The sequence below is a fragment of the Octopus sinensis genome, linkage group LG4 (genome assembly GCF_006345805.1).
Source record: "Octopus sinensis linkage group LG4, ASM634580v1, whole genome shotgun sequence".
NCBI lineage: Eukaryota > Metazoa > Mollusca > Cephalopoda > Octopoda > Octopodidae > Octopus > Octopus sinensis.
This window is the reverse complement of record NC_043000.1, coordinates 60,568,689-60,712,867: the sequence shown is the minus strand read 5'-3', so window position 1 is coordinate 60,712,867 and position 144,179 is coordinate 60,568,689. Positions and strand designations below refer to the sequence as shown.

At 37.1% G+C, this 144,179-nt stretch overlaps 4 protein-coding genes across 10 annotated transcripts in view; 2 read left to right on the top strand and 2 right to left on the bottom strand.

The window, feature by feature from the left end:
- The window catches only part of LOC115211043 (dipeptidyl peptidase 4), a 591,943-nt gene extending 588,094 nt beyond the window's left edge, over positions 1–3,849 (top strand). For all 5 annotated transcript variants that reach the window (XM_029779911.2, XM_029779910.2, XM_029779912.2 and 2 more), the window contains exons 24-25: positions 960–1,033; positions 2,637–3,849. In XM_029779911.2, the coding sequence (XP_029635771.1) occupies positions 960–1,033; positions 2,637–2,801 (239 nt within the window). In that variant the 3' untranslated portion in view covers positions 2,802–3,849. The remainder of the gene's footprint in view (positions 1–959; positions 1,034–2,636) is intronic.
- A 23,608-nt stretch (positions 3,850–27,457) lies between these two features.
- LOC115210415 lies at positions 27,458–104,945 on the bottom strand. Its single transcript, XM_029779017.2, has 4 exons — positions 104,639–104,945; positions 99,298–99,551; positions 28,729–28,842; positions 27,458–27,727 (listed from the first exon to the last, which is right to left on the bottom strand). Exons 1-4 carry the CDS (start codon positions 104,645–104,647, stop codon positions 27,598–27,600), a joined length of 507 nt encoding a protein of 168 aa, XP_029634877.1. The 5' UTR covers positions 104,648–104,945; the 3' UTR covers positions 27,458–27,597.
- A 19,196-nt stretch (positions 104,946–124,141) lies between these two features.
- On the bottom strand, positions 124,142–132,965 carry LOC115210969 (tRNA (guanine(26)-N(2))-dimethyltransferase). Of its 3 annotated transcripts, XM_036502031.1 has the most exons (6): positions 132,829–132,965; positions 132,375–132,512; positions 129,577–131,029; positions 127,321–127,411; positions 126,270–126,548; positions 124,142–124,395 (listed from the first exon to the last, which is right to left on the bottom strand). In XM_036502031.1, exons 3-6 carry the CDS (start codon positions 131,019–131,021, stop codon positions 124,273–124,275), a joined length of 1,938 nt encoding a protein of 645 aa, XP_036357924.1. In that variant the 5' UTR covers positions 131,022–131,029; positions 132,375–132,512; positions 132,829–132,965; the 3' UTR covers positions 124,142–124,272. The 3 variants fall into 3 exon arrangements, with proteins under 3 accessions (XP_036357924.1, XP_029635655.1, XP_036357925.1); XM_029779795.2 differs by lacking the exon at positions 132,375–132,512 and having other exon boundaries at positions 132,829–132,958; XM_036502032.1 differs by lacking the exons at positions 132,375–132,512; positions 132,829–132,965 and adding an exon at positions 132,787–132,804.
- Positions 132,966–133,078: 113 nt separating this feature from the next.
- Positions 133,079–139,917, top strand: LOC115210821 (phosphomevalonate kinase). Its single transcript, XM_029779569.2, has 4 exons — positions 133,079–133,230; positions 136,469–136,532; positions 137,783–138,080; positions 139,033–139,917. The coding sequence occupies exons 1-4, from the start codon at positions 133,121–133,123 to the stop codon at positions 139,170–139,172; spliced, it is 612 nt and encodes a 203-aa protein (XP_029635429.2). The 5' UTR covers positions 133,079–133,120; the 3' UTR covers positions 139,173–139,917.
- Positions 139,918–144,179: the final 4,262 nt, after the last annotated feature.

Below are 144,179 nucleotides of genomic sequence, written 5' to 3'. Positions count from 1 at the left end.
TCTGAGGTTTCGCCAGCTATAAAACATGTAGCCCGGATCTTACCTACTCCATGCTGTAACTCTTGTGTGTGTATTTAGCCTGGCTTCTTTCCCTGCTCCCACACTTGCCCTTACCACTCCAACACCACCCTCTTCATGAGAGTGCATGTATGTATATCATGGATAGGCTTGAAAACAGTGCATCCGCTTGACAGAAACAGATTTGATTTTTGAAATCTGCATTCCAAGAAGGTTTATGTTTATTATTAATCAAAATATATAATTTGTTATGGGAAATAACTCAACTTTTAGATCACCAAATCTACCATTCTCAGTCTGTCTACCTGGCTTTCTCTATCTTTTATACATTCCCCTTCTCTATATAATTGCCATACTCTCTATCACTTTCTCTCTCTCTCTCTCTCTATTTGAAACTGCATGTACAGCCTACCTTATATATGCATAGACATTTCCCTGTGCATGTATGGAACATACATTTATATACAAAATTCTTACTAAGGCATCATTCAAGTGGACGCAGAGATCTGATGCTAAAATTGCAGAGTTCACTTGATTGGATGGATTAGTATTGTTGTTTTCTGTCATTCTAAGATTTGTGTAGTAATCTTTATTATTAGATTTTGAGTTAATACTATTATTTAGATTGTTAATTACATATTACAGGATAGACTGTTTATTTGTTTATGGTTGAATCTTACTATGTACTGGACAATATTTGTTGTTGTAGAACATGCTAGCTTCACAGAGTGTCTGTTAAACCTCATCCAGTACAAGCTAACACAAGTCATATGTATATACACATTCACATACAGGCAAAGTGAGAATTATATAGTGAATATATAGTAACCCTAACCCTAAGTGAATAAGGTTACATTGATTATTATTTATTTTATACAAAATGAACAATTAAAACAATTGTCATAACTAAATTAATGCTTTCTCATTTTATTTTTTTCCAGATAATGTCCATTTCCAGCATTCAGCACAACTTATTAAAGCTTTGACCAGTGCCAATGTCTATTTCAGAACTCAGGTAAGATTGTTTCAAATATAACCGTATATTCAATTGAATTTTCCATCATCATATCAAAAGAAAGTGATTTTTTCTTAATATTAAAATTAGCAGCTGCTAAAACCAGCTGTTTTTCTTTCTCACTTGGTCTCCAGGGATCTAATAATCAGTATAAGTACCAAAAGGCAATTTATATATCCGACTTAACATGGATGACTTGTTAGAATACAGAATACTGCAGTATTCTCTTTGAGAGATCCTCTCATATAGATGCATGGTGCATAAAAGCAATAACATATATCATAGCTGGTTATTTGTGACATCATTGACTGGAAAGACACTCATACTCTACGTATCGTGGCAGTAAGGTTTGTCTGGTATGGGATCCCCAGATACCTGCTACTGAAGAAGTGCAATGCACTGGAATCATGTGATCTGGCAGCTCAAGTACTTATACCAGATGATTTTTATCTGCTAATATATATATATCTATGCCTTTGTGCACCATGGCAGCATGCATCTTTATGAGAGGACCTTTCAAAATAAATACTGCAATATCTTGGCGTGTGTTCAGACTCATTCACATTGAGTTGGATTTAAAAATTACTTTTCGTACTAATACTGTTTCTGTTGCTAATAATTATATATAGATATTAATCAAAGTGTATGGTATTATGTATCCGTTACAGCCAATATCCATTATGGTCAATTGGTTTCGCACTAGAGATTCAACAGACTGTTAGGTAATACTCCAATTATGTAACGCTGTGCTCTTCAGAGATAGCTGCTATGGAATAAAATGTGGCGACTGCTCTCTATTGTTGGAGGTTAATAGACATATCCAGTTTGTGCCTAGAGTAGAAAAGAATATATTTTACATTGGCATTACAAATAGGATCCAAAGTTTTGATGCACTTATTTCTACCTATGGTTTAGTGGTTAATATGCTCTTTATTCTAAACAGTGTTGCTATTTAATATATTTTAGATATTAATATTTATTTTCCTATTATGTCTATTATTAGTTTGCCTATTGTTGCTATTATTGCATTGACTTCTATTATTATGCATATTTAATCTGGTAGTTGTATTATTACCATAGTGCATACACAAATCAGAGCTAACTCCATCATGATGGCTGACATTCTTTGTAGTATCAAGATTATTACCTGTACACTTTCTACTAGTATGTAAGTTACTATTTTTCTGGTGTTTCAAATAGATACAGTATTTGGGAAGGTAGGTAATTCTGTCAACATATTCAGTTTGAACTAAGGTTTCATTGTAATATTCAGAGTTTTGGTTGAATATTTCTTCATTAGCTAAAAGCATGGATATCTTGGTAGAAACATTATTCATTAGTGACCTAATTACATGTCGAGGATGGTTTGATAGTTGGTTCATATACTTCAGATGCTTGTTGGGTTTATGACATGACTTATACAGGCCAGAATCAAGATCCAGTGTGACATCCTGAAAACTAACTATCCTCTGGTTACTGTCAAATGCTTAAAATGTCTGAAAGTTTTTTTTTATATTTCAAATTAACTTTACAGTCACTGTTCCCCTGTCACATTGTCATTATTGATTAACATTGTTGTCATCTTCTATTGTCTATATTTCAGATTTACACTGATGAACAGCACAGTCTGAACACAGGCAATACTTACAGACATTTACATGAAACCATGGAAGATTTTCTCTTGGAGTGTTTTAATGGGAAATCTAAGAAATTTGATAAGAAAACAAAGAAACAAGAAAAACTTTCAGCAAAACAGGAGAATGAATAACAACTGTACTCCATTTAATTTTCTGGAAGAAAACTTTGTAAATGGAGTCTGTTCCTTTAATTTTTCAAACTAACCTTATCATTTACTAAGTTATTATTTTTTACTATTAATACAAGCTATTATTTCATTTAATTAGTTATTTAATAAAATGCCTGAAATGGTCAGGTTAATATAAGCTCAGCTTAAATGCAATATTGAAATCAGTGTCTTAAGTTTTCAATTATAAATATCAGAACATTAAGATAAACAGCTAAACAGATAAAACACTTGCTCTAAATGGTTTAAGTATATATCTAAAAAGAGAGAATATTTGTTCATCTTTGTTCACACTATATATTCAATTCAGTCTACTAATTTTTACCAATTATTTAGTCCAGATTCTAAGGATCTTAATATGATTTAATCTATGTTATATTAAGGTAGCAGTATTCGAAACACTATTTAGATAATAGTAAACCAGACTAGTTTCTATAAAGTAAATGAACTCTTAAGATAGCTGTATTGCCAAAATAGTTTGACTAATTATTTGTACCAAGAGTAATTAATTAGTCTACATTTGTTTTTACCAAAATGCATCATAATGTGAATGCAACAAATTATTTACCTATAGAGCAGGGTTTTTCGTTTTGTTACTTACTAAATGCTAATCTCACCCCACCCAAGAATATTCATTTTCAAGAAGTTTTGCTGATAAATTTATGTTTCATTGAATATCAGCTCTGAATCTAATGGTTTTCTTATAATGTCAATATATTTATATATGTGTACAATATGTATATTTTTTTTTATATTTAATCTAATGAAATAAGCATGTTTAACTTAAGCACAGTAACTTTACACTCACTTTAATTCTTCAATTCTTATACAAAAGTGTCAAATCAACACATTAAAAAATTTTTATTTAATTTAAATAATGATATTTTTTAAATCTAGGTTATTGATGTCTGAATGATTAAAGCTCAATAAATAGACAATAATTCACTTACAGCGTTGAATTAGTGGGAAAATTATCAAAGTCGCTTCCATTAAAAAAATATGTTAAAAATTATTTAAAAAATGAATATGTTATAACTTATGATATTTTTCATCTGAAAGCTTTAAGGGTTTGGTTACTAACATATATTTTGACTTAACGCCTTCATTTACATCGATACTTTAGTTGTTATTGTTGTTGTTTTTTTCTTTTTTTTTGTTATATGTTTTATTTATCCTTCCGAAAATATTGAAATTCATTCATAATTTGTTATTAAGACAAATTCTAATAACTAACTTCTTTGTAGAGGTTAAGATTATTTAATTGTTTTCAAGATGACTTTGAGATGGTATTAGTAAGATTAACCCTTTTGGTACCAACCTGCATGAAACCGCCTCTGACTCTGTAGTACAAATTTCTTGTTTTCAAAAGTTCTGAATTAAAATCTTCCACCAAACCTTAGTCACAATTTATGTTCCTAAGACTAGTTTAATGATAACTAAGTTATTTTACTAAATTCTATGTTATATTTAAAATTAATTGAAAGAAACTCAGAGCATCTCAACAAAAATATGGTAACAAGAGGGTTAATAAGTAAACTGGCATAATTTATGTCTTGCATCAGTTATTCTAATAAATTATCACAGAATAGCACCAAATCTTAGTTTCGTAATTTTGTAAACTAATTCAATTATTTCATTTCAAAATTCAGTTTTATTTTCTTTAAAGTTAAACTTGAGATTTAAAAGATTTTAAATCTAAGCTTACCTTCCAATTTAAATATATTTAGTATTTTCATTAATTCTAAGATTTAATTATTTTTTCACCTCTTTTCCACATTTTCCCTTCTCCCCTACATGTCATGTCCACATTGAACTATAATTTTTCATTCATAATTTTCTCTTTTCCTCTTCACCACCTAGTGCAAATACACACACACACATACACACACACACATATATCCTTTCCATTCATCATTTCTTCATTCTCTAAGAAATATGTATAAAGAATTGATTTAACAAACTTCACTGGTGATATTTCTTATTTATTACTCAAGATCAAAGCATGCCTTGTTTTTTTTTGTGATTTTTTTTCAATATTTTTCTTTTTATTATTTTCATTATATCCCACCTATTTTGTGTATTTTTAAAGAAGCTAAACCATTGCTTTTTTTTTTATTCCAAACATAAAATTTCTAGGCAAAAAAGAAAGAATAAATTATTCAATATTTATTGTAATATAATCCAGTATGAAATACATTTTATACTTTTGCCCTAGAGCATCAAACAAAATGCCTTGCAATATTTGTTCTGGCTTTTTACTTGAGTTCAAATCCCACTGAGGTCAACTTTGCCTTTCATCCTTCTGGGGTTGATAAAATAAAGCACCAGCAACGTGCTGGGTCGATATAATTGACTGTTACCCTCCCCCAATATTTCTGGCCAAATGATTTTTAATGCTTGACAGCTTTATCTTAGGTTAAGAATGATTATTTATAATCTTGTATTATTATTATTGTTATTATTATTATTTCATAAGGGCAGTGGATTGGCAAATTCGGTATCAATGTAGACAAAAATACTTTTGTGGTATTTAGTTACATCTCTTTATGTCACAAGTTCAATTCCCACTGGGATTTACATTGCCTTTCATTCTTAAAGGATGAAAGTTGATAAAAAAAAATACTACTAGTCAAGTGCCAGAGATCAATATAACTGACTAACTCCTCCTTAACTCCAAATCTGAGGTCTTAATTATTATTAAGACAGAATCGTTTACACACCTGACAAATTGTTTCAGGGCATTTCATCTGTCTTTACATTCTGAGTTCAAATTCCACTGAGGTTGATGAAATAAGTACCAGTGAAGTACTGGGGTCAAAGAAATTGACTAGCCTCCTCCTACCAAAATTTGAGGCCTTGTGCCTATAGTACAAATGATGATTATTATCATTATTAAAATAAAAGAGAAGAAATCATTACGATTACATTATTAATTGTAAAACCTCAGTTGTTAGTACCATTAGTGATAGCATCATTATGTATATCAAGAGGAGTTATGGTACTTGATGGTCCAAATAAAAATCCCAGCTAAGATTTCCACTCAGATAAAGAGGTTTGTATTAACTCTTCAGTTAAACCTGGTGTTTCCAAAGTGGGATGACACAAGTCAATAAAGGTGTTACATTCCTGAAGTTAAGAAGATAGAGTGACAAGGTTATGGAAACACTGGAAACCACAGGCTAAAAGTATAGCACATTACATTAAAATAAGAAGCTGAGCGTTATGCTTCATTCCAGAAAATGATAACTCAAACACTGATATAAACAGTAGATATTCCCAGTAATTAAAAGCATTGCCTTTATGATCTGTGAAACTCAGGGTTAATAAGTTTCATTGGTAAATTTTCACAGAAATAATATTTTACACCATAATGAAAATTAATTCGAAAAATATAAAAAATTAAATTAAATTAATTTAAATTAAAAACTAAAGGAAATAATGTTTGTGTTCTTTGAATTTATATTTTTAGTTTCTAGTTAAATTTTTAACAGTTACTTCATGAGTATTTAATTTGTGAATCATAGAAAATATATACATTTATAAAGAAAATGCTATTGTTAAATATTCAAAGAATCTATTAAAAAATATAAAACATACAATCATGATCTCATAACTATTTAATTGTATGCTGATAGTTATACTAAAGAATTCTCTAAAGCTTTGTAAAAGAATACCAATTTCAATATTTTTATAAGGAATATCCTATTAAATAGTGATTTCCATTTTGTATGATGGATTCACATTTTCTCTTTCTATTTACACATTTATCTACTTTGTATCTACTATTTTATCTTCATAGATAGTTTTCTCTGATTCTCTAATCAACCCAATGCTTAACCCCAGCAGGAAAACTTTCTACTACTATCATTCCTACAATATTGTATTGGCATTTGTCTCTTTTGGAAGACTATGGCAATGCTACAAAGTCATTTCACTAAGCATCTTTGGTAGTTGCTTAGCAGTGCTATTCTAGTGTAACAGACACTTCCACACTATCTTTACATATACAACAAGCTGAAGAGTATGATTGGTTATACCACCTCTGATGCAAGGGATCATGAGTTTTATCTACCACTGCCTTTCTGCTTAACAGTTTCAGCTTCAAGTTCTTTTTGCGCAAGTTCTTGGAGCACAGTAGCAGGCAAACTGTTCTTCAAGGTCTTCCAGCAAGCACTCCAAACAGGAGGTCTATTGGGATGCAGCCGTCTTCCATCCAATGAACATGTTTAAGCCAGCTCTGGTAACATTAGTACACTATCTACCATTCTTGCAACTACTGAAATTCTTCACAGTAAATTATATTATACTTTATAGAAGTAAAGTTCTATTGAAATTATTCTGAATTTGTCAACTCACTTCATGGTTAACCATTTTGTTTAGAAAATATTCTTATAGGAAAATGTTTTAAAATATTTTGAGCATTAGTTGAAGGCTTGTAGATTAAATTGCAAGTCAAGGATTATTATATTATTTATTTAAATACAAATTTTCCTTTCACTTGTAATCCATTCTTATATATATCAGTAGAAAAAAATTATATTATCCTACAAAACCTTACTACAGTTGTGGAAGGTCTGGAGAAAATAACAGGTGTTGTTACCAGGAGAAGATATAAAAAATTCGAAAGACTGAGTCTTCAACATTGTGAATGAACTAATTAAAATAAACATAATATAAAAATAATCAGTTGCAATGTTTTAACTAATTAAAATGAATACTTATTTTAAAATGCTATTTGGAAATCCCAACAATTATTGTTTTGAACTTTTAATTGATGTACAATAAACAGAAACTTCATTCTATTTCAGGAAGTGAACTAACAATATGATGAAATAAATATGTAATCATTTAACAAATACATTTGTGAATTAGGGAGCAATGTTATTGGACAAAACAAGAGAACATGTTCGGGGACCTTCGTTCAAATCCTACAAGGATTGATTATGTCCCACTCCTGAAATATAAAAGAAAATGAGCTTCTGTATAGAAAAAAATCTAATATACAGGGAGTAAAGTCTGTGATGCTCTTTTGATGCTGGTTGATGTGATTTCATTAACTTCATGCTTCCAAAGCCTCAGAGAAAATCACAGAGATTACCATACTTCATCTTTCCCAAAATATATGCTCCCTATGTCAGCTCAGAAGTACACAAATGATTGAGTACTAATCTAGATGCTTTATGCTTTATTAATCATGAATCATCTCTGGCTGGAGTTAAATTTCTCTCTCACTCTCTCTCTCTTGAGGTCAATAAAATTGTTTATATCTCTGTCCTTAAAAAAATATTGAGCTTTCATGCAAAGGCAAAAATAAATCAAAATATAATAGGGCATAATAGACCTTGCAACATCATATCAATGTTCTAAAACCTGTATTTGTTATTCAACCGAGTCCTTACCCTTTTTAAACCCAATTCCTGTTGATTATAACATTATCTCTTCCTTATACTCATGTGCTTTCATATGTGCATTTATATTTATGTACTACATATGTGTACATATGCACATACACATGGCATTTGATGATTAATCAATGGCAAAGGCAAAAACAACTAATCTAATGAATTCTCAACTAAAAGGGGTAAATGATAAAAGAAAAATCTATTAAAATAAAATGGAAAGGAAAGAATAAAAATAGAAATCCCCAAGAGTCATGATTTATTATAACCTTGGTATACATTTATAATAGTTTAGTAATCTAAAAATAAAGTATAAAAAGACAGAAATGGATAGATGCTGGATTGAAAACTGGGGGAAAAACATTGCTATTATAAGCAACGTTAGCTGGCTAACAATAATAACTTGTAACTGTTGCCAAATATGTGGTTTCTGTCATGTAACAGTAAATTGGTTGTTTGTTACTAATGTAACAGGATGCTTAATGCTTTTGATTTAAAGAAACAGATCATTACTATTAGTTATTACCAATGATTACAGAAAACTACTAAAGCAAAATATAGCAGTAGCAAGCAATGTGAAACAATGTTTGCCAGACAGTAACCAGTTTCCTAACAATGGTTGCTGGTAACCAGCAAACGAATAATTTGCTTGCTAGTATAGAAACCACTGTACAAACTAATTATTGTTGGTATAGAAACCAAAAACAAAGATCGCTGGTATGGTAAGCACCAGCCAGATTAAAGATTGCTGGTATGGTGGTCACCAACAAAACAAATGATTCCAGATATGTTGACCATCAACCAACAATAAATGATTGCTGATAACAACAAACCAATGATTGCTTGTATGGTAATTAATTGCTGCTTACTAACAGCTAATTGTTGGTAACAACCAACCAAACCAATAATTACTGGTACCTAATAACCAAGATTATTAGTAAACTACAACCAATGTTTGTTGGTGACTAACAACCAAACCATTGGCTGCTAACAGCGGTAACCAGTGGTTGTGTAAAAGAATAACTTTATCTATGGACTTTTATTATTGTATTTTGTTACTATATTAATTTTCTATTCTATTTTTCTGTTTATTCAAGCAGAAATTATTGCATTTTATAAAATTATTTCCATTGCATTTAAAGACAAGTAGTTAGTTACAGGTTATTTTACACACTCTTAGTTATTAAATACCTATATATGTGTGTGTATGTGTCTGTGTGTGTGTATGTGAGTGAATGTGTGCATATATTTGTATGTTACTATGTGTATATCTATGTGAGTGTATGTGTGTGTGTATATATATATATATATATATATACACACATACACACACACGTGCACGCACCATGTAAATACTTTATTACATCTGTTTATGTCTACCTTTAGTTGGACAATGTGATATCATATATATGTTAAATGACACTAAAATGTCAAAGGAAAAATGAAAGTTATTCAATTAGAATCAAATTTAATGTGCAACCAATATTTTTTATTCTTTGATTGTAATTATAGTTACTATTATTATTATCATTATTATTACTACCTGTATCATTATTTTATTTTTATTTTATTTTTCATTATATGATGAATTATGTAAATATCAATATGCATTTATATAATAGTAAATTAGTTTTCAATGTGTTTTTGTTGTTGTTTTTCTCATTTTATCTTTATTTTTTATATTTTCCTGATTGGCTTTAAACGTTCTTCAAAAATGTCCTAATACTAAATACTATTTAAAATTTTGACGTTGTTGTTGTTTTTTATTTGTTTTTTTTTTTAAGCCATTAAGTATTATTTTTATTGTCATCATCATCATTCATCAGGACTTATTGAAATCATTTATTTATTGTAATTATCTTCATTGCTGTAAATATTTAGAATAATTTGTGGTATCACTATAAACAATTTCACATTAATTGTGTTCTTTTCACTGGCATATTTAACCCATTCACTACTGCAGAATGCTAGGAGCAAAAAGAAAAAAAAAATAGAGTGAAAGAGGGGAAAAGAAACATAGAGAAAATCAAATTCTATTTCAATATACAAGGTGGACAGATTACGAGAAACAATGGTGAAACAGCAAAATACCTTGTGGTGTTTAGTTATGTCCCTTTGTATTCTAAGTTCAAGTATTGCCAAAGTTGACTTTGACATTCAGCCTTCAAAGGGTAAATAAATTCTGAGTCAAAATAATAACCAAAGTTGATTTTAGCCAATTGTATTTTCCCCACCATAATAAAAAATTAAGACTTTGTATCAATGTTAAAATTCAATATATGACTACGACAAAAGAAGTGGTAGTTTGGAACAACATAGCTCAGCAATAGAAATTTGCTGAAAGCATTGGAATGGCTTACTCGCAATTTCTTCTTATATTCCAACAAAAGAAGAAAAAAATATATAAAAAGTGGGAATGTTTTGTCTTGATATTTTTTTTTTTAATTGTACAAGGACTATGTTTAAAAGAAAGTTTTGTACAGGAATAAACATGTTATTATTGGTAACACAATATAAGAGAATGATACCTCTACTACTACTACTAATGATAATAATAATATTGAGGGGGGGGGGGTTAACACACAGATATCAGATTTTTTTCTTATTTTTAATTGCATAGCACTTTGCCTGCTTACATCTTTAGATGCAAAAATTTGTTGACCTTTACTGTCTTTGGTTGAGACTTGGGTCAGCTTGTATAAATTTTAGAAAAGGCAAAACATAATAATAATAGTAACAACAATAATAATAATAATATTTCCTTTCACATTCCTCAAACCAGCAGAATAATTATTGTGCTTCCTTTTCACTTTAACTGAAGTGGTTTTAACCAGTGTTATAGTAATTGCACTTAACGTTTATTACACACACACACACACACACACACACTTACCAACACAAACACAGGTGTTAATACATGTGCAAATTTGTCCTAGAATTATTCTGAACAGTGATATCATAGTTAATACTACTTTTTGTTAGTTTGACTGGGTTTTTTTTACTCCTTTGGTTTTTCTTTTTATTTGGTCAATTCTGCCAGGAAGTTGAAGACTTTGTATGCTACTTGATATTTCACCATTTATTGTAAATACAGTATGATTAAATCTGTTTATGTGATGGACTTCATTTGTTATGTTGTCAATTTACTTTAATAGGTACATATATGGACAAAATGCCTTCTGGTTCAAATCCCCACTTGGATCAACTAAGTTTTTCATCCATCCACTCCTATCCCCTAAAAAACTGATCGTACCAATCAAGTACAAATCAGGAGCTGGGGTCCTTAAAGCTGCCTGCAACTATCTTCAACTTTGTTCTGACACTTTCTGTGACAACATTTCTTACTAAACTGTATCAGTCCTGGTGCTTTCTCTTGAACGAAATCAATAGTATGAAGAGAACTGATCCACAGTATGGGAAACTACTGGCCTTCTATACAACTTTGCTTTGAGGACTGCATTCTCTTCAAGAGCAGATCCATGATATGAAAGATGACTATGAAGATAGTTATCCATGGAACTTAGGGGTTAATATTTTAAAGTGAATGTGGTACTATAATTATATTCCATCTTTTCTTGAAAAAGAAACAAAACACAATAGATATTAAGCCAATGAAGTAAACTGAATGCAGGTAGTCACTCAGCCTACTAGAAACAGCAACCAAATCTCTCTCAAATTTCAAGTTACTATCTTTAGAAAAGAGACATATTCAACAATATAGTCCTAAATATACAAAAAGACAGGTCTTAGTTGGAACAACTTTACATTTAGTTAAAGAAAACATCCAGTGTTTGATCAAGTTTGTTTGAATTTGCTTGACTCAATTACATCTCCTATAGCATACTTGCATAACATTCAGAAGGTCAGCAGGGCAATATCCTGTATCCATACAAAGCTAGTCAATGAAAGTGTTTGCTAGATGACAGACCCATGTATATCCATGTCAAGGTTTCCATACAAATGGATGACTAATAAGCTCTTAGCTTTCCAGCAATATTCTGCAAAACGTAAGGTCGCAAGCTGGCAGAAATGTTTAGCGGTATTTCATCTGTCTTTACGTTCTGAGTTCAAATTCCGCTGAGGTCAACTTTGCCTATCATTCTTTCGGGGTCGATAAATTAAGTACCAGTTGTGTACTGGGATCGATCTAATTAACTGGCCCCTTCCCCAAATTTCAGGCCTTGTTTCTAGAATTGGAAAGAATATTCTGCAAAAAGTGTGTGTCTACCTGTATCTCTCTCTCTCTCTCATGGTATCAATAATTGAAAGAAGATTATATATGTGAATTGAAGAAAGGTCAAACAAATGAATTTTATTCATTTCACTATTGAATAAGATTTTTTTATTTATTTTATGTCACATTTTATAAACAACAATAACAATGATCATAGGCTTCCTAGAGGCCAATCACAGGTTCACTACATTTTCCTTATTAAAGTTAGAGAGAAACAAGGGATTGCCTGTGTAATTCAAGCAAAACAAAAATTTACACAAGATATTGGTTAACAAAAACTATATGGAGGCCCAGCCAATGTGATCTTTCTGTCACATCTTCACCATCTCTCTCTGTCCCTCTCTCCATCTGAGGTGGCCATGATTTTCTTCTAATGCCAAAGCCCTCAATACTACACATGGAGTTGGTGGCTTGGTGGTTAGGGTACTGGATTCTTGATTGTAAAATTGTGGTTTCAATTTCTGGACTGAGCAATGCATTGTATTCTTGGGCAGGACACTTCGTTTCACATTGCACCAGTCCACTCGGCTTGCAAAAACGAGTAATCTGGTGACAGACTGGCATTCTTTCTAGGCGGGGAATGTCTCCGCCATGAGGCTGGGAAACCAGCCCTTATGAGTTAGTATGACTCACAAAGGTAACTCTCTCTACTCTAACCACTATTACTCACCAGACACTGATCAGCCAAACGCTATAGGGGATAACATTTGCCAGAGATGCTGTGTAATGAAACCTGAAACTACATACAGCTGTGCTTATCTGTATAACAGTAAAAGTAGGAAGCAGTTGTAAGTATTCAAGTGTTTTAGGTGCACAAGCAACAGGAAAGGCTAGGAAATGTTTGCATTAGATAATGTAGTCCTAGATAACTTTAAAATATTTGCATGGTCATAGCTGAAATGCTTTTGTTCATAGGTGTGTTTCAATGTAAAAAAAAAAATATTTGAGTGAGGTCATTGCCAGTGCTGCTGGACTGGCTCCTGTGCAGGTGGCACGTAAAAAACACCATTTGAGTGTGGCCATTGCCAGTACTGCCTGACTGGCCCTCGTGCCAGTGGTACATAAAAGCACCCACTACACTCTCGGAGTGGTTGGTGTTAGGAAGGGCATCCAGCTGTAGAAACTCTGCCAGATCAGATTGAAGCCTAGTGCAGCCATCTGGTTCGTCAGTCCTTAGTCAAATCGTCCAACCCATGCCAGCATGGAAACCGAACATTAAACGATGATGATGATGATGATGATTTTGACATGAAAGCAATGGTATTTCCATTATCTCACCAACTTTACATTTCTTACTGAGCAAAAGATTAACACAGATATTAACATATGCACCAGATAGGCTTCTGTGCAGTTTTCATCTACCAAATTCCTGTCAAAAGGGTCGACCTAAAGCTTTGTTGGAAGACACTGGTTCAAGGTAACCAGTGGCATGCATTCAAATAACAGACAAATAAAAATACGTCAAATAACATACAATATATATTCTTGATTTATTAAAATCATCTCCACTTCTAAAAGATGTAGCATAATTACCAAATGGACATTATCTTCCCTTCACATGGGAAGGGAATATAATGTCAAGAATCAAGATTTCTCCAAAATGCCATTGAAGAGGATAGGTTTATTGTCCAGAGATAAGAGGACAGACAATGCCACATGAAATTGTGGATTGTTGAGATTATCTCCTTTTCACAAGTGGAGCTGGTTATATTTGCCATTTGGTAAAGATGATTCATCATGCAGAGGTGGAACTAACTTTAATACATCAAGGATTTATGTTATATGGAATTTGACTGACTCCAAATTGGTTATGTTGTAAAAAAGTTTTCTTCCCAACCACATGGTTCCTGGTTCAGTCCCATTGCATGACACCTTGAGCAAGTGTCTTCTACTATAGCCCCAGTCTAACCAAAGCTTTATGGGTAGATTTGATATATATATATATATATATATATATTTATCTTTTACTGGTTTTGGTCATTAGACTGGCCATGCTTGGACCTGAATGCAATATACAAGTGAGCTGAAGTAAACAATATGCAGTTTAATGCTGGAAAACTTCAAGCACTGCACTATCAACTCACAGATGCAACACAGCATGCATATACAGGATCTGAAGGTGCTGCAGTCCCAGAGTCACAGGTAGTGAGAGGCTTGGGGATCAGTATGTGCAATGATGCATCAGTTCATATGCACATTACCAAGATGGAGGCAAAGTGCAGACAACTAGCAGAATGGATACTAATGTCCTTCAAGCTAAAGAGATCAAGTAGTTAGATTAACCCTGTGGAAGACCTTTGTTCTTTGCCACCTGGACTGCTTCTCTCAGCTATGGTCACCACATAGAGCCAAACTAACTGTGGAGTCTGAAATGGTCCAATGTCACTATACTAAAAAGATTGTAACAGTGCAGCAGATGAGTTACAGTAAGAAGCTGAAAAAACTATGACTTTACTCCCTGGAGTGAAAGTGCAACAGATATGTAATAATCTACATATGGAATATTCTGGAAGGGCTAGTACCTAATTTTGGTATTGTGTATTATACAAATGCCAAAAATGAATGCTGTTGTATTGTATCAAAGGTAGCATCTACTCCATTATAATTCAGGGTCAGGCATTGCAATAGCTTAGGGTTTAAAGACCCACAGCTCTTCAATGCTCTTCCACAAAAATGAAGAAACCTACACAATGTGGATGGAGACGTCTTCAAAGAGGTACTAGACATTCTCCACTCCACAATACCAGATGAACCAATGGCCCAGCATTGAGGTACAGACAAGGGCAGCGCAGTCAAATTCCCTTATACACCAAGTGGGCCAAGAGCACATACTGGAATGGTGACATGAAACCTCACCACCTTGAGGAAATTAGCTGTAGGAGAATCATAAAATAAGGTGCAAAATCAGTGGTGCTCCAGCATGACCACAGCTATATGGATGAAATGAAAAAAAAAATATATATATACATACACACACATACATACATACATATATGTATATATGTATGTATGTATGTATGTATATATATGTATGTATGTATATATATAAACATGAGTTGGACAAAATAATGGAAATACCTAGCATCATAATTTTGAAATATCTATAAAACCGTTAAAAGCTTGTTTATTTTTATGTTTTTTTATTTATTATTAATGTTGCTTAATATGTTTTGCTAAAATTACTGTTTCTTTTCAGAAATCATCAGACAAAGGTAATTAAAATTCATCAAAATGACAGATCTATCAGACTTTCAAAGAGGTCAAATTGTTGGTGCTTACATGGCAGGCGCTAGCAGAATGAAAACACCCAAAATGTTTGGTGTATCAAGAAGTACTGTCTTGAAAGTAATGACAGCCTTTGAGAAAGAGGGAAAAACTTCCTTGTCAAAACAAAACTCCAGAAGAAAACCAAATCTTTCAGATAGGGACCATCAAATTCTTATGTGAATTGTTAGAAAGGATCACAAAAGTACAGCTCTCAAAATTACTGCAGAGCTTAATGATCACCTTGAGAACCCAGTTTCCATAAAAACTGTTCACTGGGCGCTGCACAAAGCCAGATTTCATAGGAGGGCTGCAATTAGAAAACCACTACTTTCAAAAACAAAGGTTGCAAAGCGTTTAGAGTGGAGTAAAAAACTACAGAATTGGTCCCTATAATGTTATTTTCTCAGACAAGTCATCCTTTACCCTACTTCTGACCACCGGCCAAGTATACGTGTGGAGAGAGCCAAAAGAAGTATCTGACCCAGACTGCCTTTTTTCAACTGTTAAACATCGAGGAGGATCTGTAATGACCTGGTGGGGGCTAATCTTGGAAATCCGCCAGCCCAATGGTTTCCCTTCATGGCAGAATTAATAGTCAAGAATATTTAAGCATTTTATCTGATCAAATTCATCCTATGGTTGCACAACTGTTTCTGGAGGGAAACAATCTTTCAGAATGATAATGCCATAATTCACACAGCTAATAGATCAAACTTACAGTGTACAAATGACCAGCTGAAAATCTTACATTTCAGATCATGATGCAGAGAAGTTTAAACTTTTCTGCATCATGATCTGAAATATAAGATTTTTTTCTACCCTGATGATGGAGTCTCAACTAATCCAATGTTTATTTGCTTCCATTACTGGCTGCATATTTTGGTGAACTACATCTACTGACATTATGATGGATCTCTGAGCCACCAGAAACAGCTAACACCTTACCTCTACACCTTTAATTTTCTCTGTCGTTTGTACTGTGTATAAGTTTGATCCATTAATATATATCTGTATGTACAGATAACTATACTGGCAAATAAAATTCCAACACAGTCTGGCTTTTATGGTTATTTCTTGAATTTTTTAACTAATCAATATTACATATGATAGTAATACAAGTATTTTAATGCTTTTCACAATCTTCAGGTTTATGTAGTAGCAGTATTAACTGACAGCTTTTTTTTCACAGTTGAGAACTGTAATGAGATTATTGATTTTGTCCTTTAAATACCTTCCAATAGGCATCAGCAGACAGAATCTTACAAACAGTATTTTAACCAGTCAGCATGATTAGTTCAAGAAAGTTTTGCCCAAGAAAGCTTTGTTTAAGCATCCAGTGTTTGACTTGGTGGGGTAAATAAGTTGTCTTTATGGTTTTTAAATTGAGCTTAGGCTCCTTAGCTCTAAAGGGTTCTGTGCAATCTTCTAATTTTAGTTTACAACTATTTTACAGGCATCAGAGTTGATATTATTTGAAGTGGATTTAGGTGTAATTTTAATTTTGTATTAAAGACTACCAGAATGATTGTAGCAATAAATTTGCCAACACTGTTATTCATTCTTTTATTCTTTTACTTGTTTTAGTCATATGACTGCAGCCATGCTGGAACAACACCTTTAGTTGAACAATTCGACTCCAGGAGTTATTCTGTGTAAGCCTAGTACTTATTCTATCAGTCTCTTTGCTGAATGACTAAGCCATGGAAGCATAAACATACCAGCATCAGTTTTCAAGCGATGGTGGGGGAACAAACACAGACATACAAATACACACATACATATACAGTTTCAGTTTCTTTCTACCAAATCCACTCACAAGGCTTTGGTCATCCCATGGCTATAGTAAACTCGCCCAAGGTGCCACACAGTAGGACTGAACTCTGAACCATGTAGTTGGGAAGCAAGCTTCTTACCACACAGCCACAGCTGCACCTATAAATAATTCCTAATGATAGCAGTCAAAGCACAATTAGCAACAATATCAGTATAAATAACAATACAGGTCATCTTTATCATGCCATAAGAGCATGCAAATTTCATCATCATCATCATCGTTTAATGTCCGTTTTCCATGCTAGCATGGGTTGGACGGTTCAACTGGGGTCTGGGAAGCCAGAAGGCTGCACCAGGCCCAGTCTGATCTGGCAGTGTTTCTACAGCTGGATGCCCTTCCTAACGCCAACCACTCTGTGAGTGTAGTGGGTGCTTTTTACGTGCCACCTGCACAGGTACCAGACGGGGCTGGCAACGGCCACAATCGGATGGTGCTTTTTACGTGCCACCGGCTCGGAGGCCAGTCGGGGCGGCGCTGGCAACGGCCACATTCGGATGGTCCTCTTACATGCCACCGGCACTGGTATCACAGCTACAATTTCCATTGATGTTGAATGATTTTGATTTTGATTTTGATTTAGATACCACAAGCCCAAATTTAGATACCACAAACCCAAAAGCTGATAGGAATTATGCAATGATAATATAGTATGGTTTGACCCACCTTGGGAAACCAATATTATTACAAACATTCCAATTTTTCCAAAATTGGAACAGGTAACTTCCGCTGTTCCTCACCATGGATTATGTTATGTTGCACATTTGGATGCCTCTACTACTCAACTCTGCTCCTACTACTCAACTCTGTTCTAGTCTTCTCTTCTATTCAACTGTTCTCCCGACGTCTAGAATTCTCCCTCTATATCTACGTATTGGGCTAGTCTACTTCATCGTCTGGGGGCATCCACACAACAGATTATCATCAAACATTCTCATTTGAAACTGCTAATGGACATATTATAGCTGTACTTTTCATTTGATCATGGATCTACTTAACACATTCCTATTTTACTCTGATCCTTTCCCCATTCTTGACAAAACTGGAATACACTAATATCCTTGACTGGGGATATTCTTTTGCTTTTACATCTCTGACTTCTCCCCCTCTGATGATGGATACTCAGCCTCTGGAACCCTCACTCAGTATGATTATTCATATGCTTGGTTATTCTAAAACAGTAGTTCCCAAAGTGGGTGGTCTTACTGCCCTGGGGGCAGTAGAAAGTTCCAAGGGAGGGTTGAAGAAAAGTGGGGTGATAATGGGGTAACAGTTCATGTAAAAAGTGGGGCAATAATGGGGTGGCGATTTATGTAAAAACAACAAAATAATGGGTTCATTCGGTTAAGTTTTATTTGTGAAATAGAGTTGCTTTGAATTTGCTTCAGAAAGAGGTCTATGCTTGTGATGGTTAGTTGGGGTGGGTGCACTGGGAATGTGGCCTGAGTGTCAAGGTAACAGCAGCCCCAAAAAGCTTGGGAACTACTATTCTAAAAAACAGCTCTAAGAGATTCACATCATCATCATCAACATCATTTAACATCCATTGTCTATGCTGGCATGGGTTGGACAGACTCCAGTCTGATTTGGCATGGTTTTCTACAGCTAGATCCCTTCCTAACGCCAACCACTCTGAGAGTGTGATGGGTGCTTTTACATACCACTGGCATGGGAGCCATTTGCATGACACTGGGTGTTCTTACATGCCACTCTTATGGGTGCCAATTGCATGACACTGGTATCTGCCACAACTGTTATTTTGCTTGGCGTGATGGGTCTTCTTCTCAAGCACAACATAATGCCAAAGGTCTCAGTCATTTGCCTCTGTCAGGCCCAACACTCAAAAGGAACTCAGCCACCTTGCCTCCATGAGGCATATACTCTTTTACTTGTTTCTGTCATTTGACTGTGGCCATGCTGGAGCACCACCTTTAGTCGAGCAAATTGACTCCAGGACTTATTCTTTGTAAGCCTAGTACTTAGTCTATCGGTCTCTTTTGCCGAACCACTAAGTGACAGGGATGTAAACACACCAGCATCGGTTGTCAAGCTATGTTGGAGGGGACAAACACAGACACACAAACATACACACACACACACATAATATATATAATATATATATATATTATATATATATATATATATAATTTTTCGTTTAGTGTTGTCTCCCGATTCATACAAACCCATTAACTAGCTCATACGATTAACAGAACCTCTTTACTCAGACACGGTGTTATATTAGCTATCAATAATGATATTCCCTCTGATTTTTCTGATTTTCAAACCTATTTATCTAATGTTTATTTATCGACAATGCCGTCCCCAGTCAAATTCCCTCACACCGCTTATTGTCACGTGTCCCTTGACCTCTCTCTCTAACTAACCCTATCTCTCTCTCTCTATGTCCCCCCTTCCCATAACCATCATCGCCATGGTTCTCTATGCCCCCCGCCCTTCCCAAAACCATCATCGCCATATATAAAAGAGTGATCGCATTTATCGTTAACCCCACTCGCTTAAAAATATCTAAAGAATACGCACAGATCATGAATGGCTAAAAGTTAAGTGAATCGTCCAACCTCGCTACGACTACCTTCTTTCTTGCACTTATTCTTATTCTTTCTCTATTCTTCAATTTCCATCTCATTGTATTGTTCCTCATTCTTTCAGTATTCCCTCATTACCCTGTCTAGCTCAAACATTTTTTTTTTCGTTTAGACTTGTCTACAGGTTCATAGCCACTCTGATTTTTCAATTTTTCGTTTAGTGTTGTCTCCCGATTCATACAAACCCATTTGCTAGCTCATACGATTAACAGAACCTCTTTACTCAGACACGGTGTTATATTAGCTATCAATAATGATATTCCCTCTGATTTTTCTGATTTTCAAACCTATTTATCTAATGTTTATTTATCGACAATGCCGTCCCCAGTCAAATTCCCTCACACCGCTTATTGTCACGTGTCCCTTGACCTCTCTCTCTAACTAACCCTATCTCTCTCTCTCTGTGTCCCCCCTTCCCATAACCATCATCGCCATGGTTCTCTATGCCCCCCCCCTTCCCAAAACCATCATCGCCATATATAAAAGAGCGATCGCATTTATCGTTAACCCCACTCGCTTAAAAATATCTAAAGAATACGCACAGATCATGAATGGCTAAAAGTTAAGTGAATCGTCCAACCTCGCTACGACTACCTTCTTTCTTGCACTTATTCTTATTCTTTCTCTATTCTTCAATTTCCATCTCATTGTATTGTTCCTCATTCTTTCAGTATTCCCTCATTACCCTGTCTAGCTCAAACATTTTTTTTTTTCGTTTAGACTTGTCTACAGGTTCATAGCCACTCTGATTTTTCAATTTTTCGTTTAGTGTTGTCTCCCGATTCATACAAACCCATTTGCTAGCTCATACGATTAACAGAACCTCTTTACTCAGACACGGTGCACCCGCCCCCACCACGCATGCCGGAAGTTCCTATTCTCTGCCATTCCGGGGTTGCTTCCCATGAAGACTGCAAATGTTCTCACCATCCCTACCCCTCCCTACCCCTAGTCTCGACCTATGTAAGGTAATGTTCATACAGTGCAAAATATGAAAGGCTAGCGTTATGCAGGTTGTACTGAAGGCTACTTTACTACTTCATTTCTTGCACATGAATTCTGCCAAATGCGAGCTTTCTTTTCAGGTACACGAAGCTACTGTCCACCGTCCCAGGGTCTCTAGAGCCCATGCCTCCCACACCCTCAGGGTTGGCACTCTGAAAGGTAGGTCTGGTGAGATAGTCGAGATGCTTGAACGGAGATGTGTGGATATATGTTGCATGCAAGAAATAAGGTGGAGAGGAGGATCAGCTAGGTTCCTCACAGGCAAGGAACGCAGGTACAAGATTTTCTGGGCAGGGAACACTGACAGGGTTGGTGGCGTGGGTATACTTATCGCTGAGAAATGGGTAGATAAAGTAATTGAGGTAATCAGAGTATGTGACAGAATACTTAAGATTAGATTAGTGCTTCATCATAGTTTAGCAACCATTATATCAGCCTATGCTCCTCAGTCGGGGCTACCCGATGGACAGAAAGACCGATTCTATGACACTCTACTGCAGACTACCTTGTTGACGAACGACAGAGACCTTATCTTTGTGGCTGGTGACTTCAATGGTCACGTTGGACGACATGCTGGGGGCTTCCATGGCGTACATGGAGGCTATGGCTATGGCTCCCGCAACGAGGAGGGAACCAGGCTGCTGGAGTTCTGCGATGCAAATAATCTTATGATTTGCAACACTAACTTCAGGAAACCTACCAGCCACCTAGTCACTTACCAATCGGGCCAACATACCAGCCAAATTGACTACATCCTTACAAGGCAAAGGGAGAGATGGCTGCTTATAAATGCCAAAACCTTCCCAGGTGAAGAATGTACCCCACAACATAGACTGGTAGTTAGTGACTTTAGGATCAGGACTAGGAGGACAACCAGAAGACGACAAATATGGAGAAGAAGGATCTGGAAGCTTAAAGATCCTGCAAATGGACAGAGATTTAGGGACATATTACTTGAAGCCTCTGACGAAGTAGAAGGGGATAGAGCATCACAGGGGGTAGAAGACAGCTGGACGTTTCTAAGGGACAACCTGCTGAGAGCCACTGACCAGATCTGTGGCTGGTGCAAAGTCCCCTCTCGACCTAGAATAACGTGGTGGTGGAACAATATTGTAGACAGGGCTATTAGAGAAAAGAGACAGGCTTGGAAGGTCTGGAAAAATGGGGGTAGCAGGGGATTGTATCAGACTGCCAAAAGAGAAGCTAGGAGACAGGTTTATTTAGCCAGAGGGGAAGCAGATAAGAAAAAATTTGCCAATGTTCTGCGCCGTGAGGACCAAAGACTGGAGGTGTTTCGTGTTGCAAGACAGTGTGTGAGAGAGAATCGTGATGTGGTAGGAGAGAAGTGTGTTCGCATGGAAGATGGTTCACTTGCGCTAAATGAGGATGCAAAGAGAGAGGTTTGGAGATGCCACTATGAAAGGTTGCTGAATGAAGAAAATGAATGGGATAAAGAGAGTCTGCCGAATGTTGACCCAACAGAGGGACCAGCTATCCGAGTTGATAGTTCCGTGGTAGCTAAGGCAATTAGAAGCATGAAGACAGGGAAAGCCCCAGGCCCATCAGGAATCACTGCAGAGATGCTCAAAATGTCTGGTAGTGTCGGCTATAGCCTAGTCACCCGTATAGTTAATCAGGTGATACACAAAGGGGTCATACCCAATGACTGGTGTAGCAGTATAATAGTCAACTGCTACAAAGGTAAAGGTGATGCCCTAGATACAAATAACTACAGAGGTATCAAGCTGTTGGACCAGGTGATGAAGGTTATGGAGAGGGTCATAGCCCAACTAATTAGAGAGAGAGTTAGTTTAGATGAGATGCAGTTTGGGTTTGTGCCAGGGAAAAGTACTACTGATGCTATATTCCTGGTAAGGCAGCTGCAGGAGAAATACCTAGCCAAAGATAAGCCCCTGTACCTGGCTTTTGTTGACATGGAGAAAGCCTTCGACAGGGTCCCCCGATCCCTTATCTGGTGGGCAATGAGGAAACTAGGGATAGATGAATGGTTAGTGAGAGCTGTGCGGGCCATGTACAGGGACGCCGCTAGTAGGGTGAGGGTTGGAAATGTGTACAGTGAAGAATTCCGGGTAGAGGTAGGAGTCCACCAAGGCTCAGTACTCAGCCCCCTCCTATTTATCATAGTCCTCCAGGCAATAACGGAGGAATTCAAGACAGGATGCCCTTGGGAGCTCCTCTATGCTGATGACCTTGCTCTAATTGCTGAGTCGCTATCAGAACTGGAGGAGAAGTTTCAGGTGTGGAAACAAGGATTAGAATCGAAGGGCCTCAGAGTCAATCTAGCTAAAACCAAAGTCGTAATCAGTAGGAAGGTAGACAAATCACAAACACCTTCAGGTAGATGGCCCTGCTCGATCTGTAGAAAAGGTGTAGGTAGAAACTCTATAAGATGCACCAAGTGTAAGCTATGGACACATAAGAGATGCAGCAATGTCAAAGGAAGGCTAACTAGGAAGATGGTTTTTGTATGTGGCAGATGCTCAGGAACAATAAACACTGAAAATGCTCTGAGACCAACTTCCGTCACTTTCCAGGGAGAAAAACTAGAAATAGTTGATAGTTTCCGTTACCTAGGTGACCAAGTCAGCAGCGGGGGCGGGTGTGCTGAAAGTGTAACTGCTAGAGTAAGAATAGCTTGGGCAAAGTTCAGAGAGCTCTTACCTCTACTGGTGACAAAAGGCCTCTCGCACAGAGTGAAAGGCAGACTGTATGATGCGTGTGTACGAACAGCCATGCTACATGGCAGTGAAACATGGGCCGTGACTGCTGAGGATATGCGTAAGCTCGCTAGAAATGAAGCCAGTATGCTCCGATGGATGTGTAATGCCGGTACTCACACTCGGCAGAGTGTAAGTACCTTGAGAGAAAAGCTGGACCTAAGAAGCATCAGTTGTGGTGTGCAAGAGAGACGTTTGCGCTGGTATGGTCATGTGGCGAGAATGGATGAAGATAGTTGTGTGAAAAAGTGCCACACCCTAGCGGTTGAGGGAACCTGTGGAAGAGGCAGACCCAGGAAAACCTGGGACGAGGTGGTGAAGCACGACCTTCGAACTTTAGGTCTCACTGAGGAAATGACTAGAGACCGAGACCTCTGGAAGTGTGCTGTGCGCGAGAAGACCCGGCAGGACAAGTGAGTCCATAACCCGTGGCCTTCTACATGGGATGGAGCCAGCCTACGTATGCATACCTTCCCTTCTTGGGACACAAAACTCTACTTGTGAAGACGTGATGAGGCAAGTGAGGATCAGAATCGAAATCGATCAATGGAAATTGCGGATGTGCTACCAGTGCCGGTGGCATATCAAAACTCTGCTTGTGAAGACCCGTTGAGGCAAGTGACGATCAGAATCGAAATCGATCAATGGAAATCGATCAATGGAAATTGCAGATGTGTTACCAGTGCCGGTGGCATGTAAGAGAACTTTCCGTTTTGCGACCGTTGCCAGCACCGCCCCGTTTCGTGTCCATTGCCAGCCTCGCCTGGCCCTCGTGCCGGTGGCACATAAAAAGCACCATCCGTTCGTGGCCGTTTGCCAGCTCTGTCTGGCACCAGTGCGGGTGGCACGTAAAAAGCACCCACTACACTCACGGAGTGGTTGGCGTTAGGAAGGGCATCCAGCCGTAGAAACACTGCCAGATTTGACTGGGCCTGATGAAGCCTTCTGGCTTCACAGACCCCAGTAGAACCGTCCAACCCATGCTAGCATGGAAAACGGATGCTAAACGATGATGATGATATATATATACAACTGGCTTCTTTCAGTTTCTGTCTACCAAATCCACTCACAAGGCATAATAGAAGACACTTGCCCAAGGTGCCATGCAGTGGGACTGAACCTGGAACCATTTGGTTGGTAAGCAAGTTACTTACCACACAGCCACTCCTTCGCCTATGTATATCTATGTTCTCTATCTAAATTAAATGTTTTTTTTCAAGTGATGCCAAATGGCTTGCTTTTTCATTTTTACTTTAACACACACACACACATATATACAATAGAACCTCAGTTTACAAACAACTCTGATCATGAATAAATCGTACTTTATCTCCTGTCTTTCTCATATTCATTTAATACAGTACTACCTCAGATTATGAATGCCTCTGATCACAAATAAATCATGCTTTATCTTTCTTTCTCTCTCTCTCTCTGTATATATGTATATATATATATATATATATAAATCTGTAAATGTAATATGTGACAATTATTCGGTAGCCATGATAATACTCCGAGTTTCGGATGCCGAGGTGGAAATCCACGCTGCCATCTCTTCATTTATCCGGCCATCATAGCATTTTCCATAGCATTTTTCCGATGGCCGGATAATTGAAGAGACGGCGGCGTGGATTTCCACCTTGGCATCTGAAACTCGGAGTATTATCATGGCTACCGAATAATTGTCACATATTACATTTACAGATAAACTCCTCTATTTACATAATATCGAGGTCTCTTTCATTCTTTTGTTGTCTTACCGTTTTTATCAATATATATATATATGCAGCAACATCAAAGGAAGATTAACCTGGAAGATAGATTTCGTGTGCGGCAGATGCACAGGGGTGATAAACACCATAGATGCTCAGAAAACAGATTCCATCACATGCCAGGGGAAGAAACTAGAAGTAGTTGATAGCTTCCACTACCTAGGTGACCAAGTCTATAGTGGGGGTGGATGCTCAGAGAGTGTTACCTCTAGAATAAGAATAGCCTGGGCAAAGTTCAGAAAGCTCCTACTCCTACTGGTGACAAAGGGCCTCTCACTCAGTGTGAAAGGTAGATTGTACGATGCATGTATGCAAACTGCCATGCTTCAAGGCAGTGAAACATGGGCCATAACTGCTGAAGACATGCATAGGCTCAAAAGAAATGAAGCTAGCATGATCCACTGGATGTGTAATGTCAGTGTGCACACACGACAGTGTAAGTGCCCTGAGAGAAATGTTGGATATAAGAAGCATTGGATGTGGCTTGCAAGAGAGACATTTGTGTTGGTATGGTCATGTACTATGGATGGATGAGGAGAGCTGTGTGAAGTGCCACTCCCAAACAGTGGAAGGAATCCGGGGTAGAAGGAGACCCAGGTAGACATGGGATGAGGTGGTAAAGCATGAAATTCGAATGTTGGGCCTTAGAGGCAATGACAAAAGATCGAGGCCTCTGGAGATATACTGTGACTGAGAAGACCCGGTAAATAAAGTGAATCCACAGCTGTAACCTACACTGGTGTCGCATAACCAGCCCACTCAAAATGTACCTTAGATTGTAGGGTGACATGCCGTGCTTGAGAAGACCTATTGAGTCAAGTATATCAAAATGAAAATTAAATCAAATTACAGTCAAATGGAAATTGTAGTTATGGTCGCTGTGCCAGTGGCACCATCCAAATGTGGCTGATGCCAGTGCCGCCTTGACTGGCTCCCATGCCAGTGGCACGTAAATAGCACCATTCAATCATGGTTGATGCCAGCCCCATCTAACCCCTGTGCTGGTGACACATAAAAAAGCACCCGCTACACTCTCAGAGTGGTTGGCGTTGGGAAGGGCATCCAGCTGTAGAAACACTTCCAGATCAGACTGGAGCCTGATGCAGCCTCCTGGCTTCCCAGACCCCAGTCAAACCGTCCAACCCATGTCTGCATGGAAAACGGAAGTTTGATGATGATGATGATCTATATATATATATATAATATTAGGGAGTAAATCCAAACTTACAGGGAAAAATTAGATTTAGGATTAAATCTAATTTTATAGTATAAATATATATATATATATATATATATATATATATATATATATATATATATATATATATATATATAAAATTAGAGATAAAACCACTATTAGGCAAATCAAACAGTGAAAATCATAAACCAATACATAGAAATCAACCATTTCTATGTATTGGTTTATGATTTTCACTGTTTGATTTGCCTAATAGTGGTTTTATCTCTAATTTAATATATATATAAAGCACGATTTATTCATGATCAGAGTTGTTTGAAAACAGAGATTTTCTGTTCGTATAATTCTTTCAGTTTCCACCTACTATATCCAGTTCCAAGGATTTGGTCACCCTAGTTCTATAGTAGAAGACACTTACTCAGGATGTTCTTCAGTGGTAGTGGTCTCCAAACACACTGAAGGGAAACAAACTTTTTAACTACACAACCTGTACCTACTATTTTATCATTAGTAAATATACAAAAAACATCATACAAATATACTTAATATCAGCATAACATTACAGACACATATCTCAGAAATATAGTTTATTATAATGAATGAGTACAACGCAATCAATATAATGAAATGTATACAATGTACTACTTTCAAGAAAGATGTAAAGTATTTAAATGATAATGCTTGAAATGTTTGGATTGCTTTAACACAGTCTAGCCAGGAATACATGTGCAATAAAGAGGGACAGAGAATAAGTCAAAAGTTGGTGTCAATTCGGTTGCATTTTCCCAGGCCAGCAAGGAAATTGTTCTGTTCCTTGATCTGCATTCAGGACAAAGACCCCTAAACAAAAACAAAGTGCAATGAGAATAATTTTAGGTATTCATGTCCACACTCATTAGCAAATGTTATTTTCTTACTCTAATAGTATAATTACCACATCATGAACTTATTCTATAAATGCCAAAATTTGCAAACTTAAAATTTTTTCTAACAGCAAATATTAAAAAGTATATAACAGATAAAAAATATTTTTTTATTGAGCTGACCATCTTTTCTCTGATTGCATTCTTAATATTCATTAAGCATTTATTCACCACTATACAGAAAATGCTGTCACATTTGGGCTGGAGCATCAACTGATGTCATTTCCTTGACCTTGGCATCAACACATCAAACCCATAATCATTATACTGTCAAACATTGTTCTGCATCATATTCATGCCTCTGTTGCTCATTTGGATGCACCTTTTCCACTCAGCATAGCTCTTAAGTTACGAAAACGTTTTATTTACTTTCCATCTTCATTTCATTTCCAAGATCCAGGAACAAAACAAAAAAGAAGAATGGAAAAGGAGGAGGGGGTGGAAGAGCTGGAGGAGGTGGAAGAGCTGGAGGAGGGGAAAGTAGGAGGGAGGGTGAGAAATGGAAGGAGAAAGGTGAGTGAGGAAGGAAAGAGGAGAAAAAGAAAGAAGAAAGAGGAGAGAAAGAAAGGAGAAGAAAGAGGAGAGGGGGAGAGGAGGAGAGGAGAAGAAAGAGGACAGAGGGTGAAGAGGAGAGAAGGAGAGGAGAAGAAGGCAGAGAAGAGAAGAAAGAGGAGAGAAGGTGGAGGAGGAGAAGGAAGAAGGGGAAGAATATGAAGAAAGAAGGAAGACTCAAAAGAAAGAGCATGAAAACTACAAAAACAATAATAAAGAAAAAGACAAAAGAAATGACAAAAAAGATGATGGAAAAAGAGAAAGAGGAAAAGAGAATAGAATGAAAAGTTACATGAAAGAAATATACAAATGGTTAGGATGGTAGATGGAAGAAGGATGAGATATGTCTTTGATCTGTCTACTTACTCGCTTGAACAACTAACCCAAGGAATAACTTGGTACGCATCCTCAAAATGAATTATAGGTCTTTCAAGTCCATCTAAATTTTGCAGGACATCTAGCATTTGGAAAGTAGGTGTTCTAAGAGCAAAAATAAAAATTAGAATTTAATTGCAAGCAAACAGTGAGGAAAATTAGTTGACATAGATAAGGTGTTATGCTACCATCTGATGTAATTTCATGTATTATGATTTCAAATTCTTTAGAAAATGAAAGAACAAATATGTGGTCCAGAAGTTCACCTTGCAACCATGTCGTCTCCAATGCAATCTCACTATACAGCATTCTGAGCAGATATCTTCTACTATAGCCCTCGGTTGACTAATGCCATTTGAGTGAATTTGGTAGATGGAAACTGTAGCAAGCCCAAAGTATACACACACACACTCACTCACATACACACATCAAAGTAAGCACATAAATGTGAAACAAGGTGGGGAAAACAGTACTCGAATACCAGGGGAAGAGGAATATGCTTTATCATTATTAAAGCTGTAAAAACATCACAAAAAGCTGCTACTCAGAGTTTCATGTTACCATTTGTTGGACAGTTTAGATTCTCAATTATTTCAACTCAAGGTACAAGGCCATAAACTTTTAGGGGGAAGGGGGCTAGATGATTACATTGACCCCAGTACGAAGCTGATATATATACATACATCATCATCATCATCATCATTGTTTAACGTCCGCTTTCCATGGTGGCATGGGTTGGACGATTTGACTGAGGTCTGGCAAACCAGATGGCTGCACCAGACTCCAATCTGATCTGGCAGAGTTTCTACAGCTGGATGCCCTTCCTAACGCCAACCACTCCGTGAGTGTAGTGGTTGCTTTTACGCGTCACCTGCACGAGGGCCAGTTAGGCGGTACTGGTAATGGCCATGCCCAAATGATGCTTTTTATGTGCCACCTGCACAGGAGCCAGACCAGCGGCACTGGCAACAACCTTGCTCGAATGTTTTTTCAAGTGCCACCAGCACAAGTGCCAGTAAGGCAACACAGGTAACGATCACGCTCGAATGGTGCTTTTTACGTGCCATCGGCATGGGGGCCAGCTTGTTGCTCTGGCAACGATCACGCTTGTATGGTATTCTTAGCGCTCCACTAGCACGGATGCCAGATCACAAGAATGTTCCTTGTGCCATTCAGTAACAACTTTAGCTGTGTGAATTGGTGCATATCGAGTCCTTACCTGTTTATCTAAAATGCACCATGAATGTTTAATAATATTGAGATCTGGGGACTGTGGTGGCCAGATAAGATGTTCAACTTCACTAGAATGTTTCTCATGCCATTCAGTAACAACTTTAGCTGTGTGAATAGCTGCATAATCATCATGAAAGATTGCATTTCCCTCCAGAAACAGTTGCACAGCCATAGGATGAATTTGATGAGATAAAATGCTTAAATAGTCTTGACTATTAATTCTGCCATGAAGGGAAACCACTGGGCTGGCAGACTTCCAAGATATAGCCCCTCAGATCCTCCTCCATGTTTAACAGTTGGAAGAAGACAGTCTGGGTCAAATGCCTCTTTTGGTTGTCTCCACACATATACCCAGCTAGTGGTCAGAAATAAAGTAAAGGATGACTCGTCTGAGAAAATAACATTCTGCCACTGTTCTAGGGACCAATTCTGTAGGTTCTTACTCCACTCTAAATGCTTTGCAATGTTTGTTTTTGAAAGTAGTGGTTTTCTGATTGCAGCCCTCACATGTAACCTGGCTTTGTGCAGCTCCTGGTGAACAGTTTTTGTGGAAACTGGGTTTTCGAGGTGGTCATTAAGCTCTGCAATAATTTTGAGAGCTGTACTTTTGTGATCCTTTCTAACAATTCGTGTAAGAGTCCAGTGGTTCCTATCTGAAAGTTTTGGTTTTCGTTCGGAGTTTTGTTTCAATGAGAAGGGTTTTCCCTCTTTCTCAAAGCTGTCATTACTTTCAAGACAGTACTTCTTGATACACCAAACATTTCGGCTGTTTTTGTTATGCTAGTGCTTGCCATACAAGCACCAACAATTTGACATCTTTGAAAGTCCAATAGATCTGTCATTTTAATGAATTTTAATTACCTTTGTCTGATGATATCTGAAAAGAAACAGCAATTTCATCAAAACAAATAATTAAATAAAAAAACATAAAAATAAACAAGATTTTGATGGTTTTATAGATATGATGCTAGGTATTTCCATAATTTTGTTCAACCCTTGTATACATATATATATATATAGATAGATAGATAAATAGATAGATAGACAGACAGATAGATATGGCTGTGGTTTGTGTATGTGTAGACAAACAGACAGAAAGGTGTGTGTGTGTGTGTGTGTGTGTCTCTCTCTCTGTATTAATATTTTGCTTAGGCATAGCGGGACTAATAACCTGGTGTAGAACACAATGTTAGATGTGTATAGAGCAGTAATAGGAACAAAGAGATGACACATGAAAAAATATTACATATATATATATATATATATATATATATATATATATTATATATATATATATATATACTTACATACACTTATACGGGGACACATACACAGACATACACACATACACACTCACACATACATACATACACACACACATACCTACACACACACTCACATGCACGCGCACACACATGCATGCGCGCGCACACGCACGCATACATACATGCATGCACGCCTGTGGGTTCTGGCTATATCTCGGTTTCGTGTCTGGGCCGGTGCGTTGTGCCTGGGGTTTCTCTTACGCCTGTCACTGCGGGAGTATTTTCCATCATTCCTTCAGTTGCGAAGTGTTTCCTTGCATGCATATATATACACACACATAAACATATAAACACACATATAATACCCCTACATCTTGTACACACACGCACATACATACATACATTCACTCCCACACACAAGTTTACATATATATATATACAATACACGCACACACACTTACACACGTACAAACACACACGAACTCACATACACACCGACACATACATACACACAACATATACCTCCATGCACACGCACACATACACATACGTACACACATATAAGCAGACACACACATACATACGCACACCAAAACATGTGCACACATACATACATGCACACAATCATACATATACGCACATATAAGCACACACACACACCCACACATACACTTAGTTAAGCACAGTTACTCGCCATACACACAAAAAAATGCACACGTACACACACATACTACAACTAAACACACACACAAGACATATACAAGCACACACACATTCCTTCTTGTTTCTGACCCGTCACTCGCTAGCCTTCGCCCTCGCCCACCATATACACACATACACACACACGCACCCTTGTCATCTTGCACACTGTTGCTACTGCAGTTGCCCCAGCCTTCGCCCACCATATACACACATACACACACACTCACACACACACCCTTGTCATCTCGCACACTGTTGTTTACCTTCCTTCTTTTTCCGCTCTCTTGTCTTTGAAAACCCGCACTCTCTTGTTTACTACTTCCGCCTTTCCAGTATGTTGACCTCGTGAAGACCACTTGCATTTTTTTCCCTCTGTCCTCCCACCTCGGGATCTTTCTTTCTCCTATGTTTCCGACGAAGAGCTCCTTCTTCCCTTTTTTCCTGAGCGCCTAATAATACTTTAATTGTTCCACATCCTCGCGTTGTTGTCTTTTTTGTTTTCTTGTTTGGACTAACTTTATATATATATAATATATATATATATATATATATATATAAATATATACACACACACACATAAACTTCTAATGGTGTATATATATGATTAAGTGGATCTGTACATGTATGCATGTGTGTATGTATGAATGTATGTAATAGGGCATATATTTGTGCCCATACAAAAATACATATATATATGTATGTTCATGTATATGTCTATGTTTACATGTCTACATATAGGTGTCTATATATCTATGCTATATATAAGTGTATATGTATGTGGATATGTATATTTGATTTTATATGCGTATGTGACTGTATGTTGATGCGCAAGTATATGTATGTATACAATCTTGACTTGGTGTATATGAGAATGTATGTGTAGTGTATACGTGGTCTGACCAATAAGTATCCGGACTGTTGCTATAGTAACGAAGCTAAAGCATGGAGAGTGAAGCTGCTTGACAGAGATTGACCTTGAATTCTCCAGTGCATGAGCACCAAGTTCAGGTCATCCATTATACAGCTTGGATACTGTGGTTACTACTGTTGATTAAGTTTTTAAATTTAAAGAGTTGCTTAAGATTATGTAACCACAGAATGAAATAATCATCCTGGTAGCATTTCCAGCTGACAAGTAAGTATTTTTGAAAGTTGTCTCCAAATTTCAGTCTAGCATGCTTGTATATTTGGACTTACAAGTATGCTCTGACAAGGTTAGCAAAAATAGGGGTTATTCTCATTTCCATTGCAATGCCCAATTTTTGTCTACAGGTGTTCTCATTGAAATTGAAGAAACCGTTTTGTAGGATGAATTTTAGTCCTTCAATGATGAATCCTCTTCCAATGTCATTTGGGGATTTTTTCAACCAAAATTGTATGGCTTCTATTCCATATTCATGAGGAATTGAGATGTAGAGGTTTATTACATCGAATGAAACCAGAAGGGAGTCCTTGCTGGTTTTGTTCAGGAAATGGTTTAAAAAGTTCAGGTCATCCATTATACAGCTTGGTATTTGCTGGAGAATAGGTTTTAGGAGGACATCAATAAAGGTACTGAGTCTGTGTGTCTCACAGGAAGGACCGGTCACAATTGATCTCATTTTGAGATCTCTCAGATGACTAACAAAGTTGATTTGCTACAGGCTTCATTTATGGTTTCGATTTTGTGGATTTGGGGAAGTCTGAAAATGTCATCACAGTATTATCTACTGATGAGACATGATATTGTAGTTAGGATGCTGTATGCTGGAAGCAATAGCCACTCATAATAAAAAGGAGTACGGGTAGAATGACCCAGTAAAATCCTCAATAAAATGTAAACATAATAGAGCTGATATAATGATTTGGGATAGAGAAAAGAAACTGTGTACAGTTATGGAAATCAGTTGCCCAGCAGATATTAATATAAACCTGAAGATCAGTGAAAAAGAGAAAACCTACACTGAACTGTTGAGAAATCTGCAGTTATTCTATCCAGATTACAATATCAGGTTTATACCTGTAATTATTGGGGCAGCGGGATATGTAACACACCGACTAAATACCAATCTTGAGAAATTAGGTTTCTCAAAACCAGAAAAGAGAAAGCTGATTCAAAGACTACAGATCCAAGCCATCACTGGAACTGTAAATATCTGTAAAACTTTCCAGAAGTTTATCATTTAAGTATATATGAGCATGTCTAGATATGCAACTATTGCATGAGAATACATACATAAAACAAAACATACAAATCTGCACATATACATACATACTTGCATACAAAAACACCCTGTTGTTGACATTGAAATTTCAATGAAGGAGCCTTGGATCTAGGTTAGAAAATGGCTCTTCATCTATTGGTAAGAAATCTTGAAATAAAACTGAATAATGACATACATACATATGTACACACACTCACATGCATATCTGCAGTATACTACCAACAAGGGACACCTAATGGCTGTTTTAAATTACTGTAAACTCAAAACTATGGTACTCAGCCAGTCCTAGCATCCTACATGTTGATGTGCCTGGATTTTATGAATCCTGTAACTAATCTCTCTCTCTCTATATATATCATCATCATCATCATCATCATTTAGCGTCCGTTTTCCATGCTAGCATGGGTTGGACGGTTCAACTGGGGTCTGGGGAGCCCGAAGGCTGCACCAGGCCAGTCAGATCTGGCAGTGTTTCTACAGCTGGATGCCCTTCCTAACGCCAACCACTCCGAGAGTGTAGTGGGTGATTTTATGTGCCACCGACACAGGTGCCAGACGAGGCTGGCGAACGGCCACGCTCGGATGGTGTTTTTATGTGCCACCGACACAGGTGCCAGACGAGGCTGGCAGACGGCCACGCTCGGATGGTGTTTTTATGTGCCACCGACACAGGTGCCAGATGAGGCTGGCGGACGGCCACGATCGGATGGTGTTTGTTACGTCCCCAAAGCACGGAGGCCAGTCTATGCGGTACTGGCTACGGCCACGTTCGGATGATTTTCTTGTGTGCCACCGGCACTGGTACCACAAAGATACAAATTCCATTTATGTTCATCTATTTTGATTTGTTTTGATTTGATTTGATTTGATTTGATTTTCACTTGCCTCAACAGGTCTTCACAAGTGTCACAAGAAGGAAGGTATGCACAGGTGGACTGTCTACGTCGCCGGGTCTTCGGATGGTGTCTTTATGTGCCACCGACACAGGTGCCAGATGTGGCTGGCTCGGATGGTTTTCTTGTGTGCCACCGGTACTGGAACCACATAGATACAAATTCCATTGATGTTCATCTATTTTGATTTGGTTTGATTTCACTTGCCTCAACAGGTCTTCACAAGTGTCACGCGTGTCACACACTTGCCTCAACAGGTCTCCACAAGTGTCACACACTTGCCTCTGCCTCAACAGGTCTTCACAAAGTGTCACACACTTGCCTCTGCCTCAACAGGTCTTCACAAGTGTCATAAGAGGGAAGGTATGCACAGGTGGACTGACTACGTCGCCGGGTCTTTGGATGGTGTTTTTATGTGCCACCGACACAGGTGCCAGGTGAGGCTGGCGAACGGCCACGATCAGATGGTGTTTGTTGTGCCCATAGCACGGAGGCCAGTCGATGCGGTACCAGCTACGGCCACGTTCGGATGGTTTTCTTGTGTGCCACCGGTACTGGAACCACAAAGATACAAATTCCATTGATATTCATCTATTTTGATTTGGTTTGATTTTCACTTGATTTTCACTTGCCTCAACAGGTCTTCACAAGGGTCACACACTTGCCTCAACAGGTCTCCACAAGTGTCACACACTTGCCTCTGCCTCAACAGGTCTTCACAAGTGTCACACACTTGCCTCAACAGGTCTTCACAAGTGTCATAAGAGGGAAGGTATGCACAGGTGGACTGACTACGTCGCCGGGTCTTCGGATGGTGTCTTTATGTGCCACCGGCACAGGTGCCAGATGAGGCTGGCGAACGGCCACGATCGGATGGTGTGTGTTGCGCCCACAGCACGGAGGCCAGTCGATGCGGTACTGGTTACGGCCACGTTATATATATATATATATATATATATAATATATATATATATATATATATATATATATATATACTTTATTTAAAAGCAGCAGAAATATAACAAAAGCTGTTATTCAGAGTTTCATGTTACCGTTCGTCAGACAGTTTAGTTAATATGGAACAGAAATAACGATATAATCAAAACTAGTTAAAGGATACACCTTTAAAAATCGATTTGTTTCATTTGTCTTTTCAATTAATGGTCTTAAGCATGCAATGAACAAAATAAATGAATTCAATATAAATTCATCCTATTGCAACATTGAAGAAAACCTTAACTCAATGAGTGGGTTCAAAATACATATTGTAAATAATTATATACGAAATATAAGTCAATTATTACATTAAAATTAAAATTTTGTGATGCAAAATAAACCATGCATTACAAAATATCTTGAAAACTAGTTCAAGATTCAAAAAATATATACTATCCATATGGTATTTTGTTAGCTGACATTTTAAATTTTGTTGCGTGTCTACAGGAATTCAAGAGTTTGTGTCTTTGATTCAAAGTGCACGCATTAAAGACCCATCAAATGTGATTTATGTCTTTTGGAAAAATTCTATATTTTATTCCAGGACAATAGTGCTTTGAATCAAAGATGCAAACTCTTGAATTCCTGCAGACATGCAACAAAATTAAAAATGTCAGCTAACAAAATACCATATGGATAGTATATATTTTTTGAATCTTGAACTAGTTTTCAATCCCACTGTTGGATTTGTATTTTGTAATGCATGGTTTATTTCACATCGCAAAGATATTGTGTATATTTCAGCATATTTCTTAAGAAAACCTTTCACTGTTATATGTATATATTATTTTCATGTCGGAATTTTACCCATTGGATTTTTCTCTAAAATATATACCTATCCCTACACAGAAACAATATCTTAAAAGTCTGATAGAGAAAAAGGAAGAGTTTATTCAAAGATTGGGATGGAAAGCCTTCTTCTTTGATACTAAACAGAAAACTAACGGAAACATATACGGACTTAAATCTTCCACGTACCCACCACCTATTCCGGAATTAGAAGCCTTCGAAAAAGACTTTTTCGAACTCATTAGAAAAATTAGGTTCTGTAAATACATCAACCAATTACAGAGAGATATGAAGGAAAAAATTAGAGAAACTAACAACACGAATAAGATCTTCGATAACTCTGAGAAATCAAAAAACTTATATGCAGTTGATAAGGACGTTTACAAGCGTCTAATTTTGAATAGCATCACAGATACATACAAAAAAGATAACACAAATTTATACAAAGAGGTGAATTTGGAGGCAAGAAGAATAGCTAACAATCTTTAAATTCTATCCTATCACTTTTATTACCTTAAAAGACCATAAAGCTTATTTTAATAGAAACCCTAAATGTAGATTGATTAATCTGGCTAAAACTGAAATAGGTATTATTAGCAAATATATTATAGATCATATTTTAACTAAGTTAGATAGTGAATTAAACTTAAGGATTTGGAAAAATAGATTGGTTTAAATCTATTAGTAATAGACTGGTTTAAAGGGATTAGCCATAACCACAAATTTATGCAGTTTGATATTATTGACTTTTACCCATCAATATCCAGGCCTTTGCTCCTAAAAGCATTAGACTTCGCCAAGCAGTATGTCAACATTAATAACTAGGAAATAGATATTATCATACATGCAAAGAAATGATTTCTTTTTTACGAGGATTCTACCTGGATCAAAAAGAGGGAGGATTCTCTTTTCGATGTACCGATAGGGGGCATACAACAGGGCTGAGTTATGTGTGCTCATAGGAGCTTATATTTTACACAATCTAAAGTTAGAATTCCCATTTATAGACACAGGATTATATAGGGATGACAGCCTTATAGTCACCCATAATTTAACAGCCATGAATTAGATAAGCTTAGGAAAGATCTAATTGCTTTCTTCCAAAGGATGGGCTTACGGATTACGATAGATACTAACCTTAAAAGTGTAGATTTCTTAGATATAAATTTAAATTTGCAGTCAGATAAATTCAAACCTTACCATAAGCCTAATGATAAGCTATTTTATATTAGCAAAGAATCCAATCATCTGCCAGTTATTCTTAGGAACTTAGTAATGTAGGTAGATGAATATCGTCAATTTCTTTGGATGAAGCAGCATTTTGAAATGCTGCACCTTATTACAATAGCGCATTAAGGAATAGTGGATTCTCTGAGAAGATCCAGTATAACCAGCTTAATGCAACACGTAGAACTAGGACCAGGAGGGTTTTGTGGTTCAACCCAGCTTTTAATATGGCTGTAAAAACAAATATAGGTAGGGAACTCTTAAAATTAGTCTCTAGACATTTTTAACCTAACCATAAGTTTTATAGAATATTTAATAGAAGAAACACTTAAGATCAGATATTCTTGTTGCAAAAACTTTGCCTCTTTCATTAACCAACACAACAATAAAATAATTGCAAACCATAGTGCTGATTCTTTTCCTAAGAATTGCAATTGCAAAGATGGGACCTCCTGTCTGTTGGAAGGAAAATGTCTGGAGAAAGGAATTGTGTATAGAGCCAAAGTGCAAATAGAAGGCTCACACGAATATAGAACTTACACAGGGGTTTCTGAAAATTCTTTCAAGACCCAAATTTATTCTCATAGAAATTCCTTCCGATACCCCAAAAATAGGACAGAGACCAGCCTGGCAAAATGTCTGGGAATTAAAAGAAAATGAAACCTAGCCTTTCAACGTGACATGGACAATTTTAGATAAAGCATCACCTTACATTTGGATAAATTCTATATTTTATTCCAGGACAATAGCATTTGGAATCAAAGACGCGAACTCTTAAATTCCTACAGACATGCAACAAAATTTTAAATGTCGGCTAACAAAATACCATATGGATAGTATATATTTTTTAAACCTTGAATAGTTTTCAATCCCACTGTTGGATTTGAATTTTGTAATGCATGGTTTATTTCACATCGCAAAGATATCGTGTATATTTCGATATACTTCTTAAGAAAACCTTCAACTGTTATATGTATATATTATTTTCATGTTTAAGACTTTACTTCATTTTTATTTCATTTTATTGTATTTTACAAACCCATTTAATTGTTATATTTATAGATAATTCGATATATGGTGTTCCATTTTGCATGTCTTTTATCCAATTTTTATTATAATACACTCAGCAATTTTTTTAAAAAAGTTGTTTGTATATACACGTCAGGACCTAGATATGTTTTTATGTGGATGTCTGTATTGTAGGCATGCATATGTATTTGTATGTGTGCATATATGTATATTTGTAAGTAAATGTGTATGTTTATACTTGTTCACATACGTGCATGGATGTATATGGATGCATGTATGCACTTATATTTGTGTGAATGTGTAATTATGCGTGTAGCGGATCACTTCCTACACATGCATATTTCCATAGATTTATATACATGATCTTATATGTGCTAGTGGCACGTAAAAAGCACCATCCGATTTTGGCCGTTGCCAGCCTCGCCTGGCCCCTGTGCTGGTGGCACATAAAAAGCACCATCCGATCATGGCCGTTTGCCAGCCTCGTCTGGCACCTGTGCCGGTGGCACGTAAAAAGCATCCACTACACTCACGGAGTGGTTGGCGTTAGGAAGGGCATCCAGCCATAGAAACATAGCAAGATCAGACTGGGCTTGGTGCAGCCTTCTTACTTCCCAGACCCCAGTTTAACTGTCCAACCCATGCTAGCATGGAAAGTGGACGCTAAACGAAGATGATGATGATGATGTTTGTTACACATATTCTGTCACCTATCTTTCTCTCGTTTTTCTTTCCTTATGCAAAGTATCTTTTTTCTCCCTATTTGTTACTTTGATAACTATCGGCGGTGTATTTTTCGTTTGTCACTGTTATTTATGACATCGTTCATGTGTTTGTACTGGTTTTAGTTTTAAGGTTTTAGGGTTAGGGTTAGGGCTAGGGTTAGGGTTTTAGGGTTAGGTTTTTAGGGTTAAGGTTAGGGTTACGGTGTTAGGGTTAGGGTTGTCATAAATAACAGTGACAAACGAAAAATACACCACCGGAAGTTCTTGTTGACAAACAACGGTAATAATTTTATTCAGCTGAATACACATCATTGATTGGTTGAAATTACCAAAATAGGACTACTTTAACATGAAATTACTTCGTAAATATGTTTTTCTCAAAAATGCTAAGAGTAAAAGATGTTTTATAGGACACATTCTACCAGTGTCTGAAGTTTGAAAGTGTTTAGTTACAAAAAATTATTTTTTATATCTGTAGGTCGACAGGTTAAGATCCATATATATATATATATATATATTAGCTTAAAAGTCACACTCCGTGTGGACTTTTAAGCTAGCTCCTGTGGGGGGGGGGCTAATTGGGCCTGCAGCCCAAACTGAAGAGAGCAATAATTATATTGGTACCCTACCAATATGTATTACTTTAAATTCAGTTTAAATGAAAACTCTCCACAAATTTTTGGAGTTCTTTTAAAATTTGAATTTTCAACTATTAGCATATAACAAATCCTCATCGAAGCCTGATCCCAATGTTAGATGTTCAAGAACCAAATGAAGGGCAGATTTTCAATCCTGGGATCATCCTGATTCCAAAAAGGTATAATTTTACTATGTAGAGCAAATGTAGACTGAGACACGGGGGTCCTGGATGGACAGACAGACAGAATTTTCTACCATTCATACATGGGTCATTGCCAGTGCCACCTAACTGGCTCTCCATGCTAGTGGTACATAAAAAGCACCATTCGAATGAGGTCGATGCCAGCCAACCCCCAACCCCCTGCTCCGACTGGCTTCTGTGCCAGTAGCATGTAAAAAGTATCATCCAAACATGGCCAATGCCAGTGCCACCTGACTGACTCCTGTGCTGGTGGCACATTAAAAAGTACCCACTACACTCTCGGAGTGGTTGGCATTAGGAAGGGCATCCAGCTGTAGAAACAGTACCAAATCAGATTAGAGCCTGGTGTGACCTCCTGGCTTGCCAGTCCCCTGTCAAACCGTCCAACACATGCCAGCATGGGAAACCGATGTTAAATGATGATGATGATCATCATGATCATGATGATTTTGTGGAAGTTGTTCCCCAGCACAAATCTTTTAAATGTTTTAGAGTTGACTTTTCTTTTAGGAAAGTCGGTAATAAAAATGTCAACACTTTAATAATTGGATTGAATCATTAATCCAGTAACCATGAAATACCTCTGTGCAATAAAAGACAATATATATATAGGAGCACTCCATCAGTTACGATGACGAGGGTCCCCGCTGATATGATCAACGGAACAGCCTGCTCATGAAATTGACGTGCAAGTGGCTGAGCAATCCACAGACATGTGTACCCCTAACGTAGTTCTCGGGGAGATTCAGCGTGACACAGAGTGTGACAAGGCCGGCCCTTTGAAATGCAGGTACAACTCATTTTTGCCAGCTGAGCACTCACCCTGTGTGAATAGCTTCATGTTCAAGGTTTTATTCCGACACATGATGAATGAACATATACAGTGAATAAACAATGTTCAATAAAGATTTCTGGGAAGAAAAACGGTTTTGAACAACTTGCCATGTTCCATGATGACTTTGAGTAAATAGAAATAAATCAAGCTCTAAGATTTACTTTGTAAATGGTGTAGTGGGCATTTTACTTTTCACTTGCAAAATATTCCTCATAAGATATCCAGGAATGTTTGTAGTTGCTGTTGTAAAACTAATTCTAATCTGTATCAGTCTTTCTAAAACAGATATGTAATTTTATTTTCTTTGTTCTTTCTAGGATTAGATCTTGCAGCAACGCAACAGTGTCTGGTTTTATAAAAGTCTCCAGACAACTTTTTCTTTCTAGGAACTGTGTTGGATCTAAAAATTCTGTCACAAATGAGGCAAGATGAGCTTTAACACAATCACTATATAAGCTGTTCAAAATGCCTGACCCAATAGGAATACTGCTGTTATGGCTATTTTCAAAATTATCTGTTACACTGGTTGCATTTTTTTTTTCTATTTAAGTGTTCCTTAAAAGATTCATAGTTTTCTGTATTTTTTATTCATTTACTAGTGTATTTTGTTTTTGTTTTGTCTTTTTCCCCTTGCTTGTCCTTGCAAAATTTTATCTTGTATCATATTTATTTATGTCTAGTATCCATTTTGAATGAGAAAATATAGCGAGCATGTGCAAGAAATAATATAAATTCTATAAAAACAATTTTTTTTTCTATCCTTGAATATCAGAATCAGGTCTTCCTTAAGTAATTCTAATCCTTTTCAGCATGTACACCAAAGAAAATTTCATTTGACAAAGCATAGAATAATGTCACAACTAAGAGTGGGAAAAAGAACTACTATGATGATGATGGTGATAGTGATGGTAGATGATGATGATGATAATGGTGATAGTGACGGTTAATGATGATGATGATAGTATCCTCCGGCGGGGATCTTTTCGCTTTGACCGGCAGATTTTTAAAATAATTTCTTTGTAACTAAAAAATTTTAAACTTCGTATACTGGTAGAATGTGTTTATAAAGCATCTTTTTCTCTTGGCTTTCTTGAGAAAATTCTGTAGTTTGTAAGATATTTGTTGTTTATTTTCTTGCATTTCGGCAATTTCAACCAATCAATGACGTTTATTGGGGTGAAAACGATTTCTGCCGTAGTGTGTCAACAACATTTTCTGGCGGTGTCATATGAAAATGCCCCTGTTATTTACGACATATTTCATATCAGTTACATTCGTATGAATAAAAGATTATCATTATTAAACTTTTATTAATAAACACATATTCTAAGTTCACAATATATGCAGTTTTAATTTTCCTCTCAACTCTAACCCTAACCCTAAAACAGATTGAAATGCAATAGATCGATACTAGGGTCATAATTATGGGTGGACACTAAAGAGGGAACGGTTTTGTTATCCAGCTCTGTTTACGAGTGACCCCTCATTTTATGGTCACAGGGTATCTTTTTTTCTCATAAATAACAGGGACATTTTCATATGACACCGCCAGAAAATGTTTATGGTAGAAATTGTTTTCACCTCAATAGACGTCATTGATTGGTTGAAATTGCCGAAATGCAAGAAAATAAACAACAAATAACTTACAAACTACAGAAGTTTCTCAAGAAAGCCAAGAGAAAAAGATGTTTTATAAACACATTCTACCAGTATACGAAGTTTAAAATTTTTCAGTTACAAAGAAATTATTTTAAAAATCTGCCGGTCAAATAAAACCAAAATGAAAATCATTCTAGTACTTACACTTGACAACAATAGTTGTTTCCTTTAGGTTGGTATTGACGCTGACCATATTCGTTTGATAACTTGTTTTCAATTTCTTCCTTAGTATGAAATATACCTGGGTATTTTTTTTTCATAAGCATTTTCATCACGATACTTTTTTGAATCTTAGGCATTACTTGACGTTTTAGCTTTGCTCGATTGCGTGAAATATCTGGAGCATGCTTAAAATCATTTAATTTTGCATACACATATATATCCATTATCATGAAAATTAGAAATAACTTATTTGCACACATCTGAAAAGAAGACAGAATTAATTTCAGCTGCAGATTGTTTGATAAATTTCAAATAATCTTTATTTACTAAGTGTAAGACTGTCCTCCATTGTTCATAAGGATAACCACTAGAATTGAGACACTAGTCATGGTGTGTTAATATGAATAAGATTAGAAATATAAGTGAAATAAGCTATAAGAATGTCAGTATCCTATAAGATAGAATGATTCAAGATTACGTCATGGGACCCCAACAAGCAATTTTTTATTTTCATTGCTCCATTTTGGTGAATAGAAAGCAATCATAATTTCATGCTTCTTAAGAGGTGAGCTGGCAGAATAGTTAGCATGCTGGATGAAATGCTTAGCAGTATTTCACCCATCACTATGTTCTGAGTTCAAATTCCGTCGAGGTCAACTTTGCCTTTCATCCTTTCGGGGTTAATAAATTAAGTACCAGTGAAACACTGAGGTTGATGTAATCAACTAGTCCCCTCCCCACAAATTTCAGGCCTTGTGCCTTTAGTAGAAAGGATTATTTTATGCTTCTAATTCATGTCATTTTGATAATAATGCAAAGGGCAGATATTCAGTGCGAATATGTTTGATGCACATTCGAACTGGGGAACAAGCTACTTACTACATTTTATCATGGAGAATATATCTCGCTTGTTGACAAATAGGTTGTATGCACCTATTTCAGCTCACAGCACCATCTACTTAGACTGTGAGATGCTAGCATTTCGGAGTAGTTATCTCCTTGTCGATGACAGACACTAAGTAGATGACACTACAAGCTGAATTAAGAGATTACCTCTCTTGCTTTTCCAGTCACTGTACAATGACTGGCAGCTCACAGCACTATACAGTGACCCACTGTAAGTAAATTACAGAGTGGGAGCGCTAAACAGTGATAAGTGAAATTGCAATGTTATTATCAGCCCGAATATGCTTGATGCATGTTCAAACTGGGGAACAAGCTACTCACTGTGTTTTGTCAGCAAATATATTTCACTTGTTGACAAATTCAGCTTGTAGTGTCATCTACTTAGTGTCTGTGACCAATGAGGAGATAACTACTCCAAAATGCTAGAATCTCACAGTCTAAGTAGATGGTGCTGCAAGCTGATCTAGGTGTATACACACCATTTGTTAAGAAGCAAGATATATTCTCCATGACAATATGCAGTGAGTAGCTTGTTTCCCAGTTTGAATGTTAATCAAGCATATTCGGACTGATAATAACATTATAATTTCACTGCTTGGCGCTTCCCCTCCATAACATTTTCAGGAAATTTGTCTCTTTTCTTGTTTATTTGTTTGTCATTAGTGTGGCATTTTGAGCCAGGCTGTGTTGTAGGGAAGGACTGAAAGTGAGGGAGTACACATGTCCTGTTGGAAGTGGAACCTGTGGGTCCTACTGGAAGGGCCACAGTGGGCATGTGGGGTCAGCGAGGTGCATGCAGCCAGTTGGCGGTGGACAGTGCATGAGAGCAGGCATGTTAGATGGTATGGCAGTGGACAGGGCATGTGGACATTGTGAGTGAACCTTCCAGATCAAGACAGAGCACGTGGAAGTTGTGAGCAACCTTTTCCAGACCGACAGGTAAGACTACCAGGAGTCTCTCTCTGCTTCTGTCTTTTTCCTCCTTCACATCACAAGCTATTTCAGCTCTAAAAAAAAAATGAGTATGGTCCGTGTTTTGAATGAGATGGTTAGGCCATTTTGCGGCGAGGGAGATGTCACCACTTGGCTCCAAAAAATTAAGTTGGTGGCAAAACTCCACGGTATAGATGACCTAGCAAGTTTCATACCATTCTACCTCAATGGATCAGCGTTGGTGCTATACCTAGAAATGGAGGAGAAGGACCAGTTAAGTGCAGAAAAAATAGAAGGCCAGCTGATGGAGGCTTTACAGAAGGGCCATTTATGACATATGGTCAATCGAGGGAAGTGAAGTGGACAGATGAACAGGTTGATGTGTTTGCCAACAAAACCAGGAGATTGGCCAGACTTGTGGGATACAGGGATGACGCATTGGAACAAACAGTTAAATTAGCATTTGTGACAGGATTTCCTGACCATGTGTTGGTCGAACTGCAAAAGCTGCCAAATATTCACTTCATGGCAATGGGAGAGGTATCTCAGACCAGAGCCATCATCTCATGTTGCAGGATGACACCTTTAGCAGCAACTGCAACAACAAGAAGGGATCAAACAAAGAGCAACAGAGAGGGGTCGAACAAGGAATGTTTGCAACCTTTCAAAAGGCAGTGTTTTCAGTGTCGGGGTTTGCACATGGTGAGAGTCAATGTGGTGAGAGTCAATGTGGTGATGGGGATGGATGCCATTGTCCGTTTGGGAGGTATCACTGTCAATGAAGCCAGTCTAGCGTTTGGTGATGTGGGGGTACTATGCACTGTGAGTCCGGGACAGGAGAGTGGTAAGAGCTGCGAAGTAAAAAATATGCTGCACACACCATTACAGACAAGGATTTTCAGGTTGTGTCCAATGGCTGGCAGTGAACAGTGGAATGGTACTGGAAGGGAGATCCTCCGATGTTAAAAAACACAGTATACTGCTATCAACATACCCTGAAAGGGGATGCCAGAAGCAAGTTTGAGGGAGATGGGGAATGGTGGATCAAGGAAGGTATTCTGATCTCTTGAAAGGAGGAAGTGGAGAGTGGAATGCTACCACTGATGGCAGTGGGGCAGCCAACAAAGCATAAAGTCAGGTCAGTTTTAGATTTCTGAGAACTGAACAACCACGCATTATGCTACATGGGCGGCGAAGCTATGGACATTAGCAGCAAAACTTTAAGAGAGTCAAGGTAAGTGATAGGGGCCTCCATAATCGGCAATTTGAAGTCGGCATACCTGCAGCTGCATGTGACTGAGAGACTGTGGAAATATCAGCTTGTAAGATATAAGGGTCGGACATACTGCCTAACCAGGCTGGGATTTGAGCTAAATTCAGCACCAAAGATTATGGTGACAATTCTCAAAACCATCCTGAGAAAGGCAGACAAAGTGAAAAGATCCACCACTTCCTATATTGATGACATCCTGGTAGAGGAGAGCACAGTGTTGGCAAAGGAGGTCATAAGCCACCTGAAGAGGTTTGGGCTAACTGCCAAACTGCTGGAAGTGATGGAAGGAGGAGCTGCACTGAGACTCAACTATGGAGAGATGAGGTTGGCGTATTTGTGCTTCGGAGAGGGAATAAGATCCCAGAACTGGGCTCCAAGACAAGTAGGTGAGAACTGTTTTCTGCGTGTAGGAAGCTGCTGGGACACTATCCGATTGTAGGATAGCTCTGGACAGCATGCAGCTTCATCATGAGGCAAGCTGAAGGAATGAGATGGAGTGACAACGTGGGTGAGAAGACAACTGCCATGATGCAAGAAGTCTTGGAGAGAGTGACTGTGGAGGACCCAGTAAGAGGAAACTGGTATGTGCCCAAATTGAAGACTGGGATTTTGTGGTGTGCTGTCAGCAGCATAGCAATGAGAGTTGTCCTGGAAATTGGAGGTGTCATGGTGGAGGATGCAGCCTGGCTCAGGAAGAAGGACGACTGCAACCACATCAACATGGTGTAGCTGGATGCCGTGTTGAAGAGGCTAAACCTGGCCCTGAGTAGGGGGCTGCATACTGATTCAGCCACTCTGCTTAGATGGGTGGGATCAGTGGTTACCAGCAAGCAGAGGGAATTCTGGGTGAGCTAGCTGCCGAGTTTGACCTGAGGCTGAGTGTAGTTTTTGTGCCCTCTAAGAGCAGACATCCTGACCAGAGTAAAGAAAGCCTGGTTGCAAGTGTAAGAGGATCTGGAGCAAGGAGTGATTAATATGATTTCAATCGTTTCATATAGCCAACAGCGGGGTTTTGTTTCACATTTTTGTAGCAGTTAAATAGATCATTATTCATTTCATAACTCCAAGAGAAATTAGTTTTGTAGTTATGGTTTCTTCTATAACTATCTATCTATGAAAGGTTCAAGAAACAAGACTAAAACAAAATCACAAAAATATATCTAAAAATAAAATACGATTCGTAAAAACAATTGGTACTTTTTGGTTATCTCACCTCCATTAAAAAACTGCCATTATAAAATGGGGTTACCTCCTCTGTATGAAAAAAAAAACATCGCCTTTTTCAAGTTAGCTTTATATATGTCCTATCTTATTAATTTTTCTTGAGATTTACTTACATTCAGGACATTTTAAGAACTAATACAAATACTATCTTCATAATATAAAACAAGCATCATAAATTTTAAGATGTACTGTAGAGTTAAATCTTAATAAATATTCTCTTTTTGAGAGGTTTTATCAAAGATAGTTCAATTGAGAAGAGTCCATTTGCAAACGCATGTGCGCGCACACATACTACATACATACATGCAGACATACATTTAGATTTAGATTCAGATGAATATGGCACTTAAGTTGAAGCACCAGAAATTTAGTAAGGTATTATCCATACAATTTAAAATAAGGTGATTATAATCAAAATAAGCAAGAAGGATATCCAGAGGTAATGCAGTATGATCGAATGAAACAATCATACTGCATTACCTCTGGATATCCTTGTTGCTTATTTTGATTACATATATATGTATGTTGTGTGTGTGTGTGAGTATATATATATGTGTGTTCCTCATGTGTTTGCAATTTCGTTCTGACATAACTGAAATAACTTTAAGATATATGGATTTAATAGATTGCAAAATTACTTTTCTTATAACTTTCTCATACCTCTGTTTATATTTTATCTAATATAAATAATATAATGTATCTAATATTATTAATAATAATTGATTATTGTGTATGCTTATAAATGTAAATATGTATGTACATTTAAGTGTATATATAAGTATTTATGTATATTTATATATGTATGTATCTGTATATGTATTTAAATGTGTGTATTTTTATTTATTTTATATTTATATTTATTTATAACTTAACCTTATGTACTTTATAAAAATCTCTGACGAAGCCTAGAGTAACACCCAAGTACCTCAATTTCATCTGCTTATTACTTCAGTCTACTGGAAGAATAAAGGTAGAATGAGGTATTTTTGCCTCTTGGCTGAAACAGCTGTAAGTTATTTTCCCAATTTATATTCCTGTATGTTATATTTTAATAATAACTGGTATCTTTATATATTAATATATTTTTATATGTAAAGCATAATATGTTATACATGTATATTCTCATAATTGTAATTTTAGTAAATAAATAAATAAATTAACATAATATAATGTCTAAAAGTTGATGAATACCACCTATTGATCCCATCTATTTTCTTATTGCTCTCTCTCTCTCTCTCTCTATATATATATATATATATATTATTTATATTATTATGATTGAACACCATGCATCCTCTTCCAAGTAAGTTTTATCTATCTATCTATCTATCTCTCTCTATATATATACAGTCCCACTGAGAAGAAGTGGGGTTAACCTAAAGCCTAAGAGTTTAAGTGGCCCACAAACCAGACGAGGAAAAAAATATGAGGGTGTATCTTAGATAAATTTAAAAGAAACGAAGAAAGTAAATGAAAAGAAGTTTGTCAACGGAAAACCTAGGGAGATAAAAGAAAAACGAAAGAAATCAAAGAAATGAAAATAAGAACAACGTGAAGTATGACAACAGTTACAAGAACAACTTCAACAGAAACGAGAAGAAAAAGAAGCAATGGTGATGAAAGGTGTGGGTGTATACTTATCCATATATACATACAAAATATACACACACACACCTGCATGCATACAACAGACATACATACATATACATACTTATACACACAGACTGGCGTTGGTGATAGACAAGGTTGAAAAGCTGGTCAGTACTTAATCTCTGTAGGTAATAAAATCTGGAGACAAAATTCTCGGAGAGTCTTCCGCCCGCCACCCCTATTTTCTCCCAAATTTTTTTTATTTTTTAATTCTTTAATATTTTTTTTTCTTTTTTTTTTGCCAAAAACCCCCGTTTTTGGATACGGAGGTTCCAGAAAATTGCCAAAAAATCAGCATTGTTAAATTCTCCCCCACAATTCTTCAATTTTGATTTTTTTTTCCCCAACACTAACCCTAACCATAATTACAGAAATGTTTTGAAATTTTTGTCCGAATCATAATGTCCGTATTTTCCTGCATATTTAGAAAAAAAAAGTTCTTAAAAAAAATTTTACAAAAATTTTTGGAAATTTTTCTCAGAATCATAATCTCTGTATTTTTGCGCATATTTTGAAAAAAAAAACAACAAATTTCTAAAAAAAGAAAGAAATGAAGGAAATGAGGTTAGAGGGTAATTTTAAAATGCCGATTTTTGCAAATTTTTTTGCAGATTCGCCTTCCCTGTAACCAAAAAGCGGGGTATATGTATATAGATGTGTGTGTGTGTTTGTGTGTGTGTTAATTTAAATTTGGCTATCTAGGAGTGAATCCACTTCATGCCTGCAAGATCCATTACATGTATATATATATATATATATATATATTATATATATATATATATATATATGGATATATACACACACCCCGGAGTAAGCACATAAATGTGAAACAAGGTGGGAAAAAGAGTACTCAAATACCAGAGGTAGAGTAATATACTTTATTTAAAAGCAGCAGAAATATAACAAAAGCTATTACTCAAAGTTTCACGTTGAACGGGAACGTGAAACTGAGTAACGGCTTTTGTTATATTTCTGCTGCTTGTAAATAAAGTATATATATATATATATATATATATATATATATATATATATATATATAGATGTGAGTATTTTTCCCTTGTAAACAATTAACACAGAAAAAAATAAATAAATAGTTACCAGGGTAGCAAAAAATCACACAAGTAAAAAGGTTGTAACTCCTTGTTTTTAAAGGTAGAAGCTTCAAGTTTACGTGAAATTTTTTGTATAAATAAATATATATAAATAAATGGAGTCAAACGCAGGTGTTATTCAAATTCTTTTATTTCCGACATATGTTTCGAAGATATCACTGATATTATTCCAAAGGAATAAAATGCTGTAAAACAATGTAATCTTCTCTTCAGGGAAGTGAAGAAATGAAACTCGTCAATAAGACATTTTAACAGAAAATGATGGATATGTATAGTGATTAACTAAACGCTATTAATATTATTTCAAAAAAACATTCTATCCTATAACGTTTTTTTGAAACAATATTAATAGCGTTCAGTTATCCGTCATTTTCTGTTAAAATGTCTTATTGACGAGTTTCATTTTTTCACTTCCCTGAAGAGATTACATTGCTTTATACCATTTTATTCCTTTGGAATAATATCAGTGATATCTTCAAAACGTGTCGGAAGTAAAAGAATCTGAATAACACCTGCGTTAACTCTCTCTCTCTCTCTATATATATATATATATACATATATATATATTAGAAGAAATGAGGTACTCAGAAAATCGGATGGTTTATATTTACAGATATTTATTTGTATATTACATTTTATATATATATCATATCACTTAGATCATGAGCGCTTTCTCCCATTCTAGTGGGGTTTTCAAATCAAACTATATATATATATATATTATATATATATATATATATATATATATATATATATATATATATATATATTTCTTTACTACCCACAAGAGGCTAAACACGGAAGGGACAAACAAGGGCAGACAAACGGACTACGTCGACCCCGGTGCGTAACTGGTACTTAATTTATCGACCCTGAAAGGATGAAAGGCAAAGTCGACCTCGGCGGATTTTGAACTCAGAACGTAACGGCAGACGAAATACAGCTACACATTTCGCCCAGCTACGCAATTCGCACACACTAAACACGAAAAGCGAAAAGATGAAACATCGTATTGAATCTGAGGCAATCTTTCGTCTCTAGTAGACCTTTCCGTCGATTTCCGTAAAATTTTTTTTTTTTTTTACATATGGGCTTGCGGGAACTTTTGAAGTAATGAGAGCGAAAGAGACTAAGAGAAAGCGATTGTATGAGGGAAATTCTTTTGAAGTTACCGTGCATGGGACGCATTGATGTACATGTGTGTGTGTGTTTGATGGGGTGTGGGAGACAGACAGTATGTTGTGTAAGTGAAGTGCTTCTGTTAGTGTGTGAAGAGACAGAGTAATGTGTGAAAGAAAGAGATAACTGAAATTTTTTACTCGGTGTATGTGTATATGTATGTATATTACTTCAAAAGTTCCCGCAAGCCCATGTGTAAAAAAAAAAAACTTTTTTTACGGAAATCGACGGAAAGGTCTACTAGAGACGAAAGATCGCCGAATCTGATAATATTTCTGTAACAAATCATAGGAAAAACAAAAATTAAACATCTTACTGAATGCCTGTTGAGGAGGCCAAAAGTCAACAGTGTGTTGAAGTATTGAATCAAAAGGCTCTAACTTTTTTAATCTGCTCACTTGAAAAAAGTGATGGTTTTTATATATAGGAATAACCAACATTTTTAGTGGGTAGATGACTCCATTTTTTTAATGGGGGTGAGATAACCAAAAAGTACCAAACAATTACATAAAAATTAAGTATAATAACGTAAGGGGTATTAGCCATCTGAATGTGGCTAGCCACTGGGGGGGGGGGGTTACTGATGCTTAATATTTTAAAAAATACATGAACATAAAACAGATTTATGTATATGTTTGTGTATGTGTGTAGATAACTGTGTGTGTGAATGACTACGTTAGTGTTTGTGTGTGAGAGTGTGTCAGTGACAGTAGCTGTCAAGAGAATGAGCGTCGGTCTTGAACATCAAAGCGTGTGTGGTATATCAAAACAAAAAATAAATGCATAAAATCTTTTTAAGGATTTTACCGAACACGCCATCAGGAATGACAAATAAAATATCTATATCGGAAGGATGCCACCGAAATAATATTCTTGGTTAAAGTATGACACTCATAAGTTTCTATTCTTGCCCGAACTAAAGATGTTACTAAGATTTTTCATGGCTATAAATCAATATTTGTAATGTTTCACTCATCTTCAACAACTGCGTTAATATTTAGAATTAGAGACAAATATCAATGTTATTATATATTGAACACACTTTTTACACATTACATAAAGAAAACTTACTGCAGCCAGTGCCTGATTTTAGACTTTCAACGCTTTAAATCTCACGATCTTTTAATTTGTAAAGTATGTATGTAAACTACTTCTATTCGGTTTATATATAGACAGGATATTGGAACATTGGTTCTAGAAATAGATATCGCAAATTTACTTTTAAATAAAAGATTATACGTAGTTTTCGGCCGCTGATTTTTCGCTAATTCAAATAACAAAGAAACCGCAATTTCAAAGTCATTGGCAATAATAAAGAAAAATCTCACCCAACTACATTATTCCCACCAAAGCATAAGAAAGGGTTTATGTAAGTTTAAAACTTGTTGAACAGGTCTGACAGAGAAAAATGTTGAAACTAACTTTAGACATAATTCAATTTCATATTTATTTACACAATTTTGCTTTATTGGGGTGTCATAGGGGAATAACTATTAAATACCAGACTCACCCCATCTTTACTGTTGCGTTGAGAATACCCCAGTCAGAAGAAGAAAAATTAACATAAACATTTATTTACATGAAAGACAATTACCAGATAACTTTCACCTAATTCTTCTAAATGTTTATGTTGAAACTGTATTGAAACCATTTGTGGGGAATTTTTCTATCACAGCTACTAGTCGCTCACTACAAAGTTTAACGGAACCTACTGAAGCAAGCCAGCACGCTCGCAGCATTATCACGGGCGATGGCGAGGCAAATGCGTTAGGAAAGCCAAGCGCCCTCGTCGGCATCACCAGACACTTGGGTGAGGCAGGCTGATAACGTTGACAAGAACTTCACGGTTAGTGGCCCACTCCCTCCGAACGTCTCAAACGCCACGAGTTGGAAGTGATAGTTCAGCCATTACTTCAGGGTTCATTTCCGTTCGGCTATGGAAGCAGTGACCTTATTAACTGCAGGTTCCAGCAAAGGAATCGCAGACTGTGGTGTCCCAAATGAGGCACCTACCTCTACCCAGGGACAGAGGGTAAGATCATCTGGTCTCTTTCAATCACTTCTGGATAACCCTGGCGGCGCCAGAACGGAGGCGATATTAATTCGAGCCAGGGCCCGCTTAATGATTAGGTTTAGCTCAGTGTGACGAGCGAAGCGACCAGCATTTAGGCTGCAAGACAGACTGCGAAGACCTGTGGGTTCGAGGGGCCTACCACAGCGGCAGACCTATAGACGTCAGTTCCCACTCTGAGTGCGATGGAAATGCGAAGTTCAGATTGATCAAGGAGAGAGTTGAAAGTGACACCTGAAGGCAGATTGTCCCATACTCTCTATTTCTGTCAATCCTCCACTGTAACCGGAACTAACAAACCCAGCTCTCTCCACTGTGATAGAGCTTCATCCATCTCCCTGTTGGAATTAGTCCTTGTTGGAGAGGAGAGGATGTTGCCTACCAAAGGGAAGCTAGCGTGGATGGAGGAAAGAAAACATGGAAGAGATAAAGACGAGCACTTGCGCAAACCTAGACATCCCAGACCATTAGGTCAAAGCAGCTTGCTCGCGGAAGTCTGGGGAGAGTTTGACATTGACCAAGTATTTGAGTTTCCTGAAGATTAGGTCGTCAAAGTATTGGAGGGACAACTAGAATCTGTAAGAGGGACTAACTCTCAGAAAATACAATAGCTTAGGAATTGACAAATAATTCTTAAGTATAAAAAATCCTTGAATGGGCTCAGTTACTTCAAGGTTTTTTAAAAGTTGTTCGAGGTTAGCTAATTCGGATCTAAAGATGGACTCGAAAGCTAGGTCAGTAATTGGGGTTCCAAGGGAGTACCACGCTGATGAAAGAAGAATCGCGATTGGGGGGAGGGTGTCTACAAATAGTCTAGTAGTCTGCTCATGCGAAAGCTGGGTGGTTGAGAAGCCAGAGCTCGCATTTGGAGCTGTTAACGCTAAGATCTCTACGACCTCTCAAGCAAGCATCATCGGGGTACCAGACATTTAGGTCTAGGTCGGCTCCCATCTTGGTGACATTATCAATATCCAATGCGAATAAGGCTGGACAAAGTGGATCACCCTGTTGGACTTCAGAGGCAGATGGAATGAGGTGGTCACCAAACGAGAGGTAGGAGGGCTCAGTGCGCAGAGGATGATGTCTCGACTGATGGAGTTAAAAAGGATTCTCAAGATCTAGTTGAGGATGACCTTTGGGGACTCAGGGGGCAGGTTGGAGAAAGTCCTGATGGCATGAGTCTCACAACCTGGCTTAGTACCCACTAGTTGAATAGGAGAAAATTCCTTAGTCAGGCAGTTAGAAACTGAGGATAGGTACACTTTTGCTGTGAGCCGTCGCAGAATATAACCAACTGCTATGGTACGGAGGTCACCGTTGGGTTTGGTGAGACCAAATATTTGGCGCCACAGAACAGAGGACTAATGTAGGTAAGGGCACTCTCGACAGAGAACAAGTTTATGAACTGTATTTGGTTCTCCAAGAGTTCGAGCCCAGCATCACCAGCTGACAGGGAGATACCATCCTTGAGATGCTGAGGTCGTAAGCCATCGATCCCATCGCCAGAACCCGCCGGGAAAGAGGAAATTGCTCTCCGGGTATTGTCAGGAGTGAAGACGGGTTGTAGAAAACTTAGTGGGTCCGGCCAGTGTAGGTAATCATCTGGAGGGGCCGGAAGATGTTTCTCCTTCAGTTGGTTGAGGGAATCTGTGGTACACAGGACGAGGGAGGACAGAGAGGAAAGAAGGCGAACAGCCCCTTTAATGTCAAATTCGCTGAATTTTGCATTAACAGCCTTCTTTAAGTTAGGTAGTCGACCATTGTTCGGGGTTGAGATAAACAGTGGTTGGGGTAGATTCGAACAGCCCGAACTGCCGTTTCAGGGAAGAAGTGAGGGATCCACTATTCCCATTCGTTATGTGGAGAGAGACCAAACGGAACAGGAACAGTTTCTGCCAATCCGAGATGTTGTTGGATAAGCAGACGTTCTTCAACAGTTTCGAGAGAACACGGGCGAAACAAGTCCGAGCACCCTTAGAGATCTAATTTGGCGAGCTTCGGCTTGGACAAACCCTGGAAGGCAGCGGCAAAATTTTCAACAGGGATCTGGACTTCAAGGTAAGGTTCTGTCCTACTAAGGATGTCAGAGCTGAAGTGATATCGGCTGCATTTTCCAGTTAGAAAAAACCTTCGACCTGAAACTTAGTAATAGCGACTTGAAACAGGTGTAGAGAATACAACTTGGAGGTGAACTGGTAGTATCAGTGGGGTCAGCGTTAGAATTAGAATTCAGACGAAGAGAGGGTGGTAGTGAGGGAAGAATGTCGCTGGAGGTGGGGTGGGGTAGCTGAATGAACAACATTAACTCTGGTGGTGGGATTCGGATAGGGTGCAGGAGGCGATGCAGGTAGGCTGACTTTAACGGGATTAGTGGGGGTGAATAAGGGGAGGTGGGAAAAGGTTAGTGATGGAGGTAGAGAGGGGAACTGAATGAAGGGCATTAATACTGGCGGTGTGGTTCGGCTGAGGTGCAGGAAGTGATGGCGGTGGCTAACTATTACGGGAGTTGTGAGGTAATTAAAGGGACAATCAGGACTAATACCAGCTGAATCTGACGATGGAAGGGCTTAGGGGAGAGATACGTGTTAACTCGGAAGAGGTAGGGAACAAGAGGACGAAAGCTGGTAGGGTATGACGAAATCGTTTAACCATGCCGGTCCCTTGGTTACTCGTTGCATAGCTTGGGAGTTCTTGATTAATCTTACTTTGTTTTTCCTCCCCTTCAACAGACCGCCAATGCAAAGTCCAGCGAGGCCATCGTGTAGCAGAAGTGCGATAATAGAAAAGTGGAGGCATTAAAACATTGGAGAGAAAATGGAACTGAAGAATTTGAGGTGTAGCAGAATTAAACAGCAGGGGGGGGGATCAAGAAATAAGTAAACACTAAAATACGAAAAGGAACTGAAGAAAATTACAAAAGTTTAAAAAAAGAAGTGGTGAAAGTGGGAAAGAAGGAAAAGGAATAAAAGTTACTAAGATTATAGGATACAAAAGCAATGTATAAGCACCGACATTCATAAGCGTCACGTCAGTTCTTTTTTTTTTTTTTTTAAACTGTTTCTTTCACTGCTACCTCCGTGCTTGCAGCTCTTGCCACGGGATTTAAGCTAGCCATTACGGCTTTTTGCAAAAGTTTGAGGGCAGCAACGGAGAATAATCTTCATCATCCTTGTCAACACCAATTATTATTAAAATTAAAAGGAAATATAAAAGGAGAAAGGGGCTCTCTACCCTTCTTTTGACCAGGCTCCCGTGGCTTTTATGAGTTTTTCCACGAGTAACCTTTCAAAGCGCCACCCCTATTGGGAGTTTTAATTGTTACTTACATTTCGTTGTTATCCTGCTTTTGTACACGGACTTTTTCAAACGGACAAAACCCTTTGTAACTTTCGTCTTGTTTTATCCCTTTATATTTTAATTGATTTTTGTTAGCCCTTGTTTCTTGTCCATCTCCACATATTCTGCAGTTACTTGTAATATTTCTTTTCATTACATGTTTTTGGTAATTTCTGGTGGGGAGGCTTTGGTCTTGTGCTGCAATTAAAAATCCCTCTGTTTCTGCTTTGAGTCCTGAGCTTCTCAACCATTGCTGGGATTTTTCTTTGTCTATTTCTTTTGCGTTTAGTTTAGTGCAGTATTTACCATGAAGGGGTTTTTCTTGCCATCGTTTTATCATGGCTCGTTGCTGTTCTATTTTTAGTTTGGATTTCATTTGTTTTATAGCTTTTGTTGTTTCTTCATCATCTTCTTCTTCTTCTTTGTGTTTATTAGGTGGTATGAACGAACGAATTATTATTATTATTATTATTATTATTATTATTATTATTATTATTATTAATTTAAGTAATTGAAATACTGTGTGATCAGTGTTTGTTTTGCTTGTGAGTGGCTTCTATAAACAGGAGTGTGTATATGTGTAGAGATGGAAATGCTTACGTGATTTGTGTTTGTGCTTACAGTATTTCTTAGTAAAACCAAGAGAGACCCTAAACCTTCGAACAAAAACCGGTGACCTTGACCGAACCGCAAAAACTGACGACATCGTACACACCGTTGTAATAACTATTCGCACTCGGAAGCCATCTTACAAAGTGATTGAATGCCGTGCATATAGTGAAGATCAAGTACACCTTCGAACAACGAACCTTCCACAAATCCTGAATGAATATTGATGCTCAGTCGTCTCAATTACTGTTACATACAGTGCACAAAATTTTTTCCGTTGAAAAATTCAAATGTAGAGGTTTTTTATTGCCGATTTTCCAGTTTGAGTGAATTTTGTGTATTGATGTAGTTTTCTATGCTACTTATGGAATCGAAATTCCTTTTTGCCTTAAATTAATGAATAAAAAGTTAATAACTTTTAAAGCTTACAAATTTGGGGTAAACTTAATCAATCGAAAGCCACAGACATATAGGTGTCTGTTTCCATAGTAACAAGTCAAGCTGTTGTATATTCTGCCTTTTGTATATCATTCAGAAATTGAAAACTGAAGAGGATGCATTATTTACATTCAACTTGTTTGTTGTTAACACGTTTGATATACCCTCCAGTCTTCTTCAGGTGTCTTGGGGGAAATTTCGAACCTGGGTTCTCATTCCTAAAGTATTTTTTCAATGTTATTATTATTATTCAGTAGTTTTATTTTTATAGCGTGCTTTCACTTCACTACCGAGCGCAGCTCTGTGTGCCTTGGGTATGTGCTGTGATTTGTTGTGATGCTCTGATGGTTATTGTATGGAAAGTGTTCTGCGTAGGATGTGTGCAGTGCCTAGTAGTGCAATTTTCTGTATGTTATATGTGTTTGTAAGTCCTGGTGTTTTTGTTATGTATTTATCTGAATATTTTTTTATCATGCCTAATGCACCTACTATGATAGGAATTGTTTCTGTTTTCAGGTTCCACATTCTAGTTACCTCTATTTCCAGGTCTTTGTATTTTGAGAGTTTCTCCATTTCTTTTAGAGAATCGTTGTCATCTGCCGGTATTGATACATCAATTAGAAAGCATTTTTTTTCTTCATGATCTCTGACAACTATATCTGGTCTGTTGGCCTTAATTTCTCTATCTGTGTGTATCGGCATATCCCAGAGTATGGTTGCTTTCTCGTTTTCTGTGACCTTTTCTGGTGTGTGCCTATACCATTTTTTTCTGTTGTTATTCCATAATGTTGGCATAGCTTCCAATGTATGTAGGTTCCGTGAGGGCGCGTGGCTTAGTGGTTAGGGCATTCGGCTCATGATCGTAAGGTTGTGAGTTCGATTCCCGGCGACGCGTTGTGTCCTTGAGCAAGACACTTTATTTCACGTTGCTCCAGTCCACTCAGCTGGCAAAAATGAGTTGTACTTGTATTTCAAAGGGTCAGCCTTGTCACTCTCTGTGTCACGCTGATTATCCCCGAGAACTACGTTAAGGGTACACGTGTCTGTGGAATGCTCAGCCATTTGCACGTTAATTTCACGAGCAAGCTGTTCCGTTGATCGTATCAGCTGGGACCCTCGTCGTCGTAACCGGCGGAGTCTTTTTTTATGTAGGTTCCAACTCTGTCATGTCTGTGAATATATTCCTTCTTAGCCAGGACTGGGCAGCTAGAGATAATATGATTTATTGTTTCTTGTCCATCTCCACATATTCTGCAGTTACTTGTAATATTTCTTTTCATTACATGTTTTTGGTAATTTCTGGTGGGGAGGCTTTGGTCTTGTGCTGCAATTAAAAATCCCTCTGTTTCTGCTTTGAGTCCTGAGCTTCTCAACCATTGCTGGGATTTTTCTTTGTCTATTTCTTTTGCGTTTAGTTTAGTGCAGTATTTACCATGAAGGGGTTTTTTCTTGCCATCGTTTTATCATGGCTCGTTGCTGTTCTATTTTTAGTTTGGATTTCATTTGTTTTATAGCTTTTGTTGTTTCTTCTTCATCTTCTTCTTCTTCTTCTTTGTTTATTAGGTGGTATGAACGAACGAATTATTATTATTATTATTATTATTATTATATTATTATTATTATTAATTTAAGTAATTGAAATACTGTGTGATCAGTGTTTGTTTTGCTTGTGAGTGGCTTCTATAAACAGGAGTGTGTATATGTGTAGAGATGGAAATGCTTACGTGATTTGTGTTTGTGCTTACAGTATTTCTTAGTAAAACCAAGAGAGACCCTAAACCTTCGAACAAAAACCGGTGACCTTGACCGAACCGCAAAAACTGACGACATCGTACACACCGTTGTAATAACTATTCGCACTCGGAAGCCATCTTACAAAGTGATTGAATGCCGTGCATATAGTGAAGATCAAGTACACCTTCGAACAACGAACCTTCCACAAATCCTGAATGAATATTGATGCTCAGTCGTCTCAATTACTGTTACATACAGTGCACAAAATTTTTTCCGTTGAAAAATTCAAATGTAGTTTTTTATTGCCGATTTTCCAGTTTGAGTGAATTTTGTGTATTGATGTAGTTTTCTATGCTACTTATGGAATCGAAATTCCTTTTTGCCTTAAATTAATGAATAAAAAGTTAATAACTTTTAAAGCTTACAAATTTGGGGTAAACTTAATCAATCGAAAGCCACAGACATATAGGTGTCTGTTTCCATAGTAACAAGTCAAGCTGTTGTATATCTGCCTTTTGTATATCATTCAGAAATTGAAAACTGAAGAGGATGCATTATTTACATTCAACTTGTTTGTTTTAACACGTTTGATATACCCTCCAGTCTTCTTCAGGTGTCTTGGGGGAAATTTCGAACCTAGGTTCTCATTCCTAAAGTATTTTTTCAATGTTATTATTATTATTCAGTAGTTTTATTTTTATAGCGTGCTTTCACTTCACTACCGAGCGCAGCTCTGTGTGCCTTGGGTATGTGCTGTGATTTGTTGTGATGTTCTGATGGTTATTGTATGGAAAGTGTTCTGCGTAGGATGTGTGCAGTGCCTAGTAGTGCAATTTTCTGTATGTTATATGTGTTTGTAAGTCCTGGTGTTTTTGTTATGTATTTATCTGAATATTTTTTTATCATGCCTAATGCACCTACTATGATAGGAATTGTTTCTGTTTTCAGGTTCCACATTCTAGTTACCTCTATTTCCAGGTCTTTGTATTTTGAGAGTTTCTCCTTTCATTCTTTAGAGAATCGTTGTCATCTGCCGGTATTGATACATCAATTAGAAAGCATTTTTTTTCTTCATGATCTCTGACAACTATATCTGGTCTGTTGGCCTTAATTTCTCTATCTGTGTGTATCGGCATATCCCAGAGTATGGTTGCTTTCTCGTTTTCTGTGACCTTTTCTGGTGTGTGCCTATACCATCTTTTTTCTGTTGTTATTCCATAATGTTGGCATAGCTTCCAATGTATGTAGGTTCCGTGAGGGCGCGTGGCTTAGTGGTTAGGGCATTCGGCTCATGATCGTAAGGTTGTGAGTTCGATTCCCGGCGACGCGTTGTGTCCTTGAGCAAGACACTTTATTTCACGTTGCTCCAGTCCACTCAGCTGGCAAAAATGAGTTGTACTTGTATTTCAAAGGGTCAGCCTTGTCACTCTCTGTGTCACGCTGATTATCCCCGAGAACTACGTTAAGGGTACACGTGTCTGTGGAATGCTCAGCCATTTGCACGTTAATTTCACGAGCAAGCTGTTCCGTTGATCGTATCAGCTGGGACCCTCGTCGTCGTAACCGGCGGAGTCTTTTTTTATGTAGGTTCCAACTCTGTCATGTCTGTGAATATATTCCTTCTTAGCCAGGACTGGGCAGCTAGAGATAATATGATTTATTGTTTCTTGTCCATCTCCACATATTCTGCAGTTACTTGTAATATTTCTTTTCATTACATTTTTTGGTAATTTCTGGTGGGGAGGCTTTGGTCTTGTGCTGCAATTAAAAATCCCTCTGTTTCTGCTTTGAGTCCTGAGCTTCTCAACCATTGCTGGGATTTTTCTTTGTCTATTTCTTTTGCGTTTAGTTTAGTGCAGTATTTACCATGAAGGGTTTTTCTTGCCATCGTTTTATCATGGCTCGTTGCTGTTCTATTTTTAGTTTGGATTTCATTTGTTTTATAGCTTTTGTTGTTTCTTCATCATCTTCTTCTTCTTCTTTGTGTTTATTAGGTGGTATGAACGAACGAATTATTATTATTATTATTATTATTATTATTATTATTATTAATTTAAGTAATTGAAATACTGTGTGATCAGTGTTTGTTTTGCTTGTGAGTGGCTTCTATAAACAGGAGTGTGTATATGTGTAGAGATGGAAATGCTTACGTGATTTGTGTTTGTGCTTACAGTATTTCTTAGTAAAACCAAGAGAGACCCTAAACCTTCGAACAAAAACCGGTGACCTTGACCGAACCGCAAAAACTGACGACATCGTACACACCGTTGTAATAACTATTCGCACTCGGAAGCCATCTTACAAAGTGATTGAATGCCGTGCATATAGTGAAGATCAAGTACACCTTCGAACAACGAACCTTCCACAAATCCTGAATGAATATTGATGCTCAGTCGTCTCAATTACTGTTACATACAGTGCACAAAATTTTTTCCGTTGAAAAATTCAAATGTAGAGGTTTTTTATTGCCGATTTTCCAGTTTGAGTGAATTTTGTGTATTGATGTAGTTTTCTATGCTACTTATGGAATCGAAATTCCTTTTGCCTTAAATTAATGAATAAAAAGTTAATAACTTTTAAAGCTTACAAATTTGGGGTAAACTTAATCAATCGAAAGCCACAGACATATAGGTGTCTGTTTCCATAGTAACAAGTCAAGCTGTTGTATATTCTGCCTTTTGTATATCATTCAGAAATTGAAAACTGAAGAGGATGCATTATTTACATTCAACTTGTTTGTTGTTAACACGTTTGATATACCCTCCAGTCTTCTTCAGGTGTCTTGGGGGAAATTTCGAACCTAGGTTCTCATTCCTAAAGTATTTTTTCAATGTTATTATTATTATTCAGTAGTTTTATTTTTATAGCGTGCTTTCACTTCACTACCGAGCGCAGCTCTGTGTGCCTTGGGTATGTGCTGTGATTTGTTGTGATGTTCTGATGGTTATTGTATGGAAAGTGTTCTGCGTAGGATGTGTGCAGTGCCTAGTAGTGCAATTTTCTGTATGTTATATGTGTTTGTAAGTCCTGGTGTTTTTGTTATGTATTTATCTGAATATTTTTTTATCATGCCTAATGCACCTACTATGATAGGAATTGTTTCTGTTTTCAGGTTCCACATTCTAGTTACCTCTATTTCCAGGTCTTTGTATTTTGAGAGTTTCTCCATTTCTTTTAGAGAATCGTTGTCATCTGCCGGTATTGATACATCAATTAGAAAGCATTTTTTTTCTTCATGATCTCTGACAACTATATCTGGTCTGTTGGCCTTAATTTCTCTATCTGTGTGTATCGGCATATCCCAGAGTATGGTTGCTTTCTCGTTTTCTGTGACCTTTTCTGGTGTGTGCCTATACCATCTTTTTTCTGTTGTTATTCCATAATGTTGGCATAGCTTCCAATGTATGTAGGTTCCGTGAGGGCGCGTGGCTTAGTGGTTAGGGCATTCGGCTCATGATCGTAAGGTTGTGAGTTCGATTCCCGGCGACGCGTTGTGTCCTTGAGCAAGACACTTTATTTCACGTTGCTCCAGTCCACTCAGCTGGCAAAAATGAGTTGTACTTGTATTTCAAAGGGTCAGCCTTGTCACTCTCTGTGTCACGCTGATTATCCCCGAGAACTACGTTAAGGGTACACGTGTCTGTGGAATGCTCAGCCATTTGCACGTTAATTTCACGAGCAAGCTGTTCCGTTGATCGTATCAGCTGGGACCCTCGTCGTCGTAACCGGCGGAGTCTTTTTTTATGTAGGTTCCAACTCTGTCATGTCTGTGAATATATTCCTTCTTAGCCAGGACTGGGCAGCTAGAGATAATATGATTTATTGTTTCTTGTCCATCTCCACATATTCTGCAGTTACTTGTAATATTTCTTTTCATTACATGTTTTTGGTAATTTCTGGTGGGGAGGCTTTGGTCTTGTGCTGCAATTAAAAATCCTCTGTTTCTGCTTTGAGTCCTGAGCTTCTCAACCATTGCTGGGATTTTTCTTTGTCTATTTCTTTTGCGTTTAGTTTAGTGCAGTATTTACCATGAAGGGGTTTTTCTTGCCATCGTTTTATCATGGCTCGTTGCTGTTCTATTTTTAGTTTGGATTTCATTTGTTTTATAGCTTTTGTTGTTTCTTCATCATCTTCTTCTTCTTCTTTGTGTTTATTAGGTGGTATGATTTCTTGTTTGTATTTGTCAGCTTCCTTAAATACTGAGAACAGTTTTTTGTTTTGCTGCTATCTGGATCAGTTTTCCTTCCTTCTGAAGTAGGTATTTTTGCAGTCCTATGGTGGTTATTTTATAGTAGTTTTCCAGCTGTATAAGGCCTCTACCACCTTCTATACGTTGTATATATAGTCTTTCTATGTCAGATTTTGGGTGATGCATCCTAGATCCTGTCAGTATTTTTCTTGTTTTCCTATCTATTTTGGACAGTTCATTTCGTGTCCAGTTAAGGATATTGTAGCTGTAACTTATAACTGGGACAGCTAAAGTGTTGATACCTATTATCTTGTTTTTAGCATTGAGCTCTGTTTTTAGTATTGATCTAACTCGTCTATAATATTCTTTTTTTATTTTCTCTTTCATTTGTGTGTGTTGTGTCTTATCTAGTTCATGGATTCCTAAGTATTTGTAAGTTTGGCTTTGGTCTAATTCTTTTATTTCATTGGTTTTATCTAGTGTGATGTTGTTACTCTTAACTAGTTTTCCTCTTTTCATGGTTACTTTGGCGCATTTTTCTAATCCAAATTTCATATCTATTTCTTTGGTAAATCCATGAACTGTCTTTAATAGTGTTTCCAGCTGTTTGTCATTTGCAGCGTATAGTTTTAGGTCATCCATATATAAAAGGTGGCTGATCGTTTTGCCGTAGCATTTATATCCGCATCCAGTTCTATTTAGCATATCAGATAGAGGTGACAGTGCCAAGCAGAAAAGGAGTGGAGAGAGTGTGTCTCCCTGGAATATTCCTCTTCTAATGGGGATGTCTTTGGTTTTCATGAGTCCCTCTTTTGTTTGGAGGTGTAGGACTGTTTGCCATTTATTCATAGAGTGCTCTATGAATTTTATGATTGTTGGTGCTACTTTGTTAATGGCTAGTGTTTCGAGGATCCATGTGTGGGGGATGCTATCAAACGCCTTTTTGTAGTCAATCCAGGCCATACTGAGGCCTTTCTTCTTTCTGTGGCTGTCTTCAGTTACGGCTTTATTAATCATTAGTTGATCTTCACAGCCATATGAGCCCTTGCGGCATCCTTTCTGCTCTTCTGGGAACAGTTTGTTTTCGTCCAGGTGCTTGTTCAGCCTTCGCGATATCACTGCAGTAAATGCCTTGAACATAGTAGGGAGGCAGGTTATTGGCCTGTAGTTTTCTGGTTTTGTTGTTTCATTTGATTTGGGAATTAAGATGGTTTTCCCCTTCGTGAGCCATTCAGGCATTGTCTCTGGCTCTGCTAGTATGCTGTTAAAGTTTTCAGCCAGCTTTTTGTGCATTCCTGTTAGATATTTCAACCAGAAGTTGGGGATCTTGTCATGCCCAGGTGCCTTCCAGTTGCTTAGTTTTTGCAGTGCCTCGGTGACCTCTTCAGTTGTTATGGGGGTCCAAAGTTGTTCAGATGCCGAGTTTGTTATTTTCATACTCCTTTTTTTTGGCTGTTCGTTCGCCGACCATATTTCTTTCCAGAATTCTTCCAATTCTTCTGCCGTTGGTGCTGCAGTGACTTCTATTTTATTTTTGCCCAGTTCTTGGTAGAACTTTTTGGGGTCGGAGTTGAACTTTTTGTTCTGTTCAAAGAAGCGTTGGCGTTTCTCGTACCGGCGGATCCTTTGAGCTTTGGCAAGGATATCTTGCTTCAGCTTTTCTTTTATCTCCGGCAAATCTTTTTCTGTGATGTTATATTTGCGGAGCATTTTTGTTCTCTTTTTGTTGCTCAGTAGCGTTGCTTATTATTATTATTATTATTATTATTATTGTTGTTGTTCAGGTCACTACTTGGAATCGAACTCGGAATCTTGGGGTTAGTAACCCGCGCTCTTAACCACTACGCCATATGCCCACAGACATATTGCAAATAATGTAAATAATGCACATAATTCCCCATCGGATCTTTTCTATTTTGAGGCCAGGACCACAGATCTTTCTACTTAACTAAATAATCTGAAACTTCGTATGCTGATAGAGTCTAGCAAAACAAGACACAGGTTGGAACTAGTTTATTTGAGAAAAATCTATTTTATGACTTTAATCGTAGATTAAAACTGCGAATTTTAACCAATCGGATTGTTTGTTTTCATGTGTAAAACTTGACTGCATTCTATTAGTGTGACGTAGAAAGCGCTTTTGTGACGTACTAACGTTCGGAAAACTGTAAACAAACACGGCAGACGAAATACGGCTACGCATTTCGCCCGGCGTGCTAACGTTTCTGCCAGCTCTTTGCTTTTTTAATATTAAATTTCGGCGAAGTTTCGCTTGTCGTAGCACAAGTTTTCCGTCGATTTCCGTAAAAAACTTTTATTTTTTTTACATAAATGAGAGCGAAAGAGACTAAGAGGAAGCGATTTTATGACGAGGGAAGTTTGTCTTTGAAGTTACCGTCTAGGGCAGGGGTGGGCAAACTTTTTTGAACCTTGGCGGGCCTCATTTATAAAAATCAAGTGAAAATATTGTGAATTACCGTACAGTTACGAAGTATCTGCATAGAAGTTGGGATTCATAAAAGCTCTCGGCGGGCCGCATGAAAACCTATGGCGGGCCGCATGCGGCCCGCGGGCCGTAGTTTGCCCACCCCTGGTCTAGGGGAAGCATTGATGTACATGTGTGTGTGTGTGTGTGTGTTTGATGGGGTGTGGGAGACAGTATGTTGTGTAAGTGAAGTGCTTCTGTTAGTGTGTGTGAAGAGACAGAGAGAGTAATGTGTGAAAGAGAGAGATAACTGAAATTTTTTACTCGGTGTATGTGTATATGTATGTCTGCATGTATGTGTGTGTGTGTATGTATCTATGTATGTATGGCCAATTCATCGTAATTACGATTACGATGAATCGGCTATACATACATACACACACACACATACATACACACACACACATACTTACACATACATACACACACACATACATGCAGACATACAGAATGGAAACATTTTCAATTTAATACATGTGGCTTATTAACTAGTTTTAAATATTGTTATTAGAAGGTGGCTGACTTGTTTACATTTAAGATGTTAATACGTCACGAAATTGGTGGTCGAGACGGAGTAAATAAAATAAAGCCGAATGACGGAATATCATTGGTTAAAATTCTAATTATTAAACAACGTTAAACTTAGAAGTTACAATTCCGTTTTCATTCTGGTTTACAATTAAGTTTACTTTTGACACATTCTACCAGTATACGAAGTTTCAAATTGTTTGGTTCAGTAGGAAAAATTTGAAAAAACTGGCCTCAAAATAGAAAAGATCCTCCCCATCTCTTAAATATAGAACTGCATTATGGAAGATGATGCAGTTGAGCGGGAAGACCTATGATCAAAAGGTGCATTCTAATGCACAGTTTTCAAAAAAAAAAAAAATCTGGAACTAGTGAATAACAATATCAGATTCAGTGTGAAAAATTACTCGGAGTACCTCTCACAAAATTCGACACTAAAGATGTTCACTTCTTTCATGAATACCATTATCTAGTAGCAAGGATTGACAGATAGTAAAGCGTTATGGGCTGCCCTCATCCGTGTGTGGGAAAGTAATGTCTATTTTTGGTTGTATAGGTGCGGAAAATGATTTATGATTGGCTGAATTATTGCTGACGTAGAGAAAGAGAAATAATGGAGGGAAAGTTAAAAACAATAAACACAGGCAGTGGCGATGACGGTCACGTGTAATAGCAAGAGTAAACAACAAAAGAGCAGGCGGCTAGAGCGGCGGCGGTGGTGGTGATGGTGCCGCCGGTCAAAAATACACAAAAGCTTTCTCTGAATCGCTTATTTTGGATTTGCATTGTAAAAATCCGGCAAAAATAAAATAATAATAAATAAACACACACACACATACACGTGTATTTTATTCTTTTACTGGTTTCATTCATTCGAGTGAGACCCTGCCGAGGCCTTGAAGAGTATAATCGATTAAACTGACCTCAATACTTAGTTTGGTACTATTTAAGAAGAGTGGTCCCGGTGCGCGCATTCACGCTAGCTATTCGTGACTAGTCGATCCTACAACGACTACCTAGCAAGGTAAATAAAACACAAAATAAATAATATTTTTACACAAAGTAAATAATTTTTTAAAATAAAGTAAATAAAACACAAAGTAAGGATCGACTAGTCACGACTAGCTAGCTTCTTAAATAGTACCCTTAGTTTGAAGTTCTGGCGATAGTTACTGTATTCTCTTTTTTGTCGGACTGCTAATTTACAGGAACGTAAACAAACAAACATCAGTTATCAACACACACACACACATATGTACTTGTGTGTTATACTTGGGGATGGTCTTATTTTGCCAATTAAACACACGCTATATTATTCTTATTTTCTTTTCTTTGTCAAAGTACTTTCGTCACACATCTTGTGACCTTTTCAACGACTCTCTGTTTTGTATGTTTCCTCTTATTCTGCTAATTCCATTCTGTCTTTCTGTGGTATGTATCCCTATCTGCGGATGCGTTTGCATGTCTGTGTGTCCACGCGTGTGTATGCGTGCTTAGTATGTGTTTTGTGTGCGTGTATATGGGTTCGCCTGTTATATTGTATGTACCCTTGTCTTTCATTCATTTTTCTTCTTTCTCATTCTGTCTTTAGTATGTGTATGTATGTTTTGTGTGTGTATGGATTTGTGTATTACACTGGTTGTATCTGTGTCCTTTTTCTCTCTCCTCATTCTGTCTTTAGTCGTCAGGTTGCGTAGTGTGATGGAATTATTATTCCATTCATGCTTTCTATTGAGGCTGCCTCTGTAATCTGCCTAAGAGTCGTGTCTATTCTATGTATTGATAATATCTAAACATCTATGTTATCAACCGAACTGCATGCTCTAATTGAGCTTTCCTCCTCCATGAGTTACTGCCTGTGTTCACTTATATTGTTGTCCTGTTTCTGTACCGTCCCTTTGTACACCTGATATTATAAACTATATTCCTATTTTACAATTTATCTGTGGGCAAACCAAACTGCTATGCGCAGACATGAGTATAGCAGCTTGGAACGTACGCATACTCCTGGGCCACAAAAAGCATCCTGGGCGTAAAACAGTACTTATAGCTCGTTTTCTGAAGCAGTTCGAGACTAAATTTTTTTCTGTATTGGTAAATCATAGGCAGTAAAAAAAGGAATCTTGGTATGAATTTCATTACTAGTAATGGTATTGCATATAAACCAGAATTCTTACCAAATGGAAGAATGATCGTCTTATGTTATTGGGAAACCCAATTGGCCTACGCTAGTAAGTGCATACGCACTAACAATTGGTTTTACAGATGCAGCTAAAGAAAAGCTCTGTTCCGATTTACGAATATCATTGAACCGAATTCTCAGTCAAGATAAGATTTTTCTTTTGGGAGATTTTAATCCCCGTGTTGGTTCAGATTACTTTTCTTGGCCAAATATACTTGGTAAGCATGGTCTGGGCAAAATGAACTCAAATGAACTCCTGTTAATATCTTTGTACTTTCTGTCTCCTATACACTTTTTTAATAATGCAATAAAAACAAAATAACTTGATATCTTCCGAGATCAGGTTCATGATCATTTGATTGACTAGGTGGTTGTCCGAAGCCGAGACAGAAATGATGTTAAATTATCACGTTCTTTTCATAAGGCGGATTGCTGGTCTGACCAAGCTATGGTTTGTAGTAAGATGAAAATGAGACCAAAGCCGATCATAAAACAAAATCGTAAAAAATTCAAATTTGATATTTTCAAAGCTGAAAGTAGACAACAACAAAAATATTCCCACTTATCCACTTGATGAAAAGTTACATAATGTTACAGAGATGTACTTGCATAACGAGTGATCTGATCTGAGATCGTGTACCTGTGGTATGTGTCACACTTACTTCAAAGGAAGGAGTTGCAAAGCGGGAGGGAGGAGGACAGAGAGGAAGTGAGAGAGAAAGAGAGAAAGTGAGTGGTGGCATTCGCTTTGTGTTTTTAAATGTTTATCACATCGCAAGAAAAGTTGATACACAGATACATACACGCATTGTTAAATTAAAAGCGGGAGAGAGGAAGGACACAGAGAAAGTGAGGGAGACAGTAGATACATAGATCGAAAAAAGTTGATACAGAGAAACATAAACATATTGTTAAATCAAAGACAACTACAGCAAATATTGGATGTCACTTTCACTTTTCATTACCACACGAGGACAAAATTAACTCGCAAGTGGGTGAGTACTTCACCGACATGCATACTATTAACGTAGTTCTCAGGGAGATTCAGCCTCTCACAGAATGTGACAAGGCTGGCCCCTTTGAATTACAGCTACAACTCATTTTGACCAAATGAGTTGACTGGAGCAAGATAAACCTTTAAGTGGTTGGAAGCAAAACGAAAGAAGATCCTATATAGGAGCAGGAAAAACGTTTTGGTAGTTAGGGTCACTATGGGTGTTAATCCGGTCCTACAGCGGCATTTGTGCGTGTCACAGATCTGGAGGCCAAGCCATCAGTCAAAACCGATGCGCAGGCTGTTGTTATCAAACTGAGCGTGAGTCGAGGGCGAATACACAACGGAATAGCAATTATTTCGTCTTAGCTTTCACTACTTACTAAACACGACATTTTTACCTTACAATATGGAACATTTCCTTTTCTTTCACTCTATTTAAAAAGTGGCATCCGCCGGTTACGACGACGAGGTTCCTGTTTATCTGATCAACGGAACAGTCTGCTCGTAAAATTAACTCGCAAGTGGCTGAGTACTCCACAGGCATGCAAACTATAAGGAGATTCAGCCTCACACAGAATGTGACAAGGCTGGCCCCTTTGAATTACAGCTACAACTAATTTTTTGCCTGCTGAGTGCACTGCAGCACGGTGAAGTAGAGTACCTTGCTCAAGAACACAGCGCGCCGCAGGGAATCGTACTCATGATTTTACGATCGCGGGCTGTATACTTCTAACCACTGAGCCACACACCTTCACTCTCTTAACCGTAGAGAAATGGAGTGAAGCGATAGCGACAGAAAAAGGAAAGCAGTGGTTAGGAGTATACAGCCCGCGATCGTAAAACCATGAGTACATATATATGTGTGTGTGTGTGTGCGTGCGTGCGTGTATGTGTGTGAATGTGTGTGTCCGTCCACCACCATTGCTTGACAACCGATGTTGGTGTGTTTGCATCCCCGTAACTTAGTTGTTCGGCGGAAGAGACTGGTAGAATAAGCACCAGGCTTACAGGAAATAAGTCCAAGGGTCGAATTCTTCGACTCCAGCGTGGCCACCGTCAACTGACTAAAACTAGTAAAAGAATAAGAGAATACCAGAAGAACGTTCCGTACCACTCAACCAAGAAGGTTCTTTGAATATGTTAGCCTTAAGGCTAAATAGTAATTCTGTTAACATTTGCATAACTGAGATATTTTGGTTGGATTATATAGTTATCGATTTTACACGTCTTTCTATATTCTGTAACTGTCACAATATAGAAACATTTCTCATGGCACCAGCGCACAATTTACAGATGCTTACATTTTTTTAGATTTTCCGTGAATTTTTCACGGGTCCAACTAGTTATTATTATTATTATTATTAAACCGGCGAGGTCAACTTTGCCTTTCATCCTTTCGGGGTCGATAAATTAAGTACCAGTTAAGTACTAGAGTCGATGTGATTGGCTTACCCCCTCTCCACAAATTTCAGGCCTTGTGCCTATAGTAGAAACGATTATTAATTTTAGATGATGATGTTCTCAGGCTGTGAAGACATCTGATAATGACTCCGTTCAGAAGGCTGTAATATCATTTGATAAAGGAACACGGTACAATGAATTCATAGAACAAAGCTGTAACTTTAAATACCTTTACTCTCGGTCTCAAATACATACCAGTTGAATAATAATGGAAAGAGATCATAAGTGAAGGGCTATGTTCATCTTCTGTGTACCACCTCATGTGCTTACTGTCTGCGTGTGTACGAGAGATAGCTAGGTCATGTCTTTGCTCTCCGACGTCTCGATGCGAAAAGAGGAAGAGCCAGAGATTCGTGTCAGAACCTAAACGCTACTTGCGCCATCTAGTCGCGAGCTTTTTTTTTAAACAGCCGCTGTCAAGGGAGGTAACTGCGCCTACAGGTCTTCTCCCTTTAGACAGGTACAGGTCGAATAAGAGTAAGGTAAACGAAGAACGTGTGCAAATGAAGGGCACATAAGAATGTAACATGGCAAAACAGTTGTATGATCAATGCAAGAGTACAAATTGGGAAGAAACATGCAGGAAAATGTCTGTTCTTGCAGAACTATGACAAAACAATTGAAAAATACAATGCAAGTATGTACAAGGGAAAAACGTTCAGCAAAGAAAGGTATTCAATCAAGTAGAACAAAATATACATGCACAATGACACAGAAAGAGTGTAAATATGAATGCGGTGTCATATAATACCTCATGCACCGGCTGGCAGCCTCAGCCTTACTGCATTAATCACTGGCATATTCAATACTGAACACTATATTTTATGCATCTATTCCCTTGTTTTGCAATACGTCTGCGTCAGCTCAATTCTTCTCCCGACTCATGGCACGTCGGATGATCACATGCTCTGCGTTCATGTTTAGACATAATTTCCACCTGTTAGACCCCGGTTTGGTCACGTAATTAACAGAGAAAATTATCTGTCTCGCGCATCCCTCCAGCATGCTTACACTGTCGCCCTTACTATCTCAGCAATTAACCACGACAACGGCACCAGACGCATTTCACTGCTGAAAAACATTGCAAGGCATTTACCATGCATTTCTTTGTCTCCTTCAATCGTTCGCTTCCTTTCCCGGAACCTCACTGGCAAGGGGTGTGATGTAGTGGATCTTGCATGCATGAAGTGGATTCGATCCACCATAGCCAAATTTAAATTAACACTGCAACAGAACTTTTGCCACGGTGGAACAATGGTTTTTCTCTGACAGCAGTTTTACATTTTCCAGATGCCTTTAGCTAGACCGAAATAATGTCTTCACCACTTGACCCTTTCTAACCTCTTCTACTTCACCAAAAACTAGAATAGAGATAACAAGACCACCAACTAAATCTATTGTTCTCAATGATATGTCTATCCTTCTGGATGGTTATAAAAGCAAGAATACCCCAAGCAAAAATCAGTTAGTCACAGTCGTGACGACTCGAGTCCAGTCACATGGTGACGACTCAATTAGTTAGGGAACGGACTGCTAGAATCAGGATCAAAAGGAATGCCTCCACTAAAGATAATAGTCAGTGAGAGAAATGAAGTTTACTGTCAGCAACTATGAGACAACACCCTACTACTCTCACTAGCTCTAATTCTGTTCTCTGACAACATCATTCTATCTCTCTCTGTATTTACTACTAAACAATGAAGAAGACACAAACACAAACTTTACTTTGCATGCTTTTGGATTTATCATAGCTTGCCCGGCGAGGCAAGGTATTTGTAACGTAACGGTAAATAAATACTTTCTTAAAACTTCATGTATTGTTCATCTTTCACATCCAACAGTATGCAATTATAACAACAAATTTTTATCGTTACAACTGATGACCCCGTGGAAAAAAATCGCTGCCTTCTGAATCAGCATTACCACCCGTTACAGGTTTGTGGCTTGGCATTTTCTTCTCCTCTGTCGTTATATATTACCTCCTGGGCAAAAAAGTCCTGTCTCGTGTCTCATCACAGTTGAAGACTTAGTGGCGGATGTATCCTTCAGCTCTTATAATTGCGGCAAAAGTTTTGAGGTAATCCTTCATGTCCGCTCTCGCAGTTTCACCATGCCTGACAAAGGGGTGAATGCCGGTCCTCTTTTTAAAATTCTCGAACCAACCCGCCCGATGCCTCGTCCGTACAAGTGCCTGGTGTGTGCTGCATCAAATCAACGTAAATAGCTGGTGCCTTCTCGCAGATTATAGCCTCTGTCATAGTATTTCCTACGAACTGCTTCTCCGTCAACCACACTATCAGCAACTTCTCTATATTTTCATGGATAGATGTCTGCTGTTTAGAAATTATTTTAACGGCCTTAGCTGACGTCATAGCCTTTATCGACTGATTCTGCTTCAGTATGGTTCTACAATCGTACTGCTTCGCCATGTCGACTACACGCACACCTTGATCATTTCATTCGATAATTTCTTTCTTTAATTCAGAGCACATCATCTGCTTCTTCTTCTCAGCACTGTCCTTCGCATTCGTTTACTTAGGACCCATGGTTGGAAAAATGAAGTTTTGCAAAACAACTGCAGGCACAATTGCGAGCACAACACTGATGCTTCTGTAGCCTGAAACGACTAAGTAAGTATTTTACCACTCGTCTAGCTAACGATCCACTAACGATCTTCGTACTTGCTAACGCGCATGTCTGTCTAATCATCGATCTACTAATGATCTTCGCACTTTCTGATGTGCATATCTGTCTAGCTGTCGAGTGAGACAAGGAATGCTGGGAGGATGTTCCGGCGTTCGCTACGCCAATTAGCAATGGGGAATGTGAAGCTGGCTCGTAACCTGAATTTTAGCTCGCAACTCAAAGCAAAAAGTCGGCCGAGAGACGGCTCGTATCTCGAAAAACTCATTAGTTGGAATACTTGTAGGTCAAGGTACCAATGTATGTTGAAATATTAAGATCTGGTTGCTTCACTAGAGTATTCAGCTATTTAACAATCATGTGCAAAACACGTGATGTTGTCATATGCAGGCGTGTGAAAAAACCGTGTTTCATGTAGTCTAAATAATATGTATAAACAAACGAAAGCAAGGAAAATGGATATTGTCAATAAGCTTTTAGAAACTCAAGTGTTTCTCTAATATCAATGAATCAGTTTTCAGTGCGTTTGCTCAAATTTTGCATGCTCACAGACATAAAGACATGTTATTCCGTCGAAGGTTTCACTTTTATTCTTCGAGTTTTGAGACGTAATACGGAACCAGTGCCAATGTTGCATTGTTTTAATCCACAAAAGTTACATGTTGACACTCACGGGGTCTCATAGTATTACCATGTAAAATTTGATTTGATTTGTTTGAGCCGTTTGAGAATGCATTGGGAACAGAGATGCACAGGATTTGTGTGTATGTATGTATGTATGTATGTATGTATGTATGTATGTATGTATGTATGTATGTATGTGTGTGTGTGTAGAGAGAGAGAGAGAGAGGAGAGAGAGAGAGAGAGAGAGAGAGAGGGGGGATTTAAAAAGTATGGAAGACTCTACAGCCAAAAAAGCTATATCCATTTACGCGAGAGCTCTCGGCAAAATGTTATAGTGCATGACCAACCTTAAGACATATTAGTAATGTGTGTGTAAAGTTTGGAGAAAATCGGTTGAGAATTGTGGAAATGTATGCGTTAATCATTATACACACATATACTGTAATTTATATATACTAGATGAAATTGATTATCTTGTTCGAACTATAGATGCAGTTGCTGACTGCGAAGGAGTTGGTGGGCTGGTGGCGATGGCGTTGTTGTTGTTGTTGTTGGTGGTGGTGGTGGTGGTGGTGATGGTGGTGGTGTTTTTGGCGGCGGTCATGGTGACGGTGACGGCAGCGGTGGTGGTGTTGGTGGTGTTGTGTTAGTGTTGATGGTAGGATGGCTGTGGTGGTGGTGGTGGTTTATACTCACGTGTATACACATGCTACAGGTACAATATAAACCAGTGCTACCTGTTCCATGATCGAGGCGCTGCAAAAGCTTACGATATATGACGTCGAAGACATATCTATCAATTTACCTATCTATCTATCTATCTATCTATCTATCTATCTATCTATCTATCTATCTATCTATCTATCTATCTGTTTGTCTGTCTTTTTGTCTGTCTGTCTGTCTGTCTGCCTGTCTGTCTACCTGTCTGCCTGTCTGTATATCTGTCCATCTGTATGTCTGTCTATCTATCTGTCTATCTATGCACCTATCTATCTATTTATCTATTCTATCTATTTATAAGTATGCGTGCGTGTACATGTGCATGTCTGTCTCTGTCCATACATGCTAACATGCGTACATACATACATACATACATACATACATACATACATACATACATACATGCATACATGCATACATGCATACATACATACATACATACATACATACATACATGCATACATGCATACATGCATACATACATACATACATACATACATACATACATACATGCATGCATGCATGCGTGCGTGCATACATATATTCATACATACATTCAGTGAAAAATTCTGCTTCACACTGTAAACGTTTATAGTGACAGATACACAAACATTTGGACACATACATGCACACACATTATGTATGTATGTATGTATGTATGTATCGTGATTATAGCTTTTCAAACTATTTGTTGACTCCCTCTCCTCAATTGCGATTCTTCCTTCATCAGCGTGATGCTCCCTTGGAGCACCAATTACTGACCTAGCTTTCGAGTCCGTCTTTAGATCTGAACTGGCTAATCTGGAACAACTTTTAAAAAACCTTGAAGTAATTGAGCCCCACCAAGGTTTTTTATACATAGGAATTATTTGCCAATTCCTCAAGCATTGTATTTTCTGCGAGTTATTCCTTACAGATTCTTGTTGTCTCTCCAATAATTTGACGAACCTTAATCTTCAGGAAACTCGAATACTTGGTCAATGTCAAACTCTCCTCAGATTTCCACGACCAAGCTGCTTTGCCCAAACGGTTTGGGGGTCCAGGTCTGCGCAAGTGCTCGTCTTTATCTTAAACAGGCTTTGGCTCGGATATCCCCCTCAGTTCTGGAGCCGTCGGGGGTTATCCAAAAGTGATGGAAAGAGACCAGATAGTCTTACTCTCTGTCCCTGTGTTAGAGGCAGGTACCTCATTTGGAACGTCACAGTCTGCGACTCCTTTGCTCTCTCTAACATCCTGGATGCTGCAGTTAATGGGAGGGTCACTGCTTCCGTCGCAGAACAGAAGAAAACCCTGGACTATCGGAACCTGACAGTGAACTATCTGTTCCAACCTGTAGCGTTTGAGACGTTCGGAGGGACTGGGCCACTAACCGCGAAGTTCTTGGAGAAAGAGCCGTTTTTAATCTAGATCCAAAGCTCCTTCATTGGGATTTCGATAACAACAACAACAACAAGGTATTTTTGTATGCAGATTTGTATGTTTTGTATTATTGTATTCTCATGCATACAGTTGCATGTCTAGACATGCTTATATTTACTTAAATGATAAGCTTCTAGAATGTTTTACTGATTTTTACAGTTTCAATGATCTGTAGTCTTCGAATTTGTAGTCTTAGAATCAGCTTTCTCCTTTCTGGTTTTGAGAAACCCAATTTCTCAAGGTAATTTTAATAGCTCATGGATTTTTGATGCAAGGTATTTAATATACAGGTATTTGCCTGAGTTTGTGGATATGCAATGGCCCAGTGGTTAGAGCAGCAGACTAGCGGTCGTAGGATCGCAGTTTCGATTCTCATACCGGATGTTGTGAGTGTTTATTAAGCGAAAACACCTAAAGCTCCACGAGGCTCCGGTAGGGGATGGTGGCAAACCCTGCTGTACTCATTCACCACAACTTGCTCTCACTCTATCTTCCTGTTTCTGTTGTACCTGAAATTTCAAAGGGCCAGCCCTGTCACACTGAATCTCCCCCGAGAACTACGTTAAGGGTACACGTGTATGTGGTGTGCTCAGCCACTTGCACGTTAATTTCACAAGTAGGCTGTTCCGTTGATCGGATCAACTGAACCCCTCGTCGTCGTAACCGACGGAGTGCCAACCATTTGCCTGAGTTTATATGAAAAGAGGAACAGATGATAGACAGACGGTCACTCAGTGACACAATCACAGAAACGAGCAAATCAGACGATGAAGAGACTCAGGGCAGATACGTTATCTCCACTATCAGTTATTCGACAACCAGACTTACCAACATGAGCAGTCTGCAACACCCAATGACCAAACTACCACGAACTCAAAAATCAACCGTGGCAAGAGACACTCAATTCTTCCACTCTCTCTCTCTCTCTCTCTCTCTCTCTCTCTCTCTCTCTCTCTCTCTCCCTCCCTCCCTCTCCCCCCTCTCTCTCTATCTATCTATCTATCTATTTATTTATCTATCTATCGATCTCTTTCTCCTATACACACAACCACAAAAGCTTTTCAACTAAATCGCCAAAATGAGCACAATATTCTCTCACAGAATCAGGCCATAACATTTTCCGGTGTTGTGCAACTCGTTTCTTTCTTGAAACCGTCCTGTTCCATTTTGGAACCTTTAACAATAAAACAGATGATGGTTTGAAAGCGAAACTCCTGTCCTCGTTAATCTAATATTCAACATTCATCTTATGGCAACATCACATTAATCTTATTGTTTTATATAGCTGCGTGTGCGTGCACGTGTGCGTGCACGTGTGCGTGCACGTGTGCGTGCACGTGTGCGTGCACGTGTGCGTGCACGTGCGCGTGAACTGTGTGTTTGTGTGCATAAAGTAGTAAAATGCGTCATCGTATAGCTAAAAAGCGAGTGGAAGACAACTGCTCAAAGTAAGCATAACAAACATTCTTCGTCCTTGTCTCTACTTATTAAAAGTTAACTTACTACTTAGCATCTGTATTAGTTTAGTATGAAATTTACCTTAAATTGTTTATTTTAGCTCTAGAGTCATTGCTAAAATTCTTCGCTTTTAAGAGCATAAAATAAACACTTGTCTTGTGAAAAAGTTTTTCCAAGACGTTTTAGCCGTAATGACATCAGCAATACAGCAATAGACGTTTATTTTACTCTTTAAAGCAATTAAAAAGGTGTTTGCAATGTTATGCTCGTCTGTGTGCGCGCGGGTATATGTGTGTGTATGTATGCATATGTATGTATGTATGTATGTTATTGTCAGGTCACTTTCGAGTGCTACTGGTAACATGTAACCCAGTACAACCTGTTGCATGGTTGGGACGTCGGCGACTAAACCGGCAACCCCACCAAGCTTGCTTGGTGAGGAGGGTGTTTATTGGACACCCTGCGGGATGAAAAACAAAATCCGTCAAAGGGCGGAGGAACTCTTGAGAGTCAACGACCATCCAATAAATGTCTTAAGGCTGTATCATGCGCGGGGACATAGAAATAATCGAACTGAATACCCGATCGCGCGGTTAAACCATTGGGAGTTAAGGACTCCTAGCCTCTGTTAGGGTATCCTTCTAGGAGAAGGTAACTCAGGTAACTGGGATAATTCCGACATAAAACCTGCGGCTCAGTGGTTACCGATGATGTTGACTTGTTCTTCTTTTCGGATTATCACTGCTGTTGCTTAGTGAGTGGGATTGACTCAGTGCACAGCCTTTCCTCACTTTCAAAAAAATATTCTTGCACAGGCATTGCACGATAACAACATTTATTAAGCTTCGTGCAATGGCCATACTCGATAACGAGGGCGCAGCCACCATGTATGTATGTATGTATGTATGTATGTATGTACGTACGTATGTATATATATATATATATATATATATATATATATAATAATAATAAATATTAGGGAATGAATCCAAAATTACAGGGAAAAATCAGATTTAGGGTTAAATCCAATTTTATAGTAAAATATTATATAATATAATTCGAGACAAAACCACTATTTTAAAACCAAACAAGGAAAGACTTAATCAATACATAAAATTTTAATATAAATTAAATAAACCGCCACTACAAATGTTTCATGTCTGCTACCGACAATCTTCAGGTGGATTTTCGATCTTCTAATCAGTATCAAATTTTGATACTGATTAGAAGATCGAAAATCCACCTGAAGATTGTCGGTAGCAGACATGAAACATTTGTAGTGGCGGTTTATTTAATTTATATTAAAATTTTATGTATTGATTAAGTCTTTCCTTGTTGGTTTTAAAATAGTGGTTTTGTCTCGAATTATATTATATATATATATATATATATATTATATATATATATATTATATATTATATATATATATATATATATATATATATATATAATATATATATATATATAATATATATATATATATATATATATATATACATAACTCTTATATAAAATCCGTTCAGTGTGTGTGTGTGTCTTCTCGGATCTCGGGCATCCTCCAGCCGATTGCTCTCAAATTTGATATGTAGATACCGACGGTATCAGGGTGTGTATAAGTCTTGAAAAAATTACAAAAATCGATTCCAGGTGAGAATGTGATCGATAAAGCAGTGGGAAATCGTTTTTCTTTGGTTGCACAATCGACTCTATGGTGCTGATAGGAGTTGCTTCCCTTAACACCAAGCATGCATATTTCATACATAGTCGATCATTTTTCTTTCTTTTTCTTTTTCAACTATTGTTGAGTGCCAAACAAATTAGCCAAACTCAATTTAATTGCCTCCCTTTACAGTCTGAGACGACGCATTCTGCGTGGATGTACTCCGGTGTCCCTTTATGGATATACTCTTTGAAGAAGTTACTCTACAGTCGAACTTATTGTTTTCATTTATTATGAATGGACAAACCAAAAAAGTGTGGTTTTTAGTGAAAGAAAACCATTATTGTATTCAATCAAGATTGTTTGAGCTTTATTTCAAGGTGAATGTAGTCAAAATACTTCGATTTTAGAAACAAAAGACTATTTGCTTGCTTCTTAATCGTGCAATATTTGCATTTTCTAAACTTTGTCAGACAGTTTACCCCGACCTATCTTCTAATTTCGGTGACCATCTATGGTTGTGTGATAGAGCCATTTTAGCGCTAACCAATGCCAACGTCAATACGCTTAACACTCGCCTCCTTCGTCAACTGCCGACTCAGGAACGAATCTACACATCCGTTGATTCAATTACTGATCCAGAGTAAGTCATGGTGTACCCGACCGAATTTCTTAGCTCACAAGAACCATCGGGTTTACCACAACCATAAACTCTGCTTCAAGGTTGAAAGTCCCATTATTCTCCTCCGAAACTTGGAACCCCCACGACTTTGCAATGGCTCTCGGTTGGTTCTCACCCAACTTTTGGATGACGTTCTCGAGGCAAAAGTTACCACGGGTCAAGGAGCAGGGGATGTTTTTATTTCCTGCATGCCATTGATTCCGTCGGACTGTTTTTACCCGATGAAACGCGTTCAATTCCCTATTCGCCTGAGCTTCGCGATGACCGATCAACAAAGCACAGAGGCAGTCACTGAAAGTCGTAGGGTTGGACCTCAGTACTCCTTGCTTTTCGCACGGATAACTGTATGTGGGCTGTTCGAGGTTTGGCTGTTCGACAAACCTTTTCTACTACGCTGCAGACGGAGTAACAAGGAATGTGGTTTACAAGGCTGCGCTCTGTTAATGTAATCATCACAACAAATATGAACAATTAACGTCGCCCATTATCTCCCTTGATACAGAGACAATCAGTAAATCTCCTGCCCCGGGAGATACCTTGTATAAGCAGTCTAATAAAGTGTCTCGTATTGTTAATACGTATATCCAGTCTCTCTCACTTTCTTAATCTTTCATACTAAGTACTCACTATTTCCTTTCATACTCAATACAGTATACATTATATATATATATATATACGTTTAAATATTTGTTGTGCAAGATTTTTTTATGTGAAGTCGTGTGTTGAAACAGATATTGTTATATTTCGGAATGGTCATATTGCCAGTTTAGCCAATAAAAACACACGCACTATATATTTGGTGTTATTTTGCTTCAGTGTTATTTATTTTTTACATTAATCTTAATCTTATTTCGGCCAGAGTTCTTTCGTCACACTCCTGTGACCGCATCAGTGGTCCTTTGTTTTCTTCTTTCTTACTTGTGTCTCTCCTTACTAACCGTCAGCCATTTTGTATTTCTATTGTATGTTTTCATTTGCGCATGCTTATATCTCTATGTGCGTCTATGTTTATTTAGTGTGTGTATGTGGGGGGGTGCCTGTAATATTTGTATCTTCTGTTTATATATGTTCATGTAATTTGTATTTTGTTTTTGTTGTTTTTGTTTATTCTTATTTTGTTCAGGTGTTTACATCCACTTATTATCATTACATATGCTTGTATGTATGTATGTATGAATAACAATACTAGTAATAATAATAATAAATCGAGTCGAAAAAAAATACATATATATATATATAATATATATATATATATATATATATATATATATATATATATGTAAAGGGAACTGGTTGCTTCTTTACACTTTTGGGGTGCAACTTGGGTGCAACACAATTTCCTTTCTTTTTGTTTCTAGAAACTACCAGTCAGGAACGAAACGCAAGTTTAAAAATATATATAATTCTTTATTTTCTTGGTTCAACAATGAAACACGATGGTATGCTGGTATCCACCTAGTTCAACGCAGCAAGGCTGAATTCAAACGTTTGTAAGCTTTACAACAATTCAGCAGCAGTAGAACAGGTTAAATAATAAGCGTCTGGGACAGGAGAATAGGCTGATCACAGGTTTCAAAATATACGTCCTTTCTCTTCTATCGCCGTGTCTCAAGTCCCCGAACGCTATTAAGGAACGCTATGGAATTTATTCTTCAGTCTCTAGCGCATGTGCAGGAGGGAACTTCCTTATGCCTTTCCAGAAGGTTCTAGAAGGTTCCAACCCCGCACACGCACACTGAAGAAGGACGTTCTGCACACGCACACTGAAGAATGACGTTGCGTGTGCGCACACTGGAACATGACGTCACTACAAAGGTGACGTTCCGCACACGCACACTGAAGAATGACGTTGCGTGTGCGCACACTGGAATATGACGTCACTACAAAGGCTCCCCCTCGAGTGCGGAAGCACGAAACAAAATTCCTTGTAGTGGCTTCAGAATATAAGGTGGATACCAAATCACCAAAATGGCACACAATATGACAAATTAAAACAAAAAAAAATCCATAATATAAACAAGCATGCAGCAAAGGAAAAGAAAAAATAATACTCAAATGAACAGAAGAACTGGGCCTCCTACTTAGACTGACATGTAATAATGAATACTTAGATAAACATAATCTTAGTAGTTTCTGCCCCAGTAGATGTTTAAGAGGTAGACCGCCCACAATTACTTCTATGGCTAGGAAGACACATATAGAAAGATGGCGCGGATGGACAGAGCCATACGGAGCCCCGCAAATGTCCATCAGATAAAGAAAATGATCGCACAGACACTAGGAGCTAGTATAAGAGTTACCCTAAAAGGTCACACGTTTAAGTTTAATAATAAAATATATGCCCAGGACGAGGGGGCAGCCATCGGCGTTAGTATCGCTGGTGATGTGGCCAACCTTTTCATGGTATGGTGGGACAGAAGGCTTAAAGAACGCCTAACACAGAACTCCATACTCGTAAACATGTACTCTCGCTATGTTGATGATATCAACATAGTGGTAAAGGCACCCCCACAAGAGAGTACTCTTGAAATAGAAATAGAAACTAATACTATGGAGAACATCCAGCAAATAGCTAACTCCATCCACCAGAGTATTAAGGTCACAATAGACTACCCCACTAAACACCCCAACCATAGACTACCAGTACTAGACACTGAACTCTGGCTAGAAATTGTGAATAATAAAACCCAAATCCTTCATTCGTACTATGCCAAACCTATGGCCTCAAAATACTTGATCCACCGGAACTCAGCCATTGCGGACAATGCCAAATTCAATATTTTGATGGCAGACCTCGTCAGAATAATGAGAAATGTGTCACGCATGTGCGAGCCCACCGAGTTAAAGAGACACATACAATATTTCATGCACCGCATGCAGTTCTCGGGTTACAGCCATAAAGAAAGGATCAGAGTATACAAAGGAGCCATGAAGAAATTTGATAATATATTATGTAATGATAGGAATGGGATTTGCACACTCTATAGGAACAAGTCATGGAACACTATAGAAAGGACAAAAAAGAAAATAGGGAAGACCAACTCTTGGTATGATAGCCATAAATACCAGAGTGTCATGTTCGTTGACACCACCCCTGGAGGTGAACTGGTGTACCGCTTTAGAAGGACCCTAAACAAACTTAAGCTAAGAATTAAGGTTGTTGAAAATCCAGGCAACCCTATCAAATCTATAATTGGTAGAACCTATCCTTTTAGTAGAACCCCCTGTACGGATAAGTACTGTACTGTATGTAGATTTAGCCCACAAACAAACTGTAAAGCCGGAAATGTAGTCTATAGTATAAGATGTATAGAGGGACGATGCAGTAACAAGACAACGACATACGTAGGGGAAACGGCAAGAAGCATAGGAGAGCGGGTAAATGGACATTGGAGACAACTCAAGGAAGGTAAAAGCTCATCGATTCTGTACCAACACGCCGAACAGGAACACGGGGGATCAATCAATAACATAGAAATTAAAATATTGTCCACACATAGAACATATGCAACAATTAGACAAATTACAGAAGCTACACACATAATAGAAAATAAACCTAGCCTGAATAGAAAACTAGAATGGAGCACTAACACATACCACAACATATGACGATAGAGGATCCTGAAAACATAATAAATACACAGATAAATAAACTAATTGAAATAAATAACTATATATATATATATATATATATATATATATATATATATATATATACATATATACGACGGGCTTCTTTCAGTTTCCGTCTACCAAATCCACTCACAAGGCTTTGGTCGGCCCGAGGCTATAGTAGAAAACACTTGCCCAAGGTGCCACGCAGTGGGACTGAACCCGGAACCATGTGGTTGGTAAGCAAGCTACTTACCACACAGCCACTCCTACGCCTATATATATATATATATATATATTATATATATATATATATATATATATATATATATATATATAATATATATATATATATATATATATATATATATATATATTCGATTCGATTTATTATTATTATTACTAGTATTGTTGTTATACATACATACAAGCATATGTAATGATAATAATAAGTGGATGTAAACACCTGAACAAAATAAGAATAAACAAAAACAACAAAAACAAAATACAAATTACATGAACATATATAAACAGAAGATACAAATATTACAGGCATATACACACACTAAATAAACATAGACGCACATAGAGATATAAGCATGCGCAAATTAAAACATACAATAGAAATACAAAATGGCTGACGGTTAGTAAGGAGAGACACAAATAAGAAAGAAGAAAACAAAGGACCACTGATGCGGTCACAGGAGTGTGACGAAAGAACTCTGGCCGAAATAAGATTAAGATTAATGTAAAAAATAAATAACACTGAAGCAAAATAACACCAAATATATAGTGCATGTGTTTTTATTGGCTAAACTGGCAATATGACCATTCCGAAATATATATATATATAATATATATATATATATATATATATATATATATATATATATATATATATATATATATATATATAACAACAACACGCTCCACTAGCTTTCCATGCCCTTGAACATCCCGTAAAGTAAGTTAGCTTAAAATTAGTTACTTAGTTCCCTAGGTTGTTGCTTTTCATTAAAAAATCGCCCCAAGTTGATTTCCTACATGTTTTATCGGATAAACTTATTATTGTCCCAGGTACATTCTCATAAATTCATCGTGCATTTCCATCTAGATTTACCTCCAGCTAACCCATTTGCATGCATCTTTTTGTCCTGCTTTTCTTCCGTCAACCTGTACATAACTGCACCTTCCATCTTTTGTTGTTTTTGTACTGTTTAAAGGCACGTTTCTTTCCTGCCAAGCTTACTGTTTAAACCATGTTTGTGTTCTCCCAGTCAACAGCCTTATCATTACTGGTACTTTAAACTCTTCGGTTGCATATTTGTGTGAATAAAATCGTTTTTCTTTGGAATAGAAAAAAAGTCCATCTTTATTTCTTCTTTTGCTGGCATCTTAAATTTAGGTTAAATCAGTGTTTCTCAAAGGGACGGTCGGACAAGTTATTTTGAGAAAATTTGGTTTAAATGTTTAACAACTCAGCACCGTCCATTGAACAGGGGGCGTTTTGCTCGTGCATATATATATATATATATATAAATCAAATGAATAACAACAGACGATGAATAATTGTCAGTTCATTACAGCTGTTTCTTACGCATTTTTAAATAGAAGAACGGGAACATTACTTCATTGCAAAAAACTGTAACCATGAGATGAAACAATTTCAAAAACAAATGAATATCCCGAGAATGCAGCAGGGACGTCGTTGAAGTTTGTCGAGGCTTACCATTTCCATGGTAAGCCTCGACAGACTTCTTTTGTTTTTGAAATTATGTTTCATCTGATGATTACGGTTTTTTGGCAACGAAGTAATGTTCTCGTTCATCTATTTTTAAAAATGCATAAGAAACAACTGTAATAAGCTGACAATTATTCATCGTCTATTATTATTCATTTGATTATAATACACCATAGAGATCTACGACACGTCAGACACTCTGGAGTATACCAACAACGAATAATTAACGTTGCTTTGAACCAGCCCTTAGGCGCTAAATACTCATAGATTGGTTTTCTTTGTGTACAGAACCGGAAAATCATATTTCATATTTATCAATCATAGGTGCTGACCACAAGTTTATCGAACCCTATCTGGTACATATCTTTTCAAGCACCCGATTCTATCTGAATCTTTATTCACTACTACTACTACTACTACTACTAGCAGGACCCGTGAAAAATTCACGGAAAATTTTTAAAATGTAAGCATCTATAAACAGTGTACTGGTGCCATGAGAAATGTTCGTATATAATGACCGTCTGTCTTTACGTTCTTTACGTTCTGAGTTCAAATTCTGCCGAGGTCGACTTTGCCTTTCTTCCTTTCGAGGTCGATAAATTAAGTACCAGTTATGTACTGGGGTCGTTCTAATCAACTGCCCACCCCCCACTCCCCACAAAAATTTCAGGCCTAGAAAAGTATATTGTGACAGTTACAGAATATAGAAAGTAATGTAACACCAATGACTATATAATCCAACCAAAATATCTCAGTTACACAAACGTAAACGGAATTACTATTTAACCTTAAAATACATCGTACATATTCAAAGAACCTTCTTGCTTAAGTGGATTCGGACCGTTTTTCTGGTATTCTTTTATTCTTTTACTTGTTTCAGTCATTTGACGGTGGCTTCCACCACGCGACACTTGTTATTGCAAACATGTTTTAACTAACCTAAACTTTACACACACACACACACAAATACATTTATGTGTGTGCGTGTGTGCGTGTGTGTGTGTGTGCGCGCGCGCGCGCGCGCGTGTGTGTGTAGAGTTTTAGCTGTAATTTAAAGGGGCCAGCTTTGTCATATTTTGTGTGGGGCTGAATCGCCCTGAGAACTACATTAATGTTATGCATGTCTGTGGAGAACTCCAGCCATTTCTGAGTTGATTTTATCCTCTTTTGGTAATGAAAAGTGAAATAGACATCCAATATTTGCTGTGTCTATGTATCTAAGTATGAGCTTTTCTTTGGCTCTATCTTTCTCTCACTTTCTCTTTCTCTTTCACTTCTTTTGTGTCCCTCTTCTCTCCCGCTTTTGATTTAACAATGTGTATTTGTATCTATGTGTTTACTTCTCTTGCGATGTGATAAACATTTAAAAACATAAAACGAACGCCGTCACCACTCACTGTCTCTTTCTCTCTTACTTCCTCTCTGTTCTCCTCTCTCTCTCTCTCGCTTTGCCATTTCTTTAAAGTGTGACCCTTAAAGGTTGATGCTACTGTAGCTTGTAGCCCCAGGAAGACATCTCTTCCAGCTGGCTATTGACACACTTTCTGTGCCCTATCAGTATTTGCAAAGGGAAGTCATCCTTCCCATCTCCAGCTTGACGTGATACACACAGACCCGAGTTTCTGGGTATTGACCCGTCATCAGTGTGTGACAACCACCGGTTGGCGATGGGAAGTAGTTCTCAAAGCAAATATATATATCCTTTTAATACTCGGAAACTCGGGTCCGTGTGTATTATGTCAGGCTGGAGATGGGAACGATGACTTCCCTTTGCAAATACTGATAGGGCACAGAAAGTGTGTCAATAGCCAGCTGGAGGAGATGTCTTCCTGGGGCTACAAGCTACAGAAGCATCAACCCTTAAGGGTTAGCCACATTTAGGTGGCAAGTATACTTCACGATGTCGTGCAGCTATTGTTTATACCTCGATCAGAGATTTATTATTTCCACTTTTTCAAGATCAGTGACTTTTCGTCAAAACCAAGAAAGATGAGACTTTAAACAATTACATTTTCTTTTATTACATCTCATTTCACACATTAGGTTCTTTTTCATATTTCAATCGGGAAAGCTAGTGCATTAAACGGTTAAAATAAGGAGGTTTCGTAAAAGTTAAACATTCAAAAAATAGGAAAGATTCCTCCCGTCCCCACCCGCCATTTTCTCGCAAATTATTGCTTAAAAATTTTTTTTTGTCCAAAAGACAACCTTTTCGGATACAGTGATTCCGGAAAAATTTGTGTGTGTGTATACACAGATGTATATAGATATATACATACACGCTATATAAATGGGAGTGTATGTGGTTATGTATGTGTGTTTAGCTCCGACAACAACAACGAAGAATACCTTAGGAATGAGAACCCAGGTTCGAAATTTTCCCAAGACACCTGATGAAGGGTATATCAGCCGAAACGTGTTAACAACAAATAAGATGAGTACAAATATCCGTCGAATGTAAATAATGTTTTTACTATTTCTTTCTTTACCGATAATTTTAGATAACATTTTGCAGAAATACGTTTTCCAGAGACTGTGGATTACATTAGATTGAAAATTCAAAGAAGTTTGAAATGAATAAGTGAAAATGTAGAGGTTATAGAAGTTAGTGGTAACGAAGTGTGTGGTGAGATAACGAACGATAAATTCATCTAAGAAAAAGCACGGGATCTTTTCGGTTTGAACGGCAGTTTTTTCTAGCGGTGTCATATGAAATTGTCACCCATAATTATGACCCTAGTATCGATCTATTGCATTTCAATCTGTTTTAGAGTTAGGGTTAGTGTTAGGGGTGGGGGAAGGGTATCTTTTTTTCGTCACAAATGTAAATAAACCCAATCTGTTTCTTAAACGAGGGACATATTCATACGGCACAGAATATTTTCACCTCAATAGACGGTCATTGATTGGTTGAAATTGCCGAAATGCAAGAAATTAAAGACCAAATATCTTACAAACTATATAATTTTCTCAATAAAGCCAAGAGAAAAAGATATTTTATAAGTATATTCTACCAGTATACGAAGTTTAGAATATTTTAGTTACCTAGAAATTATGTTAAAAACTGCCGTTCAAACCGAAAAGATCCAAAGCACGTTAAAGTTTTTGCATGTATGTGTGAAACAAAGTAAAAGTATAATATTAAAGTAAAATATCTTTTTCCTACCTCTTAAAATCACTGGATATAATATATATATAATAATCCCAGATTGCAGAAAAGATCTGAAAAACTAAAGCATTTTTCCTTTGCAAGTTTTGGCGCCGAAATGAGCTTCATTTTTGTGTGGAGAGAGAGAGAGGGGGGAGTGTGAGTAGGTGACGAAGTTTACCTATACTTTGAATGGTGTAACAATAAATCATAATTATATATATATATATATATATATTGAGAAAGAGATCCTCAAACAAAACTGGCCTAAATGTCTCTCCTCGCCAGACATCGACGTGAAACTTCAACAATTCATGTCTGTAACGCAAGCCATATGCTACAAATGTGTCCCAGAGAGAAAGGCCACTGTACACAAGAACAAAATCCCCAGAGAGAGGAAAATCTTAATGAGGCGGCGTACAAAAATTTCAAATCGCCTAAACAAACAGATTGAAAGCAGTGAAAAGTCCCGCCTGAAAATAAAACTGTTGGAAATTGAAAAATGTCTGCAACTCTCCCATGAAAAGGAAAGAGCAGACAAAGAAGCCTGGGCTATAGACAACATAAAATCTAACCCCAGAGCTTTCTACAGGTATGCCAAAGAAACAGCTACGGTACACTGTAGGATAGGGCCACTCCTTGAAAAGGATGGCACACTCACAGGAAAACCAATGAGGGTAAGTGAAATACTGAATGAGCAATTCAAGAGTGTTTTCACTCCACCCCTCGGGCATTTCTAAATCACCAATCCAACTGACTTCTTTACCACTGCAGATATAAAATCAGAGGCGGCGACGATAAATTACATCGATATAAAGGAAGACGATGTAATAAAGGTCATAGATGAAATGAAAACAGAATCAGCTATTGGCCCCGATGGATTCCCGGCAATCCTCCTAAAAGTATGTAAGAGAGTCCTAGCAAGACCACTGCAGATCCTCTTTCAGAGCTTCCTTGCAGCTGGCAAACTTCCAAAAAAACTGAAGGAAGGTAAAATATGCCCTATTCATAAAGGTGGTAGCAGAGCAGAGGCCAAGAACTACAGACCTGTCTCTCTCACCTCACACATCAGCAAGGTCATGGAACGAATAGTCAGAAGGAAACTAATCACCTTCCTTGAAGAAAATGACTTGCTGCCTGACACCCAACATGGTTTCCGACCAGGAAGAAGCTGTTTAACTCAGCTCCTACAACACTATGACTGGGTGCTGAAACAACTGCTCAACCACTCAAATGTGGAAGTCATATATCTCGACTTTGCAAAGGCCTTTGATAAAGTCGATCATGGAATGATATGTCACAAACTGCGTGATCTTGGCATAGTTGGAAAATTGGGAGAATGGCTTCATGACTTTCTGAAGAATAGAAGTCAGGTGGTAGCAGCCAATGGGGCCACTTCCATTAACACACAAATAGTGAGCGGTGTTCCGCAGGGCACTGTTTTGGGACCACTACTGTTCATAATGGCCCTCTCAGACATGCCCTCAGCCACGCAGAGAGCCACGATCACAAGTTATGCAGATGATACAAAAGTTTCACAGGCAATACAGAACCCTGAAGACACTAAGCACCTGCAATGTGAGCTGGACGAAATATACAAGTGGGCTGAAAAGAATAGCATGCAGTTCAATGCTGAAAAGTTTCAAGCTTTATACTATCAGCATGCAAAACTGAATGCAACACCCAATGAATACACTGGACCCGGAGGGATTGCAATCCCAGAGGCACAATCAGTGCGTGACCTGGGTATTCACATGAGTGATGACGCGACCTTTCATGTACATGTTGCTAAACTGGCAATAAAATGTAGACGGCTGGCTGGCTGGATTCTCAGAACCTTTAGAACAAGAGAACAAGAAACCATGATGGTCCTCTGGAGGACACTTGTCCTAAGCCACTTTGACTATTGCTCTCAGTTATGGTCACCATCCAGTGTCAAGTTGATCACAGAGCTCGAGGCGATCCAGCGTAGCTACACGAAGAAGATAGCCTCTATGCAGAATGTAAGCTACTGGGAAAGACTCAAGAGATTAAAACTATATTCCTTGGAGCGTAGGCGGGAAAGATATGCCATAATATACATCTGGAAGATCCTGGAGGGACGTGTCCCAAACTTTGGCATCGAGAGTTACACAAATGCCAGAACTGGGCGCCACTGCGTGGTGCCTAGGACTCCAAATTTGCCATCAAGATGTAGGACAAGATACTGTGATAGCCTGGGCTTCCGTGGCCCACAGCTCTTCAATATCCTCCCGAAGAACCTGAGAGACCTGCATGGGGTGGATGCAGATGTCTTTAAAATGGAACTCTTCCTGTCAGGTGTCCCAGATGAACCAACTTCACGGCAGGAGGTGCAGATGAGGGCAGCTGCATCGAACTCTCTCATGCACCAAATGGCAGTTGCTAAAAAGCTTTCGTGAAGTAAAACCAAGTAGCAACACCAAATGGCGGTGCCCCAGCATGGCCACAGCTCATGAGCTGAAACTAGAATCAATCAATCAATCATATATCATTATATATCATCATCATCATCGTTTAACGTCTGCTTTCCATGCTGGCATGGGTTGGACGGTTTGACTGAGGACTGGGAAGCCAGGAGGCAGCAGTCAGGCTCCAGTCTGTTCTGGCAAGGTTTCTACAGCTGGATGCCCTTCCTGACACCAACCACTCTGAGAGTGTAGTGGGTGCTTTTCAAGTGTCACCAGCACGGGGACCAGTCAGATGGCACTGGCATCGATCATGCTTGAATGGTGCTTTTTACGTGCCTCCGGCACTGGCATTGGCCATACCAAGTCAGGGTACTTGATTCCATGCAAAAAATCCGAGTTTTTTTTTCTTGGTGAAAATCGTGCAGGTGAAAAGATCAATGGGGGTGGGGGTGAAATTTCCGAGGCTTCCACTTCACCCTACCCCGTTTCCCGGACCCCAAAAGGGTTTTGTAGCATATTAGGAGGTCACCTCAATTCATTCAGCAAAAAAAAATAAATTCCAATGATTCTGGGATATGGGGGTCCGGTCCCCCCCCCATCCCTTTTCCAATCAAAAATAAGGGGTTTGCAATATAATAGGAGGTCAGGGTACTTGATTCCACGCAAAAAATCGGAGTTTTTTTTTCTTCTCTTAGTGAAAATCGTGCGGGTGAAAGGATCAAAATATACTGCATTTAAAGCGTATGTGTATTAATATATTTTGTCTTGTATAAAGTATATTTCGATCACCAGTTTGTTATTAAAAACAAAAATGTTTTATTCAAAAATACTTCAGACACAGAATCTCTAATGTTCAAAGTGCTTTTAGAGGCATGATAAAGAGATTAAAGAATGTACTGGAAAAATATTACATTGAAAAACACATTGTTGATTCGAACACATATGATTGCTTAACTTATCCCTTTTCCGTTGACATATATTTAATATTAATATTGATATATTTAATATTAATAACTTATATAAATACACAAGTACAGGTGTATAGAGATGGGAAATGATATTTTTTTTTTTATTTCCGTTCATCAGATGAACCACGATAGCACAAACTTTGGAGGTTTCAGCAATGAATTAACTATCGGATATATAAAAACAAAGAAAAGGTGGAAAGCAGCAGGACATTAATAAATGGTGTCTCACTGTTTAAGAATTTACAAAACGCTTGCAGTGAATTATGATTTTTTTTTTTTTTTTGATAAAATGAAATTGGATTTTTTAGGAATTTTCTAGACAATGGAATCATTAATAAATGCTTTCTTTTAGTAAAAATTAGTAACTTCCAACAAATTAATAAGCAGCTTTCTCGTCACTCCTGCTTTTACAGTACCTTCCAAGAGTCGGTATTTCATTGTTGTAGTCACATGTGATAATTCTACGTTTGCAAAGATTCGCCGTCTGTAAATGAGTTGAAGAAGTTCGAATCTTCACTTGCTCTAAGTTTTGATTATATTGTGAGAAGGGTGCACTGGATGCCCACTCTCCTAAATCACTTTCTAAATCAGTGGGCCAAATCACTCGAGGTATACCAGAGACGCAGTGGGGTGAGGAAGGTGAATCCACATGACTCTCCGTGCTCTGAGGTACATGTCTCATAACGATATTGTTGGATATCATCTTTCTGTTTGTTAAAATTGACAGCTGGGTTCCTCTGCACAGTCCGTCAGAAATTCATTCTTTGTGTTTAGAGCGACAAGATCTTACAGAAATTCAACGTAAGTTTAAAAACTTGTCAGCTCTCTCTACTACTCGGTTTAGCTGGCCTGTCAATACTGTTGCTCAGGTGGCACACTGTCACATGCAGATAGTTTGTGGAGCAACAGATGAGAAGTGGGTGTCATATGGGAGCCAATGACTAAGGAGCTGCACTGAAATGGAATTGTTAAGACCCCTGCCAAATGTACTGCCCCTTCTTGACATCCCAGTCAAACGTTTGGTGGTTCATGTGCCTTTAGTAATTCCTACGTGGTTTTGAAGTTATGAAGTTCGCTTCACAATCATTTATTTCCATGTTCGATTTCACTGCGCAGCACCTTGGGCAAATAGCTTCTTTCTCAACCTCACCCCTACCCATGAAAATTAAACTGGGTAGATAGAAACTGGCTGAAAGCCATTAGACTGCATTTATTCTTGGGTGGTAGCCCTAGTTCGTCTTTCAGTTTAACATCAGCATCTGACCCTTGGCTGCTTTCGGCAAAATCCCCTGTTACTGGTGTTCAGATTGGATCTCCCTTTCTAAGGATACTTCAATATCTTAAATAGTTGCTTCCTACTGCATCAACCTATGTCTTTTTCCCTCCCTTTACGCCAATAACTTCAGGTCTTGCAAAGATAATGTATTCTTTTCTCACGGTCTTATCCAAACAAAAATGTAGTATACCATTATGGTATATGCAATAACACAAAGTATAGCGAAATGATAGTATCTAAGAGGAATAAATATTTTAAATAAAAATCATTTTGATTAACTTAATTAATCTTAATATAATTGTAGCACTAAAAATATTAAATATAGTAATCTTTCATTCTCCGTCCAACATTTTCACTCAGTGTTGGAGAGAGAGTCGCACATTAAATCCACACCCAACATTAAAACAAAACAGTAAATCGGAAATTTTAAATGATGTTTTTTTATTCTTGTTCACCATAGAAATAACGAGTTACTATCGGGTGGCAGATATCAGCATACACCAATAAATAACTTGTTTGCAGAAGTTAGATTCATTAGTCCGGTGTGCCTTTGACCAACAAGACACAATGTCGAAACAGAGGATGTCCCAGAGACCCCTTAAGTCAATGAATCGAATATGTTATGTACACACATTCGCTTAAAAGAAGTTATTCTCTGATGGTGAAACAACAACGATTTGCATCTGAATCTGAATCTATTATGAAAATACAAGACATCGTTTTGTTTCTTCCTGTTCACCGCGTATTAAACAATTTATTTTGAAATTACTTTACACTAAAAGAACTAAAACTAAGAAAAATAACTCAAATTAAAAACATTTTAAAAATAAACTGCAATGAAATATTCTTCATTTATGAGGCATAACTATACTGATTGACTTACGTACAGATATTTTGTTGGGAAGGATGTCGATTTCCTCAGATACCATATTCTATAACTGGTTTCACTCACTGAAAAGCGACCATGTTGGAGCACTTCTTTCAGGGAGTTTTAATCAATTACGTCTGCCTCAGTGTTTTTGCCTGATGTTTATTTTATCTACCTCGTAAAGTAGAATGGCAAGGTTGTCCTGAGCATCAGGGGACATGATATATATTTATATATATATGACACACATATATACATATACACGCGCGTGCACACACACACACACACATTTACACTAGCTGAGTATCCCGTCGTTGCCGAGTAATTTTTACAATATTGTTTTGTGGGTGTGCTATTCCAAAAGCCCTTGGGTGATTTTCGAAATAGCATACCCAGGTAAGTTGGATTTTCTCCGTTTTGATGGGGATTTTCAAACTTTTTTTCACGACACCTTTGTAAATGATGGGGAAACGCTTTTTGTTATAAAAATGTCTGAAAAATTTTGAAACCACTCTCTCCCAATTTAGGACCAATTTTGTCATTTTTTTTTTCTTTTGCAACTATGCACTTAAAAACAAAGAAAAAAAGTTTTGAAAATTTATGAATTTGTTCAAACCCCACTCCCCCTTCTCAGTACCAATTTTGGCCAATGTTTTTCTTTTCTTTTTTGCACTACACACTTAAAACGAAGGGAGAAACCTTGAAGGTTAAAAACAAATTGGAAATCGGCAATCACCATTACAAAACTTACATCCTTTATTTTCAAACAGAAAATGAAACGAAATTTAAAAACAATAGGGAAATGTTTTTAAAAAAATTTTCATTAAAAATAAATCGTAAAATTTCATTTTTTTTTTCCGAAATTACTTTTTAACCATAATTTTAAAATTTGGGCGGGCCGAATCTGGAATTTGTTTCTGTTTATAATTTTAAAACAATTTTCAAATGGAAAGGTGATTTAAGGGAGATTCAGATGGTGTTTCTGGCGCATCCCACGACCACCTGCAACCTTCCTCGTTTGTTTGTCATTCTGACATGTATTGATGGTTTTCAGTATTTTTCTTCCCATTTTATGGAATGATGATACTGTGCAAGTGCTGGGATTTAAGCAACAACAAAAAAAGTCTATTTAAATTTTTAACCCCATCCCACATCAAGCGAGTCCGTGTGTGTATGTGTGTGTACGAAAAAACATATCTACCAACAGAAATGTATGCTATCAAAATAAATTATCTTTTACATACCTTTTTTAAATCCTATGCATAGACACACACTGACAAACACATATACACGCACAGTGAGCAATATACATTTTATACAGTGAAAGCAACAACGGCAACAAAAGTTGTTATTTAAATCTTTAACCTTACCGTGCATCAGCAGAATCCATGTATGTGTGTGTGTGTGTGTGTATGTGTAAGAAAAATTATTTACTAATAGAAAATTATGCTATTAAAATATGTTGCTATTTACATACCTTTTTTAAAATCAATTTATCACCCTAATGAAATTCTTTTACATTTGCGTACACACATACTGACAAGCACACACACTTACTCAGTGTGAGCAGTATACTTATATAGAGAGTGAGAAAGTTTACCAGGAGAAAATAAAAGAGATAGACAAATAGAAAGAGAGTGGGGTGATCTTATGTGTTTCTGTCACAGATTTTGAAATTTTAAAATCAAGTGAAAATTTTCAAGTTTGGTATATTGATGTACATTTTTGCACTGAATCCAAGTCTGTTGTTAATTTATTGAAGAAAACTTTTTAAAAATGTGACAGTGGTATAAAGTTTGATCATTTTTACCTCATCAGAAAACAGGATTTTTGCATAACAGCAATAATAAGACAGAAAATAGGAGGGCTGTCGATCTAAAAGTTGAGCTATTTATCAGAGTAAATTATATTTTTTCTATTATTTATGGTTGACATTGTTTTTGAGATGCAGATTTCAAAATTCAAATTCATTTTTCTTGAGGATGCACTGTTTTAGAACCTTTTGGGCCTAAACACACATACATAACCCCACTCACATTCATATAAAAGATATATACATGCATATGTATGTATATATAACATACACACATACATATATATATGTGTGTGTGTGTGTATATATATACACACACACACATATATGTGAGTATGTATATATATGCATTATATAATAGATAACAAAGAAAAGAGTGGAGATTTATTCAATTCCAAAACTTTTTTATTAAAATTTAGAAATCACCTCTAGAGAAGCTGAAGTGGAAAATATTAATGGAAATTGTAGAACTATCAAAATGCAATTGTACAAGGGACAGGATCTGTCTGCTTAACTCTAATTGTAGGTATAAAAATATTGTATATAGATGTAAGATAACCTCAAAGAATAGGAAATACTTCTATATCAGAGCTAGCTCATGTAACATGAAGCAAAGAATTGCCAGTCATTTAAATTCATTTAAATATAGATAAAAAATTTTAGTGCTCAAATTAGGAAACTAATTTGAGCACTAAAAGATAGTAACAAAATATATTTGATTGCCTGAGAAATAATTAGTAAGGCAAAACTTTATAGAATAGATAATATTAGATATGACCCTTGTGTGGAAGAAATGTATCAAATTTTCACTTCTAAATTTACTAATATAAACACTAGACAGGAACATTTAGATGATTTAAATAAACACAACTTACCATCTATAGTAACTATGCTAGTTACAATAATGATTGTAATAATTAATGATATTTATACAAATAATACTAACAACAACAACAACAACAACAACAATAATAATAATAATAATTGAGCATATAGCAAAATGAAAACAAAACTACTACAATTAACTGAAATCTGAATAAACATTTTAAAATCACACTTCAACTGTAATACTAGTAGAGGTGATTATAAGATAAAAATTCCATTGGATTTAAAAAGTAATGCTATCACCTTCAACTGAATACCAATGCAGGATGCTTGTTTGAATCAGTTCATTTTGCAAATATTGTGAAATTGCAGCAACTAGGGTGCTTAATTGCATACGGAGCAATTTGCAGTTGAAACATGTAGGTCATTGTTATATATACTGCATAAACTTATTAATAAAAAAGTTTTGGATGTGAATAAATCTCCATTCTCCTCTTCATTATCAATTATATACTCTACAGAATGTATAGGCATAGGAGTGGCTGTGTGGTAAGTAGCTTGCTTACAAACCACATGGTTCCAGATTCAGTCCCACTGCATGGCACCTTGGGCAAGTGTCTTCTACTATAGCTGTGAGCCAACCAAAGCCTTGTGAGTGGATTTAGTAGACAGAAACTGAAAGAAGCTCGTCGTGTATCTATATATATGTATCTGTGTGTGTGTGTGTGTCTGTGTTTTCCCCCTCAACATCGCTTGACAACCAATGCTGGTGTGTTTACGTCCCCCATAACTTAGCAATTCAGCAAAAGAGACCAATAGAATAAGTACTAGACTTACAAAGAATAAGTCGTGGGGTCGATTAGCTCGACTAAAGGCGGTGCTCCTGCATGGCCACAGTCAAATGACTGAAACAAGTAAGAGAGTTCTGAATAGGAACACAGAACTACCCAATGAGTGAAGCATACCAATACCAGTATTTCTTTTAAGCTTGAGTACTATGTTATTAGACCATTGTGGATAGCTGGCATATACCAATTTGTGAGATAATACAGTATCCATCAGGATGATTTATCCCTTTTATACTCTCTCTATATATATATATATGCGTGTGTGTACTTGTATATGTATGCATCCAGGTTTTATATATATAATATTCCCTCTCTCTCTTTCGGAGAGGCACTGAGCAGCTATACGCACACATACACACACGGCAGTAACTTCCACCTACCGAATTCAATCACAAAGCTTTGGTCGAATCGGGGCTATAGCGGAAGACACCTACCCAAAGTGCCACACAGTGGGACTGAACCCGAAACCATGTAGTTAAGAAATATATATATATACATATTCAGGCTTAAGCATTGTTGTGCGGTAAAGAAACTAGCTTCTTAATCACATGGTTCTAGGTTTGATCTTACTGCGCACCACCTTCAACAAATATTTTTTTTGCAACCTCCAATTTGACTAACACCTTTTAAGTGAAATTTGGTATGCAGAAACTCTGTGTGTGTGTGTGTGTGTGTGTGGTATGCGTATGTGTGTGTGTGGTGTGTATATGTGTGTGTGTGTGTGGTGTATGTGGTGTGTGTGTGTTTGTGTGTATACATTATTCTTTATGTTCCATAAGTTACTGGTTCCATAACTAAAGATTGATAAAAGAAGTAACCAGACTGAAATGAATGCTGGGTCCAATTATGAAGGATTGAAATTCTCGTAACTGGCATCCCCAATATATTTCATCTAGCGCTCTATTATTTCTGCCTGTCCACTGCCCTCTTTGTAACATTAGTAATAAATGAATACTTACATTGGGCAACAAAATTCCTCATCTAAATGCAAACTTCTTCGTTCTCTTTTAAAAACAGGATAATGATATTGATTCTGGATCCATTCCTTCTCAAAAATATCACTTAACTGCTTTTCTGTGTAGAACAAATTTGGATATCTATCCATAATAAATGACCTCTTTTCTTCATATTCCTTCTTTACAAAAATATCTGTGGTCATGGTTATATGGTTAACTAGCATGCTGAAGACTATCACCAAAATGCAAATGTTGATCTAGAAATTAGATGTCAAAAAGAAACAAAGAATTACTCGGTATTAATTACTTCTTTCTAAAAAAGGTTACATAAATATATGGAAAATATGATTAGGATTGAATACGCTTTATGCCTTTTTTCAAAACCATTTGCTTTATCATATTTTTAAATATCTTAAAATTTTAATATACTTCAGTGGGGTATCAGTATTTGTTAGTGGATTCAGTTCACTTTAAGCAGTGGTTCCTAAGCTTGGAACATGGTTTAAATTTTGAAAAGGTCATGACAAAATAATTCATTTACATTTGAAATATTTGAGTTCTAAAATATTTGTGAATATGTCAAATAATAAACCATAGGCATAAGGAATGCAGAATAATATTTATTTCCAACAAAAACCGAGGAATATTTCTGCAAGGAAAGCATCAAATGTGAATTTATTAACTTGTTTTAAATTTAAATTTTAAAAAAATTTAAATCTGGCTGTGTGGTAAGGAGTTTGCTTCCTAGCCACATGACTCTAGGTTCAGTCCCACTGCATGGCCCCTTGGACAAGTGTCTTCTACCAATAACCCTGGTCCAGCCAAAGCTTTGTGAGTGGATTTGGTCGATGGAAATTGAAAGACCATCAAGTGTGTATATATACATATACATACATACATACATACATACATACATATATATATATATATATATATATATATATATATTGTGCTGGTGACACGTAAAAGCACCCACTAAGCTCTCGGAGTGGTTGGCGTTAGGAAGGGCATCTAGCTGTAGAAACTCTGCCAGATCAGATTGGAGTCTGGTGCAGCCATCTGGTTCACCAGACCTCAGTCAAATCGTCCAACCCATGCTAGCATGGAAAGCGGATGTTAAACGATGATGATGATGATGATATATATATATATATATATTATATATATATATATATATATATATATGTATGTATGTATGTATGTATCAACATGTGTGTCTTTGTGTTTGTCCCTCAATATTACTTGACAACCAGTATCAGTTTGTTTACATACCTGGAACTTAACAGTTCAGCAAAAAGAGACTAATAGAGAAAGTATCAAGCTTAAAAAAAGTACTTGGGTTGATTTATTTGACTAATCCCTTGAAAGTGGTGCCCCATTATGATTAAAGTCCAATGACTAAGACTAGTAAAACATAAAAAATTGAAGATATTTTTTTATGAGTTGTGTTTTTAGAACTGATTTGGCAAACTGGGTAGTAATGATAAAAGGTCCAGAGTCACTGATTTACAGCTTAGCATCTGCTCACCAACATGAACTACTCATGATTCTGACTAATGTTCATGATCATTTCTTGTAGTTGTTGTTTAGCTCCAAGTCAATCCAAAGCGAGATAATCTATGATCAAAGACATCCCAACCATGTGCACCCCAGCAGGGGTGGAGCAAGAGTTCTCAGTCTCCATGGACAAAGACATTTTTGGAACTCCGACAGGCATGATGAGCCAATGGAAATTTCAGGCTCATTACACCTCTTCACACTTGTCCTAGGAGCAACACACCCTTCTCTTGCATCTTTGCACCCCAGTTTACATGCTGAGGGAAAGGACATTTCAAACTTTGCAGACATGGGACAATTATGGACATATGTTTAGGTCTGTTTAACATTGTCAACAAAGTGCAGTCTAACTGATCCTCCGATCCTGTAGATTGCATAATAAAAAAAAAACAGTGGAAATAATTCTAAGGAGCTAATGGCAAGAATTTGGATAATTGAGTTAATCAGCTCAATATGGTCAAATCAAGCCAAAAGATCAAGGGATAAGATATTACGTTACAACAAGATATGTATAATTTTTCTTTAAGAATAAACTGTAGAGGGATGATATGTTTCAGATTGCAAAGTAGTGTATAGGAATCATAACATCATTGATGGAAAATGTGTACATATTGATAAAGGTGGACTTGCTCTCACCAATGCAGAGAATAGATGTGGAAATTTTATTAAATTGGTTGCTGATTGAGGAAAATGCACATGGATGAAAGAGGGACTACTCCAAATAGATCTACCCCAAATAGATTCAACAGATGACTAGCTTTTGATTGCTACATGGTTGCAATGATGGTTAAGGTTATGTTGACCAAGAAAACGGTCAGACCACCAGTCATAGTCATTGTAGTACAGAAAATTTCCAGCAAAGTAGGTTATACATGGTCATTCATATAGTTAACCAAATAGCCAACAAGAAGATATCAATTCTAATTTCTGGCATAACAGAATCAACTGCTATGAAAGCAAAGAAGATGATCTAGATAGAAGAAACTAGAGACATCAAAGTGATTAACCTAGTTATAAAAGTAACTCAAAAGTGATATAGTACAACTAATAAGGAAGAAATTAGCTTAAAAGTGATGTAGTTCAGGTTTGGTTTATGTCAAAACACTTTACCACCAAAGCTGTCTTCCTAGTGAGACAAGTGCAGAAGTTTTTTGTAGAAAGAACAAGCTACTAAAGCCAATAATCTTACACCTAAGACTTTGCCAGTCTGGTGGTTGCAAATGAAAATCTGGTGTAACTGAATGGATTGTGAGAGTTATGTAAGGTATGTAAGGAAATGCTGTCAGCAATTATTTCAGTGAGAAAATGAATAAGTAAGAGTCCATCTGGAACTTGATTCTCAGTGCCATGCTATTTACTATATATTCTGCAGGCCATAAAAGAGAAATTTAAGACTGGCCATCCATAGGAACTTCTGCATGCCTATGGTCTAGCTCTCATAGCTGAATCGGTCAAAGAATTAATGAACAAATTCTAAACTTTCAAAGCCTCGAATCAAGATGTCTTAAAGTAAACCTAAGATAAATGTTATCATTTACATCTGAAGGCCTTTTCTGTAGACCTACCTGTGATCCCACTGCATATCTTGTGCATCCATAGTTTACATTAAGTATACTGAATGATTGCTCTCTTTTGCAAAGTAACCATGACTACTTTTCAGACAGCATAGTCTTTATTAGCAAAAACGTTTGTCTTTGCTAGGATGCACCACCCAAAATCTGACATAGAAGGGCTATATATACAACGTATTGAAGGTGGTAGAGGCCTTATACAGCTGGAAAACTATAATAAAATAACTACTATAGGACTGCAAAAATACCTACTTCAGAAGCAAGGAAAACTAATACAAATAGCCACAAAACATGAGCAAAACAAAAAACTGTTCTCAGTATTTAAGGAAGCTGACAAGAAATCATACGACCTAACAAATATGAAGAAGAAGAAACAACGAAAGCTATAAAACAAATGAAATCCAAACTAAAACTAGAACAGCAATGGACCATGATAAAATGATAGCAAGAAAAGCCCCTTCATGGCAAATACTGGGCTAAACTAAATGCAAAAGAAATAGACAGAGAAAAATTCGAGCAAAGGTTGAGAAGCTCAGGACTCAAATCAGAGACTGAAGGATTTTTAATTGCAGCACAAGACCAAAGCCTCCCCACCAGAAATTACCAAAAACATATCATGAAAAGAAACATAACAAGTAACTGCAGAATATGTGGAGATGGACAAGAAACGATAAATCATATTATCTCTGCCTGCCCAGTCCTGGCTAATATATTCACAGACACGACAGTGTTGGAACCTACATACACTGGAAGCTATGTCAACACTATAGAATAACAGCAGAAAAAATATGGTATAAGCACACACCAGAAAAGGTCACAGAAAACGAGAAAGCAACCATACTCTGGGATATGCCAATATACACAGATAGAAAAATTAAGGCAAATAGGCCAGATATAGCTGTCAGAGATCATGAAAAAAAAGAAAATGCTTTCTAATTGATGTACCAATACCAGCAGATGACAACGATTCTCTAAAAGAAATGGAGAAACTTTCAAAATATAAAACCTAGAGGCAGTTGAATGCAGATCAGTTTCTTATACTTGAAAGGTAATACACCAAAAGAGACTTTCGATGAGATGAAAGAAGTTTATGGTGACAATGCATCATCATACAACGTAGTCAAGCACTGGCATTGCCAATTCAAATGTGGATGGACATCAGTGGGAACTGCTCCTATTCCTGACGATCACATTCCACCATTGATGAAGACACCATCCTTAAAATCTTTGCCAACTAGCCCAAGAAGTGAAGATAAATGAAAAATCCATGGAAAAAAAAATCATTTGCGACCATTTGCACATGCGGAAGTTGTCTGCATGATGGATTCCCTGGATACTCATACCTTTTCAGAAGTAGGAATGAGTCACCTGCTCCCAGACTCTTTTGGCAATGTGCCAAGAAAATGAGGAGGACTTTTTCAGCAGACTTATCACACAGGATGAAACATGAGTCCATCACTATGATCTTGAGACTAAAATCCAGTCAAAGCAATGGAAGCATGATAACTCACTACCTCCAAAGAAGGCTTGTGTCCAACCCTCAGCAGGCAAGGTGATGCTCGCAGTATTTTGGAACCAGCGTGGAGTAGGGATGATGGATTTTCTGGCAAAAGGCACTGCAGTTAACAGGGCATATTATGCTTCTCTGTTGCAGAAATTGTAGGACACCATCAAAGCAGAGAGGCGTGGCATGCTGACCAAAAGAGTCTGCCTCCTCCAAGACAATTCCCCCAGTTCACAATATGCATGTTGCCCAGATGAAAGCACACTCCTGCAGCCATGAAATCATTCCTCATCCCCCTTACTCTCCTGACCTCGCATCATCTTTCCAACGATGAAGCCTTTTTTGAAAGAGAAGCTCTTTTCAGACGATGATGAACTTATTTTTATGGTAAAGTACATGCAACCTACTGACTTCTACAGACAAGTTCTTCACAGCTGCATAAAGCGATGGGAGAAGTGTGTTATTTATATAGAGAAGGATAAATAATTATGTCAAGTTTTGTTCATCTCAGTCCTTGGGAAGTAGATCAGGGGAAGTTTTTAATGAACACCCCTCATATATATACAGTACATATACATATATAAATACATATATATTATATATGCATATATACATGTATATATACATACATATATACATATGTACATGTGTGCGTGCATGTGTGTGTGTGTATACTGTAGAGTTCGTTAAATGTGAATAATATATTACTTACTTTCAACATGTTGTCCAAAATAAGAGTGGTGCAGCTGTAGTACGATGCCAATTTAGCTCCTCAGCAAATTACAAACTACTCCAATGAAAAATGTTTGAGTAGTTATATGATAGATGAGAGGTGTAAGTTCAAATTTATAATCAGTGACTGCTAGACAAGAGTGTTTGCAAATCCTGTTATTAAACATACAAGTTGACAGCCTAAGAAATCTGGTAAGACTTGTATTATTCAAATTGCAAGGAACAGTGATAAAAAAAAAAAAAAACGAAGTAAAAAATAAATAACAGTTCTTCTACATTGTTTACAAATCAGTTGAGAACTCTTGCCTATTCTCTTCCTTTTCATGTCCTCTTTCCCTACCCCTTCTCTCTCTCTCTCTCTTCACTCCTTAAAGTATGAAATATTTTCAGATGAAAACAAGTGGGAATGTTGTAAAACAACCTAGACGCCATTGTCTCAAATGGAAATGAAGTGTAAAGATTTGACTATTTATTTGACTGTTTATTTACTATATCATCAAAAAATGCCAACAATTCTGTTAATGATAAAAAATGGTAGATCATAACAATGGCAGAAATTGTTGATAAATGCCAGCAATCAGGTACACAGAACTGAAGGACTTGAAAAGATACACTTGAAATGCCTCAGTTGAAAATATTATTGTAACACGTGTAGTGGCACGTAGAAGCACCCGTTACACTCCTGGAGTGGTTGGTGTTAGGAAGGGCATCCAGTTGTAGAAACCATGCCAAACTAGACTGGAACTTGGTGCAACTCCCCAGCTCGTCAGCTCCAATCAAACCGTCTTACCCATGCCAGCATGGAGAGCGGACACTAAATGATGATGACGATGACGATGATGCAACAACATACATAAATAAACATTTCTTTTTGGATTTAGGAAGTGTTGAAAGTTTATTGCATCACGCAGACAAGAAAGTAATATTTTGAATGCAGTGTAGCCATGAAAGCAGCAGAAAGATTGGATATTTTACCTTTATATGATGAAAAAAGTTGTCAGCAGAAAGCCATGGGACTCAAACCTGCACCTCCCAGATACCAGCTGAGTACACTTCGAAAAACAAAAACAAAAAAAATAATGTTTGTTTAGATATGCTGTTGCATTTCAAAAATAGCTATGTTTATAGCATTTAACTAATGGGAATTGTTGTCAGTGGGCTGTTTAGTTTAATCAGTAGAGTACTCAGTATGTATCTGGGAGGTGCAGGTTCAAGTCCCATAGCTGTCTGCTGCCAACTTTTCTCTTCATATAAGTGTAAAATACCCAATCTTTCTTCTGTTTTCACAGCTATCCTGCATTCAAAATATTACTTTCTTGTCTGTACAAGATATATGACTGGCACCCAGCAGATGCCAGGACCCCTGGACTGGAGATACGTAAAAAGCACTATCCGAATCGTGGCCGATGCCAGCGCCGCCTCGAATGGCTTCCGTGTCGGTGGCACCTAAAAAGCACCATCCGAATCGTGGCCGAAGCCAGTGCCGCCTCGACTGGCTTCCGTGCAGGTGGCACGTAAAATGCACCAATCCGACCGTGGCCGATGCCAGCCTCGCCTGGCACCAGTGCAGGTGGCACGTAAAAAGCACCCACTACACTCACGGAGTGGTTGGCGTTAGGAAGGGCATCCAGCTGTAGAAACATTGCCAGATAAGACCGGAGCCTGGTGCAGCCTTCTGGCTTCCCAGATCCCCGGTCGAACCGTCCAACCCATGCTAGCATCGAGAACGGACGTTAAACGATGATGATGATGATGATGATGATATATATATATCCACTTTGCATGTTCAAATGGATCAGACAGATTTCATACAGCTGGGTGCCCTTATATGTTTTCCAAGTAAGGTAATATTTCACCAAGCCCAAACATGATTACATGGAAGATTGAAAACAAAGAACACCTCTAGCATGACAGTGACACCCACTTATAGCTATTCCCCAAAGTCAGAGCAACGAGACAGTAAAACACACACACACATATATTATATATATATATATATATATACAAATATGTATATATAAATATGTGTGTGCATGTATACATATACATGTTAGTATATATATATATGTACACATATATATAATATCCAGCTGTAGAAACTCTGCCAGATCAGATTGGAGCCTGGTACAACCTTCTGGTTCACCAGTCCTCAGTCAAATCGTCCAACCTATGCTAGCATAGAAAGCGGACGTTAAATGATGATGATGATGATATATATATATATATATAATATATATATATATATATATATATATACATATATATATATATATATACATATAATATATATATATATATTATATATATATATATATATATTATATATATATATATATATATATATATATGTATATATATATATATATAACTAGCAGTATCGCCCGGCGTTGCTCAGGTTTGTAAGGGAAATAACTATATAAACATTTTTAGAGAGCTATAGCCAAAAAATAGCAAAAAAATGCATTAAAAATGGAAAAAAATGATGGTAATTTTTATTTTAAATCGTTGACTCATCGTAGACATTTTTAGAGAGTTACTTCCCTTATATAATAGCAAAAAAAAATGCATTAAAATGGGAAAAAATGATGGTAAATTTTTTTTTAATCGTAGACTCATCGTAGACACGCACTAATACCCAGAAGGGCTCGATATGAATCACGACTATAAGATACCCGGTTTTGGTTAAACTGCACCACAAAATGTGGGAGTAGTTAGGAATCTAAATCGTAGGAGACAGACACACAACTTCACTTTTATATATAAAGATATATATATATGCACACATATGTTATCAGTCATCAGATTGTGACTATGCTGGGAAACAGCCTTAAATTTTTAGTCGAACAAATCAACCCCAGTAATTATTTTTCCAGTCTGTCACTTATTCTAGTTGTTTGTTTTTGCTGAACCACTTAGTCATGGGGACATAAATAAACCAACACAGGTTGTCAAGTGGTTGTGGCAGACAAATACAGATAGAAATACACACATACATACGATATACACACACTCATATGTATGTATATTTATAATACATCAATGCATGTGCATACAAATTATTGTGTGTGTGTGAATATGTTATCATTTACAAAGATGGTATGATGAGAGTTACGACGCCCCCCCAGCAAGAGATAGACTGGTGTGAGTAAAGGATAAATAGTAATGATCCGAATGAGTTCAAGAGTTCAGAGTTGGAAGTTGAGTGTAGCTTGTATTAGTTTGCAGTGAAATCGGAAGGTGTCAGTTGGTTAGTTCACAAGGAATATTGATTGTTGGTTTGTAAAGAAATTTGTTAGTTTGTTACATTGTTTTTAGTGTTTTTCGGTTATCTTATTTATTGTACGTAACAAATAACATTACAATATTTGGCAACAAGAGTTTCAAAACTCATGTAGGTTACTTAACAATTTGTTTGTGATACAATTTGTTAAATAATCTTTTCTACTCTAGGCAGTAGGGCCAAAATTTTGGGGGAAGGCAACCCCAGTATGCAACTGGTACTTAATTTATTGACCCCCAAAAGGATGAAAGACAAAGTCAACTTTGAGGAATTTGAACTCAGAACGTAAAGACAAGCGCTAAGCATTTCATACAGCATGCTAATGTTTCTGCCAACTTGCCACCTTACAATTTGTTAAATAATGGAAAACCTATTAGCTTCCATAACACAGTTGCAAAAGCAACAAGATAAGCAATAGGAGTTGCAGAAGCAGCTATTACAGCAACAATTACAATAATAGCAATTATTAAAGAAGTCCAAAAATGAGGTAAGTTCGTAAGTTATAATTTAGTTTTAACCCAGAAGAGGGTATTACTTTTGCATCGTCCTACACAAGGTACAAGAAGATTTTTAAGCAAGATTATAAATCATGTTTGGACAAACAAAAAGTGAGATTGTTACTGCAAAAATTAACTCCATTAGAGCATGAACATTACTGTAAATTTTCATATTACCCAAAAAACCCAATGAAATTTGTTTAAAGAAACAATAGAATTATTGTCTAACATACTCGGTGATAAAACTTCTCTATCTAACACTCGAATGGAGTGTTAGAATATAATGAAAAAAGAGAATGATGATTTTATCACATATGTAGGAACAGTCAATAGGATGTGTGAAAGTTTTAAACTCAAAGAACTTATACTTGAAATGTTCAAGTGTCTTACAGTAAGCAAAGATACAGAAATTCGGGCAAAAATTCTTTCTATATTGGAACAAGTGAACCAAGATCTAACCTTACAGTCTGTGGCAGAAGTATACCAAATGATGGAAACCCGAAACATGATTTAGAAAAATTCCAGAAAAGGATTCCCCAAAAATACAGATATGCAGATCAGAAAAGTACAGCCAAAAAAGAGTACCACATCCTAATCCATGTTATGGATGTGGGGCATACATTTCAGAAAAGACTGTCCATTTAAAAATCAAAAATGTTACAGTTGCAAAAGAATTGCTCACAAGAGTTCACACTGCAGAACAAAATAATGATGGTCAAACATTAAAAATCCTAGAGTGCTCTCAACAGAAACAAAATCGACTCCTAAATAAGAAAATTTGTACACAAAAATTAAACTTCAATTGTATACTGGAAGTGATATTTCAATAATAAATATGGACACATGGAAGAAAATAGGGAAACCTATATGGAGAAAAACAGTGAAACCTGCTCGTAGTGTGAGGGATGGCAAATTACATTTCATAGGTGAAATGTGGACTAATGTCACATTTTGAGGGAAAACATGCAAGGTAAAAGTTTTCATGAATGCAGCCGATCTGGTTGGTCAGAATTATTTGATTTATGGGACCTCCCCATAAATCTCTATTGTAAAAATGTAAACAGTTGTCCTTTTTAAAATAATTCATCTGAAGAGTTAAAGAGAAAATTTTTTTTAATGTTTCTGCAAGTACTTTCAGACAAACTAGGTTTATGCACAAAAACTGAAGCACGTTTTGAATTAGATGATAATGTTACACCTGTGTTCAAGCCTAATAGGCAAGTACCTTTTGCGACAATAAAGCAAGTGGATGATGAGTTGGAAGGATTGGGAAAAAAAATGGAATTATTGAAAAAGTGGATTATGTGAATGGGCATCTTTAACTGTGTGTATAAAAAAGAAAAATAACAAAATTAGGTTGTGCGCCGATTTTTTGACCAGTTTAAATTATTGTTTAAAAATGAACCATTATCCACAACTAACCCCAGAAGATATTTTTACAAAACTAAATGAAGGAAAGATATTTTCAAAACTCGATCCATCTGACACATATCTACAAATCAAAGTAGATAAAAAATGCTCAAAGCTGTTAACAGCCAACATGCACAGAAGTCTATACAAATACAACAGACTACCTTTTGGACTGAAGGTAGCACCTTCTGCGATGTTGGCAGACTGTCAATTTGCTATTCCTTACCTTCATGATGTGTTAATCAAAAGCGAATCAGGGAATGAGTATATTGAACACGTGAAGTGTGTTTTTTAAAAAATTAAGGATTATAGTTTCACACTCAGTGAAGAGAAGTGTGAATTTTTTTTTGCCTAAAATCAAATACTTTGGTCAAATCATACCTAAGAATGGAAGACATCCTGACCCATCAAGTGCAGATGCAATCAAGAATATGCCTCCCCCAATGAATATACCGACATTACAACCTTTCCTTGGCCTAGTAAAGAAGTATATATATATATATATATATATATATATATATATACACATACACAAAGACATGTAATGAATTATATATATTGACTGATTTATTTATTTAGTTATTTCACAAGATCATGTGACCAACCAAGCTATCAGATGTTGTTACACATCACTGGTCAATGTGCATTTGCATTGTTTTAGCTTTAAAATGACATCATCCCACTGGCTAGGCAAGCAGGTCAACAATCCCCACTGATTGAAGGGGGACTGGAGCAATGTGAAATGAAGTGTTTTGCTTAAGAACACAAAACGCTGCCTTGTCAGGAAATCAAACCCATTAACTAGTGATTGTGAGTGTAACAGCCTAACCATTACACCACATGCCTTCACATTTAGTTATTTATATTTCCAAAAAGCAGTAGGTGTACCATCAGTTGAGTGCCAAACAAAAAATACCTTATGGTATTTTATTACATTTCTTCATGCTTATATCTCATTTAATCAACTATACTCCCCTTGTTGCCTTTAACAGTTCCTTTATGTAAAAATCCAAACAGTCAAATTTCCCACAAATTACTCTCTAATGTTTCTATTACTTTTTCAAGAAATGAATGACAATATTCACAACTATTTATAGGGCCTCTGAGACTGGTGGGATGAATGTATCAGCAGATCGGAGACCTAGCCTGAATGCTTACAATAAAACAACCTCCACTCAAAGACGAGGTGATGGTGTTAATCTGAGGGACCGATCAAATCTACCACTCGAGTAGATCATGGTGAGATTTAAATTCAGTATGTAAAGAACCAGAACAAATATTGGTTTCGAATTTTGGTACAAGGCCAGCAAGTTCAGGGGAAGGGATTAAATTGATTACATTGCCCCCAGTGCTCAACCGGTACTTATTTTATTGAATGAAAGGCAAAGTTGACCTTGGTGGAATTTGAACTCAGAACATAAAGACAAGTGAAATGCAACTAAGCATTTTTCCCAGCTCACCACCTTAGCTAGAACAAATATTGTAAGGCATTTCATCTGATGCTCTAACCACCCAGCCATTTGATCACCTTATAAAAGACAGGACACATTAGATAATGTAGTCCAACATATTTCTTAGAAGAGCAAATATTTTGTTACTGCTGGAATATGTTTGATCACAAGTCTGCTTGATGAAGGTTAACCTCGGACTAAACATAAAGACTTAAAATATTTAGTCACATCCTTTAACATTATAAGTCCAAATACTATTATGTTTGACTTAGTTTTTCATTCTTCCAGGAGGGAGAAGTTAATAAAATAACTGCCAATCAATTCCTGAGATAAATTTTATTGGCAGTGTACTTCCATTAAAAAACGTCACCTTATGTTGTGTCAAGATAAGAAAGCAACATTGTACTACAGTGGTGAGGGATAAAATCAGTAGATTTCATCCTGAGTTTGAATCCATTTGAGGTTGACTTTCTCCTGTCAGGAGATGATGAAATAAGTACTGCTTGAGCACTGGGGTTGATTAAATTGATTACATGTTTTCCCATAAAATGTGAGGCTCTGTTCCTTTATATATACAGTCCTTGCTTCCACTGATCAAATAATCTAGTGAAGTTCTAGATTAGATTGTGAAGTTTCAAAGTTATGGAGCAAAGAATCCTTCATCCTCATTGACTTCCCACAACTACATAAGGGTGAATGTTATTAGAAGTGCCAAAAAAATTATACAAGTGAAGGACGTAACTGAACTTTGGGACACACCAAAGTTGATAAAGTATAGATGAAAAAGAGCTCAGAAATTATCTTCAAAAGAAATTGGGGAAAGTGGCACAAATCTGACTGTTGTCTGCTGGATGAATGGTGTCCTCTCAAAATCGAAAGAAGTTTTGATGGTCTCTTTTGTGGGGGTAGGGGAGAGTCATGGTAGACAGTCATGAGCTGTAGTCTATTTCTCATTACTGAGCTAATGTGATTTCAATTCTAAACCTTGCTACAAAACTTTTGCAATCTAACAGCAATAGTTTTTGTTGTCTGTGGAATGTCTGATTCTACCATCTTAGGAATCTCTGCTTTATCAGAATTTCAATCATGTCAGATTTAATATAAATTTCCTTGACATTTTCTACTGCATATACTGATCTGAAATTTAATAACATTCAAAATTACAACTGACAGCCTATACAATCAACAAAATCTTGCCAACAATTGCCAATTGATACTGTAGAATCAAAACCAATTACTAAAATGGACAGCTCTAACAACTTAACAGTACTCAATCAGTTTACAACTTACACTTTCACATTTGCATCAGACAAGCAACCTTTCAAGCTATCATTCAATGCCTTTCTTCATTATTTACTTTGTTTTGGAATCCAAGCTTCATGCATAGTAACTGTAGCAACTCAATTTGAAAACTCTGACATGGAGAATGTTTAAGTCGATGAAGTATTTGAATCACTAGAACAGATATCTTATCATTCATCCTCAAATGAGCAAAATTGATTGATACAATTGAGCAATATGGAAAACTACTGTTACAGCTAATGCAAACAAATAAGATGATTGAAAAATGGAATGAGAAATTACCACTTGCTTTAATGATTATCACATTGCTGTCTTGATAATGAAAGAAGAAACCAGCTGAAATTATAATATTTAAATGTATAAATCATTCAACTCTGGATACCAAGTGATTTATCATAACAATAAAGTTTGACTATATGAAATGATCTATTAGTTAAAAAAAGCATTAATGATTGAAATATTCTCAAACCACCACATTCTAATTCAACATTACAGGGCACCATGATACAGACTTAATGAACCCCTGAATCCAAGATGCAAAATAACATTGATGGAAAAGGTAAACCTTTGAATATACCAATCAACAGAGAAAAAATACAACTACTAGTGCAATAATGATAGCAATGAATTTAGAAACAGATGTTGAGAATATATGGCTAAATTATTCTAATATAATTGCAATATGCATTCCTAATAGGTCGAAAAAAGAACAAGAAATGTTGACCTATTTGGATGATTATATAATCAAACAATGTTTATCCCTTTAAAAAAAAATCATATGATTTGTTTATGCTCCAGTTAGCCTATTTATTATTTCATGTACAAATGTAGCAGAGACTGCATCTCTTTTGGTACAATATCAGCAAATAGGCTGCAGCTTGGTTGGGAGAATCCTGGATATTTTGATTATTTGGTTAGGATGAATTAGGATTGGTGTTGTTTCCTATATACAACCAAGTCCGGCCAGATTTTTGATGAGATCATTAATTTATTTATAAACTTTACAATATTTACAACGATTACTTGCTCGAGGCTGTGTCACTGTCTATGCTTTCTCAACAGATTTGCACTTTGTCATTCATGTACATTGATGTTGCACATCTAGTGGGGCATACTATCTTCATTCCTCTCTATTCTGTGCATGTCCTCTGCATTCAGAGCCCATGTCTCACTACCATGGAGTATAGCCATTCATAAACAGGCATCATACAATCTACCTTTCACTCTGAGAAAGAGTCTTTTGTTGCTAACAAAGGTAGTAGCTCTTTGAACTTCCTCCATTCTATCCTTATTCTAGAAACAATACTTTCAGAGCATCCACCACCATTACTAACTTGGTCACCTAAGTAGTAGAAACTATCTACTACCCCAAGAGAGCCTCCTGGGCATTTGAGAGAGTCTAAGTCCTTCATGCTCTTTGTGCTAATTGTTCCTGTACGTCTGCTGCACACAAAGGCAACTTTTCCACTGCATCTCTTATGTGTCCATGGCTTACACTGGGTGCAGTGAATGAAATTACTTCCCACTCCTTTCCTACATATTGAGCAGGGCCATTTACCCGATGGAAAGGATGTCTTATCTGCTTTCTTGCTAACAACAAATTTGGTTTTAGCTAAGTTAACTTTAAGGCCCTTTGATTCCAGGTTTTGCTTCCATACCTGGAATTTCTTCCACAATTCAGCTACAGATGCTGCAACAAGAGCGCGGTCATCAGTGAATAGTAGTTCCTACAGGCATCCAGTTTTGAATTCCTTTTGTTATGGCCTGGAGGACTATGATCAATAGGAATGAATTAAAAACTGAGCCCTGATGAACCCCTACCTGTACCCTAAATTCATCACTGTATTCATAGCTGATTCTCACCTTACTTACAACACCTCTGTACATAGCTTGTATGGCTCTAACAAGCCACTCCTCTTCTATTCCTAGCTTCCTTAGAGACTACCATATAACAGAGTGGAGGACTCTGTTGGAAGCTTTCTCCAGGTTGATGAAAGCTAATATATATATATATATAACATAAGGGGGATCAGCCATCTGAATGTGGCGAGGGACAGGGCGGGGTAGTGGGGGTGTTACTGATGCATTTAGCCCCAGGCGGCATCAGTAACACCCCCACTACCCCGCCCTGTCCCTAGCCACATTCAGATGGCTGATCCCCCTTATGTTATAGAGCAGTTACTGTTTATATCTCGCTCAGAGATTTATTATTGTTATATATATATATATATATATAAAATTATAATTTAGTGTATCTAAGTGATACCACCATGCATGAAATAGCAACCAAAACTTGACTCTAAAACCTCATTAGAAGTTCATACATGTATGAACTTCTAATGTGGTTTTAGAGTCAAGTTTTGGCTGCTATTTCAAGTGTGGTGGTATCGCTTAGATACCCTAAATTATAATTTTAATAATAATTATTACCTTTGAAGGATTTTATTCCCATACTGGCCACTTGATAAGTTCAATATTTAAATAACGATCTTATCCTTATGTATGTATGTATGTATGTATGTATGTATAGGCAGTGCTCCAGAATGGCCACAGTCAAATGACTGAAACAAGTAAAAGAATAAAATATACACACGCAGGCATCAGTAATGACCTTCACACTGGTAATGCTTTCCCTGTATAATGCACAAATATAATTCTATTTTCCAAAATAAATTGCACTTCATATTTGAGGCACCAATGCATCTATAGGATGTTATTCAGGCACTCAACTACAAGTCCACTGCATTTTATAGCAGAAACAGCTGTAAGCTAATACAGTCCACAACATAGCCATTGTTTTCTCTGTGTCATCTCTTTTCACAATTACTGCTCTATACTCATCTAACTTTTTGTTCTGAAACTTACATATATTGAGTTCTACACAGGTTACTAGTCAGGCAATGCCCAAGCGAAACATATTGTGTGTGTGTGTGTTTATATACACACAAAATGAGCTTCTTTCAGTTTCCTACCTAATCCACTCACAAAGCTTTAGTTGGCTCAAGATAATAGTAGGAGACACTTGCCAGAGGTGCCGCACAGTGAGACTGAAACCATGTGATTGGGAAACATCTTAACATATCTAACAATATCACCAGACAGTATATTTTATGTGTGTTTTGTTCAATGTTTTCAATCATAATATACTCCCAAAAATGACTGCTTCTTTCTGTTATATTTTATGTTGTTAATTATTAGTTTTTGTTTCACTCTCAGATTACTAACATTTTAACATTTCTTCTAAATGTTTTCTTTACTGTGCAGTGAATGTAGTATTGAATATTCTACTGGGTTGTCCGGAAAGTTTGTGCCGATTTTTAGAGGAAAGAAAAAGGTCAATAAATACTTGCCATTACATTTTTAATCAACAAAATATGAACCATTTTGTTGCACAATGCGTCTCCATCTTTCCTTTAACTTGAAGATACCCTCTTCCCAGAATTGAGGTGGTTTCATGGCAAAGAATTCATCAAGGTATCTTTTTTATGTCATCCAAGGAATTGAAATTTTTACCATTAAGACAATTCTTCAGAGACCTGAATAAGTAGAAATCCGAAAGAGTAATAACTGGTGAATATGGAGGGTGGGGTAACACATCCCAGTTGAGCTGCAGCAATTTTTGTCTAGTTCCCAAGGAAACATATGGTCTTGCATTATCATGTTGGAAAACAACACCCTTCCTGTTGGCCAATTCTGGATGTTTCTCTTGAATTGCTGCTTTCAACTCGCCCAGTTGTGTGCAGTATTTCTCAGAATTAATTGTCTGGTTACTTGGGAGAAGCTCATAGTACAGAATTCCTTTCTAATCCCACCAGACACAAAGCAAGACTTTTTTAGAGTGAAGACCCACTTTTGGGGTGGCTCATGTCACTTTCTCCAGGATCGCTTTCTCTGAACATTTCAGCAGATAATCCATTTTTCATCACAATTTGCTTTAAAAAGGCGTGTTTTCATTCTGTTTATAAAACGAATCACAGATGGAAATGTGATCCAAAAGGTTCTTCTCACTCAACTCATGTGGTACCCAAACATTGTAGCGATTTGTGTACCCAAGCTTTACCAGGTGCTCATGAACAACAGATTTTGATAGGTTGAGGCTTTCTGCCAATTCTCGGGTTGTGCAATGTGAATTATTCTCAATTAATGACTTGATTTGGTCATCATCTGTAGTGGATGGCCAGCCTGATCGCTCTGTATCAATAAGGCTACAATCTCCAGCTTGGAACCTTGCGAACCACTTCCGTACAGTTTTTTTGGATAAAGAAACATCACCGTAAACTGCACATATTTCTTTGGTTGCATGTGAGGCATTTTTCCCTTTACAGAAAAAGAAAAGAATCAAGTGCCGAAAATGAACTTTTTTTATCTTCCATTTTAAAGGGTTACAGAATTAACATAGGTTATAGGAACATAAACCTTCTTCCACTAAAAGGTAGCTTAAACTGTGCTCTAAATGGAGGTGTAGTAAAATCCTATTTTATGGACTCAATCATGTTCTAAAATAAATCGAAAGGTAAGCTACTATAAATCAGCATGAACTTTCCGGACAACCCAATATAATTGTCATACAGTGTTATGTTAATTACTAACAGTAAAAAAGTGATAAATTGACAGAATCATTAAAAATATTGCAAACATTTCTTGGTGGTTCCGGCTCTTTACATTCTGAGTTCAAATCCTACCCAAATCAACTTTGTCTGTCATCGCTTTGGAGTCCAAACAACAAAGTAACACTCTTGCAAACACCATAACTAAGGAAGATTTCAGCACATATAAAAACGTTCTGGTACAAAAACAATACAAATAATACAAAGCATGACACATTAGCTTTGCAAATGTACTCCCTTCACAACCGAAATAACACACAACAATGCAATCACATACTTCATCAGGTTACTACAAATTATCATCAGACTTCACTCTCTGCTCCATACATGGCAAACAATCTCCTCAATCACCCCTAACCATTTATCCATCATCTTAAAAATAAAACAAAATCACTTTCATGGATTTCAAAAGAAAAAAAAAAGTGAAATCACTTCCATCTACAATCAGAATCAAGATTTTCAAAATTCAACAAAATTGCAATCATCAATATAGATACTTTCTTTCTTTCTTTTATTTGTTTCAGTCATTTGACTGCGGCCATGCTGGAGCATCACCTTTAGTCAAACAAATCGATCCCAGTACTTATTCTTTGTAAGCCTAGTACTTATTCTATCAGTCTCTTTTGCCGAACCACTAAGTTACGGGGATGTGAACACACCAACATCGGTTGTTACACAAACATACATACATACTGACACACACACACACATATATATATGACGGGCTTCTTTCAGTTTCCGTCTACCACATCCACTCACAAGGCTTTGGTCGGCCTGAGGCTATAGTTGAAGACACTTCCCCAAGGTGCTACGCAGTGGGACTGAACCCGGAACTATGTGGTTGGTAAGCAAGCTACTTACCACACAGCCACTTCTGCGCCTAATGAATAATGAATAAAATAATTGTAGATGCAGCAAGAAAAAGAAATACACACCTCATAGGGCTACTACAAAATCATTATTGCTATTTCTAGTCTAAGTGCATTATGGTATACTTTAGTTAAAAGCTGGCAGCCAGCTATTGCAATTGAGAGACATATTTACATTTGTGCATTGAATAATTTAGCTGAAAAATGATTTTAATTTCAAGGCATGGCTGTGTGGTAAGAAACTTGCTTTCCAACCACATGGTTCTGGGTTCAGTTTCACTGCATGGCATCTCAGACAAGCATCTTCTACTATAGCCTCGGACCAACTAAAACCTTATAAGTAGATTTGGTAGATGTGTGTGTACCTCAACAGTTTGATTGAGTAAGTACCAGGATTTGAAAAAAAAAAAAAAAAACAAGTACTGGGGTCAATTTGTTGGACTAAAACTTCTTCAAGGCAGTGCTCCAGCACGGCCACAGTCCAATGAATGAATGAAACAAGTCAAAGATTAAATGATAACTGCAAGAATTTGTTCTGCTATAACTCAGAACCAGTTGTTTACATAATAAGTTCAATCAGTAACTACTTCTGGACACATCCTTCCACAGTGAAATACAACAATAGCAGTCTAATCAGCATTCAGCACCAATTAGAGAAAATGCTAGCCTGGTATTTACTCAGATGTCCTTCACCATCAAAAGATACTGAATTACAGAAAACATAATTGTGTATGATAAAAGATAGGTATAGTTGTTTCTATGTACAACAGTCAGTTGTTAAATACACATATCAATGAAAACACCCTTCTGCATTCAGTGAGGTTTGTAATACTTGATGAAACTATAACGTTATTACATGTATTACGAGGGGATTCAACTTGGCTATCCACATCAATGACAGCACTTCATCATATAGAAATACAGAATAGACACCAGAGAAATACATTCTTAAATTCTCTTGCTGGATTCCCAGATTTTAGCACTCAACAACATATACTCATTCTGTCTACCAGCTTCACCTTACCTTCAGTCTTCAGCCACATTGCAGACTACATTGACTACAATACTACAATAGTTACCGTCAACTGTATCTTCATTAAACAACCAATACATTTTTTTGTAGATTCCGATTGCAGTCTCAAAAAACAACAGCAATATGAAATCAATGACTCTTATGATGACTATACTATGAAATTATGTCTGATACTTTACTCTTTTGCTTGTTTCAGTCATTTGACTGTGGCCATGCGAGAGCACCGCCTTTAGTCGAGCAAATCAAACCCAGGATTTATTCTTTGTAAGCCTAGTACTTATTCTATCAGTCTCTTTTACCGAACCGCTAAGTTACGGGGATGTAAACACACCAGCATTGGTTGTCAAGCAATGTTGGTGGGACAAACATAGACACCCAAATACACACACAGACATACATATATACACATATATATATATAAATATAAATGATGGGCCCCTCTCAGCCTTCGTCTACCAAATCCACTCACAAGGCTTTAGGCCAGCCCGAGGCTATAGTAGAAGACACTTGCCCAAGGTGCCATGCAGTGGGACCGAACCCGGAACCATGTGGTTCGTAAGCAAGGCACTTACTACACAGCCACTCCTACGCCTATACTGTACATTTCAGGCTGTAACTTTTGATGCATACCAAGAGAGGTATTAGAAATTCATTATTTTTAGGACTTCATCCGATCATATTTAGGAAGGACTTCTCAAGAAACCATCACTGAATGTAGAACAAACTTGTTTTCTGAAAGCTACTCGGGAAATGTAAGAGTTTATTAGTGATCTTCCCTTCATCTCATACCGTTATCTGGAATTGTAGCAAAATTTGTCCATCTTCTTAAGCAATGATCATACTGCTGGTGTTGTTATCATAAACAGATCAATCTGTAGATGAAGATGCTATTTTTGTACTTTCTCCCATCATAATCACTTTATTTATTCACAAAAGAACGAAACATGCCACAGCTGCATTAGAGGTTTGCAAGAATCTTTTGGCAATGCCTTCAAACTGACCTGGCAACTCAGTCTGATGACCATTTCTTTATCTTTCTATATTTCAAACATCTGTGTATGCAATGTGCAGGCATGCATGTATTTTTTTTTTTTTTACATGAAATGGGGTATATAAATATTTTTTTAATTTGTTCCTCTATAATTCTGACATGGCGGGGTGATTGGGAAAATGTAAAGATGTGCATGACCACTCTTGGACGGTTTTGAATGACCATAGAAAGTGCGAGCCCTCTAACTGTAAAATTGTGAATTTGTATAAAGAACACGCACACAGACATTTTGCCGCTTATATATATAGAGATTATATCATAATGTAAATAAACTGTTAGATTGTCAATTGTATTTCTCTATTTATCATATATATGAGGCCGATGCCAGTACCCCAAGACTGGCTCCTGTGCCGGTGGCACATAAAAAGCACCATCCAAACATGATTGATGCCAGATCTGCCTGATTGGCTCCTGTGCCAGAGGCACATAAAAAGCACCAACCGATCATGACCGATGCCAATACCCTGTCTGGCTCCTGTACCGGTGGCATTTAAAAAGCACCATCTGAGCATGATCGTTGCCAGGCCCACCTTACTGGCTTCTGTGCCGGTGGCACATAAAAAACTCCCACTACACTCTTGGAGTGGTTGGCATTAGAAAGGGCATCCAACTGTAGAAACTCTGCCAGACCAGATTGGAGCCTGGTGCAGCCACTGGCTCTCCAGACCTCAGTCAAACTGTCCAACTCATGCCAGCATGGAAAGTGGGCATTAATCGATGATGATAAAGATGTGTGTATGTGTGTGTATGATAGGTTTCTTTCAGTTTCCATCTACCAAATCCACTCACCAGTTCTTTAGTCAGCCAAAGATACCTGCCCAAGATGCCATGCTGTGTGGGACTGAAACTGAAGCCATATGTCTGGAAAGCAACCTTCTTACCACACACCCATACCTGCACCATGTGAAACTTTATTAAAGAAGGGACTAAACAGTTTTTTGATGATAATATTATTGAGCCTTCAGTCTCTCTTTGGCAAGCACAAGTGATAAAAGCAGAAAACGACGACAAACAATGCCTGGTTATCAACTATTCACAAATGCTAAATCATTACACAGCTTTCTAGTTGTCTGCCCTTTTCCTAAGATTTAAAATCTTATGCATTCTATTTCCCACAATAATTTCAACAGTGAACTGGATCTCAAAGCAACATACCAATGATAATAAGCGATTTCAATCTGATGAGTGTTTATTCCAGTTTACAAGTCTTTGATGTGGCCAAGGTTGTAAGCACTTTTCAGAGTGATGGATAGAGTAATTACCAACAGTGATATGTAACTAAGTTGCACCTATCTTGATAACGTCATTGTTGTTGATAAAACTGTTGATAAAAATGATGGGAACTTCAAATGATTTACTTCAGTTACTCAGAAACTTAATATTGCATTGAACAATGGCAAATATCTTCTTTGCCAAGCATTCATTTGTTACCTAAGTACATTACATTCAGCCTGAATGGGAAAGATTGAAACTTCCCATCAATTAATCAATGTCTAACAATGCTAAACAACTACCACTATTGAGTTTGTCTAGACATGACTATAAATATGTCTCTTTTCTCAGAATTAATTCAACCCCTTCTAAATTCTATTTTTCCATAACAAAAAAATACCTAGGTACCTCTGCTTAAAACTTCTATAGTCAATGCCTCTCTCTCCCTCAACTACCTAATCTTAAATTCCATTACCCTGTTTCTTTTGAAACTAAAATATCTTTTTTCACAGTGTAATAAACCTATTGCTTTGTTCTCCAGAATTCTTTATTAACCTGAACAAAATCTCATCAATTGAGAAGTAGACTATAGCTATTATAGAAAGTGTTAAGAAAGATGAATGTTTTCTTCTTTGGGGGTGATTTTTACATTACGTACTGATTAACTAGCAATCACATTCATATTTAGTTACATGGGAATAAGAAAAATGATCAATCCTTAGATTGATGCTTAAAATTATTGCTCTACAACTATGACATCCACATACATGCTAATGGTAACACAGTTGCTGATATTTCTACCAGAAGCTGTTCTATAAAAATCTCTTGAAATCAGAGATTTACTTAAGTTTTCATGTCATTCTAGAGTAACTTGATTATGAGGAGACAAAAAATGTAAGTCTGTCGAATAGACTGGACCAATAATTCAATGTCCAGTCTTGTCACACTGATTCAGCTTGAAAATTACTTTAACCCTTTTATTACGATATTCCCCTTTGCTTGCGAAGACATGTTGGGGCAAGCGAAATCGAAATCGAATTGAACCAGCCAGGACCCCTGGTCTGGTGATACGTAAAAAGCACTATCCGACTCGTGGCCGATGCCAGCGCCGCCTCGACTGGCTTCTGTGCCGGTGGCACGTAAAATACACCAATCTGACCGTGGCCATTGCCAGCCTCGCCTGGCACGTAAAAAGCACCCACTACACTCACGGAGTGGTTGGCGTTAGGAAGGGCATCCAGCTGTAGAAACACTGCCAGATCAGACTGGGCCTGGTGCAGCCTTCTGGCTTCCCAGATCCCCAGTCGAACCGTCCAACCCATGCTAGCATGGAGAACGGACGTTAAACGATGATGATGATGATGATGATTTCTGTTGAAATACACTGCCTTCGTTTCAAATAACTTTGAAATTACTGAAGAACTTAGAAAAACATCTGCTACTATTAAGCTGTTGTAAGGCAGTAAGTAGACAGAATCATTAGCAAGCTGGGCAAAATACCTAGTGGCATTTCTTCCATCTTTACATTCTGAGTTCAAATTCTGCCAATGTTGACTTCACCTTTCATCCTTGCAACGTTGATAAAATAAACACCAGTTGAAGATATAATGAGATGATGTGACTCCCCCACGTAACTGCCAAAGTACTGAAAGCAATTTTTCGTAAAATGTGTGCTAACAATCTGTGATATCTTGGCTTGTTTTTAATATTTCATTATTAGTGACAATTATTGTGCCAAGTGACAAGTGACTTATGCACATCCAGTTCTCCAGCCTACAAAACTTGGCCTCTCATAAGCCCTACTTGACTGGTTCATTATTTCATTGATTCCAGAAGAATGAAAGACAAAATTGGCATTGGCCAGATTTGAAATCAAACTATAAAGAACTTGGACTAATACAGCAAGACATTTTGTCTGATGCTCTAACAATTTGTCATTCCACTACCAATTGTCTTAATGAAAGACACAACAGACAATACAAGCCATGACATACGAAAATATATGATTGCTGTAGAAATGAATGACCTGAGGTTAAACAACAGCTGAAATCATATTACCATTATTAGCACAACTTCTAATCCATAGTATTATTATACAGCAAATAGGTAGTGCTTTTGCTATCTTTATTGTCAAAGAATTCTTCATAAGCAAGAACTATATTCAGCTACATGGTAGTGCATGTGGAACTTAAACAGAAAATAAATTTGAGCCGTAATAATTTTTGAATAGAGAATTTTTCAGAGTAAGAATATAGTCATTTAAGCTTTTACCCACCTACCCTTCTTGTTCTTCTGTCACTGGGGCCCAATCCAGCATCTCTTCACCACCATCTTTATCTCTCATCACAGCCTCACTTGGATTACTTCTACCCACTTTTGTATAACGTGAGCAGCCATGTATCTTCTCTACAGTAAGAAACTTGTTCTGGCATCTTCTCTCATACTCAAACCTCTTATTTTCTAGCATAACGCTACAATCATCTCTACTGTATCCCCATTCAATCAAAGGGATCTTAGTCTTGCAAGCTACATGGCAACCTCAAAGGGCCCAGGACACTATGCAAAGTGATTAGTGTCAGAAAGGGCATTAAGCTGTAGAAATTATGCTAAAGCTGACATTGAAGCATAATGCAGTCTACCAACCTGTCAAACTGCCCAACCCATGCCAGCATGGCAAACAGACTTTTAAAGCGAATGATGATCGTTATGATCATGATAATGTTACATAGTGCATAGCTTTTTTTAATTCTTTATATGGTATATATTTTTTTATGAAAATAAATAAAAATTCAATTGTTAGCTCAATCACTGTCATTAAAAGATTTATTTTTCAATGATAAAAATAACTCAGAATAGAGCTGAAATTCAAAACAGTAAAAATACTTTAAAATCTTCCAACTATTTACTCTGTCTCTTTGACTTTATCAGCCTCTACAATGCCATGATTATATCGACAGGAATCACCAAGCTCGCACTTTCCAATTTTAAGATTCTTGCAAGGATAAGCTTTCAGGTCACGTTCTGGCTGTGAAAAAAAAAAAAAAAAAATGAAGCCGACATCAATATTCAAAATAAGGTTTAATGAAACAAAGAGCAAATGGGACTGAATAATGTTATTGTTGTTGTTGCTAACAATGATTAACTGTATAACATTCTGAAAACACCTATTTAGAGTAATTTGCTCTTTTATTCAAAATCAGTTTTCATCACTGACCAACACCTAGGAAAATGATTTAAGAATATGTTAACAAGGCAACAACTATGCAGGGGTAAACCTAGCAGGAAATAATAGCGAAAACACCCTCCAATCAGACCATACCTATTTCTTTATTACCCACAAAGGGCTAAACATAGAGGGGACAAACAAGGACAGACATAAGTATTAAGTCGGTTACACTGACCCCAGTGCGTAACTGGTACTTAATTTATCAACCCCGAAAGGATGAAAGGCAAAGTCGACCTTGGCGGAATTTGAACTCAGAACGTAGTGGCAGACGAAATGCCGCAAAGCATATCGCCCGGCCTGCTAACAATTCTGCCATACCATCTTAAAAAGAAGTACATAGGATAATGTGGTTGAGTTCTTTGTACATTGGTAAAAATAAGGAATGTTCATAGTTCAAGACTGATCAGGATCTATATAACATCAGTACAGTAAACAGCCACCAAAGAAGCCTCTATACAGTGACACAATCTGCTAGAATAGTAGTCAAATTTGTCTTGAATCACTCCCATGATATACTGAACAATGTAGTCCCTGATATACAGGAAAATAGAAAGGTTACAACTGGAGTACCTACGATCATAGGTCTGCTCCAGCAACTAAATAACAACAACAGAAAGTTAACTATAATACAAGAACTTATGTAAGCTTTCAAAGCAGAGATCAATTACTTGAAAAATTAATAAAATACAAGGCTGGTCTGGATAGTCAAACAAGCTTTTCAGTTGCCTCTCAGTTCTGAGTTCAAACTCTACAAAAACAAATGAAATTCTACATCCTTCTCAACTTAATAAAATTACAACTAATGAATAATAAACTGTTATGATTAAGTCAAAATGAAGACCATCATTTTCACAATAAGATGATTAGTCTATTAGTCATAATCAGAGGATTCTAGTAGCCAACTTCATGCTTAACCAACTCTTCTTAAACAGAGACAAGCAGAATTAGCCAACAGCATGTCCAAAAAAATCTGTAAACGTACTAAGCCAAAACAAATTAAATGTGAGACAATTTTGTCATCTCCATGTAGCTTGGAGTAGCGGGTCTGAACCATTTTTTGCATCACAGACTGGTTTTATGCAAAACAATTTTTCCAAAGACCAGGGTATCATGCACATATCAAAACACAATGAAGTGTATAATGCATAATTTAATTATTATAAATATGAGTATATAATGCAAAGACAATCACCAGACTGCAACAGTTAATAAAAAATAAATAAAATTCTAAAATGTATTCTTTTTTGTGTGGCCCAGTACGAAATGATCCATAGCTCAGTACTGGTCTGCAGCCCGGTGGCTGAAGGATCCCTACCTTGGAGGACTGAACTTATCACTGGAAGCTAATAAAGTACTCCATAAATCTCTGCATAGAGACACCCACATTAACTCAGTGACCATCATATTTGTATAGCTTCTGAAACAGGTCAAGCATGTCACTGGTACCAGCAGCAGCAGAGGAGCTGCTGAAGTAGGAAAAGCATATCTATTCTCAGACTGGAGTACTGGTAAAAATGCTTATAGCAGAATGGACTCTACTAAAGGGGCCCGAGACCAGGTGATGGTGCTAAACTGCTTGATGGAGCAGGTCCTTTTCAGGGCCCTATTTTTTCAACACTGAATGACAAACAACACAAAGCAATCTGTATAGTTGTTAGATTAGAAGTATTTACCTTTTCATGTTTACGCTTATTCACTTTGATTGTCTTTGGTTTACTCTCCAAATTATTTTCATTAAATATTTTTGCTTTAGGTTTTGGACCCCAGTTTGGTTCAGGGTTTATTTGCCAGCGCAAGAGGCCTTGTTTACGTGATGGTGGATTGGCATCAGGATGGATTTCAAATGATACATCATGAGTTGGTTTCTTATCAAGAATAGCTTTAACAACAGAACCTGGCTGTAACCTTTTTTCACTGACAGGATGTTCTTTTATCCATTCTCGCATTAAGTCCTATTAACGAAAACAAAGCAAAAATCATTTCTAAAAGTCTATAATGGCATGTTTTAGATTTCACAGTTAAAACTACAAAGTAAGCAAATAACAAAAGAGAAATTTAAGAAAAATGACAATTAAATATACAATATTTTTTCACATCATTCATTTGTATTACATATTCATACCAATGTAGTCACCATTCTAGTATGTAGTTGCCAACATTTTCTTAACTTAATTGTGCTCAATACTTTCTTATAAGCAAAGACTGTACATACGGCTTGTACCTTTCCAACTGCTGCAGACACTTCTGTATTCATAGTCAATGCATTTACTACCATACAGCTTGTTCCATATCTATCACTTTATGTACAAATATGCTGTGATTATCTCCTTACAAAACCTGTAATCTAAGAAAGCTGTATGTACAGAGCAAGAGCTGCAACTTATGCTTTCCATCTTTCCCAGCTGACCTGAACCCTGGTATTTGAGATTAGCTATGCCATCACATTTCATGAGCAGATAACTTAGTGGCACCCATTATTCTCTCCCAGTATGTTTGACTGTTGGCTTCTCTAGGAGAGAGACATTTCCACCCTTTGACAGGTTGTATTTTTAATTGTGCTGTACCACACACACCTCCTTTCCCAATAAACTGGGAGTGCAAGATGGAATAGTCACCAACCATCTCTACTATGATGATGTACAGTACAGGGTTGTGTAATACCAGTAGCAGGTTGAACTAGACACAAGTCTAAGCATCTTCTAAGTAATAAAATATAATACTTACCCAAATGAATTCAGCAGGAGCATTTGTTTTATGGGAGTTTTTGACACAATGTGACATAGATACTTCATAACCAGCATTCAGAAGAGCAGATCTGTGGTTGACAATAAAATTTACTAAAAATCTGTTTCGTTAGAAGCAAACTTCAAATGTACATATATTAATGGAGCTTGTGGTTTTACAGCTACTTATCTTCTTTACTACAAACCAAAGAAACAGCCACTGGTGACAGATAGTTAGATTCTGGAACTCTCTTTCCTCCCATAATCTTCCACCGTTAACAAAATGAAACTGAACATTGTTCACACCTACTGTAGTTATCTCAGTACGGTATGACCTCAAATATAATACAACTCACAGGTTTTGTACCTAAAAATCAATAACATATTTTATCCTCTTATTTATTACACTCACACATAACACTATTCCCAAATGATGGCCCTAATGTTTTGTATCAAAGTTTTGGCATTTTACATGAGTATGTATAATAGTTATAGCCCTACACCCAAGTCTAAAAGTTTATGGGTGCTCCTGCTCCTCTCCTTCAGACCAAATAATTAAAACAAAAAAACTGCGGCAAGCGAACTGGCATATCTTACTTAAAGGTAAGTCACTGATTATGTGATCAATATTCCAGATAACAGCCATGTATAGCATTCCATCCAAGTGAAGTAGAAAAATCCTAGGAAACTAGTAATGATCTGTTTGTAATGAATATGAAAATACATGAAGTGAGTTCATGGCTCACAGGACGGCCTGCTGTGCTAACCTTGGATTGTAGAGTGACCCACTGTTCTTGAGGAGACCTATTGAGTCAAGTATGCCAACAGTAACATCAAAATAAAAATCAAATGGAAATTGTAGTTAAGATACCTGTGCCGGTGACACGTAGAAAGCACCATCCGAATGTGGCAGATGCCAGCGCTGCCTGACTGGCTTCCGTGTTGGTGACACGTAAAAGCACCAACTGATCATGGCTGTTTGCCAGCCTCCCCTGGCCCCTGTGCCAGTGGCACGTAAAAACCACCCACTAAACTTACGGAGTGGTTGGCGTCAGAAAGGGCATCCAGCTGTAGAAACTCTGCCAGATCAGACTGGAGCCTGGTGCAGCCTCCAGGCCTCCCAGACCCCAGTCAAACCATCCAACCCATGCTAGCATGGAAAACGGACGTTAAACGATGATGATGATAAAAAGGAATATATCAGTTGGTCATAAAAAGAAGTCTGATGTTTCAGACCTCTCCGTCTTTCACCGTAGTAACTTATTCCATCTAAGCCAGATAAACAGATGCAGAGGTTAAAATGTAGTCTGAGTAACAAATGAGTTGGAATACACAAATTTAAGCTGAAAGTGTATAACATACTCTACACTTATAAACTTCTAAAACAGTGCACTACTGATTTCTATTGGTAATAAGAATACACTAATTTCAATACACTTTGTTAATGACATTGACAGCTACACAGGTGTTGATCTGAACTTATATAAACTATCACATCAGCAATGGCAACCTTATATACTTCTTTAATCTAACAACACATCTAAATGAATTTCTAATCTGAAAATATAAGGAAACGTCAGGACTATTCCTTTAATCTTTTATACATGAATTTATCTAGAACAGTGTTTCTCAAACATCTTTTACCTATGGACCCCTTTCGTTCCTATTTTACTCAGATGGTCCCATATATTCATTTGACGCTTAAAATATTCGATTATATTTGTAGAATTAAATATTATAAGAAATTGCATTAAAAAATTGTTAAATTGTTTTGTGTATTATAAAGTGATAACCAATTATTGCACATAAATTTTACCAACAAAATCCTACATGAACCCCATTTAGATTGAATAATAATAATGATTCCTTAATATTCATTTGAAAATGTAGTTATATATTGCTTATGGTTTCAACACCTACAATGGTAAATCTTGGGAAGAAATTTTCAGCGAAACTTCAAATTAACCCTTTCATTACCATATTTCTGCTAAAATATACTCCCTTTGTTTCAATTAATTTTTAAAATAATTAAGAATTTAGTCATTATTAAGTTGATGCTTGAATCTTAAATTAGAATGAAATTTTGATGGAAGATTTTAATTTAGATCATTTTAAAACAGGATGTTTGTATCCTAGAACCAGGGGTAGTCTCAGGCAGGTTGGTAAAGAAAGGGTTAAAAAACTTACTCTTTAATTATATTATTTAGATTTTAACTTTGAAGTAATTAAAAATATATGAAAAAGACTTAAAACTCACCTAAACTGCATGAGACTGGGAGCAACACAGTGTAATTTATCACATAAACCATCTCCAACATAATATAGTGGAACATCGGACAGTTCTTCACATGCAACTGAAAGCATTCCCATAATGCGTTCTTTAGTATTTACATGATAGTTGTTTGCTTCAACTGCAGAGAGAACTTGTTTTAGGAAGTCTTTATTATGTATTGACTCAGCCCAAATAGGACCACCAACATTATGCTTATGTCCACAATGCAAACAAGTCTGCCCAACAGGTGGGCCTTGTGCAGGAGTGTATTTGAAGTTGTTACCTTTCGTGGGTATTTTCTCACCTAATCGCTGAAGACTAAATGTTCCACAGCCAACACAGTGGTAAACCATAGCCAATTTACTTACCGACTGCTTCACTTTTCCCTGGCCCTTAAAAACTCGCACAAAAACACGTACATAAAAATCGGCACTAATAGAAACAAGTGGTTCAATATAGCGAGAATAACAATTAGCATGTGTCTCAATAGCCTGAAGTATAATCCGCAGAGCCATCTCATGGCAATACTCACTACGTAGAGACATTGCTCGGTACTTTGAGAAACAGGTCTCACCAGCATTCCCACATAAAACAGCTGTATCAGTACAGGTCACACATAAAAGGCCACCTGCAGATACAGCTTGTACTGCACCATCTAAAAATCGTGCAGGGCTACCATATGGATCAAGATCAATAACATCAAAGCCTTGTTTATATTCACGGTTTTCATACATAAACATCGATGCATCTCCACAATTGGCTCTCATGAGGTTACTAACACCATTCTTCTCAATGTTCATTTTTATAAAGTCAACTGCATTCTCATCAAAATCATTTGCAATGATTTCCTTCACACCTGGAACTTCAAGGCTAAATCGAACAGATCGCAGTCCAGAAGCAGCAAGTCCTTCTAAAATACGCACCCCATTAGCATAGACTTTTCCAGCTTCAAGAGGTTGCTCCACTGTTTGAGTTTCTTCCTTATCAATAACTTTATCATTGTCACAACAAACAGAAGGTGACTTTATCTGTTTTGTGGATGTAGATAAGCTTTCATTAATTAGAATACTTTTATCGTGAACTGTATCATTTTTGTTACAATTGTTGTTGTCACTGTTCTCTTCCAATGCCACAATCCGCTTCAAGTGAGAAGGGTCGTTGATGAAATTTTTGGTAAATTCCGAAATAATAACAACAGTTAAATCTCGATTAAATTCTTGCACCGGATTGTAGAACACAGATTTGGGTAAATAAACTTCAGCTTTGCCTTCCCGAATAGTGGAAACATCTTGCAAAGGAAGTTTGGAAACATCTGCAGTTTGTATATTTTCAGTACTATCACACATTTTGCGCTTTTGGCATACAAGAAGGAAGTTTCTAAAAGAAGACTGTTTATAGTTTAAGCACTGTAATATTCTTCTGAAATGCATTTACCTACCTGCAAAAGAGAAAAAAAAAAATTTTGATATTAATTATTATTTTTAACAAAATAGAAAGTTAAAAATAAAGAAGAAACAAAGCAAGGTTATGCTGAATGCCCAGTACATTACTGGTGTTGCCTAGCCCCAGGTTAGCTCCGACTGAGCAAATGTATGATCAAAGGTGTTCCAGCTATAACCATTCCTTTTTTTCTTTGATATAGTGCATCTAAATTCAATGCATCCCCTTTTTTTCCTCTTAGAAGGTAAAGTATAGTGTGAGGGAAATTTGGCTGCTATTTCTAACAGGTTGTGCAACGACATGGAGGCTCTTTTATGCATAGTACTTTATTACATGATATTAGAACAATTGTAGTTAAGCTTACAGTCTGGATTTATGTTAGTTTTATGAGAGAACCATTGAGTTAATTAAATATTTTAAATCGAGCTGTCAAGAGCAGAGATGTTTCAGGAGCATTTATCAGATAAAATATAACAAAACAACACATAATGAGGAGACATCACCGTTTGACAACCAGTGCTGGTGTGTTTACGTCCCAGTGAGCCATCGGTTCGGCAAAAGAGACAGATAGAACAAGTACAGGGCTTAAGGAATAAGTCCTAGGGTCGATTTGTTTGACTAAAACCTTTCAAGGCGGTGCATCCAGCATGGCTGCATTCAAATGACTGAAACAAGTAATAGAAAAGAATAAAAAATAGAATATTTTCAATTTCTATCCGGAAACAAGTTATACTATCAATCAATTTCTCTCCCCATAGAAGTTGTATTCAACATGCTTCCATTCAACACCCACAGATATCAAGAAAACATCCTTACACCTCGTCACTTTTAAATAAGAGTAACACGCAACTCGAGCTTATGTGATCGCTCCAAACTTTAGGTCTGACTATCATTGGAGATCCCTCTCATGACGAATGGGCATCTTAACATTGCACGGGATGAATTCAAGATGTTTTTTTTCTTCTGTTCAGAGTTAGGAAATACCTGAACTCCCAACAACTATAAATCTTTTACCAAGCTCAAATGAGACGAACTGCATAGTCGGTGGGTAAGTTCGCGAGATCGTAAAAGGAAAGTGGTAGATTCAGGCCGGTGCGGCCGCTGCATAGGGACGTCCGAGACCCGCAACTAGTAAAACGTTATGCGACTGATTGGCCTAAAGTTACTCACAGACAAGCTCCAGTCAAATGACCAACAAATGTGCTATCCCCACTTTCTGCCTTTTTTCTTTTTTAAGGCCCCAACTCATCGGAGCTCTTATAGAGCACTTTCGACTCCCTCATCTCCCCTCTTCTCATCACCTATGTTGTATCAACATCTTCCACCTCAGACACCACACTAACCAGTATCGTTCCTTTTGAGAATAACGACCTCCTGAAATTCTCCTCCTTATGTCTTTCTTGCAGCCGTTAAACATTAACGGTATTTCACCAGTCTCAGATGACCTGTGAAAGCCATGGGCACTACTTCTTTCACTAGACCTTACATGTAAAACACAAAAACAAAAATATAAAACAGGAATCTAATCTAACTTTCTGGATTTATGTTAGTTTTATGAGAGAACCATTGAGTTAATTAAATATTTTAAATCGAGCTGTTTTGGGTAATTCATTCGCCAAATTACATAGAAATTATTAACTACATGACGAAAAATTTATAGAGGAAAGGATTTAGCAGCATAATGAAAAGTGTAGTGAAGCTCCACTTTACATTTAGTTAAAACAGAATTATATACAGTTATATAATTATAAATACGGTGTTTTTCGAGTAAGCATGAAAATTTTCGAGTTTTCTTACATGATTCATTGTAGTTATTAAAATCAATCACAGCAGACTTCGTAAACTGTTACATCGTACACACGTGTGGGACGGACACGCATCAAAAATAGTTCTCTAGCGTAATTTTTCCATGAATCAAATTCATTTTCTATAATTATAAATATTACTAGATGAAAATACTCAAAGTAATAAACAGATATTAATCTGTGTATTTTATATTCAAGGCCAATTTTGCAAGATTTTCCATAAATACAAATATTATATTAATTTTAATTAGTAAACATTGCTCATAATTTTTAAGGTAGTAAAAATGTTTATCACCGCTTTACAAAGCTCGAGCATGTGTCCCGAAATAATATTTATATTAAGTGGGAAAAGAAAATCGGGAAAGGACTATGTCGCTAACTTGATGGTTCAGAAGTAAGTCTTTAATAAATTATGTTATTGATCTAATAGCAAAATATATGTTGAGCAATATATATCAATCAGCCAACATAGGGTTTTGATATGCTAACAGCGACTTTAATTCAAATGATTTTGGAGGAATGAGATATTTTCTTTATGATGTTCATTACTTGGTATGCTTTTCTTTCTGAGAGTTACGGCATAAGTTTTAGTATGTGTAACAGAAACAAAATGAAGTGTGTCACCCCAGAGACACAGAAATCAGCTAAAATATTGCAATTTCGTAATTGTGCTAGTTTCTTTTTTTTTTTTTCATTTTGTCAAATGTTGAGCTTACAAGTTGAGAACCAACCCTTGCATTAGACGTTTATCATTCTAAACAGATGTTTGTTTTGATTTTGTTTTAGAGGAGGCGAAGCTCTAGCAGACGTTCACAAAGCTATTTTTATTACTCAAATCCGTCTGCTACAAAATACTGAGTTCGATGTGTCCTAGTCACCATATTGCCTGTGATATGACACAGATTCATGAAGAGGGAGTGGCTATTTCTTCAAGGAGTGAATCAATTACCCTGAGAGTTTATATACTAGTTGAAAGCAATCAAGCAATTTAGACTTGTATTGATATCTAACATTGGCACAAGGCTTGCAATTTTGGGGGATGGGTTAAGTTGATTACATCGTCCTCAGTGCTTAACTGTTGCATTATTTTATGACAAAGAAAGAATGAAAGGCTAAATAGATCTCGGTGGAATTTGAACTCAGATCCTAAAGATGACGAAATGTCACTAAACATTTTTGCCTGGCTTGCTAATGTTTCTGACAGCTTGATAATATCTAATTTACATTATTTATAATTGACGGATATTTATCCTCATCTTTCTTGTTGTCAACACAACATTTCGGCTGATATACCCTCCAGCCTTCATCAAGTGTCTTGGGGAAATTTCGTAACTGGGTTCTCATTCCTAAGGTATTTTTCGATGTTGTTATTGTTATTATTATTATTATTGTTGTTGTTGTTGTTGTTGTTATTATTATTATTCAGGCCACTGCCTGGAATCGAACTCGCATATGGCATAGTGGTTAAGAGCGCGGCTACTCACCCCAAGATTCCGACTTCGATTCATGGCAGTGACATGAATAATAATAATAATAATAATAATAACAATAACAACAACAACCACAACATCGAAAAATACCTTAGGAATGAGAACCCAGTTTCGAAATTTCCCCAAGACACTTGATGAAGGCTGGAAGGTATATCAGCCAAAACGTTGTGTTAACAACAAGAAAGATGAGGACAAATATCTGTCAATTGTAAATAGTGTACATAATTCCTCATCTCTTAAATAAAGAACTGAATAATATTTAATATTGGTACTAAATCACAAAATTCTTGGTATACCTGCTTGGTATTTGATAATTCAATCCATGAATGGATGGAGGGCAAATTTGATGAGGTATGATAGAATTAACAAAACTGGTCTGGAATTAAATACTGTTATAACTGGATGCCCTTCTAAATGCTGACCACCTTACAGTGTAGACTGGATGCTTTTTACATGGCACTAACACTGGCGGGATTACCGAGTAACTTGCAGGACGGGGGAATTGGAGGAGTGGGCTTTGTACCAGAAGATAAGATGTTACAGTGTAGCAGTGACAGAAATAGGTGTCTTGCTGTAGAGGAGATACATGGTTAGTCAGAGGGAGAGAAAGAGAGAGTGATCAAGAATGGGAGAGTGTGAGAGTGCAAGAGAGGGATGGTGGCAATGTGCCAGGGCATACTCTCAAGAGACAAGGATGAGAATATGAATGGGATAGTAGAATATTGCCAAGGGTGCATGAATAGGGAGTTCACATGAATGCAAAGAGGTGGTCGGGGGAAAATGCAGTGACTGGTGAGGAGCAGGGCACAACAGGATAGCAGTGATTTAGTAAGCAGGGCAGTGAGGACAGGATTGGGCTGCAGGAGTGGGGAGGAAGGGATAAGCATAGTGCACGAAAAAGAGGAATTATGAGGAAGAGATGTAGTTTGGCTTATTGGGGTAAGGTGTGTGAGAAAATATTTTAGTCATGTTGGTAGAACACAGTAATTCCAGAACTCAGTTTCATTGAAGTGGGCGGGTCTTCTCAAGAACCTCATATTGCCAGACATCGTGGTCCATTGTCATCTCTTCTGTTAGGTCCAACATTCTGAGATCAGTCCTCACTTCATCTCATGTCTTCCTGGGTCTCCTTCTTCCACAGGTATTATTCACTTTAAGCGATAGCAAGACTGCCTGACAAACAAAGCCTTGAGGGAGAAGGCAAGCCAGCAACTTATTGAATTTCAGGTCATGAGGAGGGTTGGCTAGGACACACCCTATGGAAACTCTCCAATAGACAGTTCAAAGAAGATGAAAGCATGGAAGACAGAAACAATATTAAGAAGGTCCACAGAAACTAAAGCACTTGCAGACAGCGACACTTAGGGACAACTGCAATCCATTGCCAATAATCAAAATAGATGGAGATCTCTTGTTGGTGCCCTATGCTCCACATGGAACCATAGGAATTAACGTAACAGCATGTATATTTTGGCAGTCATTGAGCTTAATGCAATGTCAATAAGCTTAAAACAAGATTAAGTGCAATATCAATGAGATCATCATCAACATTTAGCATCCATTTTCCATACTGGCATGGCTTGACAGGAACTGGCAAGGCCAGGAGCTGCACCAGGTTCCATGGTCAGTTTTGACTTGTATTCTACAGTAGGATGTCCTTCCTAATGGCAATCACTCCACAGAGTGCTCTGGGTGCTTTTTACATGGCACCATCACCAGTACTTTTTATGTGGCAATAGCACCAGTGCTTTTTATGTGGCACCATCACCAATGCATTTTATTTGCACCAGCACCAGTGCTTTTTATGTAACACCCAGCACCCGTACCAGTGCTTTTCACATGGAACCTTGGTTTTAGGATCTCAGCACCTAATAAAGTAATTAAAAATGTGATGACAAGCATTTTCTTCACATCAGTTTCAGAGGCCCAGTAAAAGATCATGGTTGTAACCCTTCTTTCTCTGAAGAAGCCATTGAAAAGAAACATTTCTAATACTGCTTGTAATAAGATTTGAATTGAAAAATAAGTAATCAAGACTCTAGTTCCTTTAACCTCTGAGTAACCATACTTATGTTTTAAAAAATGTTTAAGCATCTTTATAAGTGATATTGTTGATAAGTTAAAGTCATTTTGTCTTTTCAGATTAACTGCTGTGAGATGTGGGATTATGCGTTTGTCAAGTCCTATAAAGTTTCAATATGCTAAAGTAAGTCAAAGTAGTTAGGTTTGTATGTAATGTATAATTGGTTTCAAATTTTGGCACAATGCCAATAATGTATGGAGATGGGGGTAAATCGATTACGTCGACCCCCACCCCACCCCCACCCGGTGTTCATCCGGTACTTTTTTTATTGACCCCGAAAGAATGAAAGGCAAAGTCAACCTTGGTGGAATATGAACTCAGAATATAAAGACGGACCAAATGCCGCTAAGCATTTTCCCTGTCAGACTAACGACTCTGCCAGCTCGCTACGTTATGTTAACAGCAGAGTGGCTAAATGTATAAGTTTTTGCACTACAATTCCACAGGACTTGTGTTCAGATCCCTAGTAAATATTTTGACATCATTGTAGACTTAATTCTTTTTCACTTAGTTGTTGAAAATAAGTGGCAAACTTTCCAAGTTACTTGCTTGAACTAGCACCCAATCAAGGGGTGGAAAGATTTAGTTCTATCATACATAAAGCAGATTGGCACAAACCATCAGAATTTCTTAAGGTTTTAAAAATATTTGCACAGATATTGAAAAAGCTAGTTCAGGTGGTAAAATGCAGTTGACAAGGAACATAACTCTGTTGAATAACATTTGGTTAGCTCCACTTCGAGCAGACATCTTGTCAAACAGTGCTATATTTTTGCGTATGTAGAGCTACATTTCTAGAGTAATCTGATTACTATTTCTAGTAGTTTGAACGAGTGCATAGAGGTTACTTTGTTGACTCATTGAAAACACCTTTTCCAGTATTTACTCTATTTTTACTCTTATACTTGTTTCAGTCATTTGACTGCGGCCATGCTGGAGCACTGCCTTTAGTCAAGCAAATCAACCCCAGGACTGATTTTTTGTAAGCCTAGTACTTATTCTTTCGGTCTCTTTGTCGAACCGCTAAGTTATGGGGACGTAAACACACCAGCATCGGTTGTCAAGCAATGTTGGGGGGGACAAACACATAAACACGCTCACACACACATACATATATACGACGAGCTTCTTTCAGTTTCCGTCTACCAAATCCACTCACAAGGCTTTGGTTGGCCCGAGGCTATAGTAGAAGACACTTGCCCAAGGTGCCACGCAGTGGGACTGAACCCAGAACCATGTGTTTGGTAAGCAAGCTACTTACCACACAGCCACTCCTGCGCCTATTGTAAATAAAAGATGTAGTTGATTATTTTTTAAATTTGATTTATATAATCTTATAATTATTACTGATTTCTCTTTTTTACATCCTGCAGGAAAACAAACTACTGTATGAAAAATTGAATGATTCTTCAGAATATAAAGAGAAGTACCGAATTGAGATGATAAAATTTGGAGAGGAAAAGAGAAACATTGACCCAGGTTATTTCTGCAAGTTAGCTACATCTGAAGAATATGGAACTGAGTGTAAGAAACCTATCTGGATTATTAGTGATGCTCGTAGACAAACTGATGTAGACTACTTCTTGCAGAAATATACAGATCGAGTGCAAACTGTCCGAATTACTGCCACTGAAGAAATAAGAAAAGAAAGAGGATATATATTTACAAAAGGTAAAAGTGTGCAATTATCTTTTTTACTCGTGTTGCAAAATTATGCATAGGCGCAGGAGTGGCTGTGTGGTAAGTAGCTTGCTTACCAACCACATGGTTCCAGGTTCAGTTCCACTGCGTGGCACCTTGGGCAAGTGTCTTCTACTATAGCCTCGGGCCGACCAAAGCCTTGTGAGTGGATTTGGTAGGCGGAAACTGAAAAGAAGCCCGTTGTATATATGTATATCTATATATATGTGTGTCTGTGTTTGTCCCCCCAACATCGCTTGACAACCGATGCTGGTGTGATTACGTCCCCATAACTTAGCGGTTCGGCATAAGTGACCGATAGAATAAGTACTAGGCTTCCAAAGAATAACTCCTCAGTTCGATTTGTTTGACTAAAGGCGGTGCTCCAGCATGGCCACAATTTAATGACTGAAACAAATAAAAGAGTATATATTGGTTTCCGATTTTGACACAAGTCCAGCAATTTCTGGGGAGAGGTGAAGTCGATTAGATCAACCCCAGTGGTCAACTGGTATTTATTTTATTGACCCTGAAACAATGAAAGGCAGAGTCAACCTCAGCAGATTTTGAACTCAATGCAAAGACAGATGAAATGCCACTAAGCATTTTGTCCAGTGTGCTAAGAATTATGCACATATTAGCAGCTGTACTTGTCCTTGCCCAGATATATATATGTACACATGCATGCATGCACACACTAAGAGGTCTTATTTATTGCACAAAAATCGTGGACCAATAAATCAGTCCTATGTGGATTAAGGGCCAATGTTTATCTCCAGTTCTTTGGTGTTAAGAGGAAATACAAATCCCCCATTGCCTGGGTATTTTTAATGACTTTTATTTACTTAACAGAAAAATTGTAATTATACAATTATATCTGGTTTTATTATTTATCTTGATCTGTGTGTTTTGTTTTTATTTTTCTTTGTCCCTTTTTTTAAAGGTGTCGATGATGCTGCCTCGGAATGTGGTCTGGATGCTGTGGAACATTGGGACTTTATAATTGATAACTGCGGAGACAGTAACCAACTTAATTCTCAAATTGATAAAATGATTGCTATAACTTTTGAGAAACTTAAATAAACCAATTTTGTTTCTTGGATTTATATCTCCGAGAGATTCTTTTTTGGAACAGCAACCAGGAAACAGATAAAAGCTATAAATAATGGCCTGTAAATATTAGGTTAAAAATAAGTTTTATATACAGGGTGATTCAAAAATCTCCATACATAGGAAAAATTTATTTTTTTATAAGTAAGTTTATATGATCCCCCTAGATTCCCTGATCTGACCCCTCTTGATTTCTATCTTTGGGGGCATTTGAAAGAACGCATCACCAACTCATTTGCTCAGGTATCACCAGATGTGCTATTACTAGTTCACAACGAGTGGGGTAAACGTATTGCAATGTGTATTCAAAACAATGGCAACCATATAGAATAGAACCTGTTAAATAAAAAAAAAGCCTGTTCTTATAAACTATTTCTTATAAAAAAATAAATTGTTCCTATGTATGGCGCCTTTTGAATCAACCTGTATATAAATATATATATATATATATCATGTTTTTGTGATTTTTCTTTTTTGTGTGTGTATGGTGGGGTTTTAGTTTTTACAAACACTATTATAAGCTCCTGTAGAGGCTGAATCTAAAACTTTATTACTATTTTTTACAACTACAATAAATAATAATAACAATAACAACAACAACAGTAATATTTTTTTATTAACCACAAAGCCTGACAAAACGCTCGATGATGGTAAAGGACAATACAGTGTGGTATTAACAGTGTGATTTTATATTAAAATGTGTAATCAAGAGAAACATGAAAAAAAGAAATATTGCATTGCAACACACTTCCTAGTTTTTGGGTTTTTTTTTAGCTATTTCATTTCACTAACATCACTAATCCTCTTAAAAAAGACTGAAAAAATTGCTAGTCATCTTAAAGTTGTCTCTGTTATTTTCTGTATTAGTAGAACTTATACAAATTTAATTGTTATTCACCACTAAAGGTAACAGGGAACAATTTAATTTGAGTCGCAGTTTTTTTTTCATAGAAATATTTTTATGATATATTTGAACACTTTCATGTAATAAAACATTCTCAGGTATATGTTTTCAGTTATTTTGATTTGTTGAAATATTGTAAAAGCAAATGCATATAATAACCAAAAATAAAAAAGTGCCATAAGTTGACTGTGGAAGACATTTATTGTAAAAGTTAGACCAAGTAATATCAAAGGAAAAAAATGAAGAATTGACTCATCCATTTTTTTATATTCTGTTTATAAAAGTTTTGCCTTTTGCCAATGAAATGATAACTCAAGTTGAATGAAATACTATGTTTAATAAGAAAATGATGATGATATATCTTTAGTGAAAAAGCTATTGTCTGAAAAATATATTTTGGGAAAAGGTGCTTGTCAAGGCAGAGAAGATTAATATACTTAACAAGGGAAATCATACTTATTTTTGTAAGACTTTCATAAATAAGAATCTATTATTGTAACTACTGTTATACTTGGGAATGATCATATTTTGCCAACTAAATACATGCACTCTATTTTTGGTCTTCACTTCAGCTTTATTATTATTATTTTTATTGTACCTTCTGTGACCTCTTCAAAGACTCTTTATCCCATTTGTCTCCTCTTCTACCTATTCGATTCTATCTTTCTGTGGTATGTATTCTTATCTGTGCATAGAAAGATGAGATGGAATAAGCAGAAGAGGAGACACGTGGATAAAGAGTTTTTGAAGAGGTCACAGGATGTGTGATGAAAGGGCTTTGACAAAGAAGCTAAAATAATGATAATAAAGCTAAAGTGAAGACCAAATATATAGTGCATGTGTTTAACTGGCAAAATGTGACCATCCCTATGTATAACAATATCTGTTTTAACATATAATTTCACACAAGAATCTTGCAAAACAAATACATAAACACAATACTTTTAATTGTAATTGTTTTAATTGAAATAGTTATACTGTATTAGAGTAACCATATATTATTTTTTTTTTAAATTGTTCCACAAAATCAACCTGCATCTTATAAACACTAAGTCAGAATTTAGTTTGATGAGTGGTAAATCAAGAAATGGCATGCCAAAACTGAGGTTTTAAATACAGTAAGATTTGGTGTGAATTTTCTAGAAGGCTACAGTGATGAGCCAATTCAATGTCTAAAAATATAGTATTTGACTTATTGTTGCTAAATATTCAAACACTTCATAGATTGAAAAAAAAAATAAGGAAAATTAGAGCTGGCTATTATAGCACAACTAATGAAGAAAATTAGTACATTAGTCGAGACAGTACAAGTGATGCCCTCTCTTCCTAATGAGACAACTATAGAAGTGCTTAATTAAAAGTAAAAAGTAAGCCGTTAAACACTTAACATTCATTGACCTGGAGAAAACCTTGGGCAGGGTGCTATGTTTTGCAGTCTGAAAGAAAACTAGATGGAGATGAATGGATTATGAGAGCTGTACAGTCCATCTCAGTGGTGCTGTCAATAATGTGAGAATTAACAATGGAAAAAGCTCAACAGTTTGATGCTACTAAAGTTTCTTATTTTTAAAGAATTATCTTTCACTTGAAACTGTTGATATCATTACTGCAGCAATTGGGAGTGACTCCTTTCAATATGCTCTGCTTAAATACATGTGTTGTATCTGTTCTACTTTCTGGATATTTTCATTATCTCACTGATTATCCCTGATGACATGGCTGTTTTCTTTGCCTTCACATCCTTAATGAATGACTATTTCAACGGTATTATTGTTGAATTCAATAGGTTGTCTCTCTGTTGGATCTACTCAGGTTAATGTCTCTTTCCCAACTGTTCTCATTCAGAAAACTCTAGGTATGGGTAACAACAGTAAATATAGTAAAGTTTGCCTTCTGTTTATCTGGGATTTTAAAAAAATGATTGCAAACCAAATCCAAAAACAAAAGATAAATAATCAGTAAAAGAAATTGACTATACCCATTCAGTTGGAATTGTATGTAATCCAAGTATTGGCAGTTTAAGTGAACCAAGTTTATGGCATTGTTTAAATCCATTCATGAAACTGTTTCATTTCTATCACATTACTAATACTCTTGAAAAAAGGCAAGAGTGTCACAGCATCCTATTTTTGCATCCTATAGAAATCTGTTTTCAGCATGCCAAACAAAATACTTAGCTGTGTTTCTTCTGGCTTTATATTCTGAGTTCAAATTCCACTGAAGCTGCCTTTACCTTTCATCATTTCAGGGTCAATAAAATAAGTACATGTGTAGCACTAGGGTCAATGTAATCAACTAACCCATCTTCCAAAATTTCAAGCTTTGTGCCTACAGTAGAAAGACAAAATGTTTAGTGCCATTTCTTATGTGGCCAGGGTTTGACAGGTTATGCAGTGTACTGGAGACTGTTTGTCTGTGTGTCTCTGGAACAAAAGGACAAGGAGAATTCATGGAAGTATCACACAAAATCTATGCACCAGATGTGGATACTGAGAAGTGCTTGAAGTTGTACTGGCTGAATTCCGTAAACCAAATGGCACAGTTAGGAATTCGAAGGCACCAAATGGAGTGGAATATCCTCTGGATTCACAAGAATCTGATGGTATGCCTTAACCAAGTCCAGTTTGGTGAACACTCTGCAGTTGTGGAGAGATAAAGCAAAATCCTGAATGTGGGGTATTGAGTACCTGTCTGACACTGTGATAGAGTTTAATCACCTGTAGTCACCAGTCCCCGGAACACTTTGGAACCATGTGCAAGGGTGACGCCCAGGAGCTATTAGAGGGGTAGATGATGCCCAACTGGAGCATGTGGTTAAATTCTGCCTTAGCCACTTTTAGCTTCTCTGAAGAGTGGCAGTGAGGGCAAGAAAAAACCAGAGCACATTTAGTTTCAATGAAATGGGTGGTGGTGTGCATTGGAGCAGCAATAGAAAACTTTAGGTTAGTCAGCTCCGGATAGGAGTTTCATTGCTGCCATGGACAACCCATATGTGTTTGAAAAATGTAAAGAAATTCTGGAAATTTTTCTTTGCCATAAATCCATACATTTCTCAATTCATAAATTTGTCGACACGAGACGATTGCCCAATGATCCATTGACATACTTCAACCGTTTTTTTATTCTTTTTATTCGGGACCAATAGGCCTCAATGTGATTTGTGCAAGTGTCGGTTTCAGGGTCAATGAAGTTCTGTAAATGGTTTACCGTTCAGTGAATATAGCCAAGTTGCTGTAAATTTCTATAGCTGTCCCATTTATCAGTATGAATTACAGTACCAGGCAACACATTTTCTATTATCACAGTTTCCACTGTTGCTGTGCTTCTGTCGGGTATGCACTGTAAAAATCCTTTCTTCACAGTGGTGTCATAACACCTGACAACCCACATTTGATGGCCTATCCTCCCTTTGTCATATTACTGTGGGAAATTACTCTGAAAGTTATCACAGTTTTGTGAAGTTTGGCTGTTATTTCTAGTATGTGGATAGCCTGCTTGAAGGCCAAGGCTGTAGTATCAGGAGGGATTGGGATATATTTCTTTTTCTTTTGAAAAATTGAAATTTTACAATTTGCTTTCAGAATCATAATCTCTGTATGTTTCGCAAAAAAAAAAAAAAAATTCTGGTAAAAGTGAAAAATGAAGAAATAGGGTTGAGATTGAAACTTTGAAGTTGCGATTTTTGAGAATTTTTTTCAGAATTGGAATCTCCATAGCGCTGAAAATGTGGGATTCCATTAAAAGAATATTTTAAAGATGGGGAGGGTCCGTTTACATCACCTTGTGCACCATTTATTCTGTGTTCACCTTTTGTGGTGGAAACATGTATGTAGTATGATATAAAAACATGGGTGTTTACATACAAAGTTTTGATTTTTGGTTTTGCATTGAAGGAGGTAACATATAATATCTGTATTACAGTATGTGTGCATGTGTGTAATGAGAACAGTCATTTTGAGAATGTGTATGTAATAAAATATCTTTGTTTACAAATCATATATCTTGTGTTGAGGTGAATAGACATGTGAGTCGCACGCGGGAGAATACACATGGAGCTACAGAGAAGACATGTGTCT

Coding starts and splice junctions, on each gene's coding strand:
- LOC115210415 (XM_029779017.2), bottom strand. Junction 28,843..99,297: donor GAGGAATTTTGTTGCCCAAT/GTAAGTATTCAT, acceptor TTTTGCTCTTAG/AACACCTACTTTCCAAATGC. Junction 27,728..28,728: donor TGGGTTAGTTGTTCAAGCGA/GTAAGTAGACAG, acceptor GTTTTTGTTTAG/GGGTCTTTGTCCTGAATGCA.
- LOC115210969 (XM_036502031.1), bottom strand. CDS start 131,021: ATGCATTTCAGAAGAATATTACAGTGCTTAAACTATAAACAGTCTTCT. Junction 127,412..129,576: donor CCCAGTCTCATGCAGTTTAG/GTGAGTTTTAAG, acceptor TGTCAACCACAG/ATCTGCTCTTCTGAATGCTG. Junction 124,396..126,269: donor ATAAGCGTAAACATGAAAAG/GTAAATACTTCT, acceptor TTTTTTTCACAG/CCAGAACGTGACCTGAAAGC.
- LOC115210821 (XM_029779569.2), top strand. CDS start 133,121: ATGTTTATCACCGCTTTACAAAGCTCGAGCATGTGTCCCGAAATAATA. Junction 136,533..137,782: donor TAAAGTTTCAATATGCTAAA/GTAAGTCAAAGT, acceptor TACATCCTGCAG/GAAAACAAACTACTGTATGA. Junction 138,081..139,032: donor AGGATATATATTTACAAAAG/GTAAAAGTGTGC, acceptor CTTTTTTTAAAG/GTGTCGATGATGCTGCCTCG.